This window comes from Microplitis mediator, chromosome 5 (assembly GCF_029852145.1).
Source record: "Microplitis mediator isolate UGA2020A chromosome 5, iyMicMedi2.1, whole genome shotgun sequence".
NCBI lineage: Eukaryota > Metazoa > Arthropoda > Insecta > Hymenoptera > Braconidae > Microplitis > Microplitis mediator.
The window spans coordinates 9,786,984-9,931,162 of NC_079973.1; the positions used below are offsets into that span (position 1 = coordinate 9,786,984).

The 144,179-nt window shown below is 30.9% G+C and overlaps 11 protein-coding genes across 62 annotated transcripts; 3 read left to right on the forward strand and 8 right to left on the reverse strand.

Moving 5' to 3' along the window:
* Positions 1 to 202: 202 nt before the first annotated feature.
* Positions 203 to 58,156, reverse strand: LOC130668067 (cell adhesion molecule Dscam2). Of its 50 annotated transcripts, none has more exons than XM_057470085.1 (28): positions 57,985 to 58,156; positions 54,880 to 54,990; positions 51,896 to 52,077; positions 51,447 to 51,585; positions 44,271 to 44,432; positions 41,297 to 41,446; positions 29,980 to 30,109; positions 28,531 to 28,967; positions 28,202 to 28,458; positions 27,791 to 28,103; positions 23,640 to 23,957; positions 12,790 to 12,909; positions 12,470 to 12,643; positions 12,105 to 12,401; positions 11,678 to 12,039; positions 11,247 to 11,618; positions 10,310 to 10,784; positions 9,967 to 10,236; positions 9,516 to 9,747; positions 9,258 to 9,434; positions 8,642 to 8,808; positions 8,041 to 8,283; positions 7,612 to 7,779; positions 6,259 to 6,399; positions 4,828 to 5,018; positions 4,402 to 4,750; positions 3,787 to 3,844; positions 203 to 2,635 (listed from the first exon to the last, which is right to left on the reverse strand). In XM_057470085.1, exons 2-28 carry the CDS (start codon positions 54,965 to 54,967, stop codon positions 2,551 to 2,553), a joined length of 6,057 nt encoding a protein of 2,018 aa, XP_057326068.1. In that variant the 5' UTR covers positions 54,968 to 54,990; positions 57,985 to 58,156; the 3' UTR covers positions 203 to 2,550. The 50 variants fall into 50 exon arrangements, with proteins under 50 accessions (XP_057326068.1, XP_057326075.1, XP_057326060.1 ...); XM_057470092.1 differs by lacking the exon at positions 29,980 to 30,109 and adding an exon at positions 38,426 to 38,549; XM_057470077.1 differs by lacking the exon at positions 44,271 to 44,432 and adding an exon at positions 44,641 to 44,811.
* Positions 58,157 to 62,042: 3,886 nt separating this feature from the next.
* On the forward strand, positions 62,043 to 62,875 carry LOC130669074 (uncharacterized). The gene is made up of 3 exons (XM_057471751.1): positions 62,043 to 62,214; positions 62,289 to 62,416; positions 62,516 to 62,875. Exons 1-3 carry the CDS (start codon positions 62,136 to 62,138, stop codon positions 62,663 to 62,665), a joined length of 357 nt encoding a protein of 118 aa, XP_057327734.1. The 5' UTR covers positions 62,043 to 62,135; the 3' UTR covers positions 62,666 to 62,875.
* LOC130669073 (uncharacterized) lies at positions 62,436 to 65,954 on the reverse strand. Of its 2 annotated transcripts, none has more exons than XM_057471749.1 (8): positions 65,762 to 65,954; positions 65,503 to 65,619; positions 64,834 to 64,937; positions 63,785 to 63,998; positions 63,651 to 63,704; positions 63,449 to 63,591; positions 63,196 to 63,353; positions 62,436 to 63,022 (listed from the first exon to the last, which is right to left on the reverse strand). In XM_057471749.1, exons 1-8 carry the CDS (start codon positions 65,832 to 65,834, stop codon positions 62,965 to 62,967), a joined length of 921 nt encoding a protein of 306 aa, XP_057327732.1. In that variant the 5' UTR covers positions 65,835 to 65,954; the 3' UTR covers positions 62,436 to 62,964. The 2 variants fall into 2 exon arrangements, with proteins under 2 accessions (XP_057327732.1, XP_057327733.1); XM_057471750.1 differs by having other exon boundaries at positions 65,798 to 65,945.
* A 1,556-nt stretch (positions 65,955 to 67,510) lies between these two features.
* LOC130669072 (ribosome biogenesis protein SPATA5) lies at positions 67,511 to 73,535 on the forward strand. The gene is made up of 6 exons (XM_057471748.1): positions 67,511 to 67,667; positions 67,809 to 68,010; positions 68,765 to 68,950; positions 69,803 to 71,202; positions 71,857 to 72,117; positions 72,218 to 73,535. The coding sequence occupies exons 2-6, from the start codon at positions 67,827 to 67,829 to the stop codon at positions 72,542 to 72,544; spliced, it is 2,358 nt and encodes a 785-aa protein (XP_057327731.1). The 5' UTR covers positions 67,511 to 67,667; positions 67,809 to 67,826; the 3' UTR covers positions 72,545 to 73,535.
* A 564-nt stretch (positions 73,536 to 74,099) lies between these two features.
* Positions 74,100 to 90,489, reverse strand: LOC130669071 (serine-rich adhesin for platelets-like). 2 transcript variants are annotated; one of them, XM_057471747.1, is made up of 11 exons: positions 90,321 to 90,489; positions 84,493 to 84,730; positions 84,313 to 84,415; positions 83,218 to 84,223; positions 82,670 to 83,151; positions 82,441 to 82,553; positions 80,098 to 80,223; positions 79,914 to 80,024; positions 77,929 to 78,095; positions 76,811 to 76,940; positions 74,100 to 76,195 (listed from the first exon to the last, which is right to left on the reverse strand). In XM_057471747.1, the coding sequence occupies exons 1-11, from the start codon at positions 90,327 to 90,329 to the stop codon at positions 74,802 to 74,804; spliced, it is 3,879 nt and encodes a 1,292-aa protein (XP_057327730.1). In that variant the 5' UTR covers positions 90,330 to 90,489; the 3' UTR covers positions 74,100 to 74,801. The 2 variants fall into 2 exon arrangements, with proteins under 2 accessions (XP_057327730.1, XP_057327729.1); XM_057471746.1 differs by lacking the exon at positions 90,321 to 90,489 and adding an exon at positions 84,798 to 85,086.
* A 5,630-nt stretch (positions 90,490 to 96,119) lies between these two features.
* LOC130668335 (39S ribosomal protein L4, mitochondrial) lies at positions 96,120 to 98,289 on the forward strand. The gene is made up of 3 exons (XM_057470574.1): positions 96,120 to 96,581; positions 97,603 to 98,011; positions 98,092 to 98,289. The coding sequence occupies exons 1-3, from the start codon at positions 96,258 to 96,260 to the stop codon at positions 98,235 to 98,237; spliced, it is 879 nt and encodes a 292-aa protein (XP_057326557.1). The 5' UTR covers positions 96,120 to 96,257; the 3' UTR covers positions 98,238 to 98,289.
* A 923-nt stretch (positions 98,290 to 99,212) lies between these two features.
* On the reverse strand, positions 99,213 to 100,854 carry LOC130668336 (uncharacterized). Its single transcript, XM_057470575.1, has 4 exons — positions 100,643 to 100,854; positions 100,003 to 100,539; positions 99,748 to 99,935; positions 99,213 to 99,470 (listed from the first exon to the last, which is right to left on the reverse strand). Exons 1-4 carry the CDS (start codon positions 100,740 to 100,742, stop codon positions 99,420 to 99,422), a joined length of 876 nt encoding a protein of 291 aa, XP_057326558.1. The 5' UTR covers positions 100,743 to 100,854; the 3' UTR covers positions 99,213 to 99,419.
* Positions 100,855 to 102,012: 1,158 nt separating this feature from the next.
* On the reverse strand, positions 102,013 to 105,180 carry LOC130668426 (ankyrin-1-like). The gene is made up of 2 exons (XM_057470714.1): positions 104,954 to 105,180; positions 102,013 to 104,875 (listed from the first exon to the last, which is right to left on the reverse strand). Exon 2 carries the CDS (start codon positions 104,856 to 104,858, stop codon positions 102,054 to 102,056), a length of 2,805 nt encoding a protein of 934 aa, XP_057326697.1. The 5' UTR covers positions 104,859 to 104,875; positions 104,954 to 105,180; the 3' UTR covers positions 102,013 to 102,053.
* Positions 105,181 to 117,517: 12,337 nt separating this feature from the next.
* Positions 117,518 to 121,685, reverse strand: LOC130668311 (ankyrin-3-like). The gene is made up of 2 exons (XM_057470540.1): positions 121,201 to 121,685; positions 117,518 to 121,104 (listed from the first exon to the last, which is right to left on the reverse strand). The coding sequence occupies exon 2, from the start codon at positions 121,074 to 121,076 to the stop codon at positions 118,908 to 118,910; it is 2,169 nt and encodes a 722-aa protein (XP_057326523.1). The 5' UTR covers positions 121,077 to 121,104; positions 121,201 to 121,685; the 3' UTR covers positions 117,518 to 118,907.
* A 1,525-nt stretch (positions 121,686 to 123,210) lies between these two features.
* Positions 123,211 to 124,832, reverse strand: LOC130667730 (uncharacterized). The gene is made up of 2 exons (XM_057469552.1): positions 124,695 to 124,832; positions 123,211 to 124,587 (listed from the first exon to the last, which is right to left on the reverse strand). Exon 2 carries the CDS (start codon positions 124,510 to 124,512, stop codon positions 123,829 to 123,831), a length of 684 nt encoding a protein of 227 aa, XP_057325535.1. The 5' UTR covers positions 124,513 to 124,587; positions 124,695 to 124,832; the 3' UTR covers positions 123,211 to 123,828.
* Positions 124,833 to 140,557: 15,725 nt separating this feature from the next.
* LOC130667733 (putative ankyrin repeat protein RF_0381) lies at positions 140,558 to 141,841 on the reverse strand. Its single transcript, XM_057469555.1, has one exon. The coding sequence runs from the start codon at positions 141,681 to 141,683 to the stop codon at positions 140,769 to 140,771; it is 915 nt and encodes a 304-aa protein (XP_057325538.1). The 5' UTR covers positions 141,684 to 141,841; the 3' UTR covers positions 140,558 to 140,768.
* Positions 141,842 to 144,179: the final 2,338 nt, after the last annotated feature.

The window sequence follows — 144,179 nt, forward strand, 5'->3', positions numbered from 1 at the left end:
TAATTAATAAAATTAATACGAAGCAAGCGTGTGATATTTAAATAAAAAAAAAATAAAATAAAAAAAAAATCAGTCGGAAATACAATGTTTTAAACCTTACATCTATTTATTTTAATTAATGAAAGATATTTAATTCATATTTTGCATTGAATGGATCTCGAATCAACTATATAGCCGTGCATAAGGATATTTATTACGTATATTATATTATATATTGTTTAATTATATAACTCGCGATTTATGATTATTTATATGGAACGAACGATAACACAAGAACATAATAATAACAACGAGTGAAAAGCTTTCCAAGCATCGCACGTGATTAAGTTGTAATACCTATTACATATTTGTTTTTTTTTTTTTTTGTTTTTTAATTATATAATATAATATTTAAATATTTAGTATTATTAATATTATTACAATAGTTTTATAATGGTGTCATAATTATAATAATTATTGTTATTATTATTGTTATCATTAATATTATTATCATTTTTATAATATAAAGACATAGCTAATATCTGAGATATACGATCGTAACACATACACGAGGAAAAAAAATTTGCATAGCGTTAAAATCACATTGATGAGTAGAGTACGACAAGACCGAATTGAGAAATAAGGAATTTTATTATTATTTTTTATTATTTTTTCTAATGATTGAAAATAATTAAAAAAAAAATATGATTTATCATTTCATTCCTCATTTCTCTGCATTCGTCTAACGGCATCATCTGCATCAGCAGTTTTCCCGGTCGACTCACTTTCGGCGTAAGAAAAAAAATGCAATCTACTTCTACTGTACGACTTAGTTATTCTAAGAAAAATTATCTTGTTTAAAAGGAATTATGAGAGAAGAACTATTATACACGATCCTTACACGGCTTTTTAAAAACATTCATAATCCAATTCCATTAAGTCAGATTACATTAACCCGAAACTTCCCCTCAATCTTTACTCCCACTACGAACTTCTGTTCTGTAGACGTAAGTGCGCATGCGCGTAGTTTACTCTTTACAGGAGAAGGGGCATTTGATAAGTCGACATTTCCACTCCTTTGTTGATTAACTGTCCGAGTTAATGAGATTCGACTGATTATATTTATTCCAATTAATTTAATTTTTTTAATAATTGTATTTATCTTAAAAATTCTTAATAAATTATTTGATAATACAATTAAATTTTAATAATTTCTTAGCCGTACGGTTTTTTAATTAAAAGTAAAATAGTACTTGCTCTCGCGACTATCTGTCCTCATGATTGGATTCTATTTCTGTCTATCAACATACATTGAATTAATATATAAATACATATATATTAATATCAGTGTATATGCGTTCAACCGCTTGCGCCCTTAATTCTAATACATCGTCGTCACATTGCATATTTATGTTTTATATTGAAATAGTACGTATAGTATATATCATATATATGTAGTTTAATATTAAATACGTAAATATATATATTCATAAAATGTTAATAACACCAGATCCATTCGATATAGAAATAAAATAATTCTCCCTGCTTAAAATTTATATAATTGTTTGTAATTTTTAAAATAATATGCACGATATTTTATGCAACGGAAGAACATGTGCGGTAAGACGACGATAATAAGCAGTTTTTAATAAAAAGTTTACTTAAATTTATATTAAAAATTATCGTTATCATTTTATGGGGCGCCCGCGTTGATTTTTGTTAACTTCTTACAGACGCAACTCTATTAATGTCTACGTCAATCCTTGGGGGACACAACCTTCGTTACGGAAATAATAACAATAGTAAAATTAAAAAAAAAAGTATAAGAAGAAAAAAAAACATAATACATTTTTTTTACTTTTGCCTGCAGGGAGCGGCAGTGTGGCACAACCATGACTCAATGAACGAGCAATTAATCATCACTGTTTGTATAATTAAAATTATAAAATTTAAACATAAAATAACTATAAAGTTTTTATAATATCATAGTAATTAAATCCTGATATTTAACTTGTATGTCAATCAACATTTATTGAGCTTTATTATTTTTTTTATCTTGACGGAAATAATAAAACAATTTATTATCTCACAAAAAAGCTCGGTCATTTAGTTTTCAACATGACCACGAGTCTACCTTTTTAAAATTAATATTTTATTCAATTCTTTCATTTCTTCATTATCTTCAATTCCTCCCGTGTTCTTTTTATTCGTTTTTAATGACAAGCTATCATTTATTACAATCAAATTTTTTGTCATATGTTTACCGACGAAGACTCATAATCACGTTTACTGCGGTTAATACCAATCACTAATGTTGTACATAAATTTTTACATGATAACGAAACCTATCTAGTAAGAGTATTAGGGTATAATTTAAATGTTAAGTCGTTGCAAAGGGACCAAAGCTACAATTAGCTGTGGAATTAGTTATTGGATTACGCATTTCTTCTTATTTGTGTGTGTTCTTTTTTTTTTTAATTTATGGCAACGGGAGGGAGTTGTTGATTGGTTGAATTAATTGAAGACGATGAAAGATCAATGGGATGTTGATTGTTGCTGTTCATTTACAGATTACACTGCCACAGTATCGTAGGGTGTGAGGAGTCCCCCGTGACTCCCGTGGGTGGCGGCTGCTTGCCGGCTGGGGATTTCGTTTCTATAACAAATTATAAATAATATGTTTATATTTATTATTTAAATATCAATGGTAGTTTGAATGAACCAATAGTGAATTAGCTTTTTACAGGCTCATGTTTTTTTTTTAATGAGTAAGAATAAATAAATTAGCGAAGGGAATGATGAATAGCAGCAGGAACGACAGCACCAGCACCAAGACCGTTAGTTAATGAGCATTTATTTGCATACGGGTTTTACTGATAGCTAAATTTAATAATTATTCTACAATGAAAATGTTTATGATTAATTTTTGTTAATCACACCCCATATATACACATGATATGGAAATTTATAAACACATGCAATGAATCATTCGCTCCTTGTTAGGGGGGTTATCCACAATCCACAACCTAGATGATGATGATGAAGAAAATAAAGAAGCTTAGTTTTATATTTCAAAAGATATACTTCGATTTTTATTTTTATATTTTAAAATAATTAAAATTTCATCCGCACAAGCATTTGCTGTTTTTCTACTTAATGTTTTTATGTAAAGCCAATCAAATTATATCTTTTAAATGCTATGGTCAGTTAGCAGACTTACGGCTTCCTGAGAAAAAAGTCATGAAACAATAGAAATGTTATATTATTGATATAAAATTTAGATAGACTTCATTGTATTCTTGTATACAGTAAAAAATTTATATTCTTTATAATTTCATTCGTACTTTCCTTTTAAAGAAATAAAATTTCAAAGTTAAAAACTGGAAAATTAAAATATATTCTAATTTAAGTAAATAAAAAAAATGATATTACAGACAATATGCGCCCTTATGGTACCGGAAACCATAAGGACTCATATTTTTTTCCTAATTGATGTTTTTGTTAAGATATATGTAATGCGAATTAATTTCATTGAATACAAAATAATTAAAACCTTTGATTAAAATATGAAAATTTTTTACTATATACATGTGATAAATGCAATGATATTGAAGCTGAAGAAGGTTTATTGGAAATAAAGTAGTTGCGTCTTGGCTTTACTACTTTATGTAACCCAATAGTTGACAGTGGGTGTAAGTTTTAAAACCTGATAGATATTAAATTATATAGAATGGAAAAATTTTGAAAAAAAGCGGTTTATGGTGGACTTTTCTTGAGGTTAATTTTGTCCAGACGAGCGCTACTGACCTCTCGATAAGTTTGCGCATCTCTTCAGTGGACATGCCATCCTTGCCACGAGCATTAACTGTAAAATAAAAAAGCACACCAACCGATTGACACATTAAATCGATTAATGATTTTTCACGATGACATATATAACATGCTAAATGATAAGCTATAAAACATATAATGCCGATATTCTTATTATTATATAGTCTTCTTCTGTAAAAACTGAATTTTGAATAAAAAATAAAATATTTTTTACTTTCGTTCTAAAAAGTTATTGATAAAACCCAATTATATATAAATAATATAAAATTATTATATATATTTTTCACACGTATAATGCATGCAATTTCAAAAGTTATAAATTAATAAACATATAATTGTTAGTGAGTTTTGTTAGTTACGTCCTCCGTATTGTAATGCCTGAAAATTTTATTTATTTTGACAATAAAAAATTTATGTTTATCATGAGAATGTGCAATTATTATTATAATCAACATAAATTAAATTAATTATAAAATTTAATAGAGCTTACTAGCTCTGAATGATATATATATATTGACAGATCATGAACCTATAAATTGATGGTAATTAAAATATTGATTTCAACATAAAAAATAAAACCAAATAACTTACCACCGTAATTACGATTCATTTGCAATTGATCACGATCACATTCTGCTTCGCTTATTTCATTACTTTCTTTGCTGTCATTGAAACTTGAGTTGTTTGGGTCGTGATTTCTTGGTGGTGGTGGTGGTGGCTCGGGAGAGTTAGACATTGGGAGATTACGAGCTGAACCAACACTGCGACGTCCAACAGAACCACGAGATCCATAATGATCATATGGAGCACCGTATTGTCCGTATTGAGAACCGTATTGATCTTCTTCAGGTGCACAATTAGCTGGGTCATCATATTCGGGCGAAAATACTGTCTGTCCTCCTTGAGATGGTACTCGAGAGTAACGTCCATTTTGTCGTGGCTAAAAAAATAATTATTTGCTTTTATTTTAAAACTTTTTCTTAAATAAAGATGTTTATTTTTAATTAATTTTTGTACCATTGATTGTGACCCAGATCGGCTGTGTGCAGAAACGTTTGTAGGATGACCAGCTGGTGGTCCCATTGTACCAGAATGTCCATTGGCAGGATGTGGGAAGGTTTGGAATTGCATTGCCTTAGTGGGATCCATTTCCTCGCGGAATCCAAGCAGATGGAATGTTGCGTACGGGCAAATTTCATCCTCCATACCTGAAGTCAAATTATTAAACTGGGTAGATACTGTGGTTTTATCAACACTAATTATACTTTTTAATATATTACATGTAACTGTAAAACTAAAAGGTCATATGTTAACTAATTATTTTATATTTACGGTAAATGAAAATAAAAAAAAATTTAACTCAATGTCCTGATAAAAGAAGAAAAGTATAGAAGAGAACTGGGACATGACAGCTCACCCTCGAATCGGTTGAAAAAAATTTATGAATTTCAGAGATGTATGAGCTATTTGGGGCATGATGGTCCACTTCCAAAATTTGAGAACAAAAAAAAAACTATTTTTTTAAAGTTTATTAGAAATTGAGGAGTAAAATCTAAAATCTTGAATAAAAAAAGAAATAAAATTTTAAGAGAAGAGAATTTTTTTGTCGTATAAAAAATTATTGAGACGTCATTGGAGATTCATTTAATGTATTTTTTTAGATGAGCTGTCAGATTCCGATCTTCCCTATATGTAAACTATCTATTTTTTTTAGACAGTTGAAAAGTAAAAAAAACTTATAGACCATTTTAATTTTAGTTACGAGATATGTAAAGAATTTGTTTTAAAAAGAATTAAAATATGATATAATACAATGGAATAAAAAATATATTAATAACAATAACTATCTATTTACATGGAGAAAATTGTTAATTGTTTGTGTTCTATGTAATCACCACCTACCTCAGATACAAAGAAATGTCAAAAAAATTTAGTATAGGAAGAAAAGTATTTACGGTATCTAACTATTGTGAAGAATGTGATGGATGAAAATGATTGTGTTGTAAAACTAATAAATTAAAAGTAGCCCATGCGGACGTGCAACAAGTTACTGTTATGACCACCGGAAAACATTAAGGACTTACAGAACGTATGTTGTGTCTGCTCCGATTTCCGTAAAACATCAGTCAGCAAGTAGATGAGTTGAAAAATGACTCGAATTTCATCACAATCAATTTTTTTTTTTTTTTTTTTCTTTCAAAATTACTTTGAATTTATATAATTTGAAATATTTAATTATACATTTGTACAATTACATAATAAGAAATACTAATAGGGGTTAATTCTATGATAAATTCCATTATATATATGCACAAGCACGTTAATATGCATAATTATATATAAATATTATTGTTATTATTATTCTATAATATTAGTATTCGATGCTCTATTAAGACTGCACTCTTAAGATGATGCGACGATTTCGAGACGCGATAACGAATTACCTACCTCTGTGGGAAAGTGCATCCGTACTGCCTATACGTGGTGGTGGTGGCGGACACCTTCTGTTAGGTGCACAGTGTGATAACTCTTCGTACATGTGTCTCCTTGGATCCCATGTTGAATGACTTCTAAAGGAGCCTGTTGCACCTGTACCAACATATGCTACACAACGACTATCACAATCCAATTGCGTTCACCAAGTGGTTAAGACTCAAGACGCGAGGTCCGGGTTCTTTAGAGAAATATTCACGATTTTAATCGTTCAGAGCAAGAGTTCGATCCTGGCACTGAACGGTTAAAACCAGTGATTAATTTCGTGTAATATTTCAAAATCTTCAATTCAATACTAACTTTTTTTTAGCTTCTCTTTGTTTGAGATCAAAACGTTAAGAACAAACAACAACAAAGTCTTGGTTCACGCATAGGATATAGCAAGCTTAGAAAATAAATAAAAGTAGCCAATGCATATCTTTGGGGTAAACGCAGTGATGATTTTAACTCAGCAAAAATAAATTAAGGTGGCAAAGCACCTAATTTCTAGCGCGTTAATTAAATTATACAAATATATGGATGGGTAATATTTGATTGTGATAATAATATATAGTATGTATATCCGCATAAAAAGGACAACTTTACCTCGCGTTGCCTATGCCCGTATGGTCATAATTATTGACAAATATTTGATTTGCATTATATACAAGATAAACTTTAAAGACATGATTCTAATCAATACACAGAAACAAAACCGACTTGAATCAAGAAGAATTTACTTGACCCAAAAATATTTTTTTCTTAAAAATGATATTCTTGATTCGAGAAAAAAGTTCTTCAATTGATAAATTTGAATTTTTGACCCTAGTATAATTTAGTTCAAATAAAAAAAAAATTTTTTATTCAGGGAATAAAAAATTGGATAGCAGACATAACTTCCAATTTAAAGGACGCGAGTTCGATTCCGTCCAAAGTCAGTATTTTTAAAAAATTGAATTGAAGTCAAAATATTGAGTAATCTTGACGGCATTTACTTAATTTAAAAAGGAAAGTACATGTATTAGTATGATAAAGTGGCCGCCAAGAGCTGGAAATTATGGGGACATATTGACGTAAAACAGGAATTCAAATTTGAAAAAAAAAAAAAAATCTTGATTCAAGTTAAATTTTTTTTCTGTGTATAAATAACAAGTAATCATTAAAAAAAAAATTCAACTGTCATTTCAGCTTATTGATTAAATTTAGTGATGAAATAAAAGTTTAAATTAAAAAGAATAATAAAAGAAAAAAACGATCGTGCGATCGATACAACATCTAAATATAGAAATGGAAAATGATGATCTAGGAATGTGAGGAATGATGGCTTACTTATCACTGTACCTCGCTTGATACGATCACATGTGTTGTAGTTAGAACCAGGTACCGGTGGAAGTTTTCGGTTTGGTGGGGCAATATAACCAAGCTCGTCTCGGAGGTCTGGTCTACGTTTGTCTAATGTCGCACCTACTACACCAGTCTGTTGGTACACGACGTCATCTAGAAGAAAAGTTATATTTAAGAATCTATTATTTTTCAATAAAAAATAGTGACAATTATCCACAAGTCCGGCTCCACTTAAATTTAACCAGCTACCAAATTTCGTCAATGTAACTGCCGATTTCACATAAAAATTTATTTGATTCTTGTTATTAAAATTTAAAAAATGTGTGGAGCCGTGAAATAGCATAATTACCAGAACAAAGTAATTAATTATAAAAATAATGAATAATAAATAGTGGAGATTAAAAAGTTTAATACATTGGCCTTCATAATATTTCTCATCCGCTGACGGAATGCCTCGAAGCCGAGTTTGCTCGGGACCTCGAGTTCTTCTTGACATCGCAACACAAATTACAATAATACCGACAATTACGACGACAATAGTAGCACCTGCTGGTACCATGACATTGATATTCAACCAAGATGGTAACCATGGGAAAAGATGTCGTACGTCTGTATTTTCAGTCCCAGCATTATTTCTTACCGGTGGTGCAATAGTACCTGTTTTAAAAAATAATAGACAATTTATTTTTACACACCTTTATCACCGGAACCATGGCCTTTGCCTTTGAGCACACAAATTACGATGACGGCAACGATTATGACAAGAAGTGCAGCTACCACCGGGACAACCAAATTTAAGTTGGTCATAAACGATTTCATTGGATCCTCGTCGTTGCTGCCACCGTTAACATCAGGAAGCTCGCGAGCGGGTGCAATGGTGCCTGGAACAAAAAATATTTATGTTATTGATACTTCCAGTCACCATTAGCACCAGGCAACGATTCCATTTAAAACATTTTAAATAATGCTTTGTTTTTTTCTGGAATCGTTGTAAGCAAAAGCAATCGATACTTACCCCCAGTTACAGTCAATGTTGCAAATTCATATTCAGCAACAGCAAATCCAGCATTGTTATGTGCCGTTACACGTAAGTGATACCAGTTTGCTGGATCAAGATCAAGAACAACAAAATTACCCCCAGGTTTTACATTATTCGATACTTGATTCCATTCTTGTTGGTGTCTAATAAATTTTTAATTCAATTAATTACTTATTTCAAATATGGAGGTAATGGTCTATAATTGGGGCAAGTGTGTATCTGCGGATTGAAGGTGTATTCGCCAAAACCGTCCGAACTACTTGCGTATCCGTGTTAGGTGAGCTATTGTCTACCGAGAAAAATTATAAAATAATAGAAATATGTCGATTTTCAAGTATTGTAGCTCTTAGACCTTTAAAATTCCACGGCCCATCTTACGGCATTATATAAAAATTAAAATTATATATTTATAAAATTTATGTTAGAAAAATTCATAAGATTTCATGTAATTTTCATAAATTTTTTACTCATGTGTTATAGACAAAACTGAGGGTAAAAAATTTAATGTAAGCACTTGGAACTTTGAAAAATATATGGAGCCCCACTTATAGACCACTACCAATATTTATTTATTTACTCTACTATGTCTCACTTTTTTTTGTGCTCGACGACAAAGTACAGCATGGGACAACCACCGTCAGACCAAGCGTTCAAATGAAGAGTTATACTGTTGGTTGATACTTCGATAAATCTTGAGGCTTCGGGAATTATTGGCTTTGATCCTTTAGTACGAGTATTGAGAATGTCTGATGGATCACCGGTTCCAATGCTGACGAAAAATAATTTAATGAGTTCAGATTGTAAATATTGAATTTAATTAATAATTTAGTTTAATTATAAATTTACACACCCATTGTAAGCAGTCACATAAATTTGATAACGTGATCCGCACCATAAATTCTCGAGTGTATACTTCTGGGCAGTCGAGCTTATTTGAACTGTTTCCCAATCTCCAAATTCGGGTTTGTAGTGAATAGTGTATCCGTGAATTGGTGCATTGTCTGTTGAATGTGGCCGTAGTTTCATTGTCAATGAGTTTGTAGTTGTAGCAGTTAGAGTTACTTGTGGTGAATGCGGCGGTGCTACGTAATATCAAACAAAAGAATCAAAATTGCTAATTAATCTATTAGTTTTAAAAAATTTTTTTTTTCATTAAAACTCTTTCAATTTTTTAAATTTCAAATTGTAAAAACTCAAAGCAACCCCGGAAAATTTTGGGAATGAGCGAGACTCAATAATTTTCAGCTTAAAATTTTAAAAAGATTCCTAATGAAATCAATTAAATGGTTAAAATATTTTACCGTGAACAATTAATTGATGAGTGACAGTATCATGACCGAATGAATTTTCAACGTAACAAGAATACTCTCCAGCATCAGCACGATCAACTTCCTTAATAAATAGAGATCCTTCTGGTAATTGTCTTAGGCGATCACTTGTCTGAAGTTTTGCATCCCGAACTTTCCAAACAACTTCTGGAGCAGGAACACCAACAGCCAGACACGGTAATTTAACGTCTTCTTTGTAAGTCGCAGTAAATTTATCGTCAAATGATGCGATCTTTGCTGGAACTGAAATAACAAAATAATTAAACGTATGAACAACATTTAATAGTTAAATAGATTTTTGAATTTTAATAATTACCTCGAATGTTTGGTGCCAACGAAACAATTTTTGAGGCTTCTCCTTCACCGATATTAGTACTAGCAGCAACCCAGAAATCGTAGCGCCGTTGCTTGTCTAATCCTTTAGCTTCGTAAGTCAATTGATTTGGTGGTACTTTTTGACTGACTGGTTCTTCAACATTATCAGCTTTGGTGTAAACAGTGTACTGGGAAATAACTCCATTGGGTTGACTTGGTGGCCGCCATGATACGAGAATAGATTCAGCAGACATAACTAGCGCTTTTATGGCAATCGGAGCTTCAGGAGCGTCTTGTTCTGTTTGGCAATGAATTGGTGCTGACTTAACTCCATCACCTCCAGAAGTGAATGCAAGAACTTGCATGCTGTAGTTGGTGTATTTTTTAAGTCCATGTAAAATTGTTTCACTTGATGATGTAATTTTTGTGTCTTTTGTGTTCTCGTCGTACCATGTTTCAGATGGGCCGTAAATAACCTTAGGAAGAAATCAATAATTTAAAAATATGAATAAACGTTTATTTAAAAATTATACTCTAATTTTGGTAGACTATTTTTATATCATTTAATATTTAGGGCAATGGGTAAGGGGGGGGGGGACAAGCCAAGTCTATTATTCGAGTCAATCTTATCGATATGAAATTAATTTGTAAATAAGAAGATTAATTTCAGACTTAAAATTTTTTTTCTTCATTTCGCTCTTCCCTCTTCTTCTCCGATTATCATCAATTTAAAACGAAACCTAATCCATAAATCGATCTTACGGTAATTTAAAATCTTTTAAGCCCGTAAGTGATTCAATCATGATTCCGAATAACGTAAAATGAATCATATCAAGCCTGAGAAATTTTAGATGACTCACAGACGTATTCAAAAAAATATGTTCTCGCAATATTTATATAGAATTATAATTTATGATAGTACTGATTAAATATTTTACTTTGTATCCAGTGATAACGCCATTGGCAGCCGTAAGTGGAGGTGATACCCAAGAAACTCTAATAGTTTGAGATGTTAATGTGGTGCAAGTGGTATCATGAGGTGGTTGTTCTGGTACGCCTTCAGCGGTATGCTGTCTGCGTTCCTCGCTCATTGGCCCAGAGCCTACTTTGTTGAATGCCTGAACGACAACACTGTACTGAGTATAAGTTTTAAGATTCATTATTTGCAAATGGTGTTCTTTGCCGTCTTCTTTTGAAAACTCAACAGTTTCAAACATGTAAGGTTTCTCAGAAGTTGAGAGCTTGTATCCAACATAGTAACCAAGAATTTCGCCATTCCAGTCTTCACGTGGAGGTGGTTTCCATGTTACCTAAAAATTTATAAGTATAAATGATCGTGTCTATTGATTTTAAAAAATAATTTATGTACCTTGAGTGTGTGCTGATCAAGAGCATCAACTCGTACAGAACTTGGTGGGCCAGATGGTGCTTCTTCAGCAGTAATAATTGTTACAGTATCAGATGGTTCAGAATTACCGATTTCATTTTCAGCAACAATACGAAGGTGATAAGTTGTAGCAGGTCTCAAATTAAAAACACCAGCAACATTTTGCTGAGTCGCAGGTACAATAACACGATCGATGTCAGTTTCCCAAGATCCTTTGCTCATTTTATATTCAATAAGGTATCGTTTGATGGGACTGTTTCCGTCGTACGGAGCTGCCCAGGAAAGTTGTACAGAACGTCCTGATTTATCTAATACTTTAAGACCATACGGAACCTCAGGAACCTCTGAAAATAAAAATAATATGAATAATTACTGTTCAATTTTATTCGTTTAATATTTTATTACGAACCTTGAACGATCATATTGATACTGGTGTCATCACTTCCAAAGGCATTTGTAGCAACACATGTAAATAATGCAGAGTCAGATCTCTCAGTTCTTTTGATACTCAAATCTGCCAAGACACCGTTAGCAAGAATTTCTTCGCGGATCGTGTAACGAGAGTCGCTCTTTGGGTCTAGTCGTTTGTTGTTCATGTTCCACAAAATGCCAATTGGTTTCTCGCCTTGTGCTTCACACTGTAGTACTGCGGGTTCACCTCGACGTGCAGTTTGATTGCGCAATTTGATTTCAAAGTGTGGTGGTGCTAAAATAATTAATTAATTAATTAATCAAATTATTTTATCAACATGCAATTAATATTTTATTCCATACCTTGGACAGAAATAAGAATGACTGCAGATAATCCTGAACCGATTCCATTGACAGCTTCACAAAGATAGTAGCCTTCATTAGTTTTTTGAATATTATTGATAGATAGAGTGCCGTCTTCAACGCTGATATCAGGATTGTTGAGTTTCAGGTCAGTGTAATCACCGGGTGTATCACCTAAAATATTAAATTTACCATGAGATATCAAAATTTAAAGACAATTGTCAAATAAAAAAAAATTGGAATCTTCTTTATCCTTTCAAAAGCTTTTACGTGGTTTAAACAAAGAAGATTCCGTATGATTGATTAAAGTCGGACTTTACCAGCAGCCCTTTTCCATGTAACTTGAGGCTTAGGGAACCCGTCGGCTTTACATTCAACTCGAGCATCTGAGCCTTGGGCGAATGCTTTGTCGGTTGGCTCAAGGATCCAACGGGGTGGTACTGTTACAGAAAATAATCTGTTAGATTTAATTGCTTTTAATTTATCACAATTTCTACTAAACCTCAAGCAGTCCACAAGTTTCGATGTCAAACAATTTTTTAATTTTATTTATTTTAACGTCGAATTATAATTTTCTGATCATTGCAACTTTCACAAAGTCAAGTAACAATATAATTAAAATGTAAATAATTTTTTCTTTTATCAATGATCAGACAATTTATCTTGTCGGCTACTCTCATTGTTTTAATTACATGCACATACAAAGCATTTTGCTCTCACTAAAAAATTTTGCTTGCATGCAAGAATTCTACTTAGGAAAACCATCGCGTACCAATGTTAGTAAATAATATATTATATTTATAGCGCAAAGACTAAAGTTAAATAGCTCTGAGTGAGCTACATTTCCATGCATTAAATTTGAAAGCTATATATATATTTGGTACACGTGGTAGCAGTATTTATCAATGCACCTGTAGGAATTTATGATACTTTTTATTTTATTAAAAAAAATAAAAAAAAAAAATAATATAAATAAATAAATGAAAATAAAAGCATGCATTTTACGACAGGTATCTACGAAACGAAAGATGAGACGTGTGGTGGAAGGGTGGGGTGAAGGTTAATGAAGGAAATGCAACGTGTATTGTTAGGACATAAGATCGATGAAATGGTATAAGAGGACTAGGGGATGAATCGACTCCGCGTATGACGACGAGAAGCGCAAAAAACCGGATGTAAGCCTGATTGAAAACGAGCGTCATCTGATTTATATATAAATTAATATATTAATTAATGCATTTTTCAAATTTAAATGCAAAAAACAAAGCAGTGGCATCGCTAGTAACAAACAGTTCGAATACTAGCATATGAAAGTATGAACCTGTTCAAACGAATGTCAAATATTTGGTTTTTTTTTATGGTTTTTAACCTGACACGATGGTATAGACACAATGATTAATGATGATCTGATAAAATCACAGTGATTCTATTAAAATAATTGTATGATATCGCGCAATAGCCAAATATCAAGATTTAAATTATGAAGAAGCCGAACTTTGGTAATTCCTAGAGCACAAAATACCTTACAGACAGGATACTTTCAATGAGCTTGTCGCGGAAAGCCATAGGTATCACAGCTTGTGTCATGTCATCTTCTGGTAAAATACGTAGAGAAAGAAATACGTGTAAAATTATAGAGACAAACAAAAGGAAGAATGATAATTAAATAAATAAATAATATATATTTAAATGTAAAAAATATACGAGCGATAAAATAATAAACAAGGGAATATCATATATTGCGCACATGGCAATTATTTATCAGCAGGTTATTTAGAAAAAATAAACGATTTACAGCTTTGCACTCAGGCAGGAAATAAAAAAATTTATGTAACGGGCATGTTGATTCATTTAATAATAAAGGTTTAATCCGCAATATTATAAATATTTATATATATAAAATACAAGTCCATCTTTCAATAGTTTAACATGTCAAGGAATTGATAAATATTTCAAGCGAAACGTTTCATTTTATAGCTTCAATCATGATTCCAGAAAGCTCCGTTCCTTGAGAACACGTACGAAGCAGATGTAAAAAGAAGCTTTTTTTTTTCTTTCATTATTAGGTAGTTTTCATTCGATTTTATATTTTTCAGTAGACAACGCCCTAACCGTAAACACGTAATGTAGATTCATGAATGACTTTTCCTGAGGGATTTGCAGCAACGCAAGCATAAGTGCCGGCATGTCGCGATGTCACTGGTTCAATCAGCATAATACTAGTTCGTGGCCCAAGCTTGCCGATGTTGTGTGGCAATGATGGAGATAGAGGTTTTCCATCAAGGGTCCAGTTTATTTCGATAGGTGTATCACCAACCGGGACCATACATGCGAGCTGGGCTGCTTGGCCTTCATAGATTGGCTGCTCCCCAAAGTCAAATGGGCTGATCCGAGGTAATACTGCAATTCAATATAATGCAGATACGTCTTGGATGACATGTTTGTCATCATTACAGAGGCATCATACGTTTTTTCTTTTTTTAAATAATATTTTCTCACTTTTTTATATCTATATATAAAAATATAACTCATATTCCTGTTACTTGGCCAATTTAAAGTCAAAAGGATCTACGACGGAGTCGGGAACTAGGACGCATGGTATCTTGCCCACGTGTGTTTTGCTAGTCTAGCTATAAATTCAATGATGATATCGAAATAAATATATCATAAACTCTCTATTAGTAATATTCGTTTACTAAAGATAAAGATCCTATGTATAGTGTTTGTTTGTGTAAAATACAAGCACAAATAACCTACCAATCACTCGTTAATAGAATAATACATTTATATATTTATATTACAATAGTATAACATAAAATACGGGATTCCAATGCAAATATACGACGGATTTTATATATAAGTTTACCACCAATTATTATATAATTAAATGCAAAATTATAATCGCGATTGGTTATAAAATTTTAAATACCGTTGACTTTAAGATGTGCGCTGTGTCTAGCACGACCTGCGGGATTGTCCGCGACGCAAGCATATTCTCCGGCATGTTCTCCCTTTACAGCCGGTATTGTCAAAGCAGACACTCGGTCTCCTAATGAAGTGATCTTGATACCTTCACCAACTTCTAAATGACGTCCTTCGAATAACCATTTTAATGATATTGGGGTATCGCCTTTTACCACCGCGCAGTGAACGATTATCAGGTCACCGGAATTTGTTTCATCGAAGGAAAAAGGTTGGAGATGTGGAACAACTGTGGACATCGATTATAATCCATTTGAAATATCCCGAACAAAATATTTTTTACGAATTTAACTTCTGGTCCATGTGTACGAATAACAAAATTTTTTCAAGTATTGGAAGAAAGGAATTTAAATAAAAGGTGTAAAATAATTTATGTAAAAAATATGGAGTATATAAATAAATAAAAAAAGCATAATATGATATATATATAAACTGAGATGCGATGTGATATTTCGAGATAAACTTAAAGAATCGAGGGAAGCGTGTTTAAAGCACACCATTGACTATGAGATCGGCGGAAAGTTCGTGCCTTCCAGCAGAATTTTCCGCAATACACGTATAAGTCCCAGCATGGGCTGCTTGCACAGATCCTATGCTCAGTATGGCACCTCGTCCGCCAAGATCCAAAACAGATATTCCTGAGTGAGGTGATATTGTATGACCGTTCAATATCCAACGAAGCTTCAAAGGTGGATCACCTTCGGTCACTGCACACGGCACCGTTACTACTTGACCCGAGTTAAGAGGCTCCTCGCCGAATGAAAATGGCAATAATTTTGGGATAACTGCAATTAAAAAAATAATAGCAAGAAATTCGCGTGGAAATTAACTAATAACTATCCCTTCAGTCTTTTACCGTTTATGCCGCCGTTAAGTAAAAGTAATTATCGAGATTTCCAGGTATTGATGGTACAGAGGGAAATAAGGATGGAAATATTAAATTATTTATCAATTTAGACGTTATGATTTTAATACCATTAACATCCAGTATCGCTGAATGAGAACTGGAACCAGCAGCATTAGAGGCAACACATGTATATTCACCGGCATGTCTTGCTGCTACAGCATCAATTGTCAATTGTTTAACTCGTTTACCAGAATTTGATACTATGATATCTGAACGATCTGGTCCAATTGGACGACCTTTAAACATCCAGGTTATTTCCAAAGGAAAGTCTCCTTTACTCACTGCACACTGAATCGATGCTAAATCTCCGGCATTAACGGGTTCATCGCCAAAACTCAAGGGTAATATCTGCGGAGCGACTGACAAAGAATTTTAATGATAACGTAAGGAAATTAAGGTAAGAATAGGTACGTCAATGCTACTTTGATTTATAGGAAACATCTCATCATCGTTTGTTTCATTAATATCTATAGTCAACTATACCATTAACCGAAAGTGTTGCAGAGCGACTGGTGGAACCAGCTTGATTACTCGCTTCGCAACTGTACTCTCCAGCATGCTGCGCGGTTACAGCGTCAATGCTAAGAAGGGAAATCTTCTTCCCAGTTCTAGTTATTATTATATCCGGATGATTTTGACGGGTTATGGGTTCACCATTAAGACTCCAACGAATCTCTATTGGTTGGTCGCCTTTCATGACACTACACGTTGCGGATACCTGTTCTCCCCAGCTTGCTGGTTCTTCACCAATTGCAAAAGGCGCAATCTGCGGAGCGACTATGGAAGAGTTTTAATGAAAATAACGTAAGGAATTTAAGGTAAGTGTAGGTTCGTCAATGCTACATTGATTTTTAGGAAACATCTCATCATCGTTTGCGTCCGTAGTATTCTATTTTGTTTCACTTATATCTATAATCAACTGTACCATTAACCGAAAGTGTTGCGGAGTGACTGGTGGAACCAGCTTGATTACTCGCTTCGCAACTGTACTCTCCAGCGTGCTGTGCGGTTACAGCATCAATGCTAAGAAGGGAAATCTTCTTCCCAGTTCTAGTTATTATTATATCTGGATGATTTTGACGGGTTATAGGTTCACCGTTAAGACTCCAACGAATTTCTATTGGTTGATCGCCTTTCAAGACACTACACATTGCGGACACCTGTTCTCCCCAATTTGCTGGTTCTTCACCAATTGCAAAAGGCGCAATCTGCGGAGCGACTATGGAAGAGTTTTAATGAAAATAACGTAAGGAATTTAAGGTAAGTGTAGGTTCGTCAATGCTACATTGATTTTTAGGAAACATCTCATCATCGTTTGCGTCCGTAGTATTCTATTTTGTTTCACTTATATCTATAATCAACTGTACCATTAACCGAAAGTGTTGCGGAGTGACTGGTGGAACCAGCTTGATTACTCGCTTCGCAACTGTACTCTCCAGCGTGCTGTGCGGTTACAGCATCAATGCTAAGAAGGGAAATTTTCTTCCCAGTTCTGGTTATTATTATATCCGGATGATTTTGACGGGTTATGGGTTCACCGTTAAGACTCCAACGGATTTCTATTGGTTGATCGCCTTTCAAGACACTACAGATTACGGATACCTGTTCTCCCCAATTTGCTGGTTCTTCACCAATTGCAAAAGGTGCAATTTGCGGAGTTACTGAAAAATGAATATAATCCACGGAGGTATTCAATAATTTGTATAATAGAAATTTAAAAAATAAACCAGTCGTTTTTCGTTGAAATGTTTCGCGGAAATAGATTTTCGTAAACACGCGACGTAATGATCGAAAAAAGGGAAATATGGAGAGGACAATTAAGAAAGGACATAACATGAACATTAAAATGTATTCAAAGTCATTTGACTGCTATATACCGTTGACAGCCAGCACAGAAGAGTGGCTTGAGGCTCCCGCCTTGTTTGATGCAGTACAAGTATATTCACCCGAGTGTCTTGCAGCTACAGAGTCAATTGCCAACATACTGTGACGTTTGCCACCAGTGATTGTGATGTCAGTGCGATGTTGATTCAAGGGTTCACTGTTGAATGCCCAAGCGATATCCAAGGGTAGATCACCCTTGGAAATAGAACAGGTTACCGATACCGCGTCTCCCGAATTTGAAGGCTCGTCACCGAATGTAAATGGGAGGATCTGTGGGACAACTGAGGGCTTGGCTTAACGCACGTTGCTGAATGAGGATTATAACTTAAATATATACGTATAAAATTATTACTGCGTCCATGGCTGCACCTAAAAACGTAAACGCTAAAAAATATAAATAAAAGGAATTGGATATAAATGATAATGTGAATTAGCGGTTAAACACAAAAAGTGCAGTTGCGAATAATGATGCGTGCATCCTTTTTTTTTTTTATTTAACTTAAGAATTGACACAAAATTGTTAATGACAAACGAAAAATAACTAAAAAAAAGAATTTTTTACTAATACCGTTAACCGCCAAGATTGTCGAGTGACTGACGTTGCCCGCTCGATTGGTAGCGACGCAAATATACTCGCCCGCATGTCTTGCCGCGACAGATTCTATGCTGATGGCACTCATATGTTTATTGATTCTTGTTATTACGATATCTGGATTTTTCGAGTCTATATCTTTGCCATTATGGCGCCATATTATTTCCACGGGGAAATCGCCTTTTACAATAGAGCATGTAGCTGATACCATATCGCCCCAGTTTGCTGGACCATCGCTCATCGAAAATGGGCCTATCTGTGGCGCGACTGTAATAGTATATCAGAGGTTTTCAAGAAGTAATAATGTAGGATGTATTGTTGTTCAAAGGATATGGAATTTCAAGGACTAAATGAAGCAACACGTCTCCTAAAGGCTTCGAAAATTTTGAATCGCTTTGAATGTTGTACCATTAACAGCCAACGGTGCAGAGTAACTCGTTCCACCAGCAATATTACTGGCGCTGCATGTATATTCTCCTGCATGCCGTGCAGAAACAGCTTCAATAGTCAACAAACTGACACGTTTGCTTGTATTAACAATGGTTATATCAGTATGCTCGCGTTTTATCGGTTTTCCATTGAGAAACCATTCCATCTCGATTGGGTAATCGCCTTTCAATACCGTGCAAGTTGCAGTAATTGTATCTCCCCAATTTGCAGGTTCCTCGCTGATTATGAAAGGCGCTATCTGGGGAGAAACTTTTAATCCAACAGGCATAAGTCAAAATCACTCGATAATTAAATTTAAAATGTAGATAACCACGATTAGAATATGCATATATATTTTTTTTAGTACCATATGATGAGGAAAAATAGGGTTTAAGCGGTCGTGCTATCGCTTGATTACTGATACCATTACATGTATGATTAAAAAAAATTAAAATAAAGCAAATTTTGTATTTTCAAAAGCGGTTGTGGCGTAAGTCTCGATAAACAATCCCCGAAAACCTACCATTGACTACTAATGTCGCCGATTGGCGAGCAGTACCAGCCCCATTTGTTGCAATACAAGTGTACTCCCCTGTATGTCTTGCTACAGCTGATTCTATGCTGATAACACTCATATGCCTACTTATTGTATTTACTATAATATCTGATTGATCATTAACGATCGGCTGGCCATTGTGTTGCCACAATATTTTCATTGGAAAATCACCCTTTAAAACCGTACAAGTTGCAGACACCGGTTCACCCGAATTTGCTGGACTATCAGTAAATGCTATTGTACCTATTTGTGGTGAAACTAAAAGAAAAAATATGTGCTATGTAGAAACGAAAGTTCACAGACGTATCGATAGCATTATTATCCCTCTTGTCAATTTCAATATCGATTGTTTTTAAAACTTTAAACTACTTTGTTCTTTTCATCTCGTTAATTTATTATTTTTACTTTACTCCTATTAAAGAAGATAAAAGGATTTAGTTAGGAAAAGTGATGCAATAAATTTTAAAAGTTGTTGCGGAGGATGAAGGAGACGTCTCGTGCTAGCCAATAAACTCTTAAACTCATTGTTTTAAATGGAACAATAGTTATGATTTTTTGTACCATTTACTGCTAATAATGATGAATAACTTGTCCCTCCTGCAGCATTGCTAGCAGTACAAGTATATTCTCCTGCATGTCTTGCTGAGAGCCCATCAATAGTCAACAAACTAACCCGTTTACTTGTGCTAACAATCGTAATATCTGAATGATCTTGCCCGATTGGTTGGCCATTCAATGCCCATTGAATGTCTATCGGAAAGTCACCTTTCAATACTGTACAGGGTGCAGTCACTGTATCACCGGCATTTGATGGTTTCTCGCCAAATACAAACGGAGCGATCTCTGGAGCAACTATGGATAGGATTTAAATGGAAATTAAAGGAATCAAGGATATATTTTAAAAAATAAAGCCGTTTTGTTAGTTCAAAACCTATACACAAATGTCACATAAAAATTTCGTCAAGTTGTCGAATAAGATATACCATTAACAACTAACGATGCTGAATAACTCGTTCCACCGGCTTGATTACTAGCTGAACAAGTATAGTCTCCAGCATGATGCGCTGATACTGAATCAATTGTTAAGACACTCACGCGTTTACCCGTACTGCCTATCGTTATATCTGGATTATTTGAAAAAATCGGTTCCCCATTTAGTGACCATTCAATCGAAATTGGATAATCTCCTTTGATAACAGTGCAAGTTGCAGTAACGGTTTCTCCCCAATTCGCGGGTTCATCTCCGAAAGTAAAAGCTGCGATTCCCGGTTGAACTGTGAAAGTAAAAATGAACTGAACATAAAAGTAAATGCCCTATTTATAGAAAACTATCCTGACGCATTGTTTCGATAGGGTGGAAGGATATTTCGTAGATATTGTCGTAAAATAATTTTAAAACAAACATAGTTCCACATTTATATTTACTATTCGTTGATATGTATATTAAGTACCATTAACTATTAATGATGCAGAATAGCTTGTACCACCAGCGGCATTACTTGCGGAACAAGTATACTCTCCAGCATGTCTTGCTGTCACTCCGTCAATTGTCAAGAGGCTGACACTTTTCCCAGTCCCGATTGATATATCCGGAAAATTATGATGAGAAATCGGATCACCATTAAGCGCCCATTCAATTTCAATAGGCCGATCGCCTTTTATAACAGTACACGTTGCTGTCACCGTATCTCCCCAGTTTGCGGGTTCGTCTCCCATTACAAAAGGAGCAATTTGAGGCGCGACTAAAGATAAATAAATTTATAAACCATATAGAAGGATTATAACTGTGATTATGGATAGGCTAGGAGTATGATAATGTCTCGTAGAAAACCTGACGCACAAAAAAATAATATGCGGTGAAACTTGTACCATTAACAGTTAAAGCTGCGGCATAACTCGTTCCACCTGCAGCGTTACTAGCACTGCATGTATATTCTCCTGCATGACTTGCTGATACTGCATCGATTGTTAACAAACTAACTCGTTTAGTAGTACTAAGTGTGATACCCGGATGATCGTGAGCTATTTTTTTACCATTGAGAAACCACTCAATGTCTATTGGAAAGTCTCCCTTAAAAACCGTACAGGTAGCGGTGACTGCATCGCCCCAGTTAGCGGGTTCATCGCCCATGACAAAGGGTACGATCTGAGGTGCGACTGGGAATAAACAGTAGTATAAATAGAGTTATTATGAAAGGGTGAATTTGGAAGGATATGGAGAACCGAAAAATTTCGTAGATAACCTGACGAGCTGTTTACTAATTATCAAAGATGTTTCCACGTATCATAGATACCATTAATTGCCAGAGATGCTGAATAACTTGTTCCACCCGCAATATTGCTAGCACTGCATGTATATTCCCCGGCATGATCTGCTGATACTGTGTCAATTGTCAACACACTGACACGTTTGCTGGTACCACTTATTGTGATATCAGGATAATTTTTAGTAATTAATTTGCCATTCAAAAACCATTCAATCGTAATTGGAAAATCTCCTTTGAAGACAGTACAGGTTGCTGTGACTGCGTCACCCCAATTCGCAGGCTCATCACCCATAACAAAGGGTACTATTTGAGGAGCGACTATTGAGGAGATTAAAACAAATGTTAAAAAGTTAAAAAAAGAAATGTTAACGATTTATTCGCGTCAGTATCGTCTTTAGAGTCAGATTCCCCAAGGCTGCTTGAAAGGAAAGGAAATAAATTCAGGAAGTTGTGGGAGGTACGAGTATGGAACACGTACCATTAACTGCTAATGTTGCAGATTGACTGGTTCCACCAGCGACGTTGGATGCCGAACAAGTATATTCTCCGGCATGACCTGCCGCGACTGAATCAATACTCAAAATTCTATTCTTTCTTGTTGTCGCGACTATATTAATGTCAGAGCGGTCACGACGAATTGGCTCACCGTTATGTGCCCACGTTATTTCAATTGGTAAATCACCTTTTAATACAGAGCATGGGACACTTATTGACTCGCCCCAGTTTACCGGGCCATCAGCCATCGTAAACGGTGCAATTTGAGGCGCGACTGAAAGATATCTATGTCGTTAATCTTGATGAGCAATAAAATTTTATTTGTCAGACTAAAAAAAAATACTGAGCTTTGCCACAATAATTCAGATGACACGGGGTAGGATTGGACAGGAGACACCGAAGAAAAAATAATGAAAGATTATATATGTACTTAATTAAAGAACAAAATATTCTCTACCGTTGACCGTTAGCTCTGCTGAATAACTTGTACTACCAGCTCCATTAGACGCAACGCACGTATACTCTCCAGCGTGACTCGGGCTTGCGGAATCAATCGATATAAGACTATTTCGTTTAGTAGTTGTCACAGAAATGTGAGGATTGTCATCTGTTATAACTACACCATTGAGAGCCCATGATATTTCCAATGGGGCATCACCACTTACGATAGTGCATACAGCTGAGACAGATTCTCCCCAGTTTACTGCTTTATCAGACATCTCGAAGGGAGCAATTCGCGGTGAAACTGTTTTATATTCGAAAATAATAATAAATAAATAAAGATAGAAATAAAAAATCTAAAGAGTACTAAAATGTCATGAGGAAACTTGAATATACCAGTAATAAAATTCAGTGCCACCTACTCGATACCGATGGAATAACAATTACGCTTAACCACCTGCTACCGATGGAGTAGGAAGGGAAAGTAAGTGCCCACGCACTCGATAACCAATACATGCATCACCCACGGAGAACCGTCAGGCTATTTTCTGCGTGTTTTATACTTTGCACGTCATCATGCAAGTGACCTAAGGTATCCTATCGAACAACACGCATACCATTGACAGATAAATCGGCTGAATGAGAAGTTGATCCAGCTTTATTGCTCGCACTGCAAGAATATAATCCAGCATGACGCGCTGCCACTGATTCAATAGTCAAAGTACTGGCTCTTTTGCCACTTTTTCTCACCGCAATATCACGATGCTGATGATTACTATCGGGGCTTGTAGAATCATTTTCAATTGGTATGCCATTCAATGACCAAACGATGTCTATCGGTAGGTCACCTTTTATTACAGCACATTGAACAGTCGCCATTTCTCCAGCATTTGCCGCTTCATCACCGAATGAGAATGGAGCTATCTGTGGAGCCACTGTAATTTCCGAGCAATTATCGATATTTTATCGTGAGGAATTTAATTAAGGATATTATTATTCAAATAGGATATAGAGGATATAAGTGTGTTAAAAGAATGTCGAAGCGATGTGTATTTAAAATTACAAACCATTGAGATCGTTCCCGTTAACTCGAAACGTCTCGTTCAAATGTGTGATGGACGGCGGAGACGTTTACATACGGCAATTAGCGACGAGTTCGAAAAATTATTACAGGATGCAAATAGCCAATAAGTCCCCGCGCGACCAGTGTAATTATTGTTTTTGCAGAAAAATAGAATATACGTCATCGTTGTCATGCTTAATTATTTAGTAAAGCTACAAGAAAAAAATAATTAAATTTACATTTACCGCTGACGACATAGCTTTTGGATTTTATATTAAATACAAATAAAGAGGAATAATAAATTTAATTAGACAACGATGACAACACAAAGTAGCGAAACTCAACATAAAATATAAAATCTACAAAATATAAGCTTTTTAATTCGTGTAAACTACCATTGACCGCGAGTAGAGCGATATGACTGTGAGATCCGGCCGCGTTTGATGCGACGCACTTATATTTTCCAGCATGTCTCGCTGATACACTATCGATGCTCAAAAAGCTGACCCTTTTATTATTAACAATTGTTATATCATTACTATCGAAGTCATTAACTGGCCGATCGTTGATCATCCACGAAAAGTTAACCGGCAAATCACCTTTGATGATTGTGCAGGAAATTGAAAGCATTTCTCCAGAGTTGAGAGGATCATCACCGAATGAGAACTGAAGGACTTGTGGCGCGACTGCGAATACAACCGTCGAGTTATTCATTCGATAATCAATCATGAGAAAAATAAAAACGATTAAAAATAATAAAAGTCAACGAATATCGAAAAAAAAGTAAGAGGAAGATAACAGGGAGAAGCAGCTGCAGAAGGAAGTAATAACCGACGTCTTCATCATTTTATTAAAAAATAACTCTAGCAAAATGAACTGAGGATTCAATGCGTGCAAATAAAATTTATAACAAGCAGAGTTCGAATTATAAGATCGAAAGCAAATAATAAAATAATAAATGAGGTTTTTTTTTCAGAAAACTAAATAAATAAAAAGTATATAACAACAAGCTTTATGTATATTATATAGTTTCGATCAGATGAATCCGCGAACCGTTTACTGTGAGGGGTGTGGAGTAGAAAGATGTCCCAGCAGGATTCTCAGCAGTGCAAACGTAATCTCCCGCGTGTTTGGCAGTAAGGGAAGATATCATTAGCATGCTAACACGATCCGCGACCTTCTTCGCGATCACACCGGATGAACCGCCCATTTCTTCACCGGGATAACTCCAGCGTATAGTTAAAGGCAAGTCACCAGTTGGTACAATGCACTGCAGGTTCGCGAACTCTCCGGCATTCATTGGTAACTTGGTGAACGCAAATGGTTGTACCGTGGGTGGCACTGAAGGGATCATATGGTACGTGTCACGATTATTTCTTTATATATTACTCCCATCGATAATGCAATTCATGAATTATTTATAACATGTAACTCATTATAATCAATAAGCGAGAAATAATTAACACTTATTGAATTAATGATACCTTGAAGAAAACGATTAGATATTATGAAACAAATCTAATAGAGTTATCGATTATTTCGAGAAAAAATTTAATCTTTCGATCTGGAGCCTGTGGCACTCTCGAGTTGTTTTCTTTGTGACTTGTAGAGTCTGTAATTCTATATGTGTAGTACAGCTGCCCGCAGGTATATGGACAGGATACGAAGAAAGGAAAGCAGCTTCTCAAATCACGGCAGGTGCTACGAGAAATACGTGCCCACCTGCCGCTTCCTTGCTGTTGCACTGAAAAAAATAATCGCTAGCTGCTAGCGATTTTTTTCGCTAGCAGCTAGCGATTTTTAATCGTTAGCTGCAAGCGATTATTTCGCTAGCGGCTAGCGATTTTTTCTTTAGCAGCTAGCGATTTTTAATCGTTAGCTGCAAGCGATTATTTCGCTAGCGGCTAGCGATTTTTTCTTTAGCAGCTAGCGATTAAAAATCGCTTGCTGCAAGCGATTATTTCGCTAGCTGCTAGCGATTTTTTCGCTAGCAGGTAGCGATTAAAAATCGCTTGCTGGAAGCGATTATTTCGCTAGCTGCTAGCGATTTTTTCGCTAGCAGGTAGCGATTAAAAATCGCTTGCTGGAAGCGATTTTTTCGCTAGCTGGAAGCGATTTTTTCTTTAGCAGGGAGCGATTAAAAATCGCTTGCTGGAAGCGATTTTTTCGCTAGCGAGTAGCGATTAAAAATCGCTTGCTGGAAGCGATTTTTTCTTTAGCAGGGAGCGATTAAAAATACTGTTTTTATCATTAAAATATATATATATATATGAATATATGTATATATATATATATATATATATATATATATATATATATATATATATATATATATATATACATATATTCATATATATATATATATTTTAATGATAAAAACAGTATTTTTAATCGCTCCCTGCTAAAGAAAAAATCGCTTCCAGCAAGCGATTTTTAATCGCTACTCGCTAGCGAAAAAATCGCTACTCGCTAGCGAAAAAATCGCTTCCAGCAAGCGATTTTTAATCGCTACCCGCTAGCGAAAAAATCGCTTCCAGCAAGCGATTTTTAATCGCTCCCTGCTAAAGAAAAAATCGCTTCCAGCTAGCGAAAAAATCGCTTCCAGCAAGCGATTTTTAATCGCTACCTGCTAGCGAAAAAATCGCTAGCAGCTAGCGAAATAATCGCTTGCAGCAAGCGATTTTTAATCGCTAGCTGCTAAAGAAAAAATCGCTAGCCGCTAGCGAAATAATCGCTTGCAGCTAACGATTAAAAATCGCTAGCTGCTAAAGAAAAAATCGCTAGCCGCTAGCGAAATAATCGCTTGCAGCTAACGATTAAAAATCGCTAGCTGCTAACGAAAAAAATCGCTAGCAGCTAGCGATTATTTTTTTCAGTGTGTACTCAACCGATCCACGCTTAAATTTTACTCATCTATTTATACTCGCTTAAATATTAACCCACGGTTTAAACAGTTTTATCATATTACTAAGGGGATTGCTGAAATAAAATGTAATTACACAAACAGAATATGACATTTCATCAATAAAACAATTAATTTTGCCTAGAGCTGAAAAAATTTGAATTATAAATAACAAGATTAATAAATATAGATGACAAGAAAAATATAATTAACTGAATTTATGTTTCGAAAAAAAACTACAATAATTATTCTAAGAACAGTTCGTTTTCTTTTTTTCGGTAATCATAAGAGAAACAGTTTTTTAGATTATTTGTATGAGTTCTGTGGGTTTCCGCAGCAATTTTATTATTCGGTTGCTGAACATACACTATACGATTCTCCGCCTGCCATATGGCCTGAAGCCACGAGCACTAACGTCAAACTCTCGTATTTTAATGTCATTTCACGGTTTTTCTTGTCATCTATTTGTCTGACGATTAATTAATACCGTACATAAACAATAAATAATTTATGTACGTTACTAATTAAATAATAATTTATTTTTTTGTGTCGGAAAATTATGCAGCGGTAATTAATAAAGAATTGAACTTGAAAGTTAGTTTTTTTCCGACTCAATAATTTGAATAATTTGAATTCATTTATAAAACTTCTAATGACTCCAAAAGAAATTGCAAAATTTTCGAATTTGAAATTTAAATTAATCAGTAATAAAAAATTTTGTTGAATTAAATTAGAATTTTCAATTTAATTTCAATCCCGAATGAAAAATGATAGAAATATGTAAAATAAAAAATTGTGCCTACCCATGACTTGAACTTCGAGTGTTCCTCTTGCGCTGTATCCTTGAGCATTGCGTGCAACACATGTGTAAGTTGCCTGATCGCTGTGTCGTTCTACGTTTTCGATGATGAGTGTTCCGTTTGGAAAAACTTTTTGTTTTCTGTTGATTGGCAGGACGCGAGTGTCTCGTTCCCATACGATGCTCTCGATTGGATAACCAGCGACTGGACAAGTTACTCGAAGAGTTTCTCCCGCGACGATTGCTTTCTTGTCCATGTGGCGGATGAAAGGAAGACCGTAGACATTAAGACGTGCTGAGTGTTCTGCTGATCCAACCTTTAATCATTATCAAATAGTCAAATAAACAATCTATTTCTAACAAGCAGAAGAACGGAAGAAATTATGTAGCAAATAAGGATAATACGAAATTTCACCTTTGATGCTGCAATACATTTATAAAGTCCGCCGTCGTTTGTGTGAATGCTTGAGATGTTCAAATGAGATACAACGTCGCCGTTGACCTTAACGTATTGTCCAACTTGTAGTCTTTCTGTGTTTGATAACCGCTTGCCGTCAAGTTCCCAGGTAATTTCAGGAGTTGGATTTCCGCTTGCAACGCACTTGAGAAACATGCTGGGTCCGGGTTGAAGAGTTTCTTCTTGGAAGGCCTGTTTTATCTGAGGTGGTTCAACTGTTGACAAAAATTTAACAGCGTGAATTTAGTGCAGAAAAACCAACAAAAAAATTTAAATAAATTATTTACATCGTCCTCCAAGTTTCAATTCAGCAGTCGCTTGAGCACTTTCTTGATCATTCCGAACAAAGCATTGATACATTCCCTTATCTTCCTTCTTAACGCTTTCAATTCTGAGCACGGGATCTTCATGACCAAAAGGTTTTCCATCTTTCATCCACGAAATTGTTTTAATAGGATTTCCACGTACATTGCAAGTAAAAGTTGCGGGTCTGCCAAAATCGACAGTCTGGACTCGGGGTTCAATTTCAGCAGCCAATGGTGCAGTGACGGTAAGAACTGTCTCGACGCTTTCCCCACCAACGGAATTATTCACAATGCAGAGATATTTGCCAGAATCTTCAACACGTGCTTCTCTAATAATCAAAGTTCCACTGACTTGGCGTACTCGTTCATTCAACTGAACTGGTTGTCTACGTGTTGTACCATCGATAAATTTGTACCATCTGCAACACAAAAAATTACAATACATGAAATTTACAGATGAAAAGAATCTTGATGACAAACAGTTTCCCTAAAACAATTCTATCATTTGAATCATTTTTATGCACGACACGAATCATTTGATGACATTAGTCTGAACTACGATTAAAGACGTTTGGAATCATGTATTATGGATGAACAAAGCAAATGCGATAAATAAAAAATGCGGTAATAAAAAAAGAGGAGTTACGCGGCACGCGATAAGATGCGCGTGTACCTAGATATCGGTGCAGGAAATCCTTGAGCCGCGCACGCAAGCGCCAATGGCTCTCCTTTAACACCCTGATTCTTATTCAAACCATCCCCAGTACTCTTTGGTGCAGTTTGACCCGATGGTTCTGAAAGTAAAAGGGTCAAAACTCGTTTACCGATAACTTTACGAGTACCTACTCCTGGCCCTTTATGATCTTAACTTTTTACACCTCTATCACTAAATAACTTCTTAAAAATTAATTTAAAATCTTATCTTTAAAAAATCTTTATCTTAATTACTTACACTTTCTGCGATTTTATCTCTCAGCTCATTAACTTATGACTAATTTTGATGAAATTAAAAATAGAACAGTACCTTGCAAAAAGTCATCTCAGTCACCATGGTATCCTTTAGTGTAGTAGAGTAATAAAAATAGTCATGCAATGCAACACAAATAAGTATGCAAATTAAATTAACAGATAAAAGGCATGCAATGCTCCGAGGAAAAATTAATTTAAAGCGATGTTTATTACATAGCATAATAATGCGGAAGAAAAGGGGAAGAACATAACAAAGCATAAAACTACCTTGTGATTGGAGGGGGATGTGACTGAAGCGAATGACCGAGTGCCACGTTTTGTCCCTGAAACGTCTGAATAATTTCCCCTCCCTCAAATTTTCTCCCCGTAGTACGAGGCGCAATATCGACATTTCCCTCTGTAAGAAGGGTAACTAATGGGAATTCTGCTCCGTAATTCGATAAAATTGCCTAATAAATATACCTTGTAACTGGAACAGGAGACCCCTGAACTGCACAATCTAATGCCACAATACCAGATCTGGGTACGTCGACGAGTTTACCACCCTCATACCGTTCCCCTGCTATTCTAGGGGCTACATTACTGCTTGGCTCTGTAAATTTCCGAGCAATAGATCGATAAAATAATAATAATGATGTTAATGAGAAATTACGCGACGACATATTTAATGGGACAGGATACCACGCGCGTAAAATCAGTAGAAACCTGAATGACACTGCAGGGGAACTCTCAATGAAATACGTCAACTAGACAGTTTGTGATTCTGAAAGCATCCTCTTTATCCCATCGACTTCCTTGTCACGAATATTCGACAAAACCCCACCACTAGGCTCAGAAATGTCCGACAATAGAGTGTATCAGTGTATCCGTCGTGGAAATTAAAAAAATCTACGATACTAGACAGTTTATTGCCCTCTATATTCGCATTAAAAATATACAGAAATGTAATCATCTATTAAAGATTACGTGGTAGTAAGTTATAGCAACACAAGCTCATAAATTTTATACATAAAATAGAAGGGTCGAGGGTCTGAAAGTGGATATACTACGACTAAACTATATTTTTTCCCTAGTCTACATACTCGAGTATAGAAGCTACGGTTTTAATATTCGGCCGTTGCACCCGAGAGAGAAGTAAACTTTGCGTAGACGACGATATTCATCAACGAATTGATGTCTTTAGAATCACATGATAAAGGCTCACCTATAGAAAGGCGCTGGGCTTCCTTGAGCCTCACAGAGTAATGTTACGGTTATTCCCTTAGGTCTTAGCAGTTCATCAAACTTTGATCTAGGTGGCAAACGAGGAGGACCACTGCCAACAGGTTCTACAATAATTTGGTTATCAATGAAAAGCTTATCGATAATTTCCACATTAATTTTGTCTCTGAATACCGGGATAGGATACACGAAAATTTATCAAAGGCAACTGAACATCTTGAATTATGTCATTGCAGACATACCTGAATGTTGGAAGAGGATTCGCTTGAGCTTGACAAAGCATAGTAACGGACGAGCTTGTGGATAACGTCAAGACGGTTATCTTAGCTGTAGCAGAGACCCGGGGAGCCGCGCCATTGACCGGTTCTATCAAGTAGTTTATATTGATCGTTAAAATTCAATTAAACTACTCTTACACTGATACAATTAATATCTAAAGAGATACTAACTAATGAAATTCATATTATTAATAAAAACTATACCTAAAATTTGGTAAAGGGTGCCCCTGCGCCTGACATAACATCGTCACTGTCGCCCCGAGGGACTTTCCAAGGACATCGTATTTGGCGGTTGATGCGACTCGTGGCTTCGCGCCGTTAACCGGTTCTGTATAACATGCACATCAACAAAAACATTAGGAATATATAATATCCTCGTAGAAAGTTATTATTAACAAACCTAAAAATAGGAGTAGGAAAGGCTTGAGCATCACACAGAAGACTAATTTCAGTGCTGATTAAAACTTCGAAGGAATTTATCTTGGCTGATTTAGGAAACTTTGGTGCGACTCTTCCAGCGGGATCTGATAAAACATGATGCTAATTACACGTTAAACCCATACCGAATAATCGAAATTAACTGGATTAAAAACAATGCGAAAATAGAGCTGCGCTATTAATAAAATTCGAACATTAAAATTATCGAAGTTATTATTACCTGAATGTTGGTACAGGGTAAGCTTGCGCTTGACACAGTATAACTATGTTGCTATTGATTTTTCTTTCCATCAAACTGCCCTTTTCTCCAAGAATCGAGGGTGTTTTAGTTCCTACGGGTTCTGTTAATAATCTCTAATGTTACTACTATCCATCAATATCATTTGGGAACTGACCTGAAAGCTGGTACAGGGAATGCTTGTGCATCACAAAGAAGACTTGTTTCTACCCCACCAAATACTTCGAACGAGTCTGTTTTAGCAGACTTGGGAAACTTTGGCGAAACGCGACCAGCCGGATCTAATAAATTCATGAAGCGTGTTAGCAACATGATTTACCTGAATAAAGGGACAGGGTAACCTTGACCATGGCATGGGATTACGATGTCAATGCCACCACGTCGCTTCATATAACTTTTCTCTTCACCTTGAATTGAAGGAGCTTTGCTTCCAACGGGCTCTAATTATTACGAATAATAAAATAAATAAATATAAAGAAACAAATATATGTACCGAAAATTAGGGACTGGGTAACCCTGAGCTGGACACGACATCACGACACTTGTATTTGCACTTTTTGCTTTCCAACCTCCTCTTAACTCACCAATGAAAGCTGGTGCTTTACTACCGACTGGCTCTAATGAAACACAAGCGATTTTTGAGAACAAAAACTTAATTAATTACCTGAATGCGGGTACCGGATAACCTTGTGCTGGACACGGCATCACTAAAGTAGAATTTACGCGCTTGACCAACCACCATGACGCTTTCATATCACCCGTAAATGCTGGAGCTTTACTACCAACAGGTTCTATCAAAAGTAATGACTATAGCAACGAGATAGCCCTCAGGAAAATTTATTGCTTAGTATAGAAATTATATTTACCGAAATGCCGGTACAGGGTAAGCCTGAGCAGGACAATGCATTACTATAATAGAATCTTTGAGTTTTTCAACCATCCATCCCTTCATTTCACCGGTAAATGCTGGCGCTTTAGTACCAACTGGTTCTATCATCACGAATGAAGCAAAAAAATAACGAAAAAAAAAGAAATAAGTGTAATAATTACTTAAAACTAGGAAGAGGATAACCCTGCGCTGGGCATGACATCACTACGCTCGATTTTTCTCTCTCTTGTATCCACCATCCCTTAATGATTCCCGTAAACGCCGGTGCTTTACTTCCAACGGGTTCTAAAAATCGGGTCATACAAGAACTTACGATCACGATCAAATATAACGGCAATAAAAAAAAACGTGCTGTATATAAAGTGAAATACATTAAATAATTTATACCGAAAGGCTGGAACGGGATATCCCTGAGCAGGACACGTCATCACAATACTAGACTTTGAATTTTGATTCATCCAACCACCTTTCAAAGTTCCTGTTATCGCTGGAGCTTTACTACCCACAGGCTCTAAAGTATATTTTTCGACAATTACTTTTTATAAAATATTATATTCTACCTGATTATTGGAATCGGATGCCCCTGCGGATTGCACAAGATACCGACTTCCGAGCCTTCCTTCCGTATAAAGAAAAATGACTTGACATCTCCGAGGAAGGTGGGGGCTTTGCTGCCAACAGGCTCTAAATTAAATATGAGTATTTGAGAACCGTCACTTCCCTCTTGACGTCGAACAAGGTCACATGCGGCCCCCTGCTCTATTTTATTATCTATCAACTATTTAAATCTACCGCCGTCCCTACTGTAAAATTAAATCTAATTATTAATTAGCGTACCTAGTTATTGGAGCTGGATGTCCCTGAGCATTACAGGAAATACTAAGAGCTTCATTCTTCTCACGAGTTAACAGATTAATCTTTAGATCGCCAGAGAAGGAAGGAGCTTTGCTTCCAACTGGTTCTGAACGTTAAATAAAATGACTACATATGTGCATAATTAGTGTCCTATTTACCTAGTAACAGGTACAGGGCTCCCCTGGGCGGCACAAACCAACGCGGTGTCTTGACCCTCATGTCTCCCTATTGTACGACTTAAGTCATCTGACGACAACGATGGTGACTTTGCACCAACGGGCTCTGTAAATTGTTTTATCCATTTTGATACTCGAAAATGAAACATAATTCGAATTTAATAGGTTTATAATTGAATTCACTTAAGGCAGAATTAGACGAACAGAGGGTCCCTATTGAATACACGATCATTTCTAATTAATATCAAATATTCCCATGCGTAATCAATAATTACTGTCTATTTAATAAAAGATCCCGTCAATGAGTTACCTTGAAATAGGAACAGGGCTGCCTTGAGCATTACATTGAAGAGAAATATCATAGCCCTTACGTCTTACGTAACCACTGAATGAACTATCGCTCGAAAATTTTGGAGCTTTGAGTCCAACAGGTTCTATATAGAGATTCAAAATTTAACATTTCATTTCGTAATAAAAATTACCGGGACAGGGTATTGACTTAAACGACATTAATTTTATTAATTCGATCCTGAAGTAGTTTTTAAAATTTTTTATTTACCTCGCACTTGGAGGAGGGCTGCCTTGAGCATTGCATTGAAGAGCAATATCGTAACCCTTACGCCTTGCGTACCCACTGAATGAAAGGTCACTCGAAAATTTTGGAGCTTTGAGTCCAACAGGTTCTATATAGACATTAGAAACTCAACAACTCGGTTCAAAATAAAAGATACCAGGACAGGGTATTCGTTTCAGCAATAGTATTTTAATCAGTAACATTTGAAATTTGTTATTTACCTCGAAATTGGAGGAGGACTGCCTTGAGCATTGCACTGAAGAGCAATGTCAATATTTTGACGTTTTGTATAAGTACTTGATGAGCTATCACTCGAAAATTTCGGAGCTTTCAGACCAACAGGTTCTGTTTAAACGGAAGAAAAAAAAAGGAATAATCGATAAAGCTATGGAATATTCATTAACCGCGAGAGACAGGGTTTCCCACAATACGGCTGGCCTGGACATAAACTTTCACACCTACTTCTATTACTTTTTTTTATGCTTTACTTTCACACAAATATATAAAAGTACTTTTATTTTATTTACATAATCAACGAACGTGTTACCTCGCTGTCGGAACAGGGCTTCCCTGAGCGTAACATTCTAATGCTATCTGTGATTTCGCACGTTTTGTCCACGCGCTGAGAGAATTTTCACTAACGAACTTTGGCGCCTTTAGTCCAACAGGTTCTGTATTAAAGTTAATAAAATATCGAAAGTAATCATAAGATGAGCGGAGTAAGTAAATAAATTATAGTCCAGGACAGGATAACCCATTAAATATTTATATTGAAGTAAAAAAACTCATAACTACAAGATTACCTTGTTGATGGAGCCGGACTACCCTGAGCATTGCACATAAGAGCAACATGTGTCTCTTTTCGTCTAGAAAAAGTACGCGATTCATCGTCACTGGAAAATGACGGCGGTTTGAGACCCACAGGTTCTAGATAATTAAAGTAAATAAATTGATAGACCACTTATAGATATCGATAACAAAGAGTTATTTTTAAAAGTATTTCCTACCTATAAATGGGTACAGGGAAACCCTGCAGAGGACATGTTAAGCTTGCAGTGTCACTTGAATGAACATCCCACCATTCAACTTTACGATTAGCTGGGAGCTTAGGCTTTGTGCTGGTACTTGGCTCTAAATAAATTATCGATCACTTAGTGATTATGTATGCGTGGAAAAAACGCTCTTTAGACAAGAATAAAAAATGGGGACAGGGATACTTAAGCGGGTAAAGTCTTCTACACGATTGTTAGCCTACATTGTCACTATCTTTGAAATCTCACGAGTAAGTTGTTTGAAACGAGATGATGACCGACGTGTGAATAGAAGCATTTAAGTAAAATTATATTTTTTCTTTTGTCTAAAAACATTTTGCTCAGTCTACAATCTACCCGTCTCAGATACTTTGGCTACATGCCCAGATATCCGTGTAATCGCTTTTACTCAAACTTGACTGTAAGATCAGAAGGCGGTAAATCTTAAAAGCCTCACCTCGATTGCGCTACTGGGTACGCCTGTACTGGGCACATAAGCGTTGTTGATCCACTTAAACGAGCCTCAACCAATTCGATTTTACGATTCACTGTTAGCTTCGGTTTAGTGCTTGAACTTGGTTCTAAATTTATTTAAAAAGTTAATTAATTTTGAAACTACCAACCGTGCAATAGGAACAGGGAATCCTTGACCCGGGCATGTCAACGCCACCGCGGAAGATCTTGTAGTCGGTTTCACAACTTTAATGTCGTCATTTGTAAACTTTGGTTTCGTGCTAGATACTGGTTCTAAGTAAATATGGAAACGATTTTAAATAAATTTAAAAAAATAAACTAGCATGACGACTTTTCGTGGGACAGGGAGACCCTAATTATAGGATATTGAGAGAGTCACGAACCGTGTAATCGGCACCGGGAATCCTTGAGCTGGACAAGTCAAAGATACTGAAGTCGACATGGACGTTGGCGTTAATACCTTTATATCAGCATTGAGAAACTTTGGCTTAGCACTGGTTACAGGCTCTGAGATTAAGAGCAAAATAAAAGAATTTAATGACTAACCACCAGCCAATGCATACCTGAATGAGGGTACGGGATATCCCTGCGCAGGGCAGCTAAGCGTGGCAATTTCCTCGTTTGAACGAACAGTCACTTCAAGAGTTCTCACGGAAACCCCTGAGAATTTCGGTTTCGTACTTGCCATAGGTTCTACCCGAAAGTTAAAAAAAAAAAAAATTGATAATATCCGTAGGAATATAAAACCTAGTTATCAATTTACCTGAAGGCTGGTACAGGAAACCCTTGAACTGGACAAAGAAGAGTTGTAGAGGCATACACGTAGATGCTAGGGTTAGTTGACTTAACATCCAGAGAAGTTAGTTTTGGTTTTGTACTCGATACGGGTTCTATGTCGAATCGATACAGTAAATAAATTACCAAGTTTTCGCAAGCGATAAAAATCAACAGCAGTCAATTTAACGATAAATTTAAGACTCGACTTACTTGAAAAGTGGGACAGGATACCCCTGAGCTGGACATTGCAGAGTTACACCGCGACCCTCATACGTCTCAAAAGTCCGGCTTTTATCTATTGTCGAAAACTTTGGTCTGGCTAAACCGACGGGTTCTGCGATAAATACCCAAGGAATTTAAAATCAAATTTTCCATGAAAAATATCATACATTCCGTGCCAGGACAGGGCTTTGTTATCTTCAAAGTACGACCTACCTAAATGTAGCAACTGGATAAGCTTGTGCAGGACAGAGCATTGTGAAACTTGAATCCTTGTAAACACGTACACCAATATCATTTACTGAAGGGAATTTAGGTTTCGAACTCGATGCCGGTTCTGGAGAGTAAATGAAAGTGAACAAGAGTTATAGAAATCGGTAAAGTATTTGGTGCTGGAAGAGGGTCCCTTAAAAAATTTCACAGTCCGTCATTGATTGCCAGATGGCATATGATTATAACCTACCGATATAGAGGCACTGGAAAGCCTTGAGCGGGACAAAGAAGTGTGATGCCTTTTCCCACAGAAATTGCGAATCGCAGAAGATCACTCAGACCGGATATTTGTGGCCTGGTACTCGATGCCGGTTCTGCTCGGTTTTATAATAAACAAACTTGATTTAAATAAACGATAATTAATTTACCTGTATGAGGGGACGGGAAATCCTTGAGCTGGGCAGAGGAGGGTCATCGCGCCACCGAGCAATACTCGAAATGCTTGTGAGTCAGCCAACGTTTGAAATTTTGGGCGGGAACTTGCGACAGGCTCTACACAATATAAAGGCTATACTAAGTATATAAGAGAACGGACGGACATGTGGATGTGAAAACAAGGTCGAAGATAAAATACACGCAACAATATTATGAGGCCGGAATTCATGCATCAAATAATTTATTTTTGTTTTCTCTCTTATTGTAATTGAAGAAAAAAATATCGAAGAGAAGACATGTGAATAATCGATTCTTCTACCTAAATGCTGGAACAGGAAACGCCTGGGCGGGACAGAAGAGAGTCTGCGTGTGACCTTGACGGACACTAAATGCACGCATTGTATCAGTCATTGGGAATTTTGGCCGAGCACTTCCTACAGGTTCTGTAGTGTTTTGGTAATACGAGAAAAATAAAAAAAGATAACGAATTATTTTGAATTCTTTAGTCTTTACCTGATAGCTGGAACAGGAAAAGCTTGGGCTGGACAGAAGAGTGTTAGAGGTTCATAGAAGTTAACCGTGTAAGCTCTCAGTTTTTCAGTCATTGTAAATTTTGGTTTAGTACTCGCGACTGGTTCTGTATAAAGTGATAAGATATTGAATGATAAGCGGATTCAGGGAACTGTCATAGATATGATCCTACCTGAAAGCTGGAACGGGAAATGCTTGAGCCGGACAAAAAAGTGTCTGCTTATTGCCAAGACGGACTGTATATGTGCGCGATGTATCCGTCATTGGAAATTTTGGTCTCGCACTGGCGACAGGTTCTATACGGAATAATTAATGAAATCAAGCAGAGGAATACGATGTGAAAAAAAAAAAATGATAATTCAAGAAAGATAGCTATAAGACGATATAAATATATATGTATTTTAATAATAAAAAGAAGCAAGAGTAAGCAAGAAGCAACGAATAAGACATTCACACGAAGTATGCTAAGGCGTGACCTGAATTTATGATGATTTTTATTTAGTATTTTTTTTTTTACGTTCTCACTCGCAAATGAGAAATAAAATGTCTATTTATATACCTGAAAGCTGGAACGGGAAATGCCTGGGCTGGACAAAAGAGTGTTAAGGGTTCATTCGAGCGAACCGTGTAGGTACGCGAATTCTCCGTCATCGGGAATTTCGGCTTTGTGCTGGCGACGGGTTCTATTTTAAAAGAAAACAGAGAGAAAAAAAATAGTAGTGATTGTTTTCAAGACTTGACGCTCTACATATACAATCTCTTTTTTTTTTATTTTTTATAGTACCCATTGATCCGAGGCTGTCTCGTCATATAAAACAACAACCAAATAAAAAAGTAGTAAAAACAAATTGCATGAATGAAATTTTTTCCCAATGAATAATAATTATTTGATGTCTATAAAAACCATTAGAAAAATGGATATTTTTAAATATTTATCACTTTTTCTTTTTCAAGAGCATTTATAGACAAAATTTGTATACGACATAAACTTTGGTCCTGCGCCCCGCTTACCAGTTTTTAGCGGAAATTAATTATTATGGTTAAGTAGCATCAATAAATAATATTTCAAAGCTGAGAAGCGATAACAATCAAGTTGGGATAAAAAAAAAAGAAAAGGAAGTCGAATAATTGACTTACTTGTGTATGGGAACGGGGAATCCCTGCGCAGGGCATAACAACGTTACAGAACCGTCCATAGTAGTACGAAAACTTCTTGAATCATCAACTGTCGGGAACTTTGGCCTAGCGCTCCCAAGTGGTTCTAAATTGCACGCACCATCGAGGAATTTCATTCCTCTCTAACGTCCTTTACTTATTTTTTTTTTTTTTTTTTTTGTCATAGAATATAAAAATGACTTATTTGATGGCGGAACGGGGAACCCCTGTATCGAGCATCACACGATAGCGTTCACTTTTTCAATATTTTAGTTACATTACATACTTTTCATATATATTTCTTAGTAATTTCCTGTTCCGTTATCCATTTCCAATAGCAAATAAATTTATAAAAGTATACAGAAAAAAAACGATTTCTTGACGCAAAAAAATTTTTACTCACCCCAAGAAAATTTTTGTATTAGAAAATGAAAAAAAAAAAATTCTTGGGGCAAGAAAAAATTTTCTTCGAGTAAGAAATCCTTTTCTTTCTGTACTATATTTTTTTTTATGTGAACTACATATCTACTATTTCTAAACGTCCCAATGTACCTGGCATAATTCTGAGCGCAACTTACCTTAGACAATAAATAATATATTGAGTGGATGTTTATTAAACAAGATAAGAATGCAAGAACAAGTTTCGAGATGTTGTTTTTAATTTATATTTTAATAAATTACAGGAGATCGCGAGAGAGCCGCAGTGACACGTTCGCGTATAAAAATAATGAATTTTTATAGAAGCAGGCGCGGTGGCGCGTGCCCGCAGGGGTACCCTGTCCCAGCATTCAGGTGATTGTCAACGAGCCTGGTCCATAAATAAATTATAAAATACCCGAAATACACGCTCCGATTCATCGCGGTATTGACTCTATTTATTTTTTTTTTTTTTCATACAGTCTAGACTACTAGACTACTAGACAACTAGTAGGAACTCAATAGATGCTTATGTCAAGAAGTTCTTTTCAGTCTATTCATCTATTCAACGATCACAATGGAAGAATCTTCTTTATTTATTGAATTTAATATTACTATAAAAATTTTATCTGTCATATAATAACTCGTAAATCAATAAATCAACTTTTATCGAATTACCTAATTAACATTTTTATAATTTTAAGATAATTAAAAATCGGATCCAAGCTCGTCGACTATGATATCATTATAATGTACTAATTTATTTTTTGTACAACAAAGCGATATCGATTTATGTTCATATTTGTTTTTTTTTATTGACATTGACATTTATCTATAAACTTAATTTTCTCAACTGTCATTTAATTTCTTAGTGTATTGATTTTTAAAAAATATAATAAAACATGTGTCCAACGATGCATTTATTTCTTTCACAAGTTTGTAGCATTCATGCGTAGAGTCGCTTCATAATGACACATAAAATCGATGTCGCTTTGTCGACACGTGCCAATTGTCGGCATTTATAGTATAAACACTGAGACTATTTATGTTGTAAATATAAATTTTTAAAACTAAATTCTGTATATTTTTTAAAAAAGCATAAGACAAAGTTACTGTTTAAATATTTTGTATTATAAGTTTAAGATACAAAATTATTTTCGCAAAATCTAAAATTAAAATTTCGATATTTCTATCATGACGTTTTTAAATAGAACCTTCTAAATTAATAGTATATATCACAGTGTTTATACTAATACAAGCATCAAAGACTCTGACATTATGAATTTTTTGTACTTATGTACTTGTAAAATATTTTTTATTCGTACAAGAACTTGGAGCAAAATTAAAAAATATTTTTCGAATAAAAAATTTATTTTTGATAAAAAAATTCTTATGGTTTACAGAAAAACACAGGACAACTTGGTCAACTTTGGCTCTAGCCACTTAAAAATTTTTAGTAAAAAAAAAAAAAAAAAAAATTAATCTGCATCATTTGTATCAAAAACTGGAAAAAACTGACTGAGATAAAGTAAGTTTCTACTGGAAAACAAATTAATTTTTTTGCATGCACTTTTTCACAAACTATATAAATATAAAATAAATAAAGTCAATCAATTGTTGATTTTTAAATTTGATTGTCAAAATAAATTCGATTTTTATTGATTGAGTACAAAAAATTCAAGCAAAAAAATTTCATCTTGATCTTAAAAATTTGTTATTTTGGTCCAGGTTCCCATACATTGATCGCATATAATTTTATGAAAATAATACCAATAAAATTGTAAAATATATTTTGTCAGAGTCGTTGTTGCGGTAAAAAAGAAGTGAATAAATAAAGCAGAGTAAAACTCTGACTTACCGGTGATGACAAGACGTCCTTTAGTAGCTGACAATCTGGTTTCTCCAGTAAGACGATGTTTAGTTCGGCATTGATAAGTTTTGTAACCGTCTTCAGGTCCCACATCCCGGATATGCAATTCGCCAGAAGGCAATACCAAGTATTTACCATCTGTTACAAACCCAAATAAAAAATATTAGTCAAAAGTTTATTAACTTCTTAAGTATATATAAGAGTAAACAATAAAGCCGTGCAAGAAACAGCATGCAGTTATGTCGGTCCAGGATATTAATAAATCCGACAATTATTTATAGATAAACAGACCATCAAGCAATTTGATACAAATAAACTATCAAGAGAAATAATTCATGTTATAGCTCAAGTAATATATTGATTTTTAATCAACAAAGTTTATTTATCTTCAAGTGGTTTAAATTTTAGACATCGATTCACAATTATTCAAAAATATGCTTGCAATTAATTGGTTTTAATTTGATCAATTTTTAATATATCGTAATTTTTGAACTGACAATAAAAAGGAATACTAAATATTAATAAATGCATATTTAAATTGATCTATAAAAAGAAATTATTTTATCATATTAAATTAAGGTAAAAGACCCTAAACCCAACCGGTACCATTAGTCGCTCACTTTAACTGATTAATACGTTTTTATAATTTTTATAACAAAAAAATTTCAAGTAATATACTTTATACATTATTCTCCAAATGAATAAACTTATGATAGTTCAATTGATATTGTCTTTGAGAAAGTAAAGAGCCATGTGTTGGTCAAGAAATGGTAGATCACAACTTTTAGTATGTGACAATGGGTACACTCAATGAACTTATTTCAAAAATTAATAATAAGTAATTATCAAGATTTTTCGTAAAATTAAAATTTGATTCTAATATTTAATACTACAAAAAGTAACTATAGAAAAAATGATTTTTCATCCATTTTCAAATTTATATTGAGTGAGTTAATCTTATTCCAATGAAAAGTGAGCGGGTAATGGGTATTTTACTTATGGGTTTATAAAAGGAACTTAACTTGCTGGTATAAATTCATAGAATCAATAAAGATAACAATAATTGTGAATCGATCTTTTCTATTTGAAAGTTAATCAAATGTAATCATTTATTGTTTTTCTTTGCATGCATCAGTCGGTCGAAAGTGGCACTTGATCTTAAAAAAAAAAATAAAAATGTTTACTTATTTAAAGACAATCTTTGAATGGGTAAGTGCCATTTACAACCGACACTTAACTTTACAAACAACTCAACAATAAGTGCAAGGAATTAATGAAGGGATTTTTTTTTTATATTATGCAGGAATGAAAGCAAAAAAATGGGAAAATGTGAAAATGGTTTTGTAACAGCGCGAGCAGCGGCAGTCAACGTCTTACGAAAATAGGCGATTAATAAAATATCGCATTTATAATTTTTAAACTAATTTTATATTTATCGATTAATAATGTGCGCAAAGTTCATCACGTGACGGACGGCCGGATCGAATGCATTATCTCAGTTCACTAAGATCACACATTAATAAAATAAAAATTTAAAATATTTATTTATACTTTTGAAATAATAAACAAACTTTTACTTTCGTCGATAAAAAAAAATTAATAGTATACTTTCTCCCCCGAGTTTTTCACATTTAATTTACCATGTTATCAGTGAATTGTTAAAAGAAAAATATCTAAGCTTGCATTTGAAAAGCTTGACATCGATCCAAGCGTGAGTGTCTGGCTCTGACAAGTCATCTTATACCAAGTATTCATTTTATCCGTATTTTTCTTTCTCTCTTGGACTCATCCCGTTTCATTTTAAAGTCTGCTCGATCGGCTCAGTAACACCCACACAGAAAGTCAAACCCTCAAGACCGGACGCTCTTTAAGAACGAACAAAAAAAATAAAATAAAAATTTAAAGAAATCCCAAGAGAGAAAGAAATTAAAGAGAGAAAGCAATAGTCTCGGTTATTAATAAAAATAAAGACAAGTGTGTAATATAATAACTCATATAACGTGTAAATGAAGAATTATTTATCATAACAGTCACGAACGGAAATTGAGACGATACGCGATGCATAATAACAGTAATAATAATAATAGTAATAACAATACATAATACACGGAGAGAAATTTATGGTAACAATTACAATATATTATGGCAATGGTTTCAATATCGTATGGTAACAAGTTTTTTTTTAAATGTCGATTACAGGAATGGCACCCATACAAACTATGGTAACAATTACTATAATATACGGTAATGATTACCATAATAATAGGAATTGTTACCATACACTGAAAAAAATAATCGCTAGCTGCTAGAGATTTTTTTCGTTAGCAGCTAGCGATTTTTAATCGTTAGCTGCAAGCGATTATTTCGCTAGCGGCTAGCGATTTTTTCTTTAGCAGCTAGCGATTTTTAATCGTTAGCTGCAAGCGATTATTTCGCTAGCGGCTAGCGATTTTTTCTTTAGCAGCTAGCGATTAAAAATCGCTTGCTGCAAGCGATTATTTCGCTAGCTGCTAGCGATTTTTTCGCGATTTTTAATCGCTACCTGCTAGCGAAAAAATCGCTAGCAGCTAGCGAAATAATCGCTTGCAGCAAGCGATTTTTAATCGCTAGCTGCTAAAGAAAAAATCGCTAGCCGCTAGCGAAATAATCGCTTGCAGCTAACGATTAAAAATCGCTAGCTGCTAAAGAAAAAATCGCTAGCCGCTAGCGAAATAATCGCTTGCAGCTAACGATTAAAAATCGCTAGCTGCTAACGAAAAAAATCGCTAGCAGCTAGCGATTATTTTTTTCAGTGTAGCCATGGCAACTTTTACTAGAACTTATGGGTGCATATCCCATAATCCCAGGTAATTATTACCATAACGTTATGAGTAAATATTTCAAAAACGTATACTGAGAATAGTTACCACAATTTCTCTCAATCATAAAGTAAAATTTTCTTGGTTGAATAATATATTAATACCGTAATCAGGCTTAGGATATATTTCCGTGCTCTCGTCCTCGACCCAAGAATCGACCTCTACAAATTCAGCAACGAAGCTTGGAATGTGACACTTGATTATCGCAGCATTGCCCCGTAAAACGTGTTCATCCATCACGTTCACTGCGTACCGCTGCCCGACCACTGTAACCAGACACCATTTTCCCTTTTTTTTTTTTTTTTTTTAATATTCGATCAGGGTATGATGTTATGGTCTGTGAGAATCACGGCCAGGTATACTAGTATCCTGTCTCAATATTTCCGATACCATTTTCAAAGCAAAAGGTGTTTCAACATGATATTCATCATCACAAAAAATAAAAAAAAATAAATCCTCGGCATAAAATCCTACCGTACGAAATTTGTTCATCGTCTGCCCGATAATTTCCCCCGGCGGAATCTATCCAACCATCTACATCAACATGATCAGCAACAAATGACGGTACCTGACACTTGAATATTGCAGCATTACCACGAATCGCAAAGACATCGTACACTTGTACTTCAAAATATTGTGAGACAACTGAAAGTTTATTTGTTAAATCCACAGATAGTTAATCAAATTATTAAATTTATAACAACAAATTAATTATTTAAAAGACATTGATAATTATCTTGACAACTTTGCCAGTAGACTGTACCGAACTAATTTAACGACAGTAATTATTATTTATAGTAAAAATCGTTGACCACCGCTGATTACGCCGTTATTAATAATTCATAAGTTGACTAGAGAATTAAAAAAATTTAGTCCTATCCTACCCTCCTCTTCCCGAGAATTTGTTTTATAAGAAGTGCCATCGTCAGCAATCCACTCAATAACATCAACAAAATCCCCAACGAAACTTGGCACGAGACACTTTAATGTTGCCGTGTTACCACGCAAAACAAACTCATCAATCACTCGAGATTCATAAAACTGCTGAACGACTGAAAAAATTAATAATAAAAATAAATAAAAAATAAAAAAAATACTTTTAGGTAAGACGTTGATGTCGATGCCCGGCTTATTATTTTCTGTCATGGTTATTAATATTTTTTTAAGACAACTTATACAGAAAAAAAGGATTTCTTAGCTGAGTTATTTAAATTATTAAAAATAGACTAATTGTTAAAATATTTTATTCCATCAGTCGATTATTTCGATTTACCATAATCGTTATCCTCGTGTCGATAAATAGAACCATCGTCAGCTATCCACTGATCCACATAGATAAATTCAGATACGAAACTTGGAATTTTACATTTCATTATTGCGCTATTTGCACGTATAACATACTCGTTCTCGGCCTCCGTCACGAAGAACTGCGAAACGACTGCTCATACGAGCATAATGTTAATTAAATTATTAATATCAGTTAACTGCTGCTCGTTCATTTCAAATTCGGTTACTTTATTTGCTAGATATTTATGGCCTGTTTATATTTAAAAATTATATAAATTCGAGTCTGACAAATCGTAATGCCCTGACCAGTTTTAGCATTTTGTTGATGTTCAGGAAGATAAACTTCTCCGTCTTCGCGAATCCAAGCCTCAATGCTCACAAATTCGGCGATGTAACTAGGGATGCTACATTTAAGAATCGCACTGTTTCCTCTAATGACGTACTCGGTCATTATTTCCGGCTGATAAGTTTGTGCGACAACTGAACAAAATTTATTTCAAAATATATAAATAATTCAATAATAAATAATCGATTGTTAAATTTAATTTGTATTTTTTATACGTCATTATTGTACTGTAGAAATATTAGTCGTCGCTGCCACCGCTTTTACGTTCTCTATAGGTAATATGTGTAATTATATTAACAAAGCAACGGTATTGTCACTTTAAAATTTAAATAAAAGCATGGAGAACCAAATAAAAAAAAGATCACTACGTAAGTATGCGGAAGAGATACCATAGTCAGTAGATGGTTTGTATCTCGAGCCATCGCTTCCCTCCCAAGATTCTACACTCACGAACTCGGCAACGAAGCTTGGTATGGTGCACTTTAATATCGCCGCGTTTCCACGTATTACATATTCAGATACTACCTCTGCTTCGTAGTACTGGACCACAACTGTATACATTTGTTTGTTTTAAACTATACTTTATTACTATTTTTAAATTTAAATAACGATAATTATTTACACAGAGAGAAAATTATGGTAACTGTTCTTAGTAAGTTTAAGAAATATCAAACCATAACGTTGTGGTAATAATTACTAGGGTTTGTGGGCTATACGCCCATAAATTCTGAAAAAAATTTCATGACTATGGAAAAAATTCCTATAATTATAGTAATAATTCCTATGTCGTATGGTAATGATTTCCATACTCATGGGAATAGTTTCCATAATCACATTGTAGCGTTTACTATAGATGCATGTGGGAATAATCCTCATACATTATGGTACTCGTTTCTATACTACTATAGCCATACTATTATGGTAAATGTTACCATATATTATAGTAACTATTCCCATACTATATGGTAACGATTACTATAATATTATGGTAATGGTTACCATGATATTATGGCAATGATTCCCATAATGTCATGGTAATGATTACCATAACATATAGTAACAGTTACTATAATGGTATGGTAATTATTATCATATGCTATAGGAATGAAAAATATATAGATAGGAATAGTCACCATAGTTTATATGTTTGCCATTTTTATAATCGATATTTAAAAAAAAAACCGGTTACTATACGTTATGGGAACAATTCCCATAATATATTGTAATTATTACCATAGATTTCTCTCGGTGTAACAAAAATAAATATAAATTTAAACTCATTTAAATATTTAGACTTTTTTTAAATTTATAAAAAATCGTTGACGTTGATGCTGCTGCCCTCAGTGTACTCTAATTACGATTTATAATTTTTTTATTATATATATTTATGTATTATATACCGTTTTCTTCATTAGGACTAAACGAATTGCCCTGATCATCTTGCCAGCCTACTACTTGAACGAATTCCGAGACAAAGCTCGGTATACTGCACTTGAGGATTGCAGAATTACCACGAATTACATATTCATTGTTCACTTCAGATTGATAATACTGATGAACCACTGCAACGCGTTTATAAACGTAATGATCTCACATTAATGTCATCATATATCATAAAATTTAATAAATTGTATGATTATCATTATGATATATATATAAGATTGTAATTATAATTAAAATATAGTCTGACCATTTGATGTCGCAGTGACTGTGTTTAAAGACTAACCAGACTTAAATCAAACAATTTATAAATTATTAACACGCGATCATTAAATTACTTATATATAACAAATGGTTTAGATATTTTTCATTTTATTCTGTCAATTGACATTCATTTTTATTGCCCGCAATTCAAATCTAACTTTGAAATAATAGAAAAGGGGAAAGATAAAACGGCGCATTTTATTACGATCAACTAAAAAAAATATTTTTTATAATTTATTTTGTAGCTCACTTAAATTTAAAAAGAGGGGCGCGATGGCTATCTTCAAAAAATAAGAAAAAGTAATTTTTTTGAAATTTTTATATTTTGGCGGCACCAAATAAATTATAGAAGAAATATAGCATCCTGGGGTAAGTTGGACTTTGTAAATAAAATTAAAAATTTTTCTACCCTCTAAAAATGAATTAGTGAAATTCACTGCTTATCAGTGGATAATCACTATTTCTTCAGTTATAAGTATACCACTAATTCAACCAGTGATATATATTTAGAGCTGGTTCCCAGTGAATATTCACTAATTCGAAGTGAAATTCACTGATTCATTTTTATAGAGTATTGAATTTAACTATTTAGCTCCGAAAAATTTGAATAAATTAAATTTAAAAATTCATTGTCATGAGTCCAACTTTTCACGGTCAGTCAATTTGCGCTGAAGAATCATTTAGCCTCAATTAAACATGAAAATAACAAAAAGTTTTTTTGAGTAATATGAATGAATAAAATTTTTTTAAAAATAATTTTGAGCTTCCTCAGATTTAAAATGCTATAATACGCTTTTAATAACAAATTTAAATTCAAAAATCTTGTAAACTTTATCTGAAATTCAATAATCAAAGGCTTTTCACTTGAAAAGGCAGATCTATTAGCCAGGCAATTTTAAGTAAATTGCTTAGAGACTTGAAACACCTGGCAACTTCAGTAACAAATAATTAAATTGCCCTACAACCTGAGAAATAGGTTAACTCGATGAACGTTATCAATTACCAGAGCAACGGCTACGCTGCCTTTCACATAAATAAATTTTTTATTAAATTCTGGAAAGTTTACCGAGTCCGTCACGACAGTAGCAAAGATATTAAATAAAATTAGATCAATAATAATAATAATATTTAATAAACCAATCTAAATGAGACGTTGACGACAGCTTCTCAAGCTTGATAACAGTAGAAGATAATAAATCGTGTCTTTAATCCGAACAAGGATCGTGGGCAGATTGAATGACATGCGTTACATCTACACATATGATGATCTTGATCTCATATTGTCTTTTTATTCTTTTCTTTATATAATAATACTAACATTAATGATAATAACTAAGTTTACAAAATTGACACGACACCACTTAGTCAACGTACACATATTTATGAACATAATTATTTCAACCGGTACATACACCACGGGCACAGAAATAACGAGCTGGGAACGACACTAATGTTAACGAGACGCTTAACGCGAGACTCGCATACATATACAGTTCCAGTGGACATACAATCGCATGAGCTTTAATAAACTAATAAATAAAACAAGCAAAGGGTAAAAACTTGTCTCTGTTATTTGTTTTTATCTCCACTTTTTTTTTTTTACATCATAAGAATTTTTTTTTTTTTTTTTAATAACAATTTGTAAGATTAAAAAAAATTTTTAATTGTCTTTATAAAAAAAGTGAGTACGGGTATTTATGTATGCGCGTTAAAAGTAATACTTCTTTGACGTGACTAAAAGAAATTTTGTTACGCATGCAAATAATATGGATATGTAGAAAAATGTTCATACATCTTATATCAAAGTTCCGTAACTCGTTAAAATTTTACCCCCAACGCGCCAAAAAAGTATGATTTGAAATATTTTTTCAAAACTTTACGTCTCATTTTTTACATGATTATCATAAGTGGTAGCAATTTATTGAACTTTGTATTTATTTGAATTAAATATGAATATCAGTATAGCAATAAATAAAAACAATCTGCCCAAGATATTTGTCTTCGTAAATAAAATGAAATATAGTTTTAAATCCGGCAACTAAAAGTACCGTAATCATCTCCTGGAACGAATTCTTCGCCCTGATCTGTGTGCCAGGATAAAACTCTGACGAAATCAGCAACAAATGAAGGGACAACGCACTTGAGAATCGCACTGTTTCCACGAATCGCATACTCCTTATTAACATCAGTATCGTAATATTGCGCCACCACTGTTTTATTAATAAATTTCAATTAATTAATCTAGTGTCGTAATGCAAATAAACATAAACTATAGGTCGACCTCCAATTATTGCTCCACAATCGACTGTACTTTTATTAACATACATTAAAACCTCCTATTTGTTGTTATTTAACAAAAAAAAAAAAATTTTAATTGTATCGATTAAAGTTTTAAACTTTTACTATTTTACTATGGAAATTTAATTTATTTTAATACGGTGACAACTATACATTTATTTAAAGGATTAATTGCATTGCTAATGGAGTTAAAAAACTTTACAACTTTATTTTTAAACTCCGTTTGACGGGAAACTAAAAAAATAATTAAACTTTTATCATTATAATCACAAATAGGTACTGTGACTAAAGAACGGCAGTAGCGGTGGCGGCGCAATGATGACCTTATAATTAATTTAATTACTGAATTATTGAGTCATTGAAAGATAAAAAGTTACCGGCAAAAGCAAACGTCACTTTTTTTTTAGTCTGCTAATAAAATTTCATTTATTCAACCCGTAAATATTTATCGCGTTATTGCGTTACAACTGCGGTAATTAACCCTAATTTTTTTTTAATTTATTTGAGATACAATCAATCGATATGTAAATAAATAGTTGTATTGTATCTTGATTTTGAATATAATAAATTAAACAACACCTTTCTGAACAGAAAGTCAAGTATAGCTTGCATACTTGACGAGTCTTTGCTGCAATATCGGTACTTCCGGCGTGTATGCACATACGAATTATGTGTCTGAGCACGACGGAAGTATCCCGATTACAATGAAGGAACGTTTAACATCCTGTAAAAATTTAATTATTTATATTTTACGTATTCTCTTAGATTAAATATGCCCCGTCGATGGGTCAATGTTGCGTGAAAATATGTACTGTCATAGATAACAAGCTTTTATGAAATTTTATTTTTACATGAAATGTATAGACTACTTTTAAAAATATATAAATAGTACCAACTCTATGCTCTGAGATAAAATGAGGTCTTCTTTGAAACTCATAAAACTGAAAGGAATTTTCTCATAAATGAGTAATATCGAGAAAAGTAATCTAACTCAGTTGAAACCCTGAGTTCAAGTGAATGTACTTTTTCAAAGTGAGATAAAATTTTTATTATAAATTTCTATTCAAATAAACATTAAAAAAAAATTTACTTTCAAGTCAGATTTTTTGCCGATTTGTAATGAAATAACTCAGATAATAAACACAAAAAATTATTTTTGGTCAATATTTGCGGTGACCGGCTCACCCCACATTTCCTAGAAAACGGAAATAAACATTTACAAAAAAAAATTTTATTTGTTAAAAAGTAATGTCTTATTTTCCCCCACTCTCCATTACATAAAAGACTATAAATATAAGCAATAGAATAAAAATTTTATCTCAAACGGATGAACGTGTCTGTTGGACAATTTTTAACGTTCCGATAGTTTTCAAACAAAAATTCAAACCATTATACCCCAGCATAGAGTTTATTTTTAAAAATGACGAAAAATTTCTTTATTTTTACGTCCTTTGGTATTTCAATACGGCTTTTAACTTTTCCTGATTTTCTCTATATTTTAACGACGAAAAATTACAACTTGTTCAGTGATATAATTTTATAACGGATCGAAGAGAATACGTCTGATATATAATCTCGAGTAATTTAAAATAAAAAAATAAATGATATGCTCATAATAACAATGTTTTGAGAATTAAAATCTTACCAGCTCGAACGTTAACATCTCGACTATGAACGGATCCAGCGGGTGAAGTAGCAAGACAACTATAAACTTGAGCATGAACCTCTTGGCGATAATCTTCAGCTCGGAATGGCGGGAATACCAAGTTTCCATTAGGTAACACCTGCAAGCAATAAAGTATATAAGTATATTGTCGTATGTATCTCATCAACTCTATCCAGCAAATATTAATAAATTGCGGCTTAAGGCTGTAGATCATAAACCGACCACCAAAGAGATGCAAAGTGTCGACAGGCACTTGAACTACAACACCGCATTTTCTTTCCGGGTTGACGACCCGACCGAGATTTCTTACCACTGATTTATTTACTGACCCATTTTATCTTTTATTATTAAAATTATTGTATACTCTTTTTATGTTATTTTCTAATGAAAAAAGTATGCGGTTCATTCTATGAAAATTAACAAATTACCTGTCGTAATCCAGGAACGTCTCCAACAGCAGTACCATCACCACGAACCCAAATAATATCCGGCTGGGGATTTCCTCTCGCTTGACATTCAACCTCTGCTCCAGTTCCATTAGAAAAGTCCACACGGTTCGGGGGTTCCTTCACAAATACTGGTCCCATTAGCTCGTCCTCGGCTAGTACCACTGCAAATAATAGAATACCGATTTGTAATTTGTAGAGATAACAAATTATCAATTATATTTAATATTTAATCTAACAAATGAGCTTATAGGTCAACGATCTACCTGTATGATTTCTTACATATATATTATAAATGATCATATTATTCTGTACATTCTGTTAAATATATTATTGAAGAAAACTTTATTGCAGTGATAAATATAGGGCAGACTGGGGCACAACAGGCCACATCAAAAATTTGACAATAAAAATTTTATAATCGTCATATTTTCATGAGTTTATATCCTGACCAAGTTTCAAAGCGATACAAGATATCTGAAGCATGATTTTTAAAAAATAGAGTATTTGGCGGGTAAAATAATTAAACATTGATATTTATAAAGACGAATCATCAGAATAATTGCGACTGCATGACGCCAATTTCAGGAATTTAATGACGTTTTAATTTTAATTATTCATTATATTATGAATATCGTAGACAATTAGTGACATCAAGTACTATACTAGTTATCTAAAATACTATTATTTAAACTGTACAGTATTACTTTAAGGTGTATGAGACATCCCAGACTTATGTATTCTAAATGGGTAAAATTTTAAAGTGCTCCTTCTAGTTAGCAAGCAATGTACTTATCAAAACTTCTAATTATCATAACTGTCAAATGAACAGATGATATTTGAACTACGGTTATAAAGTTATAAGAGACACTTTAGTAATATTATTTAATCACGCGAGTCTAGAATTTTGAAAATAACAATACTTGGAATTTCGAAGGATTTCAATAAACTTTTGATATTTATTCATTTTTTCAATATATAGACTTATATGCTCTCGAATTTTTTTTTTATAAAAAAATTCTATTTCGTGTACAAGTGAACTCAAAAAAATTTTATTAGAAATTTTGATCATTTTTTTTTGTATTAGAAAACGGATATTCCTTTTCATAATTCAAAAATGTAAGTGAACTAGGAGAAACTTTTGTTTCTAAAAGAATAATTTGTAAACAGACTAATATATAATTACTTTTTTTTTAGATAATGATATGAAATTTAAAATAAAAACGAGAAATGGTACAACAAGGCACTGATGCAAAGAAAAGACCGGTTTTAGAATGAGGTCAAAGCTTATTCGCGGTTTTAATTTATAATTCACGATTCAAAGTTTTAATACAAACAATTTTTAATGAGGATAACCATAAAAACAATAATTGTAATCGATTTTAAATTCACGACTATGACAATAATATTAAATTGTATTTAAATTAGTATGTTATTATTAAAACAATCCACAGAAGTCATTAATTTAAAATTCATTATTTAAATATTCAGCAATCAATTAGTCAAGTACGATTGTGCTCACAAAAACTAGGACACTTGCTGGCAACTCATTAAAACTAAAACGCCAGTCATATTTTCGCTGGATTCATTTTTTAATTTCTAACAATGATTGAGGTATTAATTATTCTTAATGAGAATTACTAGCACACTAATTTTTATCATCTCAGTTAATAATCGAGTATTAATTCTCATCGGTCAAAAATCATGTCAAAGCAGTAAATTTATAACTCTTTTGTTCTATAAAAATTTTATTGAAAACTATGAGTCAATCTGTCATTTTGTCTATTCTATAATATATTGGTTTAATTGAAGAATTAAACTCGACTCAATTACTTTTAGTGTCTTTAAAAAATTGTGCCAGAAATGGTGCAGTGTCGGAAATTTATGTCAAGAGTCTGAATAATTATTATTTATGTTTTCAAATAAAAAATGTGAATCGTTTCAAATAAAACTAAAGTAAAAAGCCCACTCATTTTTTTATTGAAACAACAGTAATTACTTCGCGTACCCAAATGGAAAAATATTATAATTTTATACAACAATGATTTGCAGTTGTAATGTAATCAATGTCGAGATAAAGAATATGGTCAATGTACGCGCAAATCAAACCAAGTCCTTGACAATGAGTTTAATTACTATCAATAATTAATTCTTCTCATTGACCTAATCACGATCAGTTTCAAGGGAATTATATGCAAGCACGTGCATGCCGGTATACACTTTTGATAATCACATCCTACAAAATGAATGGCAACTAAAACTGTCAAAAGCAAGAGGGCCTCGCTGATGTAATGTATTGTAACGTCCCCCTAAAAAACACTAATCTTGCTTCAACAAAAAAACACTCGATGTGCTTCCTGCATACAAAACTAAAGGGTCTTTTAATTCCTATTCAACCACAAAAAACTGCTACGCACATGAATTCATTTTTGTTCTTTAAAAACATATATTTTGAATTTTCACACAGTAACGGTTTTTCGATTATTTTAATTTTATTGACATCCATAACTAAAGTTTATTTTTACTTTACAACAATTTTATTGTACAACAAAATGAAAAATTAGTATTTTAAAATGTTGGAGTTAAACCTAAGCCGTTGACCTTACAACAAACATATGAAAAGATGAGACAGATAATAAGATACATATGTTTTTTTTTTTAATAATAATAACATACCCGGTATGACATTCTTTGGTGATTACTTCACCATAATAGAAATGGATTTAAATAATATTATAAAAATATTTCAAATCACCCGGGTAATAATATTTGATCGAGAATGTGCTGAAAAAAGCCGAAATTTGGCCGATAAATTGAATCGGCCTATTTTCGATCATTTTCAGAGTCTAGTCACCGGCCAAATTTCGGCCTTATGTTTACTACCTGGGCCATTTTCGGCCGAGAAAAAATTTTATTATTTTTTTGGCTCGGTTGATAAAAAAGTCAATAAAAAAAAAATAACTTACGATTAAAAAATATAAAAGAAGTCATGAGGAACATGATAAGACTATCACGCCCTCCTGGTGGTTCTCGTAGCATCCTGAGTAGGCCCATTGTAGTTTGGGCAAGCAGTACACCTGTAGTTGCACAAAATACACGTGATAAAAACACTTGCCACAAAACTTTCTCAAACTTTAAATAAATAAACACTAAAAATACACAATTATATTAATTATAAAGCACTTTATTAACTTATGTGCTTTGCATTCATTTAATCTTGACTGACATTTAAACTTATTTGCTTATTATCATTATCATTATTACAAACTCTTGTAATGCTAAAGTAGATCATACTTATAAATGATTATCTACGATTTTGTTTAGAAAATTTCATATCTTACATACAAATATATACTATATAGATATAATCAAACAATAAATGTTATATTTTTCAATAGGACATATCGTGATTTAAATAACCCATTATATTAGGACTCTATTATACGTAAATTTATTGCTTCCGGTAATTAATTTCGATTGTTTCAATTTATCATATCTAGGCTCTAGGCGCCTTTATCACCTAAATTGATACCCTCTCTAGGTCAGTTATTAGTTTACTTTTATTTATAAACTTTACATCATTTGACAAATTTTGCAGTAGATTTTATTTCAATTATTCGTAAGCTTTATTTTAATTTTAACTGAAAAATTGATAATTTCTACCTGGGTAAAAATATTTGGCCGAAAAAATTTTATTCTTAATAAATACGCCGATATGTGGCCGAAAATTGAATTGGTCTAATTTCGGCCACCGTTTTTTTTTTTTTGAATAAAATTATGGGATGGAAAAATTTTATGCAACTCAAAATCGAAAATTTTCAGATTTTAGGTATTTTTGATTTGTGATCACAGACAACAAATAAATAAATTTGTATAAAATAATAGATGTAATTAAAAAAAAAAATGCAACTCAATCTGAAGAAAAATATGAAACTTTTGCTTGAACTTTTTAGGAATAAAATAGATTTAAGTTTTTTTTCCCATAATTATCTTAACAGCTTGTTACCACATGATATACCAACAACATTTGTATGATTTCATGTTGTTGGATAGAATGACGTGATTATATCGAGCATAAGATGCTTGGTCGCCAATCTTTCTTATGTCTTGTACATGTATATAAAAAAAAAAAAAAAAAAGTAATTCTCGCTCTGTCATGTTGTCCCACAGTTTTCTACGAGTTTGAGATCGTCATCTTAACCTTGGATGATTCAACTTAATAAATTAATTTTTTTTACTCCGAAATTTATTATAGCTCCTAACGTACAAGAATAAAAAAAAATTTTCACATTAAAAAAAATCATGTTGGTTTTAAAAATTAATTTAAAAATAAATATTAATGGAGTGAAAATTGTTTCGTTATATATTTCAACTTTATTTCCTTTCAATGGGAAGTTATTTATGCTAAAAATTATTTCGGAGGAAATAAAATATCGGTTCTATATCCGCGAGATGAAGGTATCGAAGTTGATGATGTCGAGTTGGATTTTTTTTTAATAAAATATGTAACGTATATATATAACATATGAGGGTGTGTGCACGTGTTGGATAACGTGGACAACGTGAACGAGCGGAAGAGGGGGCGGGTTTCGGCAATGAGATGAGAAGAGACTCCGTCGAGATGAAGGGGCTTGTGGGGGCGTAAGGGGGTCGAAAAGAGCGGCGGTGAAGTTTCTCGCTCATGCTGTGGGTTTATTGATCGCCAACGCCGAGAGCTTGCTAACCGTGCATCTGCCTCCCGTGTCATATAGGACGTGCTCTTCAGGACCGTATCAAGGCTGACTGTATGACATTACTATTAATAACCAGAGTTAAACCAAAATATATTTCGAAAAATAACCGGCTCTAACAAAACTTTAATGGATTTACAAAAATCGAAAACTCAAATCGGCGTTTTGTTGAAAGGGAAAATGATTCCAATGGAAGAATGAATTTTTATTTCGCTTTAAAAATATAAATTTTTTTTTTAGTCAAAAGGTATTGTTGTGAGTAGACAGCTGCAATGGGGTAGTTTTACAAGGGTAGATAATCTCAGACGCAGGCGTACGAAACATCAGGGCCGGTACTGGATAAAATACCGCCCTCAACAAAAGCAACCTGAAAAACTAGACTCCAATATATATATATCTATATATATATATATATATAGTCGAAGTACTGGTGCTACCTGCTCTCTTTCACATTGAAAGCAACGTGCGAGCAACTGTTCAATTTCTTTACTCCAAAAATACAAAAGGCACTTATGTGTGTGTCTGAATTTAGCAACGAGTAGCGTTAAATATTTAGCAGTAAAATACTCTGTTTTAAACCGGAAACAGTAATTTTTTAATCCACCAATTAGTTATTGTAAAATAGTATTAATTAATTTTATTTAACTTTATTACTTAAGGACACTTGAGATAATATATTATATGTGTATACGAGAAACGAGTTATTTACTCTCTCGTGGGAATGACAGATGGTAAAAAAAACGAGATGAAAATGAAAAGAAGCCGAGAATATGGAAAGAGAGAGTAGAAAAAAAGGCCTGTCTGCTGGACCCAAAAATTATATTTTTTTTTCTACGGTTATTATTGAGCAGCTGCAAATTTTTAAAGGTCTTAGACTTTTTTTTGCTCCTTGGGTGTTTTTTAACGTAGGGGCGTCTTTTGGAAAGCAGTTCTACCTCACATGGACACCCCGCCCGGATTTTGATATGACAGAGTCGCCGGCTTAATACTGACTTTGATAATCAATAGTGACAAGTTTGACAGAAAAATATTGTCAATTTTTTTAAAATATTCAAAAACATTTTTCAAAATTGTTATGTCAAATTAATTCAGATCGAAATTTCAAATTCACTTAAAAATAATTTATATCAACTAAATAAATACTGAAACAGTATTATAGTTTTAATTAAATAAATAATGAATTATTTATTTATTTTATATGCATATCCAGACAATAAATGCAAAGCACACTAGTTATTATTCACACACGTGTATTCACCCCACAACGCACAATAAATAATCTTCTTTAATAGAGCACAAGATTTATAAAATAATAAATATATTATTATTTCACAAACAAACCTTTTGACCAAAGTCTTAGATGAAACCACTCTAGTAACAATACCACGTTAATATAAGCGATAATTCGCAATTGGTTTTAAGTAATACTGTTTTAAATCCACAGAGATTTTTTAAACGAGATGAATAACCGCGACGGGGGCAAACGACCGTAGTGATCGCACGACAGCGCTCGAATAAGGCGAGATTCAACGTTTGGAGTCGCTTGGGGAGTCAGCAGTCGCGACGCGTGGGAAGTGGGAGTAAATCCTAGTGCTTACAATAATTAATATTTATATTTTTTACTACAAACACTCATATTCCAATCATTTGCGGTAGATTTCATAGGCCTATCTATTGTATTTGACCTCATGGTGGAATTTTCAAAGAATTTCACCGCATCGTAGGTTCCAAAAATACCATCGGTTCAAAAGTTTATATTGCGACAATAGCTCTTACAGTTCTTAACAGATCTTAATGAAACTTAACAGATATATTCTATGAATACTTATGCCAGTTAAGTTCAAAGATGAGCAAAATCGGTCAACTAGTTTGAAAATGGTGGCAATTTGAAATTTTCAAATTAATGAAAAATTCTGCTTTTGTGGTTTTTTCTTGAATAACTTTCTAATGGAAACTTTATCTTGATTATGTAAAAAGAACTTCAAAGCTCAGAAAATATTAATTTTAGGATAATTTTTTAAATTTTAATCACAGTTTAAAGTTACACGATTGATTTCTGTGTAATGGTTAAAATTCTATTATTCTTTGACGGTTTTTGACCTCGAAATCCATTAAAAATGTCATTAAAAGTTAATATTCAACTCAATTCTATATTAAAACTTGAAAATAAATAAATAATGAGAAATCTACTTCCATTTCGAATGCCGAATGGCTTTTTTACTTTTACTCAATTTTGCTCATAAGTCAAATTTCTAAAAGTTCAAATTACCTATGCAAACAACTTTTCAACTTAAAAATTTATTTGATTACAAATTTACCATTAATTACATCGCAATACGTGTGAAAATTTATGTTATGTTATATTTATTTGTAAGTAATAACTGATTGCTATTGTAGTCTGATCAGTCGTTGATTTCGCATAAAAGTCACATTTCAGAATATGACGATGATATCATTAATATAAGGAAATGTATACGGTGATTCATTTGTGTTGATGAAGGAATCATGTGGGATACGTAGAGCTTATTTTAGGCGAAGGGAAGTGAACGAAAGATAAGTGCGTTATACTGCTGTTGTATTGATCGCTATTTTTTTTTAACAGTCATTGACTTACATTAAGCCGCCGACATACATATGATAATAAAGTTATACATATATATCTTATTACTAAAGTTGTTTTATAAAAAATATATATATAGTAGTTTATAATAATTTCATAATGATAAATAACTAACAACATTAATCATAATAGATTAGATATTTGTTGTTTTATTTATTGTAATTTATTTCCTATAAAAAATTAAATCAATAATGGAATGATTGCTCCAAAACTGAATTCAAAAACATTAACCTCTTTGAAAATATTACCAACTGGAATATTCAACTCGGAAGGTAGTAGAAATTTCTACCTTTGTAACAAATAGTTGTCCAGAAATCGTTTATGTCAGTGAATGGAATAACGGAAACTATTTTTTAAAGTTATCCTTAGGTTGGTTTTGAAAAATATTTTTGGAGAACCAAATTTATTATTATATTTAATTCAATATAGTTGTAATACCATGACACATGGGTCTAAGACTCTAAAAATTTTTTTCCTCCAATATTTTCTACTATTTTACATTGAAAGGGCCTCAAAAATGATGTTGGATGATTATCAGAAGATAAAATAAGAAAAAATTTAATAGACCTTCAGAGCAGATGCCCAGACACATGAGTCAGGGATTGTTCTAGGCCTTTAAAAATTTTTTTCTTTTACACCCATACATACACTTGGACATCCTCTTAATAATAGTCAGCGCAACAGCTTGCTATGACCTGAAAAATTTACCTTTGTTTTGAAAATTTTCAATTTTCTTAGCGGGAAGTTAAATATTGATATTTGTCTTAAAATTATTATGTTAATTAAATATATTTGGGAGGGGAGGGGGCAATTTAATGTAGTACCCATGTAAAAAAAGATCGTTCCAAAAAAGTTCATGACAGTAAACTTCTAAATTTGAGATAATTGTCAACTTTGAGTTGATCATTTTCGGAACTTTAAAAAAAGTAAATTCCCAGAACTTGATCTTCAAAAGTTCTTATAAAGAATCAAAAAAAGTTCATAATTCGTTTGAAAGATTTTTTTTTTGTTTTCATACCAGTAAAATTTTCAAGTCGAATTATTTTTGCTTGGATAATTCCAAAAAAACTAAAAAGTACTCAGTTGAAAATTCTTTTTGTTCCTAAATATTTTCAAAGTTCCAAAAATCACCATCTCAAAGTTCATACTTTGTCTCGAATTTAGAAGTTCACCGAAATGAACTTTTTTTAGAAAATTTTTAGATCGAATTACACGGAAAAAAAATTATGGAAACTGTTCCTATAATTTTGTGAAATTTTTTCCTATATCATCATAGGAATTACAACCATAAATTATGGGAGCAGTTCCTATAATTATAGGAATGTTTCCCATAATTATAGGAATAGTTCCTATAATTATGGGAATGATACCTTTAACGTTATAGGAACGGTTCCTGTAATTATAGGAATTGTTCCTATAATTTATAGGAATACTTTCTATAATATTATGGGAATCATTCCTATAATATATAGGAACTATTCCTATAAATTATAGGAATCATTCCCATAAATTATAGGAACCATTCCCATAACATTATAGGAACTATTCCTATACCATTATAGAAACTATTCCCATAATATTATAGGAATAGTTCCCATAATATTATGGGAATAGTTCCCATACCATTATAGGAACCATCCCTATAATATTATGGGAATGGTTCCCATACTATCATGAAAAAATTAATTTAAAGAAAAGTGTGGCAATCACTTTTACAATACACAGAAATTTGATTAAGTATAGAAACAAAAATTCAAACATTGAAAAAAAAATCCATATTTAGCAAAAATATTAAAATTTTTAACAAAAAAACTTTTTTTAACAAATTTAGCGTCCACAAAGCTTCATTTGGATCTCTCCATATTATTCGGGAAATTTCTACACTGTTTTGCAAAAAAAAAATTTTTATGATATTATTGGAGTGTTTCCCATAACATAATGGGAATAGTTCCCATAATATTATGGGAACGATTTCCATACCATTATGGCATGGTTCCCATAATGGTATGGGAACTATTCTCATACTATTATGGGAACTATTCCCATAAATTATAGGAACGATGCCTATAATAGTATAGGTACTATTCCCATACCATTATGGGAACCATTCCCATAATGCATAGCAAAACTTCCCATATTTTTCTTTGGGTGTACCCTGGACCCTCTATTTTATTCGAAAGCTTCTACTTGAATAACTGCGGGCAGATTATGTCAGATTCAAGTAGATCTTACTAGATTACATTAGATAAACATATTTTATTATATCTACTTGAACAATAATGAATCTAATAAAGTTCAATAACATATAAGTAGACCAAATTAAATTCAACATATTGCAATACTGTCATTTAATAAATTAAATAAAAAAAAAAACTTTTACTAAATTATTTAAAAAAGAATTTGAAAATTTCCTCAACTTAATCTTAAAAAGTTATTTTAAATTTTGTATTTTTCCAAGTAATAAAATAATTGCTGAAAAAATAACATTAAAATAAAATTACAAGCTATAAAAAATAATGAGGTATTAAAAAATTAAATATAATTATAACTAATGATAAATTGAATGAGCAATTCGTCAATCCTATAAATACCGATGAGGATGCCGATTAATAAACGATCGTCTCATCAATAAAAAATTCATACAGGTTAAATATACCTACAGGCTACGGTGTCCGGTGATTCCTATTTTATCTTGATTTTGATAGACGTAACATAAAATGAAGCCTAAAGGTAGTTATAATACTTTTGCCGACAATATGGGACAAGAGTATGGAAGGAGAAGGCCACCAGCCCGGTCATCCCGTCTGCAATATAAACGTCTGCTGAATCTGAACAAAAGTTTCAGTGACTCGCTTACAGTTTTACCACAGAAATGGCTCGGATTAACACAAATTTATCAACAATTAGTTTATTAATCATAGCAATTGTTGTTTTATTTAGTGACTATACAAGTATATACTAATATTCATACTTTTTTATTCAGTGTATTGTTAATTGTGATTAAATTTTTTTACAATTTCAACAGATTCAAAACCAATTCAAATTTTAAATAATAAACCGGGTTACATTGCAGTGTACATAAGACACGGAAACGAACCATTGCAGAATATAAATCCTGCATTGGCTGAAGCTTTTCATGAAGAAATTGTTGAGGCATAAATTAAATATCAAATTATCTTTTTCTTTCTTTTATTTATTATTTTAATTATAATTCATTTACTTAAATAAAAATTTATTCTGTTATTTATCTAGAACGGAGTGATACCGATCGAAGAACATGAGGATTCGATTATTAAAAAACTGAGTGGTGACAGTAAATTAAAAAATTTGACAGATTCAACCGACGATAAAGATTTCTTTATACCTCAAACTCGTCCCTATGTGGTACAGCAAAGTTCATAAAAATAAAAAAAAGAGTTCACGAAGAAGAAGGAAGACAGTGACGTGGCTCTGAACAATCCCGAGGACGGCCTTGAGATTTGAAATGATCTTTATTATTTCTTTTAATGATGTTACGAAATTATTATTATCATTATTGCTACACCCAACCAAGAGAATTGTTTTTTTATATACAAGGTAAAAAACGAAATAAATGTTCATTTGGTAAAATAACTCTTGGTTTAAAAGTTGACCTTGTTTGTACAGCTTTATACCTTTTTGCTTCGCCACCATAAATATTTTAAAAAGATATCATATTATACTTATACACAAGCACAAGATGTAATTTCAATAATTTCTCTCTTTAAGCCTCTTCGTGTTCTGGAAATAAAAATTATACATAATTTTTACGTGTCGTTTACTGTAAAAATCGGAGGTGAATAAGGATTTAAATTTCACTTCGAAGGGAATAAAATAATTAGAAAAACCTCTACTCCTCGTTTACTCCGAAAATTTTTTACGGTGTAAATTGTTTAAAAAAAAGGATTATTTACCTATATTCGTGTACTTTAAATCGTACGGGTGTGCATTTATATTGTTTCGAATATAATCCAGCTAAACATCTTGTAGGATTTTTTTTATCTCGTAATAAACAAGTTTTTTCCGTTCGATTTCCTGGACATGATCCATCACAGTGTCCTACATTTATATGCTACAGTATAAATTTAAATAATTATCAGTATCACATTCATAAAAATTAATTTTTATTTATATAACATAAATACATAAAATATATGATAACTATACCCTAACAATTGGTTTAACATCACTCGTATTGGAGCCTCGTTTAATTTCAAGTTGACTGTAGTCGAGAACACTTTCAATCCGGTCCATTCGATGGCAATTATTAGCACACCCACACTCACTGATCACTTGATAGACTTCATCCCCTTACAATTCACATCATAAATAAAATAATTAATAAATTAAAATTCTAATCATCACTTACCATTTGGTCCTTTTATACTGATTGTACTATTTTTGAGAGGCCGACAACCCAGTGCTGGTTAAACATTTAACAGACAAAAGTATCAACATAAATATAAATATATAAAAAAAAATATCCTTCAATGAAGATACAACCTTTCGAACAAGTTCCCAAACAAAGGCCAACATCCATAGACACTTGATAAGGTGTCCCTGCATGTACCAGTTGTTCAAAAGATATTCGTCGACATCGTGATTCATGCCAGCAGTCACAACTATCTATTACTTCGACTATTTTAACCCCTTGAAGCGTTGAAATCCTCTCCATTCGTGACGATCTTGCATGACATTGTGAACGGGGTGGACACCTCTAATAAATTTAAATATACTGGTTATGATTTTGGTTTTTTTTTCAATCATAATTGTATTTGAATTTTGACAGGAATCATCAGACATTTTCCGCTGAGTTTTTCTCAAACACAAAATCTCTAAGTACAAACTACAGACTGCACATTAATGCACTACCGTCTAATCTAGGGAAGTGCGCTTTAATTTTTTGATAATATTCATTTGTATTAGTGCAAAAAAAGATGATACCGTTCACCCATTTGGGTGTAAGAGAGAAAAAATTAAAAACTTATGTTAGCGAAATTTATTATAATTTTATGTGCCCATTAAGGTGGAGTGAAAAAAAAAAAAAAAAACTGAAAAACTGTTGAAAAAAACTAGTGACTTTGTGGGTCAACCCGCAAAGAAGAAATTATTATCCGATGATATTTTTGAAACGAATCGACCGAAAAGACTTTTTGAAACTTAGCTTTTATTTAATTTGAGACAAATCGGTCGAGCAGTAGACGAATTACGCAACAAAAATCGAAAAAAAAAATTTTTAAATCTATTGAACTTTAAGTATTGTTGAGAATTAGTATTATTGAAAACTTGATTTTTTTTAATCGGACCAAAACTAATAACTTCCCTTTTTTTTAATTTTAAATTTTTTTAGCGGGAAATTACAAAATTGACGTATCGATATTTGAAAAATTGTAATTATTTAAAAAGATGTGATTTTAATTTTTATGAGATTTATCACTAATCCAAACTTGTTAATAATTTCGATAAATTTCTTTGAATTTCAAAAATAATTTTTAACCGAAAAAAAAAAAGTTGAAATTTGGATAAATATAGTATTTATAAATAAATAATACCTGTACAGCAGGTTTACTAACATCCCCAGGGTCATCCGAAGCATGACGAGGACAAACTCTCCTACATTGTCCTGAGTCAATAGATATTACTTCACCTGATACACCTAAAAATATTAAAATACTAATGAGCTAATAATTATTAATAAAAGTAGGCCATTACTGTGTGCGTTTGTGTGTGTGTGTGTGTGTGTGTGTGTAGATTCAGAAGGGCAACATGTTTTAAAATAAACCGGACGACCAATTTTACAACGACAAGTTGTAAAGCTACGTCGCACGCTTCAATTGAGTAATTTGATATTGATAGTTAAGTTGTTAGCTTCATACATCCGGTTTTAATGAATCTATATGAACTTCAGTGTAACTTCGACACATTATACTACGCATCAAGACTGGGCCGTATTAACCGAATTTCACAATTTTACATTTCTTTTAATTTAATTATCAAATTTTATTGCTGAAATTTTTATAGCTCCCGTGAAAGACTCAATTTTTCAGAAGATTTTCATCATTCAAGTGACGTCATATTTCAAGACGTACTTAAAAAAATTAAACTAGAAAATTTCGCTAGTACTGTCCACCTTAATGTCATCTTTTTTTTTTCAATTTTAAAATAAATTTAATCATTTTATTGTAAAGAATAATTAAATTTTTGGAAATTCAAATACTTGCCGTAACCAACGTCCACTTTTTTTTCATGTCTTGCACAGCAATGAAAAGAACGTGTTGGTTTATCTGCGAATTCTCGGTCCAAATCACTTGCACTTTCTATTTTACTTTCGGCTATAACTAAAGGTAAATAAAAAAAAAAATATAATATTTAAAAAAATGATAATATACATAGAATCGTAAGAGAGATATTTAAATTTAAATAATTAATAATTCATTGCTCAATGCCAATAACTTGAAAGAATTATGACTCACTACTAACCAGATTGAAGATAAATAATGTACACAATCAACAAACCGGTATTAAATAAACAATATCCTGTTGTATTCGTCATAATTTAATTGATGGGTCGATTTAAATATTCAATTGATCGATAATAACAAAAAATATTAAAAAATGTTGAATGAATACAAGTGTCCTTCACATACTGCGATCTTCAATTAGACTATCGCCGGCTGCCACTCATCAGAGATTGAAAGCCTTTTTTTTCAAATTCCCGCCATTGATTCAAACATCTCATTGGCTGACGCTTGAGAGAGCATTATTACATTTTTAAATTTCGCGCCAAGTTCAGCGCTATATGAAAACGCTGAAAGTTCGCTATGAAATTGGTAAATAAAAAGAAAAAAAATTTTTTTTTTATAACTTTTTTTCTTAGTTTTTAATATATGATCAAAATTTTAAATTAAAAAATAATGTTGATAATTAATAATTATTAATTTTTAAAATATGCTCATTGAGTGTATCCCCATAGTTGCTGACTGAAAATTGTGAAGTACCATTACTCGATCAACATATGGCCCTTTACTCGCTCAAAGACCAATAGATTTGGAGAATAATTTAAAAGAATTAGCAATTAATTTTTGGACAGGGTATATACTGATATACATCAAGATTAGTTTCGATTAAAATTTAGTTTATTTAAATTGATAATATTTAAAATCTATAAACTATTTTTGAACACATAACATTATATTGTTTATTAACATGTGTTAAAAAAATTATGTGACTAATTTTACGATTATATTATGAAACTTAAATTATTATTGTAACTTAATTATTATTAATGCTTGTGTGATGAATAAAAATACAGCCTAAATCAAATCCAGATGTATTTGTTATTTATAAATTTATAATTAACATATATGTTTATGTTTTATTAGGTCCAATATTTTAAACAATAATCATAATTCAAGAATAATTAATTTATTCTATTGGACATTGATCCGTGTATTATTTTTAATATCTTATTTGAATTTTATTTTATTTTATAATTCATATAGGATAGAAGTACCATTTGTAGCCACTTTAGTGCCAGTTTTGGTTACTTCAAAGATTTTAATAAAATTATACGCAAGGTACGTAATGATATAATGAATTTTTTTCAATTCATTCAAAGGGAATTTTTTTTTACTGTATTAGAATGAATTTTTTTTTTTTTTATACTTCTCCATTAATTAAAATGAAATATTTGAGGTCTAAAAATAAAACACTGGCCACAAATAGCACTTCTATCTTAATTAAGTACATTCAATTTGATCGTTTAATACAAATTAAACTCGTTAAATTCATATATAATTATTACATAACGAGTCATACAAATATTTTAAACCCAATCAATCCGCCAAAGCACTCACATGATAATGGTAAATTCACAGGAAAAGTCTGTAATACCGACTGTCAGCAAAGCTTAGAAAATTTTACTAAAATCGGTCTTTCGTATAAAATGTAATTCTGAAGAATTGACGTTCGTAGTTTGAATATTTCGGAAGTATTGGATTTCTGAAATATTGTCATTCTAAATATTGTTAATTCTTTATTACGAAAGAATGAATATTGTAAATTCTGAGTATGTGTTGATATGAAGATTAGAGATTCGATGTTTTTGACAGGTGATAATTTGTCATTCTGAATTATGAACCATCTTCATTCTTTACATTCGTAACTGTGAGTTTCTGAAGTTGGTATACTTCTGAAATTTTTACTTTTGACGGTTTTCCTGCAAGCCTATGAAAACACTGGAAGTTCGCTCTAAAATGCCCGCGTTTTTTGAAATCGAATGTATGTTTGTCCATAACCTAGACAACAAATCACATGCGAATGTTATTAAAGCCCATGCTGCTCACGTGTTGATACTTATTTAAATATAATTCAGTTTAACAAAGAGGTAAGTTCAAAATTTTTATTTTTTAATCTCATCGCAAATTTAAAAAAAATTAATTTTTTTTGTTGTATTTAGTATTAAAAATTTTTATGTTTTTTTTACGTTTATGATAAATGAAACTTGAATTGTTTATTAAAATTACAGGTTTTATAAGTTTCAAAAATGTCGAAATCGAGAAAAAGTTTATCCACACCTTGGGTTTTATGTGAAAAATGTCAATCAACGATATCACAAAAAGACACGAGTTCACATGAATCCGAATGTCCTCCGCCTGATGATAACTGGGGTCATAGTTACATAAAAAACTCTGTTCTTTATAGTGCTGTTGATACTTATTGTTCAAAAGGTATAAATATTTTAATTTTATTTTATTTAAATTATTAAATTATCTAAATTTTTCTATGATACTCAACGCAGTTGACAATTTGAAATTTTAACTATAAATCAAGAATTTTTTTCGTGCACTTTTTTAAATTCATATTTTAAAAGTTAATTTAAAAAAAAACAAGAGTGTGAATGTTGCAGCCATCAGACAAATTTAAAATCATAAATCATTTTAAAAATGCACTTATTAATTTGAAAATCTTTTGAACGTGCATTTTTTAAAATTCTATTTTATTAATTATTTACTCCATTTATTAATAATTTTATATTTTTCTGATGTCTGCTACATTCACACTCATAAAAAATCATTCAATTTTCTAATGATAAACTTTTTTCGTAACATGAAAAAAAATTAAAGATCAGTTTTAGTTTTTTTTTTTTTTTTATATTTTCAAGATTTTTAATTCTTGTGCGATCTCAACAAACTTCAATTTTTATAATTTTTATAGAGAATTTAAAAATACGAATACCCAATTGTTAAAAAAAGGTGACTTTTTGTGTACACTGATATTTATAATAAAAACATATATTTGTAGAAGAATTTCATGTCATATTTTTTGAATAATATCAAGTACAAAAAAAATGAAATTCTTTTCCTATTGACATTGGAATTGTTTATTTGAAAACGAAAAAAAATATCGATTGTCTGCTAATTTTATTAACGTAGTTTCTTAATTTTTTTACTATCATTAATAATTAAAAAAATATTATTTCAGAACCTCCAAAAAATCTTACAGAACGAGATTTACATGATCTCGTTTTTATGTCTCATTCTGCATTCGAATTGTGTCAGATTGCAATCGGCAGCCAAGTAATTTTAACTTTCAAAACTGATGAAATAGTTAAAACTGCCTGGCCCACTAGTGAAAAAAGCATAACTAGTGTATGTTTAACACAAAAAGGTAAATATAATAATCCATAAACAATTAATATACATCTTGTAAAATCGGTATTATATTCGAGCTTTACTGTAGATCTATGCAATAGTTTATGTAATGAATGTACGGAGAAAAATGCCGTAAAATGACTCAAGTCAGTGTCATGTAATCGAAATTCGAAAAATAATTTACTTGATTATTATTCAAAAATATTAATACTTTATGGAATTGGATAATTTTTTTAATAGCATCCGCTTGACAAAATTTAACTCAGTAAAAAAAACGTCAACTTTGGTGTCATGTCGTATCAATTAATGGAGATATACTGTCATAAAATTCAGCTGATGTTGCATTGCTACATACATGCGTTGATTAATTAAATGAGCAAATGCGGTCTAGGGATTTTGTTCCCATAAATGAGAGACAGACATCTCGATTTTTTTAGACGGTGACAAATCTTGATTTTCGATATATTTCTGTAGATTCTATAGATCAGGATCCAAGAGCTTATACTGAAAACAGAATCGACTGAGGCCTTGGATTTATCCAAGATTAGCGTGTCAAAAAATTCTATAAAAAATCTGTAGAAATTATTGAATTTACCATCTTTTTTTTCATTTAAGATCTACGGTCGCCAAGTAATAAAGTCAATAGATTCACAAGTGAGTTAAATCATCGAGTAGAGATATGCTCTGTCTATTTCATGATTAAACATGTATGACACTTTTGATCAATCAGAGAGTATCTTAATATAAAATTTTATGCGGGTGACTTTAGCCAGTTAGCGACGTATTCTTCGGCATGGGTTACATAAAAATGATCAAATATTCTTTTATAATTTATTTTACTTATTGATTACATACGATAATTTTACAGCAATGAAGATATCTCAAGTGAGTGGTCCAGTAAAAGTAAAAAAATTACACCAACCGCTGCTCGCTAAAGAAATAGCAATCGAATACATAAAAAAAGAATCGAGACCTAAACTAACACCCGAGTTGCAAGTAATGCTGAGAAATTTTAATGGCAGAAAAGTTTTTTGTGTTGGGAATCGTATACACATTCCATACTACGGTAAAAATTTACTATTTAAAATAGTCAACATAATTCAAGATCGCGATGAAAACTCAGAATTAAACGACTCCAGCAGCGATCTCGCTAATAAACTAGACAATATGAGTATAGAAGAATCTGGATCAAAATTTTTCCTGGCTGAATTTACTACAAAATGGACAGTTGTCAATGAGAGTGATAGTGATCTAGCGGTAAAAGAAAATAGTAAAATAACGTCGGCAGACATCGGAGGTTATCACAAACTTCTAGATAAATTGCGTGATATTTTCAATCTCGTATTGAATGGTAAGAAAGCTTTAAAAAGCATTAGAGGAAATAAAGGAATTTTATTGTGTGGTGCAGCCGGTGTCGGAAAATCAACGATAGCCAATGCCATATTGTCTGAATATCACGTCAATATATTTTTATTAAACTCTCGGGATATACATAGCAAATATTCAAATGAGGGAAGTCAAAAATTAGTGGATTTATTTACAAAAGCAAAAGCTCAAGCTCCAAGTGTGATATTTATTGAAGACATTGATACCTTGTGTCCTAAAAAAGGTTCATCTGAAGCAGAAAAGGCTTTGCTAGAAACGTTGATACAAGAAATTGATTATTTGCAAGAATCAAATCTGAGTACTTTGTTGCTGACGACAAGTTCGAAACTTGATTCTATTGATAGTTTATTGAGACGCGATGACAGACTTGGCTATGAAATAGAAATTCCTACACCTACTCCGCACATGCGCTGTGAGATATTGAAAAAACTATTGTCGAAAATTCCCAACAATGTGACTGATGATGAGTTGAATGAAATAGGATTTGTAACTCATGGTTTTGTTGCTACTAATTTGCGTACGATCTGTTCCCGAGCTGCGTTCTCCGCTAACAAGCGGCATAAAGTTTCCAATATTGACTCAGATGGAACTATCAGCGCTAGTGATTTATATGTCGCGTTGACTGACGTTAAACCATCGGCGATGAAAGACATTTTTGTTCAAGTGCCGAATGTCAAATGGTCTGACATCGGTGGTCAAGAATCATTGAAAAAGGAGTTACGACAAGCTGTTGAGTTGCCTCTGAAGCATCCGGAAGCATTTTTACGATCAAACATCAAGCCTTCAAAAGGTGTTTTGATGTATGGTCCACCGGGTTGTTCGAAGACGATGATCGCTAAAGCTTTGGCGACTGAGAGCAAACTTAATTTTATCAACATCAAGGTTATTTTTTTTTTTATTGTATAATTATTCATTAATATTATTGCCCTCTAAAAAAAAAGTTTCAAAAGTATTTGTAAGATCTATCGTGTGAGAGACTTCCGAATTTGAGACGATTTGAAAATTTAAGTTGAGCTCTTTTGGAAATTTAAAAAATTGTTGACTCGAATCTCTGGTCGGTTTAAAAATTTTTCTGATAATTTTCTTAATTTTTTCGCGTGTCTTAACAAAGTTAATTTAAAATTTTTCACATTTTTATAAAAAGTTTTGAAAAACGATCGGGTGAAAAAATACACGAAAAAAAATTTCTTTTAGTCCTGAAAGCATTTTTTTTTTATTTCAAAATGCAAAATATTTTTATCGCCACGAAATTTTGTTTTTCTGGGTAAAAGTGAATTTTTTTGAGATCAAGTTTCTCAAAATTCTCTGTACTTTTCAGAAATAATTCCAATTTACTTTTTTTTTAATTTGCAAGAAAATTTTTTTCTTTCAATCCTTAAAAGTTTCTATAAAAAAAGTATATTATATTTTTTTTTTCTAAATAATGCATTATATTGAAATATGTATAATTTGAAATTTAAGACTAAGAAAACGAAATTTTTAGTTTGAAATTTCCCGCAAAGTGGAAGGAATTAATAAAGTAATAAATGTTTTTAGGGTCCAGAATTATTTTCAAAGTGGGTCGGCGAATCCGAGAGATCAGTACGGGAAGTATTTCGTAGAGCGAGACAAGTTGCGCCATCAATTGTGTTTATTGACGAAATCGATGCTATGGGTGGTGGAAGATCCAGCGATAACGGCGGCAACGATGTACAAGAACGAGTCTTAACACAATTATTAACGGAACTTGATGGTGTTATTGAATTAGAAAATGTTTTACTTCTCGCTGCTACCAACAGACCTGATCGTTTAGATGAGGTAATAATTAATGTTAATTACAACCATAAATATCTACTTGTCTTCATTTTCCTTTGTTTCAATTAATACCTGATTAATTATTTTAAAATTCGTTTTATAGGCACTCTTAAGACCAGGAAGATTTGATAAAACTATTAAAGTGCCATTGCCGGATAGTCAAACTCGTGAAGAAATATTTAAAATAAAATTTAAAAAAATGCCTATAGATGAAAATGTCGTGATTAACGATCTCGTAGAACGTACTGAGGGTTATTCCGGTGCTGAAATCCAAGCTGTATGTCAGGAAGCTGTAATGAGTGCGATAGATGAAAATTTAGATTATGAAACAATAACAAAAGACCATTTTGAATATGGATTGAAAAAAGTTAAACCACGTACTGTTGCAAAACTTCTCAAGCTGTACGATGATTTTGAAAATAACAAATAATTAATAATTATAATAAATCAATTTTATGTAACGCGTACCCGAAGAATACGCCGCTGATTGGCTAAAGTCAGTCTGATAAAATTTTATATTACAATACAATCTTTTCTTGTTGGTCCAAATTGTCAAATAGTCCAAACTCCCTATACTGCACATGCGCACTTATTTAATCAGCGCACGCATGTATAGATCAATGCAGCGCCAGCTTATAACCTTACATATATTAATTCATACGCCACAACATAAGTTGACGTTTTTTTATCGAGTCAAGTATTGTTGAGTGAATGCTATTAAACAAATGTTCCAATTCCATTTGGTATTAATATCTTTTATTAATAATTAAGTTAAGTACTTTTCTAACTGCGACTCCATGACACTGACTTGAGAGACATCTCATGGCGTTTTTCTTCGTGCATTTATTAAGACGCGTTTTCATTTGTTTCTCTATTCGCACTCAAGTGGATAAACGTTACTATCTTTGTTGCACTTGTACAGTAAATGGAAACTTTGTCCAAGCTTTTCTCGTAAACAAATGGAAGTTGTCAAAAAATTGAAGTGCACTTCGCTAGTTCATAGAGTAAAGCATCGGGTCTGTGTCTTTATTTAGCGTTTAGGGTTTTCATCTCAGAGAAAAGCTTGGACAAAATTATCTGAAAACGGTTCTTAAATAAACTATTGTATAGATCGAGTGACATTGAGTATTATATTGACTTAAATTACGGCAATTTCCTGTAATTTGCAGAATTTCACCTGAATACGATGCAGTCCTTGGCAGATTCAAATTACGTTAGGTTATCGCACTTTTGGTGCAATTTTACATAAAATATGGCATTCTCACGGCCACACTTAACGGTAATTTACAGAAATATGCGGCAGTTTACCATAATTTGCGGTATTTTTACCGTGATCGCCGTATGCTTTTTTATTTTTATAGTGCAATACTTTAATATATGGGAAATGCCGCGGACCTTGCCGCAATGTTACGGTAAAAATACCGCAAAATTTTCCATAAAATGCCAGAAGTTTACCGTTGAGTTCGGTAATTATTCCACATAACGTAAATTATTGTAAATTTTGGTAATTACCGTAATTCGGATCTGCCAGGGCGTACTTCACTTTATGGTGAAATGCCGCAGGGTTGCAGCAAATTTACGGTAAATTACCTCAAGTTTACCGTAAAAAATATTGCGTTACCGTAAAATTCTATATTTTACCGAAATTCTTCGAAATACCGTAATTTGAATCCGCCAAGGATCGCTCGTGTCACCAAACTCGCACTCGAGTATAAAACTGATATTAGAAGATATGTAAAAATAATTTTGTACTTTGTTATAATATAAATAAAATAAAAAATAATATATTTTATATATTTATTATATTCCTTTTATTTATTTTAAAGTTGATTATATTACACTTCAACATTTACAAGAGAAAACAAAGTTCTCATCTTTTAATACTTTGTTTTTTTTTGTTGCTTGATTGTTATATTAAATTCTTTTATATTTATATATTTTAATTACTGCCAAATTTTACGACATAAATTTATCATTTCAGCGACAAAAATTGATCAGAGATCATTTAATAATTAATAATAAATCAATATATAATTTATTTTATTATCATAATAAGAATTAATTATTATCACGCATAGAAAAATTCATAAATTATATTTATATTTATTTATTTATATATATATTTATACTTATTTGTTTGTTTATATTTTTATCTCTGATATACACATCGAAAAAATTTTAAACATAAACGGCTGACAAAGTTTATATATATTTATATATTACTATTTTGTATAAATATCTTTATTCGAGCAACATCTAGACTTTAATTAATATATTATCATATTTTTTTAATTTTATTTTACTTAAAATTAATAAAATAATAATAATAATAATAAAAGATAAAAATTATTGTGATATTTACATATAAAATATAACTAAACATAACTTTTGATAATGACATATATATACAAACCCGATAAAAAAATAACTCGTTTTTTTTTTATTAAATTATTTTCGTATTTTATTTTATAGAGAAAAAAAATGGAAAATGTGAAAAAACTTATTCGGTAAATTGCCCGTTTTTTTCCGGTGGTTTTTCAATTTAAAAAATTAATGAAAAGTTATAAACTAAATACATGCACTCGGGCGAATAAAAAATTTTAAATCCAGTTCTCGTATAGAAAATCAATGAAAAATTAAAAAAAAAAAGAAATTATTTTTAATTGGTGGAAGATTAAGTGCATAATTTATTCAACTGAATCGTTCCAATCAAAGCCCATGGGTAGTCGCGGAAGATCACTGCTGGCTGATGATTCATCTTCGCTACTGGTAGCAGAAGCAGTTTCCTCGGAAATCATCGCCTCGCCACCGGCTTCTTGTGGCCTGGGGCCAGTATTAGACTCATTGGTTGACACCAGCGGTGGATTAGCAACAATAGCGTTGGACGAAGGGTCACTGCGTGGTCTTCTACGGGCACAACGTGGGGTAGAATTATAATTGGGTGTCCAGTCACTGCTATTGGTAACAACGTCCGTTGTCGATACACTTTTGGATCGTGCTCTGATGTCCAGTGACTTTCTTGGTGTTCTTCTGAGTGAATGTTGTCGTGATACAGCTGGCCGGGAATCAGCATTCGGTAACGGATCACAAGACTCATCAATTTCTAGTGTCCAGGAGACTGAATCTCCTTTGTGTACCATAAATTTAATCATTGAACTTGATGTAGCGGGTGAATTTTTTTCCGCGGTTATCGAGTGCTCGATGTGCTCTGGACCAAGTGATCTAGATAGTCTTTGTGTTGGTGTCGCTAGTTGATTTGCTAAAACACTTACGACTTCACTTTTTTGTCTTAATCTCCACTGCAGTTCTTCATTTTTTTGTGTCACACGTTTATTTTGTTTTGAAATTTCATGGAATGAACCCAACAATATTTCATTCTCGTGAGCAATTTGACGTTCATAAGATTCTTTACTTTGTAATTGTGCTTTCAAATCTTCACATCGAGCTTCGAGAGTTTCAACCCGTTGCTCGAGTGCTTCTTTACCTTCAACTTCACGTCGTAAAATATCATTTTCACTCCTCATTGATGAATTTTCCTGACTACGTAATTCTAAAACAGATCTCAGGGACCAAATTTCGGCTCGAAGAACAGCCACCTGGTCGCTACTCAATGGCGTACTCTCTAGTTCCGATGGCGAATTGTCTGAATAAATCATAATGTCCTTAGATATTTTTAGTTCCTTATCCTTTTGATATTCTAGTTCTTTAACACGTTTTTCTAATTTATTTTTATCATTAACTTGCCGCTTTAAATTATCAATTTCATATTTTAACTTTTTAATCATAGTATTTTTAAATGACATTACTGGTTTAATACTTAATTTAAGAGATTCATACTCATTTTTTAAAGACTCTAATTCTGATTTAATATCTAATGATTCTAATGCTACTTGTTTACTATTCCAATAATTTTCTTTAGCTTTTATTTCCAACTCTTGCTCGGATTTTAATCTGTCTATTATTACTTCGTGTTCTCTTGCCAATTTGTCTAATGATGTTTTAAGCCGAACTTGAAATTCATCTCGTTCTTCTTGCAGTACATTTTCAAGGTCTTTTATTCGTTCTTCGTGAATTCCTTCCACTAAAAAATATATAATATTAATTAACAAACAAATTATAATAAATAATAATAATATTTCCAGAAAATATTTTTTAGAAACTTAATTTTCTCTTTTATTATTGAGATCTTTTTTTTTTAATTCCATAATTAAAAAAAAAATTTTATTTTAAAAACAATTGTCAAATTCATGTTATTAAAAAAAAAAAAAAACATCATTTTATTTTAAAAAGTATAAAAGATTTTTTTTTGCACAACTCAATGGCAAAGCAGTGAGACGTTTTATAAAAAAAAAAAAGGATTTCTTGGCACGAAAAATTTTTAATCGCTCAAAAAAAAATTTTATTTGCCCTAAGAATTTTTTTGCAGTATGAATTGAAAACAAAATTTTTTTGTAAGCAAGAAAACATTTTTTACACCAAGAAATTTTTCTAATCCTAAGAAAAGTTTTGTTTTCATATCACAATGAAAAATTTTTTTTTTTTTTTACTCTTGAATTCTTGAACAGAAGAACTCTCTTGAAAATTACCAAAATTCTTTTTGCTTAATTGTAATTAATAAAACTTAAAACTGGCAATTAATGAAAAAAGAATTTTGCTGTCATTTATATTATTATTATTTTTTTTTTCTGATACTTACAGCGCATACGAAGTTCATCAATTTCTTTTTCATGGTCTCGTCGCTCTTTATCAAGTGTCTCTTCTAAATTTCCATAAGCATTTTTCAAATTATATAATTTTGTTTGGGTCATCGCTGCATAGTCATCAAGCTGTAAAAATAATTATAATTATCAACAATTTAAATAAATAAATTTTTTTTTTTACTGTTTTACATAAAAAAAAATAAAATTTTGTGATCCAAGAAATAGCATATTACATACCTAGGCCAGTAAAACAAGAAAAGTCTCAGAGCACATGTAATTGTTGGCCGAGGCGAAGCCGAGGTTGACAAACATGTGGTCTGAGGCTTTCTTCTTTACTGGCCAAGGTGCGTATACAATTTTTCTGCTTTCCGGCTGGAGGGCAGAAAAAAAATTTTTTTTTGTGTAATTGAATTTTTTAAACTAAAATAATTACGGTATTGAAAAAAAAAATTGTTGAGTTGTAGTCGAAAAAACAATTACACTAATTACGTTGTAAAATAAATTACAACTTTTTAAACAGACATAAAATCCATGATCCTGAAGTTAGCAGACAATTAACACTTGGATTTTTTTTTTTTAAATAAATCAACTGTTAAAAAATAAAAAATAAAAATATGCACATTTAGAAAATTTTCAAAGCTACAATTGCAATTTTGTCAAATATTTTTTTTCTTATAATTTATTATTTAAAAAAAATTCTAAAATTTATTAGATATCGGCTAACTTTGGTCTCTTTATAAAACCATATTTTTTTTTTTACAACCTTTTCTATTATTTAAATTAAAAAACTTTTTAAAATTTATTATCCCACAGAATTTTAAACTGAATCCAGTACAACCATCTCTTAAATTTTTAATGGAAATAAAACATACTATAGTGTATTCAATCGTTCTTACAATACACCTCAAAAGTCGTTAATTAAAAAGTCATTAGTATCTGGTCGATACTTAAAAGAAATATATTTTTATCTCCAACTAAGACCTTGATGTAATCTCTAAGATTTAATAATCGATAGTTATTATTTTAAAACCTTAAATTTTCATAATCAATAGAAAAAATCGTTAGATAAAGATTAAACTAAAGTTTTACTTTTGAAAAATGAAAAAAATATTACCTGTTGCGTTAAATACTGTACGGTAATACATAAAGCTTGAATAATGTCATCAGTACGTTTTGCTTCATTATTAATATCAGTAGTTTGTGCTTCTTGATGACGAGTTTCAATATTTTTTACCCTCGGTGAAATAACAGGACTTGCAGTTGTTTCCTTAATAATGCGATCTGTAATAATTTCAACAAATGCCATCACTGATAACTCGCAGTCACTTATTTTTTCGTTACTCATCGGTCATAGTATATATTGGTACAACAAACAATCACTTCAATATATGTCTTAAATATCTATTTGTTTATTTTAATTAAAATACATACGACATAAATTAAAAAAAAAAAAAATGATTTTAAAAAAAATATCTTTTAGTTTCATTTTTACGTCGTTTTAATTTTATTCCTCGACGGTACGGCGACTTAAACTGCTGATAATCTGCCAAATTTACAAAGACACCCGGACGCATTTAAAGCGAGACTTATCCCTACTTATTTGTAGTTAAACTTTAAGCGCACCGACCAATCAATTGTCCGACGTCTATATATTTCATTGAAATCATCTTACTATTATTTTAAATGCAGGCGATTTAGGTTGCATTGAAAGTTTATATTTCGTATGTAGATAATAGAAAAAAATTTTATTAAAATCCCCAGTATCTAAGACTAGACTATCGCCCTATTACTCACTAGACGTTAAGTAAACATGTTAATATGGTAAATATCTACTTACAAATGTTACAAGAAGTATCCGTGTTTCAACAGTTTAAATATTTTTTCCCGGTTTATTTAATCTAATTCTATTTTTTTTCGAATTCCTTAATTTAAAGTTTTTAAAAATGTAAAATATAAACACTTTTTTTTATAAATATAAAAGTAAAAATTGATTATAAAATTTAAAACGGAAATTGGAAAAATTTTTGGGACAAAAAATTTTTTTATGCACAATGAATAATAAAATTAATAAAAATATGTAATTTGTGTAAAGTTATTTATAAGTAAGTTGTAAGGCACCAACTCGTCGATTTTAATAACCGGAAATACCAATTTCGCAGTTCATTTAGCGCGATACCCAAGGCCAAAATTTAAAATTACCGTAAATAAATATAAAAATAAAAAAAGTTTATACTAGTAATAAAATAATAAATCGAAAAAAAAAAGTAATACTGCATTGATAAGGATACACTAACTCATCTACCGGAAGTAATCTGTTACTAGTATATCAATTGCATAGTAATGTTTCAGTAACTGTAAGGCAATGGCGTGACAAAAACGATCGAAAGTTGCAATACTCGTTTATATGCAAACGTATGTCAGAATGATACACAGAAAAAATAAATTTCCTGGCGCAAGAAATTTTTTACATTATAAATTTAAAATAAAAATTTCCTTGACTAAAAAAAATTTCTTACCCCAAGGAAATTTCTGTTTTCTTGGTTCAAGTAAAAATTTCTTAGTGCAAAACTTTGGCTTGCATTCAGAATTGAAAACAAAAAAATTCTTGACGCAAGAAATTTTTTCTCGCATCAAAAAATTTTTGTTTTCAATTTATAAGAAAAATTTCTCAAGTCAAGTAAAAACTTTTTACGCCACAAGATTTTTTTTCTGTGTAATTCATAAATTGAAAATATAAATATATAAAGTTAGTTAGTAGTCCGGCGTGCGCGGTTTGACTGAATTAACTCAACAGCAAAATTATATATACTTGGTTGTATTTCATAAAATTTAACATGCTCGTACAACACGTCCCCTTTACCCTACTCGACCCTGTTATATTCTATATTATCCATTACCCACCCACTCGTATTGTACCGAAAACGTCCGACCGAGTCTCAGAGTATGATGTGATGTATGCATTTAAATTTTTTAGTCTGGGAAACATAATAAAGACGATTATATATTTCACACGATTAATAGATGCTCCCACGATCAAAAGTTTTACCACCACATCTACATAAATTTATTTATTAATATAATAATAACTTAATTACACACCTTTAATTAATCCAGATCCATTTTGTTGTTTTTCATTGGCACCAACACCATTAGTAAGAGTTGTTGCTCTTCTTATTGAGGATGATTTACGAATAGGTGTTGGGCTTTTATCTATAAATATACAAAGGAATATTCAAAAATAAAAAATAAAATTTATTTTAAAAATAAAATTTTAAATACTGACCAAGATTAAGTGGTGATAAATCAAGTGTACAGGCTTTTTTTGCATCATTGTTGAGTGTATTTTGTTTAAGACTACCTCGGCCATTAACAATTCTTCGCTGTTGATTAATATTAGCAGGTGATCGTTCTGAAATAAATTCAAAATAAGAAACACGGAAAAAAATTTTTAGCCAAAAAAATAATAAAATTTTTGATCAGTCGAAATTTAGCCAATGACTCGGCCTAAAAATGACCAAAAACTTTCTGTTCTATATTAAGTTGCTTGAAATTTTTTTCAAGATCTATAATTTTATTTAAAAAAAGAAAAAAAAATACTATGCGCGAAAATAAACCGACTCAATTTATCGGCCTGTTTCAATAAAATTCTACGGCCAAATTTACGCCACTTTGGATTAAATTGAACCCAAAAAAAAAAAGGATTTCTTGGCGGAAGTAAGAATTTTTTGGATCAATACTCCTTTTTTTTTGTATTTTATTTCGGGCAGATTTAGTCTCTTGGGCCAAATATTTTACCCGTAAAATAACGATAATAATCTGATGAAAAATATTAAACAGATAAAAAGAAGGAGCCCGGCATTAAGTGCCAATGAAAAATAAACAGGAAATTTGAATGATACTCGTGTGTAGCTAAACTGTACGCCAGAATATTAAAATAGACGACCTCGATGAGGAAGATTTCAGGTTGTTGAAAACTTACTCTATTGCGGATAAATATATATATTTAGCTTCTTAAGTATATTATAACGGTGTTTATAGCGTAAGATTTTTTTTAAAAAATATCACGACATATAAATTTAATGAATACATTATAATTGTTTATACCTCTTTTAAAACTTCCGAGTCCTATTTTTGATTCTCTTACTAAGTCAGCTCTCACTGGGGCACTTCTGCCCTTCGACCCCTGCTGTCCCATAATAACGGTACCGGTAAAAACTATTATCTCAGTAATATAAAAAAATTATCCACTGACCATCAACAATATTTATATATTATTCAAAAACTTTAAAAGTTTAATAATAATAATAATAAAATTATTGTATTAGATTGAGATAAAATTTAAATAATCGGACATCTAATTGCCTTGACCGTTGAATTTGCTCCGAGCCAATGCCACGAAGCTTTACAAGCAATAGCCTACATTGTCTGTAGCTGCCCTTGGAGCCTATTCTGAGACAAATTCTTGCACAGGTATCTAGCTCGGCCAATCACCCAATGGCTTGACAGATTCGTTTAGTTTCACGGCACGAAATTTCTCTCATCCTGTTTCTTTTGGTCTTTTCGTTTGAATAACTCGCATATGTCGCATTGCACCACACCATCAACATCATATTAAAATATCAACACTAATATCATTATATCCGGTTTGTTTATTCCATTTAGTTTATTTTTTATTTAAATCACTTGACTCAAATACTTTACTACTCCAAACTAATTGTCATTATTATTTTATAAACAAACATAGTAGAGTTTCGAGTTTATTTTTAAACATATGTGGGTATGGATATAAACCGAAGTGAACACCGTGGTACCACAGAACTGAATGCTATCTCTGGTACACCCTTTTCCCGTCGGCCTTGGCAGATCAAGCACGTGGCGACCAGGTGCTACACCTGTCTCCCGGACAGGGAGAATTGGAGGGAGAGATCGGGTATGAAACCAACGGTAAAGAGTTTAGCGGTGGTGGAGAAGGATTTAACAACAAAGAACCAACGGGAAGATTCAGGCAGATTGAGGGAAGGAGCAATGCCGGAAATAAACGTGTATATGCCGTTGACCTATTCGCACTTGCGTCTTATACTGTATGTGTGACGTTAAACTATACAGTAGTAGTTTATGTTATTATTTCAAATTTAAACAACTGGAGCACCGATCTATTATTGAACAAGTCTGTATTCTGTCTCCATAATAAATTGATCTCACATTTTCTTAACTAGTAAAATTTATTTAACTGATGGTATAATATTTTATGTGAAATATAAATTTTTTACTGGTCAATTGGTGACAATGCACTCAGTGAACTCGAATACTCGATTGATCCCCGAGTCCCAAGGATTTAATACTCGAGTGACCTGAATAGGAAACTCGGGATGACTGAATCGTTCAACGTAAAGAACAGACCAGCCAAGCGCATGCCGCCGAACACCGCACAGCTAAAGAGACTTGGAACTCCACGAGCTATCACGAGCATCGCCGAGAAGAACCGAAGGGCTTGGAGACTAGCCATCATATTATATCTTATGGATCGCGAGAGGGCAAAATACTTTACAAGATATTATATAGTTAACGACAACGTGTTATTTTTCCAACGAGTTATGTAACAGGGTTTTATTTTTTATTTACTTACTGGATGCTGTGCCCTTGCTTGTAGCACTGCTGATATCGCTCATTGAACTCCGAACTGAACTACGAGCAGTTTCTTGGGTAGGCGATGCATTACTTTGCCGTATTCTTGTTCTCCTTAAATAATAACAATAATTAATTTTAATGAGACCTATTGACCCTTGATCTCGGGGTAATTTAACTAATAATTTGTCTAGGTCCTTGTTTTAAAATAAATATTTATAATAAAATACCTTTTGTCTTTATTTGCATTGCTGTTATTATTCGCATCACCGGGCAAACGTTTTGCGGAAGCGACAGTGACAGCAGAAGATGAAGATGTAGACGAGGAGGACGAAGACGAAGAAGACGTTGCTACAAGATTTTGTAAAATTCTCGATTTTATTTCTTTCCGAGGTGGTCTCGTTCGCTGTTCAGTTTTACCGGCTTCAATTTTGCTCATAACCGCGTCCCAACGGCCGCTCTTTCTTGGAGACCTTGAGACCCGACGTGGTTCTTTGACGTCCTCTTTGACGCCACATTCAATCATGGCCTTTATTTTAGATGCGACATTTTTTTTCGGCATTTTATATTTTTTCAGTCCAGTTGAATCGGATTTATTTATTAGTTTTGGAGTTGATGATCTTTCAACGCTATCATTCGTCACGTGGATCACCGTAACTTCATTTTTTTCCGGGGTTGCTTCTATAGACATATCTTCTGGACTCTTTGGTACCTGTTTAAAATAATAATAGTAATAAATAATGATAATAGTTGTTAGTTTTTAATTAAAGATAATGACCTGCAAGTAATTAGAAATAATTTGCGGTACTTCAGGTTTAAGAATCGGCGATAATCGAGATTTAGGAGAGACTTGAGTATCTGGGGTATCACCAGTATTTGCAGTATCAGGAGTTTGATCTTCACTTAATGGCTCTTCTAGATTATAACGTTCGTCATGCCGCTTATCAAGATCTGAATATATTCCACTTGAGTCCATTTCTTCGCCAGCGAAGCTCGGACACCGACGACCAGCTGGTGCACAGAAAAGTGTACCATCAATCACTTGAGCACGACGATCGCCTCTACCAATATCTTCATGAGCATCTGCGTCACTCTCAGTAAAAAAATCGGAATCAGTCATAGGGTCTTGTAGTCGACAAGCTTGACAAGAACCCGGTAAATTATCTGGTAAAACTAATGGTGGATCTGGACCACGGCTTGCCGGTCGAGAATTTTCACCGTCACCTTGATAACCAGCTTCAAGACTTGTAATACTTGTTACCGAAGTAACAAAACTCATTGGCAATGAGGCATTAGATACTGCAACGCTTGAAATTCCTGCGGTTGTTGCTGTTGCTGTTGTTGTTGTGTTATTGGCAGTTTGGTGATCAATAATAAGTTTTACGTCGAGTGGTTTTGAATCATCAAGTGGTAATTCTTCTAATGACGGTGAGCGTTCGCAAAAATTACCCGGGACATCAACATCAACCACAAATGGAATATTTGTAGGTCTGGAAGCGCGTGACGAAGATGATGAGGTTACAGCAACTCTAGAACCAGTGAGATTTTCATATGAGGGCGTCCGGGAGCAACCCAATGCTATTGTAAAGTCGGTCATTTGGTCAGGCGTCAGTATTCCCAGGCTCTCGTCATGCTCGAACGAATTTTGCTTGTTCAGCACCAAGTACTGCTGCGATGTATTCAAGCAGCTTGATCCACTAACATCAAATGTACTACTCGATGACGAGTCAATTAGACAACTACTTCCGATGTCATCGATCATACTCGATGAATCGTAAAACTTACTAGAAATTTAAAAGAAAAAGAAAGTTCTATTAATTATGCCAAAGATTAAAAAAAAAAATGACAGTATTTATCTTGATAATTAACATACTTAAAGTATTTATCTTCCTTTCGTTGTGACGGTGAATCATGTTGTAAATTACTATCAGGATTCCATACTCCAGGTGATTTAAATATTGTGTCAGAGCGTTTCGCTATAAAAACAAGTATCCAATTAATACTCGCGGATGAAAATATTAAATAAATAAATAAATATAAAAACTTGCAAAACCTGTATCTGATGATATTGATGTATAATTATTGTCGCTCGTCCATGTTCTAGGTGTTCTCAATAAAATAGTTTCATCAGGATCAATCGGAGAAAAACATCCTGTGATAATTGATTTTCGCTTGTGATCCTGGGCTGGATTTATAATGGGAGTATGTTTTGACGGGCCAACAATCTTGGGTTTCAACAAAAAAGACGGACGCGGTACCCGAGAAACCGGTATTCTGCTCTCACCAGTGTTCTGTAAATTATAAAAATAAACAATTAAATTAATTACCAACAACACTAACCCATTTTATTATTATCACCTTCAACATAACCAGATATATAATCATAGATACATAATTATCATAGTAATTAAAAAAAACACAAATTACTGAGATAATATTTGAATAAAAATAAAAACTTTTCTTCCTGTTTGTTAATTTTTTTACAAGATAAATATATCGAGTTTGCAATCACGTGTAGAGTTCACTTGCTCGCACGATAACCTGGCCAACTGGCTTAGATTAATTTAACTTGGAGGTATATATTATACACGATTCAGGGCATTTGTACTTAAAACATGCCGACGCGCGCACATAAAACGCATGCGCTTTATCTAATTCTACTTAGACTCAAATTAGATGTATATAAAATGAATATATTTATATATCTGGTATCCAATATAATATAAATATGTTACAGTATAAATTTACGATGGATTTAAACAACGGCCGTTAGCCTCGTCAATCGACGTTTCACGACTAACGGCTTTCTACAATCACATATCCTACCATATATATTACTTGTAAACATTACATTATACTTTACACGCATCATTGCCGTGAAATTCTATGAATTAAAAATAAACAAGGTCGATAATAATGCTTATGTCATGCCGATTTAATCTATTGTTTGTCACAAGTACCTGCATTGCCATGTTTTTTTTTATTTAAATATTTCCCCACTTTGATTATTCTGTTGTTGTTTTAAAAATTCAAAATTTATTTATAAAAAAAAGTATATAAGAATTTAAAACAGCAGACGCATCGTTAAATGAATAATAAGTAGGCTACATGTATATTGTATGTAATGTATGATGAGAGCTAACACGATTTCATTCAATTGCAGGCGGTAATTCGTGCTAATTCACTCCGCCTACCTAACGTTGTATTCTTATTCTTATTTTACTCCGTTATGTTCTAACTTGTGATGTATTACACGAATGAATCGGCCTACTCGTGTGTCTTATGCTTACTTATGTTCTTATCTATTGTAATCATGGGTATCATGCTTGACACAAAAACGAGCCGAGTCTCATGTGTCAAATAATTATTATCAAGGGTATCCCCATTAAAAAAAATTTGATACTGAATTTAGCAGACGTCTAATAGTTTGAGAATTTTTTTTTAAATGATTAATTATAAAAATAAAAATATTTCAGAAAATTCCACCTGTAGTTTTTTTAATTTTCTACATGTGCATTTTTTTAGTTTTTTTTTTTTGTCTCTAATTGGCTGAAAAAAAATTCGAAAATTTTTAATAGTCTACTTACTTCAGGATCACAATTAGTCGACATCTAATTACTTTAGGATTTAAAAAAAAATGATAAATTATAAAAAAAAAATATTTAAAAAAATTGCACTTATGGTGTTTTTAATTTCCTACATGTGCATTTTTTTAGTTTTTTTTTTTTTGTCTCTAATTGGTTGGAAAAAAATTCAAAAATTTTTAATTGTCTACTAACTTCAGGATCACAATTAGTCGTCATCTAATTACTTTAGGATTTTTAAAAAAATGATAAATTATAAAAAAAAAAATATTTAAAAAAATTGCACTTATAGTTTTTTTAATTTTCTGCATGTGCATTTTGTAGGTTTTTTTTTTCTCCAAATTTAATTGTTAAAAAAAAAAGTTCGAAAATTTAATTGTCTGCTAACTTCAGGATCATAAAAAAACATATGTTAAAATATTTAAAAAATTTATTAATAATTTAACCAACAACATATAGGTATTTTATATATATTTATATATTTTTTTTATGAGGGTGTCCAATTAAATGTCATTTTCTTTTTATAGTATTTCATAATTAAATTTTTCTTACTTACAGTGAAAAAAAAAGTAATTATAAAGTCATGTAAAAAAAAAAGTCAAATGTCAATACGATAAATAATTTAAAAATTATAATAAGACGTTATTGATGCTAATTAAAAGCCTTGGCTCTTAGTTTGTTTTATTGACAATGATTTCTGACCGGATATAATTCTAGACTATCCACCGACTTGCAACGACGTTGATATACGTGTAAATACATATATATGTATTAACAATCAACAGTACATTCAATTTAAAATGTTATTAAGTACACATTACATAGAGATTCTGATGTGCGTTCATCAGTCCGTAAATCCGCACGCACACACGTTTTAATTCAACTCGTCTCGCACGCACGCGTCTTTCATTCTATTCATTTAAAATTTTTGTTTTTTATATCATTACACACACCAAGAAAATATATAAAACTACAATTAACAATACGGAAACTTAAAACTTATGTTGTTATTATTATTATTAGAAATTCACCATCTATAAATATAAATTATCTTTCAAAATATTTTTAAAATAAATAACTTGTAATACAAAAATAAAAAGATAAGGAATTAAAAATAAATATATGTCGAAAGATATTGATAAATAAAATACTTTGGACACGTCAACAATTATAATGAATTTCTACCAAAGTCTAATGATTTTGTGTCATCTTACACCTTATCGATACATTATTCCACCTGTTTAGTTTATCTCTCTCGCTCTTTCTGATACTTGCACAAGCAATGGCCGCGACAACCGCGGTAATTTTAATATACAAGTATGTAAGGAAAATATGTATGTATATATATTAAAATATCCACCTTTAACTCACACTCATAACATCGCTTGCACTCGGAATCTCAGCTCATTAGCATATTTAAATAATTTCGTAATTTATAGTACAATTATTACTTATAAAAAAAATATATACCTTCACTATAAATATAAACATAGATAATCTATAAATAAACAAAAGTATATTGCTAAGCTCGGTCGAAATTAAAAATTTAAAATTATACAATAACAATATTATCTTTGTGTAAACAAATTAATCGACGAATAATTATAATCATTAAGTAATTAAAATATGAATATATAAATATTTACTTGGATTAATGAAGCCTCGGCTTATGTAATTGACCTGACGTCGCATCTTCACAAATAAACTAATATATAAACGTGGTGTTGTCGACGCGGCAACTAGAGTTACACTACTTAATATTACATATACTTGTTAAAAACGACCACATGTTTTTTGCTTTTTGGCCTCAACATTGCATTGCACTGAGTATTTTATTTCACAGTGACACTGTCTATCTATATGTCAGTATGTAAAGTCTCCTTGTGCATTATCACGGACGATAACTTTACACTTTTATTCAAGGAAATATTTTTAAAATATTGATTATGAATAATATAAATAAACCGCGGGATTTAAATGTGACTGACTAGACTGGCTGACCATCACCGAGTAAACTCTGATTTCTACTTATACTTGGTTATTAACGCTAAGTAGTTGGAGGAGTAATGTCGAAGCCCGAGTGTCCGAAGCGTTTGTAGCAGCACGACCTTCGCTACTAACCGCGACTTACACCGTTTGTTCCATCGTAAGCAGCGATGCGTAAGCTCAGTACAGAGTATTAATGTAATTTATAAAGACTTAACAATCACACGGTGTAGTACGACTTGGAGCGCTACTTCTTGATAGTTGACGAAAATTTCAAAGTTTTCACGGAGAAAATGGGTCTCAAAAATTTTGATATTTGGAAAATTTTAGTAAAAAATACTAGTGTGAATCAATAATTGCGTTATTTTTATTATATATTACTAGGGACAAGATTTTTGCCTTAATTTTGAAATGAATCATTCAAATGTTTGAGATTGCCGCGAAAATATTTGTTTTACAATAAAAGTTTTCAAACAAAAGTTGTAGGAAATTTAATTTTCTAAAATAAATCTCTCGTATGATTTTTTTAAACGACCAATATTTTCACCGTAATTCCAAAATTAAGTTTTATAATGAGTGATTCAAATTTTTGATAATTACGAAAATCTTAATTTTGAAATTACGGCTTTTTTATTAGTCCTAATAAAAAATTATTAGAGACATTTTTTTTATAAAATTAAAATTCCCACAACTTTTGTTCAAAAAATTTTTTTATGCGACCAATATTTTTGCCATAATACCAAAAATTTCACACCATTAATTATTATTTTTAAATTAAAACAAAAATCCTGGCCCTATTTGTTACCAAATATATAAAGACCACAAAATGCCAATTGATACTACATTTTTATCTGAAGTATTGCTAGATTGTAACTTTTATTACTATTTCATTGACATGAAGAATAAAAATATTTTTCGGAGCAAGAAATATTTTTCACTATAAATTGGAGACAAAAATTTTCTTGGGACTAGAAAAAATTTTTTGGAGTAAAAATTTTTTCTCGCCCCAAGAAATCCTTTTTTTAGTGCATTCTTTATTAATAAAATATCAATTTATATGAAAAGAATATTCAATTATTACTAAAATAGATGTATATTTAATCGTACAATTTAACAGTTTTAATTTTGTAAAAATATAAAAATGAACTAAAATGTGTACCAAATACTTTACACTATGAAAAAGTAAATCTCTATAGTAATTTTTATAAATCAGATTAATACTCTAATATTAAATATTGTATTTGCATTAAATGGAGACATTGGACCGGTACACTGAGGACAGGATTCAAACGCGGGAGATCAAGGTTCGAATCTCGGTAAAGCCGAGTGATATTTTAATTTAAAAAATGTCACTAATGCTAAAATATGTGTCGTTAATAATAATAAGTCAAGAAACTAATGTTTTATTTTGTTTAATGTAATAAAATTTACTATTGTGAATAATAAATTTCACTAAATAATAGTAAAGTTTACTAATGCAGTTTATATGTATTCACATACTCAAATAATAAAAATTACTAATATGTAAAAATTATACACATCAATAAAATTTTAAGTTAACAAAACTAATTTATAATTTTAACTAAAGTTCCCTATATTTTTTTCTCCGAGTATATAAATATATACAATACATTCATACACAAGTGTCATATGTATGCAATATTGGTTTATATATATAGATATATTCATAGATCTAGATTATAGGTCATCTATGATACGCCAGCACGTTCGCTCAATCGATCATTCTATCCGACTTCTATTCGCTAATTTTTATTTTCTACAAATACTTATTTTTAAAACTTTCTTGTCTCCTGGTCTTATATTGCACACTACATTAACTAGACATGATGTTTAATTGAATATATATTATACTAAAATACGCACCATTGCATGTGTCATATATCGTGATTATAAAAAATATAAATAAAAGAAAGAGCTGTCAGTTTTAATAATCAGTACTTAGACTTAACAATATTTTTGCTTTTATTGGAGCACTATTATTATTATTATTATTATTATTATTAGTATTATTATTATTTTTATTTTATTTCTTGGTGTCGTTGAGCTTCTGACAGATTAAATAACACGCGCATGCCTCGACAATTACAAAATCACTGTAATAAGCGAATTTCATTGGAAATTTTTCAGGCACTTCAGGTCAATGAACATTTTTTTTTTATTTATACTAAATGTTAATTTTAAAATTATGAATAATTATTTTATTAAGAACAAATTTATTGCATTAATATACGAACATACTATCAATATTTTATATTATTTAAAAATATAATGAATAATCAAATAGACTTACCTTCGCCATTCTGAGGGTGGGTCAATTCCGCAATAGTTATTCACAATATGCTGGGTTGTTTTGTTAAATTTCAAGTATATACTTTAATTACTAATCGAATTTAATATATAACTATATGAGTAAAGTAAACAGTTATTCATTATACATTTATTATATTTATTTCAGACTTTTATTAAAACAGCAAGTAAACAGCAAATGCACTGAGTAACGTTACTTGTTGGGGATATTCGATGAACCGGCGTCGTTCTGAGCGCCGTATTGATCAACGGCGCGGTCATTGGGGGCGTCACTATCCACCAAGGAAGGGGCTTTTATCCAGTTTTATATCACTTTTCCCTTTGTAGTATCTGATAATATTTCGTTGATAAATTTTAACATTTTCTATTCATAAGTAACTGTAAATAATTAACTATTTATTTAAATAAATATATTATAATTATTGAACTTTGCACAGAAAAAAAGGATATTTTGGCAAAAAAATTTTTACTCGCCCCAAGACAATTTTTGCATTATGAATTGAATACGAAAATTTTCTTGAAACAAGAAAAAAATTTTTGGAGTGAGAAAAAATTTCTTGCGCAAAGAAATTTTTTTGAGTCCTTAAAAAGTTTTTGTCTTTAATTCAAAATGCAAAAATTTTTTTTACTCCTAAGAAAATTTCTGTTTTTATTTCATAATGCAAAATTTTTCTTGTGCCAAAAAATCCTTTTCTTAGGTGTAGAAAAACAACTTGATGACCTGACTTAATTAATTACCTCCTCAATTCAAAAATTTTTTTTTTTTTGTAAATACAAAGTTTGATATTTTAAAGTCATTTAAATTTTTCAATTATCAATTCTACAGACAATTGAAGGAAACCATTATTTTTTTTTGAATTCCATTTTGAAAATTTTGGCCGATAGAAATGAATTCGTTTTATTAATGAGCCCTGAATATTAATTTTATAATAACGGTCGTACCATTTACTGGTTGGATAAATATTACAGACAAAAAATATTTTGCGTAACTCATTGACCGGAAGAAAAATTCGAAAGGACAATTCCATAATTCATGTTAAAGTTTAAATTATATATCATAATGGACAGCAAAGTCATTTGAAATAGTTATCAGTACTCGTTCGAGCACGATTAGAATGTTTAAGTCATTCCAATCGATGTGAGTGGGCCATTGATGACTATCCTAGAATAATTATATTCCCATTGACAAATAATTTATTTCTTACTTACAAATATATCATCATACTTGATATGTTTGTTATCGGAAATAAATACATTACTATAGAAAATTAAATTTTAATTATTTTTAACTTTTCAAATCATTAATACGATTAGATAGGACTTGAGTTGATTTTATTTTTAATATACTTTTTCTCAATATATATAATACATAATTTCATATTGTAACACGTTTGTTATTGCATTTTCTTATTAGATACTTTTTGAAAGAAAATAATTATTAAAATTTTAAACCAGAATCTATTTTATTAAAAAAAAGGTTAAATTGTAATAATTAAATTAATAAGTATCGCTTATTTAATTAGTGTATATTATATATTAACTTGTGTTCATAAATAAAATATATTTTATATTAAGTAGTAACTTATAGAATAAAATATATAAAAATGATTTGAAATTATAAACGGGGAAATAGTCATTTAAATTTTACAAGATTTTTCCCTTCCACAGTAAAATTTCCCTTCTCGACAACGGCAATGGGAGTAGTTCGCTGTTCGCCACTAGACAGCGACTACCATTTGTAGTGTTCCTGGTAAGAAACTTATTTCAGAGGTCTTATATTCCATGACCGTTTGCACGAGTAATTAATCAACTTGACTGCTTTCCGATTGATGCAATATTAATCATCGTTGTAGATTATGGTTCAATAGTTGAAGCGTATGCTATTGCTTTTCTTGTTCATTAATGACAATTATAGTTTAATTTACTTAGGTGAATTTAGAAGCAATGAATATTATTGAGTAAAGAATTTAATAAGTTATTGTTGCGAAAAAAATTCTTTAATAAAATAATATTTGAGTTAAAAGTATTTCTTTATCTCTGAGTACATGTACTTATATTATAACCATCACCAGTATCTTAAACCTTATTTATTTTAATTTTTTTAGTAATTTTTTTTTTTCGCTTTTGAATTATTCATGCAATTTATTATCCTAGTTTATTATAACTATTATCTATTATCTAAATATTATCACCTATCGAAGTAAAGATGCATATAATATTAATGATCTAATTGTACTATTGGTTGATAATTATTCCGGCTATTAAAGATGAATATAGTTGAAGATTTCCTACATGATTTTTATTCCGGCCAACAGTGATCACGTTCTTGATGAGCTTTTAATCCATGAGTGATATTTGAAATTTTCTCTGTGACAAATTGGACAGTGTAATTTTTGTCGAAGATGCCTGGCCCATACATGACCAACTACCATTGACGGTGATAACACCTTCTCACATCTTTTACAGCGACCATGACGACTGTTTTCCACTGTTTCAATGAGTTCTTCCCAGTTAGTACTTTTAAATCTTTCCGGATTGTACACTGTCCAAGCGTGTTCTTCTGAAAAAATCAATCTTTCTCTGTTCTCGGGTAAGGTTTTGATTCTTTCTTCGCCTACGTAGAGTTGCCAATCCTTGAAGAAGAGGGGAAGCGTCTGCCCCTGCCTATCTCCTTAATCTGTAATTTTGGACTGCACGAGGTGGTGTTGGATCCCTTGGGTTGCCAACATCTGCATCGTCACTCTCTTCATTGTCATCCTCTTTGTCGTCATCTGTTTGAGGATTATCGTCTTCATCTCCGCTTACCTGGTTGTCTCTCTTCGGGGTTATTCTCTCCATCGTCATTCATCTGGTTATCATCTGATTCGTCTCCACTCATCTCGATTTGCGTGTCTTCAATGTTAATTCTGTCCTCGTGACTTCCTTCGTCGTCTGACTCTTCGTTGTCACTTCTTTCGCGATCAACTGTTGGCACAGGAATTGAAGTCTTTGATGTTTCGGCCTCTGGGGTCGAACTGTCTTCCTTCTCTTTTTTTACAACAACAAGTGGAGTCGTTAAATCTATTAATGGCGTTTGTTCTCTAGGAGGTGTGATACAAGCTCTTTCCTCCAATTGACGCTCTCTACGAATAGCTTCTTCTTGCTCTTTCTGAGCTAATTCTTGCTTTTTCTGAGCAAGTTCTTGTTCTTTCGGAGCTACACTCAGATAGAAGTCAATAGTCATCATGTTAACTAAAAAGCTTCAACTATTTAGAATTAATTCCTAATACTATTTTCGATAGTAATATTCCATAATTCTCTGCCGAGAATTTAACTGGCGATAATTCTATTTTTTCTATGAGATTTCTATGAGATGTCTCTGGGATTTCCAGAGAATTTAACTGGCGATGATTCTATTTTTTCTATGGGATGTCTCTGGGATTTCCAGAGAATTTAACTGGCGATAATTCTATTTTTTCTATGGAATGTCTCTGGGATTTCCAGAGAATTTAACTGGCGATGATTCTATTTTTTCTATGGGATGTCTCTGGGATTTCCAGAGAATTTAACTGGCGATAATTCTATTTCTTCTATGGGATTTCTATGGGATGTCTCTGGGATTTCCAGAGAATTTAACTGGCGATAATTCTATTTTTTTTTACAACACCGAGTGCTGGGTCTATATTTCCTTCTGGTTGTTTTTCGACATGATTTCTGGGGCTCTTTCAATGGAAAATAATAGAAAATACTGGAGGAAAAAAAATATTAGAGTCCTAGACTCTCGACAGAACCATGTCGATGTCATGTTGAGGGGTATGTAGAGGGCATCTCGAGGTGTTTGACTGGTAGAGCACTCGGCGCGATACCGAATTGGTCTGGGTTCGATTCTCAGCTCGGGCTATCTATATTTTTCTCAATTTATCTATAAATTGTCTTATTGAGAAGGTTATTTGCATGTTCGCGTGTTTAGGTTTCCACTATATTTAAATGGAACAAGTTTACTTGTCGCACTCAAATTTACTTGTCGCACGCAGATAATCGTATAACGCACACAAATGTCGTGGAAACAGTTGAATGGGCAAACAACTATTTGGTGAACAAAAGAGCGTGCGCTAAGATAGCACTTATATCGCATGAATGATAAAAAGAAATTATTTCAAAACTACGCTCACTAGAGTGGCGGTGCGCGCATGCCGAAACTGCCGCGCAAAAGCTGATTTTCAATGTTAAATTAAAATTATATTAGAGCTACAATTCGAGGAGTCTTGAACTTTTCTCTAAAATTTTCTGCTCTTTCAGATACTTTTTTAATATTTGAGCTATCACTTATACTTTCTGAGATTTTGCCAAAAAGCTGGACGGCTAATTTTTTTAACGGTTTTTTGTTCATAACAATTGTAATTTTATTTTTCCAAAAAACCAAATCCAAAAAAACGTCTTTTTCTAGACGCCATTCCGGATCGTTTCAGCTATCAACTATATTTTTAGGGGACCTGTAACTATTTTTCGCAGGAAGTCAACTCCTCGACAAGATTAAAATAGAATAAAAATACATTATTTAGGTATCTCCATTGATTCGTTTATTTACCATTTGATATGGTATTAACATTTTTCTTAGACTAGTAAGCCTTTAATTCTCTGCCTATTTAGACAGTCGATCTGAAGGAGTAAACTCCAATCGTGCGTCGGAGCTGACACACACACTTTTTTAGTTAAAGCTTTATTGCACTATATAACTTTATAGTTCATTTAACTAAACAAATTGGCATTAACGAAACAAAACAACATAGCATTATGAATTGTTTAATTACAATTATTATAAGTAAACTAATGATTGTATAACTAATAAAAATTTACCATCAAAAAAGGCAGTTGTCACTATGCTATGAGAATTTGCCTTTATTTAATTAATTAATTAATATTTAACAATAATAATCATAATTTTCTCAATAAATATTTAATTCTTTTTGTTACTCATCTCGGGCAGCGTAAAAATTTTTTTTATTAATTAATTTAATTTATTTTTATCAATTTTGTGCCGCTTGAAGATTTTAAAAAATTTTTTCGAGCGAGTTAATTGTTAAAAAATAATTTGACTCATAAAATATTTTATATCTCTAATACAGTTTGATGAAAAAAAAAAATTAAAAAATTACCGCGGCCTGGATTTGAACCAGGGACCTTCAAATTACCGTGTTTCCCGTGACCTTGGTGAATCCTAACTCCACCGTCCATCTTACGGTATGAAATAAAGTAATATTTATTTTAAATCTAAATGCAATTTTGAATCTAAATCACAAAGAGGATGAGATAAGAAATGGATTTCTCGCGAAATCGACTTCAAATCGTGATTTAGTTTTAGGAAGACCACGGGGTCGTTTCACTGTCTTGACGCCTTAACCACTCGGCCACCGCGGACTTAAAAAAATCAAAACTTAAATATTTATTTGAGTGATCACATGACAATAGAATATTCCCCTGCAATAGAAATCCATTTCACCGACAGTATTATAATTCATGTGCGCGACTTTTAAAAAAACACTTTAAAATAATGGTCTCACAATTTAATTTGATAATAAATTTTATTTATTAAAAATTCTGAAATTCTTTTTGATGCTGAAAGGCTTGAAAGTTTGTTGGAAAAATTAAATAATTAATAATAATAATTATAATTTTATCAATAAAATATTTATTTCTTTTTGTAAAATGACTGAAAAGTTTTTAAATAAAAAAGATCCAAAATTTCGTACATAAAAGACCGAGTGGGAGTAAAAATCGAAAACACCCGAAGTTGTTCTGCTGGTACGATTTTACTCGACTGTGTTCTGAACCAGCCGACAAATCACATGCGCACCAATAAATTTCATAAATCAAGTCTTTTAGGTTAAACATCAAAAAGTTTATAAAATTACAGACAAATAACATAAATAAATAAATAAAAATGTCATTAATTCTGCGTAATTTTTTGATAAAATTCAAAAAATATCCTGGTCAAGTGTCCAATTTCCGTACTGCTGTAAGTGCAAATAATAATCAGGTTGAAGTTAAAACCGAAACTCCAATTACTCCAATATTATCAACAATTTCTTATGAAGATGAATATCAAATGTATCAAACAAAACGTCAGGTTTGGATTGATAATTTAGATACAATTAAGGAAAAAAAATTAGGATTAATGACATTGCATCCGTCAGTTTTTGCTGAGAAACCGAGAGTTGATACTTTGTATGAAAATGTCAGGTGGCAGAGGATGTATAGATTTGTCGTGAGTATTTATTTTACTTTTGATTACACAAACATGTTACTCAAATTATTTAATATTCGCTATAAGACTGCATTCATCAAATTTTAAGTGACGATTGAGCGGGAAAATTTTGAAATGTCAGGGAATTTTTTTCCTGGTTTCAAAAATTTTTAAATAATTTTTATTTCTAAGGGCATTACTTTAAAATTAAAAATTATTCTTTAATTAGTAGACAATTATGAATTTTCGGAATTTTTTTCAATAATTTTATGATATTGAAGTTGGCCGACGTCAAATAATTTTTGGATTTTTTTTAAAACGATAAATTATAAAAAAAAAACATTTCAAAAAATTTCACCTATAGTTTGTTTAATTTTCTACATGTATATATTTTTATTTTTTTTTTTTTGTGATTGATTTTTTGAAAAAAATCCGAAAATTTCTAATTTGTGAACTTCAGGATCATGTAATTTTTGAGTGATAAAAAAACTTTGTGCCAAGAAATTCTTTTTTTCTGTGTAAAAAAACTACAGGTGCAATTATTCAAATATTTTTTTTTTATAATTTATCATTTCTAAAAAAATCCACAAATTATTAGACGTCAGCTAACTTTAGTATCATTATTTTAATTACAATAATTAATAATTATTTTTTATCTGATGGTTTTCATTTTCATTCATAATGACAAGACTTCGAAAATGAATAAGAAATTATTCGTGTAATCAGAGAAAAGTCTGATAATTTTGTCACTTCACTGTCAGCCTGAAAATTTATCAATTGTCAAAATAATTTGATACTAAAAGTATCAGACATCCGAAAATTTTATTATTTTCATTAACAAGTCACTGGTCATTGAGATTAATTTTTAAAAGTTCTTAAGATGGATTTTGGAATTTTTCTTTCTGCCAGTATTTAATTTTTTATTTAATAAAAAAAGAAAAAAAATTTTCGTCTGCTATCACCAGCATCATAATAAAATTAATACTCGTAAAAATTTAATTACAAATTATATGTATCGAGTAATGAAAAATTTTGTTTACAGAATTATGCACATGTATGTAACAGAGCTGAAAAACGTGGTGGTGGTCGTAAACCATGGCCTCAAAAAGGACTAGGTCGTGCTCGTCATGGAAGTGTTAACTCGCCATTATTCAAAGGCGGCGGTGTAGCTCACGGTCCAAGATCTCCAACACCGCACTTTTACATGCTTCCATTTTTCACACGAGTTAATGGATTAACAGCAGCGTTGTCCGTTAAATTAGCCCAGGATGATCTCTATGTCGTTAATAATCTTGATATTCCATCAAACGATCCAAAGTACATCGAAGCATTAATTGAAGAACGTAATTGGGGACCTAGTGTACTGATAGTCGATTCTGAGGACATTATGCCTGAAAATATCACACTTGCTACTGATAATATTAAACACGTAAATTTGATGCCAGCATACGGTAAAATTATTTTTAATTAATTTAATTATTTATCAATTTTTAATTTGTCATTAATAATTACTTGAACTTTTTTTCTTTAGGATTAAACGTTTACAGTATGTTGAAACACTCGACATTAGTTTTGACAGAACGTGCTACTCGTCATATTGAAAGTAAACTTTTATATCATTTACACAGACCTGATTTCATGAACGCTTCAGCAAAATTCAAATTAAGTCAAGCGTAAACAATTGTAAACATTTTATAGATATTAATAATAATAATTTTTATTTACTGGATGTTATAATAATAATTTTATTGCATACACACTAAAAAATTGAGAGTGCGTTCGGATTACGGATTTTATTTAAATCTAATTTCCGTCCGTCACTTGGAGTTCCGGAGTTTAAAAAAAAAAATTCACTTCACATACGGAGTTTTTTTTTGCAGTGGAGTAATTTAGATTTTTTTAAAATCCACATTCACTCCAATTCGGAGTTTCACTATTAAAATCAACCCTTTGGAAGAAGACGAATTTTCCATGAATCTTAGAACCAACATCTGTAGTTTTTTTTTTTTTTCATATAAAAAATTTGGCTTTGAGATAAAAAAAATTTTTCATTCTTTGACACCTTAAAATCGTCTCTGTACTCGCGCTTCGTATTTTTATTTTTAATGAAAAAAAAAAATAATTCTCGTTTTTAAATATTTTAATTAATATCAGATTATGAATTATTTGTGTGAAAAATTATTTTTGAATATCAACCGACTTGTAAATTTGATAGAATCGTTTAATATTTTTTTTTTGCGGATAAAAAATATTTAATATTTAATTGAAAATTAATAGGGTGATTAAGTTTTAAAAATTCAAAAGGTCAAGCTCCCAATTCTCAGTCTCCGCAAATAAATTTCATAAATAAAAATGAATTTTGAACAGGTAATTACTGATTACATTAATTAAATTAATTATTTTGTTAAAAAATATTCAAGGCCTATTGATATTTTACTACAAATTTCCATGTATTAATTTTTAAATTTGAAATTTTATCCGTAACAAAAAGGATCAAATTAAAATTTAATTATTCTAAAATACACAGAAAATAATTTTTCAAAAGTCTAGTTTTTATGGAAACTCATAACTAAGTACTTTCCCGTATATGGATTAAATTTAAAAAATTTTAACTTGCCGCGATTTATTTAAAATAAAATTTATAAATTACTCAGTTAAATTTAATTACATTTAAATTATAATACAGTTTATTTTATTGCTTCTATTTTTACACAGATTTAAAAATTAAATTTAATTAATTAATGAATTTAAAAAAATTAAATACTGTCAAGATATTTCAACAATCTTAAGTAACTAAAGATAAAAAATTGAATTACATCAACAACTTCATTTTTAAATTACAAAGATCTGTAGTAAAAATCATGGACTTTTTTTAACACTCATGGAACTCCCGGATTTTTTCAAAATTGGCTAGAACATAAATATTAATATTAAAATTATAATTTTAGCAACAAAAATATATTAAATACTATGATACTGAATTTAGCCGACGTCTAATAATTGTTTGATTATTTTTAAAAACGTTAAATTATTTTTAAAAAAAATTTTTCAAAAATTGCACCTGTAGTTTTTAAAATTTTCTACATGTAGATTTTTAGTTTCTTTTATTTTTAAATTCAATTGTTAAAAAAAAAATAAAAAAATTGTCAATTGTCGGCTAACTTTAGAATGATTAAATAATAATTACCCGTGGTGTTGGATCAGCACCGAGCATTTTTTCACGTATCGCCCACCTGACGTTAGCATGTTTATTATCTTGAAGAAACGAAAATTGTTTCCATTCTTTCTGATACTTGTGATAGAGCATCACAGGATCTGATTTAGATTTTTGTGGGAAACGTGAAGCTTCTGACTGCAATTTCCATGGCCTGATAACTGAAATCATCAACAAAAATTAATAAACAATAAAAACTTTTAAAGAAAAGTAAAAATAAGTAATTACATGTTTTGGGTCGCGTTCGAGACAAACTTCTGGAAGAATTTCTTAGAATTCCTCCAGTGGTTTTAGTTGAGTCAGAGGCGACACTTTTAGATCTTGATCGTCGCGATAATTGGCCAGATAATTCGGGTGCACTGGCAGCACGTTCTGGAAGTGAATCAGTTTCTTCATTTGGTTTACGTTTCTCTTCACGATAACCTTTAGGTCTTTCAGGAGTTCGGTCTTTTCTATTATCAGATCTCGCTGATGGAATTTTTTTTATTCCATTGACTCTTTTTTCTTGTCTTCTATGTGGACTTGGAGACTCAAACCTTCTACGCAATTGCAATGATTTATCATCTTCATTATCATCAGAATCCGATTCCGAGACATAATTTATTTTTATTTTAACAATTGAATCATCTGATGAATTATTATCATTGGGAACGTCATTCAACATAACTCCCAATGCTTTTTGATGTTTGTAAAAAATTTTTTTCTTTAATTCTTCTTGCTGCTCACGACGCTCGCGTTCTTTTATTTTACGCAAAAGTTTTAAATCTAAAAATTAAATTATTCATGATTAGAAAAAAAAAAAAACAACACAGAGTATAATTATTGTTTTTAAATTTATCATTTAATAAATACGTTAGAAATCCGTTACCTTTCATAAATGCTTTTAATTGTTCTGCTGTGATACCAACAAATCCCAGCGAATTCAAAACTGCCAGGACTTGACGAGGATCGTCTGATTTATGAGGCATTTTTAAATTTATTTTTCAAATAAGATTTTTAAATTTATTTATTTATTACTGAGGGAAAATAAAACACGTTGTTGTTTACAGTCAAACTGATTCAACGGGTATGAAAATAACAGTCGTACTATTAGAATGCCCTCTATAAATTTTATCAACTTTTGGATGTACTTTTTTTTCTCTCCTTCCATGTCGACTTATGACCGACAGCTGATATTTAAATTTGAACGACTTTCGCGCCCTGATAGTCAAGCTGGCGGCAAGCTCGCTCGCGACCCTCGCGATGACCTGTCATGGAAAAAGAGAATTTTTTGACGCAAGAAAAATTTTCATTTTCAAATCAAAAAGGAAAAATATTTTTTAGGGTAAGTAAAATTTTTTTATGCTAATAAATCCTTTTTTGAAAAACTGCTGCAAGTTGTTGCTAAGTTGGCATTTCCATCAGTTAACGATAAACTGATGCCAACTTTTATAAAAATTCGATGGCAAAATTTTGCATCCATTAGTTGATGGAAAGCTGCCGTCAATTATCTCAGAAAGTTGGCAACATTTCGTAGTCAACAGTTACAAAGGCGTAAATTATCATCAACTTGGTCGCAACTAATGGACACCAGCGTTCTGACGAAAATTTTTGCTACTACACTGGACAGACTTGACATCTTATTGTTGCATTCAAATTGGAAAGTTGCTGTCTACTGTTGCACTCACCAACGAATTGCAGGAATTTTAACGTCAAGTTTCAGCTACAAGTTTACGTCAAGTTAAGGACAAAATCATTACGAGCTGATAGTCAAGTTGGTCGCAAGTTGACTGCAAAATAAAAAAACTTGAATGTACAAATTTTTCTCATAACTTTCAGGTAAAAAAATTTATTGAAAATAAATTGAAGACAATTCTGTTTAAAAAATAAGTAATTAAAAAAATTTTTTAAAATTAATATTTTTTTTTTCAAAAATTATTTAGTGTCAGTGATAATAATAATATGAATAAATATGAAAATTATACAATACAATATCGTTGTAAACTAAGAAAACTTTTTATTGTTAAATTGATTACTGATACATATGATCACATTTATATATAATTAAAAAAATGTTAACAATAAAACAAAACAAAAATGTTTACTACAAAGAATTTCAATAATTTTCGTGTTTTTGTAGCATCTTATTTTCAAAATCAAATTCATATAAAAATATAAAATTTTATAAACTAATCACACTCGATGCTACAATTCATTTTTATAAATTCGATTATTATCATTATATTCTTATAAAAAATAATAAATTCCTACTACAATTAATGGAATTTTAATTACCAGCATTAAAATTGATTATTTGGATTGCACGCTTCCCTCAACAATTTCAAATCATCATTAGAGAGATAGCAAAATATTTCGTCAATGCAATAATCAGAAACTGGAAATAAATCATCCAGATGATCATCAAGTGTCTGCAGTATTTTTTCTCGCTCTACTCCTTCATCAAACCGTTTTACCAACAAATCGTAGTAGAGTGGAAATTTACTTTTACAATCATCTGATTTCAAACTCTTTGAAATTTCATCATTTTTAGCGTAAACTGATAACTTTTGAATACTTGTACTCAAAATATTCCTATATGTCAATCTATTGCTATCAATAATTTTAACTCCCATGCTTTCAATTTCTTTCAGACAATTACTGTAAAAATCATTTGAATCGATAAATGTATCAACTAAATTGAGATCATTATCATTGACTTGAAAATTAGCGCATTTTAATTTTATGACATGTTCTTTAAGATCCCGAATAATTTCAAAAAGACAGCTTGCATTAGTGGTGCAAGAAAGCGGGGTCTGATTGTAAGAATTAACGATATTGATATCAGAGCCGTATTTCAATAAAACTCTAACGATAGTCGACAAATTTTTTTCAACAGCAAGATGAAGTGCCGTCCGACCAGATTTTTTGTTTATCCCATTAACATCAGCGCCGTATTCTATCAGACATATCACTGCCTCCTCATTATTATTTTCCACCGCAAAATGCAGCGGCGTGATCCCTTTATTATTGGGACTATCAACTACAAATCCATGTTGAACAAGTAGTCGAATTACTTCAGTCTTTCCTTTTATTGCCGCCATATGCAGTAAAGTATCACCAGACGAGGTCAAATCATCAATACTTGCCCCGTGCAACAGGAGGGCTTCAACAACATACGGGTTTTGATGCAAGACGGCGTAAGCCAGTGCCGTGTCATTGTCATTTGTTCTCGCATTGACATTAGCGCCCTTGCTTATCAGTAACTTTGCTATCTCTCCTCTTGCAGAATCCTCTTCTTGGGATTCATATTTACCCAAATCAACAACATGTAGGGCTGTTCTGCCTCTTTCATCAGTCATGTTTACATCAATACCGTACTGTAAAGATAATTCAATTATTTCTTTGTTCGATTTCTTCGTAGCGCCAAACAACAACTGACACTTTGACAGATCATCGAGATTATTGTAGTCTAGAATGAATTTGACCATATCAATGTCATTGTTTTCAACGGCATAAGATATCGGAGTCAATCCGAACCCGTCTTTGGTATTAATGTCAACTTTGTCAATTAACAGCTTAACTATTTCCAAATGTTTGTTTATTACTGCGCTGTGCAAAAGAGTAAATCCACGAGATAAAAACGTCGAGTCTCGTAATTCTGTGATATTAATACCGGCTTTGATAACATCTTTGACAATACCCACGAGTCCTTTTTCTACTGCAACGTATATCAGCTGCCCGCTATCGACGTCATCAAAGTCAAGTTTGAATCCGTAATCCAATAGCGCTTCGGAAATTGCCTTGGACTCGTCTCTAAAACTACGAATCGCGACTTTCAAAGAGTCAATATTACATTTGTAAGTGATATCGGGTGAAAATTTAAGAAGATGCTCGACTATTTTAAAATCTCCGTTCACTACTGCTGTGAATAAAAGAGTTTTGTGGCATAACGTATTGTCAAACAGAGAATCAACATTAGCGCCGTGATTTAAGAGAAGCTCGACTACTTTATCATGTCCTTTAGAAACGGCGATATGAATAGGCAGTGAATTATCGTATGAAAAAATATTTATATCAGCATTGATATTCAAAATGAATTCGGCTACGTCATGGCAGCCAAAAATACAAGCAAAGTGCAGTGGAGTAAATCCTTCATCAGCGGTCGTTCTGGCTAAATAATCGACATCTCTATTATTATTTAAAATAATTTTAACGCACTCTACATTATTTCTACACGCAGCGACATGAAGTGGATTGATACCATTGGCAGTGACGGCATTGATGTCCGCTCCTTTACTCAACAGTAATTCTAATATTGTTTCATTGCTTATATCAGCAGCGATATGCAAAGCCGTACATTCTTCCTCCCCACAATAAGAACAAGTGTAATTTATATCAGCGCCATTGTCTAAAAGGCATTCGACAATTTTTTCGAGATTTTCTTGCACTGCAATATGGAGCGGAGTTTTTTTATCAATGCCTTGAGCATTTACTTGAGCTCCTTTATCTATAAGATAGCGCACGAGTACCTCGTTGCCGCTGGTGACAGCAAAATGCAACTGCGTGTCGGCTTCTTTGGATGGATGATTAAATGAACCAGCATTGTACTTTTCGTGGTTCAAAATGTAATCGACCATTTCTAATTTGCCTTTTTTTAAAGCCAAGCACAGAGGAGTCAACCCATGCTGATCTTTTTCATTAATGTTACCCCCTCTGCTGATTAATAATTCGAGGATTTCAATGTTTGAATACTCCGCTGCGATATGCACTGGAGTTTTTTTATTTTTACCTCTTGCAGTTACGTTGGCGCCTCTGTCTAGCAGGGAGTTTAGTAGATCAGGGTCTCCAATATGAACGGCTAGATGAAGAGGAGTATCTGTTGCTTTCTTACCCCTGCGATTAACTGTAGCGTTGTTCTCTAAAAGACACTCGACTATTTCTAGTTCTGCATCGGCTATTGCGTCACGAAGTAAAGTATAACTGTCGGTCCAAGTACTCAAGTCAGATAACTCATCTTCTGTTCTCAATAACTCTCTCACTCGAGCTAAATCACCCAATTGGACTGCTGTTGATAAATTCCGCCACGTGGATTCATATCCTGACATCGTGAACTCTGAATAACCTGAAAATATATTAGATTTTTTTTTTAAGTATTCATGTAAAAGTGTATATAAATTTATGTGATTAATTTCGAACTTACTTTTTTTTTTAATTTTAGTTAATAATTTATTATGAAAAATTTCATTTCATTCAATAATTTAATCAATTGATCCAGATAAATTTTTTATGCTGATTTTATTATGATGAATTATGGATTTTGGTTTCAAATATTTTTTAATATTTATATTAATATTTAAATAACAATAACTTTTTTAAAATAATGAGTACTCCGTTAACAATAATAGGAACAAAAAAATTAGAAATAATCGTAGTTGTAAATCCTCGATCGATAGAATCAAATGTAGTGCCATCTATAATAAAAAAAAAAATTTAAGAATTTTTGGGCGGATTGACTTTCTTACTTACCCACTGTAGATCTTTAATCGAAAAGAAAATGGTGAATTCAAATTATGGATTCAAGATTTTCTTGGAAGATGACGTCCGGATTTTTTGTAAAATTTTTTATAAAATTTCTATAGATTTTCTGAGATGTTGGAAAGTCCTAATATTCTATATACTTTTTTTTTGTAGATTTTCTTAATCGTTGAAAAGTTCTGATTTTTAAATGACGATAAAGTTAGCAAACATTTAACGATATTTGGATTTTTTTTTAACAAAAAAATAAATATTAAAAAATTATTTTGAAAAATTGCACGCATAGTTTATCAAATTTTCGACATGTGCATTTTTTAGGAACATTTTTTTTTTCATCATTTATCTGTTAAAAAAATTTTTTTTTTATTTCAAATGTCTGCGAACTTTGCTATCATGATTTTTTGTAGATTTTTTTTTACGGAATTTCTATAGATTTTCTTAATCGTTGAAAAGTTCTGATTTTTTATAGACTTTGTTAATTAAATTTTTATAGATTTTCTTATATGGTGAATTGAATCTGATTTTTGATAAATTTTCTTAGACAATAAAAACTCCTGATTTTCTATAGACTTATTAATAGAATTTTTAAATAGATTTTCTCTATGAAACTAATATATTTTATTTTTTTTATTTCCATGTAGAAACTCTTGTTATTTAACTATCAATATAATTTTTGTAAATATGATTAACTAATAAATTTCAAAAAATCAAAAATTTATCGTGATTTGATCAGTTTATAAATTAGAATTCATTAATTTCTATTAGTTGAATAAAAATTACAAATTTAGTACCCGAATCTCCGCTAGGTGGCGAATAATTAAAAATTTCTCTGATGAAGCGCGAACCATAGAGTGCATAAATTGAATTTCCGAGTGTCCGTAGGTATGGAACAAAACCATTACATTGTTTCATATTTTTATAGAATATATCTTTTCCTGTTCTCTAACATTTTTTTGTCTTTAAAATTATAAAATGTGGCGTGTGTATGGATTTGGAGCGCTCATGATAGCTGCCTTGATTACATATATGGTTGTATTCATTTATACTTGGTATAAGTTATGGTATACTGATGAGGGTCAAAGAAGTTTGAATAAAACACATCGAGAATTTTATTTCCCTTCACATTGATCACGATGATGATTAAACAAAATGAAAAATATAAAAATTTCAATAATTTGAAATTACAATGATAAAAAAAAAAAAAAAAAATTAAAATATTTTTCATTTCCAATTCATAAAATTTCTATTATATAAATTTCTTTTCAATAATTTACATCAATCATTATTAACACTATAATTAAAGAATCAGTTCATTACCAACAATAGTTCATATTTATTCAATAATTTGCTACTTACATTTTCACCGATAAATATTTTCAAACTTTGAATACTTTAGTAATTTAAATTCATAATAGCAGTAAATAAAAAAAAATATGATTTTCAACACTTCATAAAATAATAAAATATGTTCCAAAAAAAATTTTTGCAATACAGTAGGACCTCGTTATAAGACTATTAGTTTCTCTATCAAACTATCGCAATAAGGTAAATGTCCCAACACCGGAACGATTTGATAATCATTATATTATATTTTAACTCGTAATAAATAAAACTTTCCTTATTTAAAACCTTAATCTTTTAGTTACAAAATAGGATATAAAATAGATTTCAGAATATATCCAAAATATGAAAAAAAAAAAATTTTAATTATAGCAATAGTCTCGGATTTATGACTTTTTCATGTCTCTTAATGGTTTTGCTAAGAAATCAATCAATGGTCTTAATTAAGCTTATAGAAAATGTATAGAATTACTTTTCAATTATTTTTTCTTTGTATATGCATCTGGAATAACATAAAATTCAAGAAAACATATTAACAATATGAAAAAAATTGAATTATTATATTAATTTTACTGTTCGTCTATTGGTACACCAAAATGAACCCGTGCCTAGTACCGGAACAGCTAGTCATATTAATGTTATTAATGTTATCGATAGAAATTAACGGTGAGTTTTATTGACTGGCTGAATCAAGTGCAATATTAATTATTACTGGAGCCCTAATATTTAATACAGTATGTATGATTGTTATAAAAAATGCATTAAATATAGATAAATTCTAATTTAAATCATAAAAAATTAATTTTTGTATTCAGTTTTTTTCTTTTTTAATTATTTTTATAGTATAGCCTCAAATGATTTATTTTGTTTCTATTCTTCAGTTTAAAATATTTATTTTCATTGAACATTTAATCATTTAAAAATTTTAAATACATTTTACATTATGAGTGTGACATAGCAAACATCAGACAAATTTAAAATTATTAATAAATCGAGTAAATAATTAATGAAATAAAATTTCAAAAATGCGCATTCAAAAAATTTGGAAATTAATAGTCCTTTTTTTATAAATATTATTTTTACATTATTTATCTTATTTATTTATAATTTTAAAGTTGTCTGATGTCTGCTACATTCACACTCGTTTTGCATTAATATTATTTAATACTTGTTAATATTTTCACTATGAATAAATACAAAAAATAACTCATTTTATTTACTTTTCCGGTATTAGGACAACCGAATTCCCGTATTGGGACAAGGCTATTTCAGCGTTCCGGTATTGGGTCTTTTGGGTGTCACAGAAAAAAAATTTTTTTTATATTCAATTTAAGAAAAATGAACTAATTTAATTATTTTCGAATAGGTAAATGTCTTATTCTTATGTACTTATGAACATTCATTTTTACTGTCTGCTATCCGAGTATGGAATGATCTGCCATCATCTATTGCGTCAATTACAACTTATAAAGAATGTAGATCAGAGTGTTATAATTATTTTATACAGAAAGAAGAATTGTTGATTAATGGTTAAATATGTACTTATATACTATTATTATATAATTGGAGTCTACCGACTTACCTACCTAACTATCTATCTTATAAAATTGATTAATTCAATTCATTTAATTTACTAAATATTTATTTTAATTTCTGTATGTTTATATTTAAATATTATTATTATACTATACTTTGTAATACTTTTGTATATTGCTGCCCTTAGGGAATCTCGATTCCAGGGTCGAAAAATTATTAATAAATAAATAAATAAATAAATAATTCTTTATGATGTAATAAATTATTTTGGTTTATAATCTATTTGAATATTTTTAAAATGATAAAAATCAGTCGTATACCCTTCGTCGTTCCGGTATTGGGACATTTACCTTATCTATAAGTTCAAAATTAATAAATTTTCATTCTTTTCAACTAAAATGGTAAGCAACCTTTCCATATTTTTATTTTAAATTCATACTCATATTTATTTTTATCATTGATTGGAAAATTAATTAGTTTTTTTTTTTTTTTTCAAGAAGACAATACAGTGACTGATTTCACCTTAGTAATATTTGAAGAAATCGTCGAACAAATTAATCTGTTAAGAATAACAAGATCAATACTAAGAGATTTGCAAATGGGGTATTTTGAGTACACGCAGTTAACGCAAGATCGAATACCCATTGTTCTGGAACAGTATCAACATTTCGAACAATGGCTGGTGAAGAGAATAAGTAATATCTTCAAATTTTATTAAATTATACCTCGAGTATTTATTTTCTTTTATAATCCATCATTGTATACAGCGGTGTCATTATTGAAATATCTTAATCTATCAAATTTTCATTTATTTATAACATCATCAAAACCACATTTTTCTTATTGATGGGAAAAATATTTTATATTTCAACAGTAAAATCATTTTCATTATTGATATTTTTGCTGACCACCGCTGACTATATAAGTTTTATTTTGTTATTTTATTAATTGCTGACCACCAAATTATTAAAATTTATTTTTTCATTCTATTAATTAATTTCTCTTTCCAAACAAATCAGGATAGACGTCAAGTACTATATAATACATAAGAATATAAATACCAACAGCAGTATATATCAGCCCAAACACCAAAAACCAAAATGCAGTATCTTTAGAATACATCTTGCAATATTTAAAAAGAACAGAAAAAATATAACGTAGACCAAGTAAAATTATATGAAACAATCTATATGCTTGAGCGTTCCATAAAATCGATAGTTTTGAAACGGAATTTATTTACTCTATTGCTCGAAGTACATTCGAGATTGTTATGTCTTTTTGGCCACCTAGCGGAGAATCACAACCTAGACCCAGTAGTTGAAATACATAATATTTCAAATTATGAATTTAAATATAAATTTATTATGAATTATAATTTTTTCGAACTAAAAGGACATATTCAAAAGTATCAATGACTTAAAATTTGCACCAAAAGTTCTGATATATTCCAATGTTAATGAATATTCCACATTGAAAAACTAAAAAAATTAAATAATTAGAATTTTCTCAAGTATTGAATAATTTTGACGGATTGTAGCCTGAAATTTGTTAGTCTACAAATAACAGTTCAGAAATTTCTTGCTCATATTTACTGAAAGGAAATTAACCTCACTATAAATCTTCAAAGTTTAAAATTTAATAATTATTATCAAGTTTATAGTCAGTAAGTATAGATGAGTAAATTTATTTACATTTTATACAAAAATTTTTGATTGATGGTCGAAGGATCCATAATTTTTAATTTTATGTTAATAACTATTTCATTTTTTCAATATCTTTAGTATTTATATATCAGAAATTATATGATAAACATAGATTTTTATTGAATTATTTTATAACTTGAAAAATTTTTTTTTTAATCAAATTTTATCATGCCGAGTTATGGTAGTAAATGTCACATGTTATTGACATTTATACCGCTTTATTTAGCACTTTTATAAATAGTAGCTATCGTCAAAAAACTGATAATACATAAAATAGGCGACTAAAATTAGAGAGAAGTAAAACATAACTCTATTAAAGAAAGTCTGAGGTGATATACCCTCAATACAGACGTCCATTTTACAATGTAGAGTTAAACAGTGTCAGGAATAACTGAAAAACGTTAGCGGATTTGGAGGTATAGTTGAGAATTTTTCGATCGAATTTATTTAGTTTTCATACCTTTCTATAAGTAGAAATTTCTTTAAATGTAAGCTATCTAGCGGTGACTTTAGAACTAAATATATTCAATCACATAGATAAATTTTTATGTACTTAAACTGTAAAATTTTGATGGATACATCAAAAAACAAAAAAAAAAAAACTAAAATATAATAATCAAAAGAATTTGTATTTTACTTAGTCAAAGATATAAATGATGAGTTTATTATTATATCGGGTTCTTTATAATTTTATCTAGCTGATCTATAATATATAAAATTGCTTCTGAATAAAAATTTATAAAATATAGACGTTAAAATATAAAAATATACATTTTGAGTATAAAAAAGCGTATTATAAATACATAAAAAATATATATACATTAGGGTGATTCAAAAAACAAACAAATTTGTTTTTTTTCTCCCAAACAGGTTCAAAAGTTTCGTTTAGATAAAAGAAGACGCCTGTGAAATTTAGAGCTCTTAATATTAATATTAACATTATCCGCATTGCACTTTTCTATTTCCCATAAGAATAACATAGAAAAAATTTTTTTTATGTCTTCTGATTTTTATAAGTAGCTAACGATGCGTCATAGAAATAATTGGCAGGCATATTTTTGTAGGAAATTGAATGCTCTACAAAAAAAGATTCTTATCATTCTTTGCAGAATCTATTTGTATAAAAGTTATTTGAGGTTGAAGTCGACATCTGATGAAAACTCGACTTTCGAAAATCGGGGTGAAAACAATAACTTCCCAATTTTTCGAAAATTGTCGATTTTCTTAGCGGGAAGTTAAAAATAGTCTTCTGATCGATTTTAAGAGCTTGACATTAAAATAAAAATAACTAGAAAACAATGCGGAATTCGAAAAAACTTTATTCGGTATAACTTCTAGGGAATGAAATTGTCTACAAAAAAGGTCCCATGATATTCTGTAATAGGTCTGATAGTTTCGCCGGAAAAGTAAGAAAAACTCAAAATTTAATATGAATTCGACTTCAACCTCAAATAACTTTTGAACAAATAGATTCCGCAAAAAATGATAAGAATTTTTTTTTGTAGAGCATTCAATTCCCTACAAAAATAAGCCTGCCAATTATCTCTATGACGCATCATTAGCTACTTATAAAAATCAGAAAACATAAAAAAAATTTTTCCCATGTTATTCTTATGGGAAACAGAAAAGTGCAATGCAAAATTTATTTGTTTTTTGAATCACCCTAATATACGTACATATAATGTATAGAAAATTATTTTTAATAGCTAACTTTTGGCCAATTTTCGTATATTTCACGAGTTTAAATTATAATTTTTGATAATTAATAAAAATAATTTAATAAAATTTCAATTCATATTTTATGAAGTTAGTCGATATAGAGAGAATTTCAACATTCCATAAAATAAATTTTATAACACGTCTCATAAATTTTTGATGTTTAATCATCTTATATTGCACACCTTAAGCACGAAAGCGCAAGGGGTGCTTTACTGACGGTTCATCCTCGTTGACAATTTTTTTTTACGTTTTAATTATAAATTCAAGAATTACTATTTAGAATGATAGTATTTACTGACCACTTTATCATTACATTATTTGTCGTTTCTCGATTTATATAGATCATTTTTTTTCGTGTAATACTAAAATAATCTTTTAGCTTCATAGTAGTTTGATTAGTTAGGGTGTCAGTATTTGCTAGACTTAGTACTGAGAATACAAATTATAAGTTTACTATCCGAGTCTCCGCTAGATGGCCGGAAAATATAAAAAATTCTCCAGCACAGTACGAGCATTAGAATGCATAAATTGAATTTCTTTACTCTCAGCATTATGAAACACATCAACCATAAATTAGTTTCATACCTTTCAATATATACTCTCTTCTATCTATATAACTTACCTACAATAATTTCTTAACAATGTGGAAATTAACTTTTCTTGCCGAAGTAACACTCCTAGCATATATTGGTTGGCTGCCACTATTGCATTATTATATGATTTTGGTAATACTTCTCATGCTGTTCTTAAAGAAAATGATACATTAATTATATATTATTCACAATTAATATTTCAATGACTCAAATAGTAATAATGGCATAGTTAAATAATATAAATTTCTCCAATCAACAAATTTTCGATAATTCAAGTCTTTTTCTACATAGTTTATATTAAAATCATGATATCAAAAAAAAATATAAAATAAGTTTCTACAGCAGTTCTCTAAATTTGTCATCAATAAATTAATATTTTACAATAATGTGATCCATAATTAATAATGTCGCTGACAAAATGATAAATTTATTTCGTAAAATTTGGCAGTAATTAAAATATATATAATTAAAATGTATATAAATATCAAAGAATTTAATATAAAAAAAAAAAAAAAAAGTGTTAAAAGATGAGAACTTTGTTTTCTCTTGTACATGTTTAGTGTAATATAATTAACTTTAAAATAAATAAAAGTAATATAATAAATACATCGAATATATTGTTGTTTACTTTATATTTTATAATAAAGTACAAAATTATTTTTATACAATTAATTAATATTTATGAAAAATTCAATAAAGACTTTGAAATATTTACAAAAATTTACTAAGTAACGTCTCATGACAAATCGATATAGTTCTTTGAATCTGAGTTTTTCTCTATAAAACAGAAACTCTAAACACAACATGAAGAACGAAACTCGATAAATTAATTTAGACCAGCATTATACGTTTTTACTTTTCAAAAATTTCCATTTGCTTGATCAAGAAATGAATTTGAATAAATCACATCGACAATTTTATTTTCCATAAAAACAATTGTGATGATGATAAAATAAAATGGAAAATATAAAAATTTCAATAATTTAAAATTATGACAAAAATTAAAATATTTTTCATTTCCAATTCATAAAATTTCTATTATATAATTTTCTTTTCAATAATTTACATCAATCACTATTAACACTTTAAACAAAACAATTAGTTCATTACCAACAATAGTTAAAATTTTTTAAATAATTTGCTACTTATATTCTCACCGATAAAGATTTTTAAACTTTGAATACTCTAATAATTTAAATTCGTAATAGTAGTAAGTAAAAAAAAAATAATTTTCAACACTTCGTAAATTAACAAAATATGTTAAAAAAAAAATTTTGCAATACAGTAGGACATCGTTATAAGACTATTAAATTCTTTTTGAAACTATCGTGATACCTGGCATATAAAAATAGTCTTATAAAGAGGGCAGTCTGTACAGAGGAAAAAATGTTTTGTAATCACAAGATAAAATAAATTATGATAGTAAAATTTCTGAGTTAATATATATACGGACGACGAAACATTCGTTATATGATTACGAAGTTTTTATAACACGAGCGAATTGTTTGTTGCGCCTAGCAATGGTATGTAACTATGCGAAAAAACTGCTGTGTTACAGTGAAAAAAGTAATTTGTTAAAATAACACAGTGAAATTATAGCACTGACAGAATTTTTGTAATCATAAGCTAAAATTACTTAGGGTAACAAATTAGCACTTGTCCCCATTGTCGATGACAACAGCTCTCTTGACAGAGAATCTATCGCTCTCCGGACTTACTAACCCGGGAAAAAATTACCATGCATGATCATGTATGATCATGCAGGATTCATGCATGATTCGTGCCTGATCGTGCATGATTCATGCATAATTCAGGCTTGATCCTGTATGACTCATTCATGGCCAGGCATGACTCATTCGTGATCAAGCATGATCATGCATGACTCATTCTAGATCAAGCTTGCGCATGCATTAAGTTTGAAATAATTGTATCCAGAGATATTATCCATCAGGAAAGGTCATGCTTGAGCACGCTCTATTATGCATGGTTCATACTTGATCATGCACAACTCATTCATGGCCAGACATGACTCATTGGTGATCAAGCATGATCATGCATGGCTCATTCTAGATTAGATTTGCTCGTAACTTACGTTATGAATAATTGTCTACAGAGATATTCTTTATCAGGAAAGGTCATGATTGAGCATGCTCTGTTATGCATGACCATGCATGGTTCATACTTGATCATGCATAACTCATTTGTGATCAAGCATGATTCGTTCTAGATCAGGCTTGCTCATGACTTACGTTAGAAATCATTGTATCTCGAGTTTTTTATATATAGTGGAAACCCATTTAAATATAGTGGAAAGCTAAACATGCAAACCTCTCAATAAGACAATTTATAGATAAATTGAGAAAAATATAGATAGCCTGAACTGGGAATCGAACCCAGACCAATTCGGTATCGCGCCGAGTGCTCTACCAGTTGAGCTATCCGGCACTATACAATATTCCATTCAATTTGATCTATAACTTATTGAGCCACACCGTCCATCGTACGGTAATACACCACTTAAATATAGTGGAAAACTAAACATATTAATGGTTAAATAAATAAAAAAACAATTTGTATTCATAAATATTAATTGTTTGATGCATTAAGTGAATAATATGTTAAAAACAGTTTTTAATGAAAGTTCAAAATAAAAGAACCAATGAAAATTGATAAATTACTCTCTATCATTTGTATAGTACGATTAATTATATACCTTAGTTTCTAATACTTACAGCAACATCTTTCAAATAAATAAGCTATGGGAATGCATGTGCATGCATAATAACGCGTGTTCATGTATGGGAATGCCTGATCGTATTTTTCATAAGCAGCCAATATTTAAATGCGACCAAACGTGCTCGAGAGGAATCACAGATTATAAAATCATATGCCTGCTCAGGGAAGGTCATGCATGATAATGTATGGTTATGCATGATAATGTATGGTCATGCATGATCATGCCTGGCCAAAATCCAGGTCTGATCATGCATGACTGGGCACGATCATGACTTCTCAGGCAGAATCATGCATGATCATGACTGCTCAGGCATAATCATGCCTGTTCATGTCTGGCCAAAATTCAGGCCTGATCATGTATGAGATTTAAGCCTGCTCAGGCATGATCATGCATGCTGATTTTTTCCCGGGAACACAATTTTTCTAGTACAGAAGGTCTTATTGAACTTACCTGAGCCATTGTCGCCCTGTAATTTGATTTTTAATATATTTTTCCTACGACTAAGTGGCTGGAATCGCCATTTTTGCCCATTTTCGAGGGCAACAGCTCTCCTGCTAAGATTCTACGGCATCCCTTACTTGCTAACATAATTGTTCTAGTGCAAAGGGTCACATTTAACTTACCTGAGCAGTTGTCACCCTGTTTAACCCTGTAACTTCATTTTTAATACTTCCTTGTTTAGAAAGTCTCTATGGATTTCTTTATAAAACTCTTTACCTTTCACGATTTAATTTCACTGTTCGATTCCAGTAACTCGGAACTTATCAACTTGTCATTCTTGACCCCCACTACGGGCTACGCTCTTCTATTCGATGCGACTTTGGATGATCAGCGTAAGGATAAATGGAGCAGATGTCTATTATAGAGATTTTGATGACGCAGATTTAATTATGGTCCAGATTCTGGTGATTCAGATCTAAAATATTCAGATTCTCGATTATACAGACATTCCTACTTACCAACCGTAGATCTTAAATCAAAAATTAGAAATTTAAATTGGTTTTTACAACAATGCACTAATCCTTAATCCTAGATAAAATACCAATATATATAATCAATTTCATTCAACTTCTAACTGTCATTGAGTATGCCGGACTTGGCAAATTTGTAGAATATATTAAATTATTTTCTTTTTCTAAAATTATTTAATAACAATGGTAAGATCAACAAATTTCTTTTTATTTTAAATGTATATTTATATTTATTTTAAAACATATTTATTTATCATGGATAAATTCGTTTTTTTTTCAGAATTGCAGTATTGAATTGACTATGGTAACTTTTTATGACGTGCTAAAATTGATATGTTTCGTTCATGAAGTCCGTTTAGAGATGGAGAACTCACGGAACGGATACTTCGAATATCAAAATGCATCAGACGATGAAGTACCACAACTTTTAGAGGTATATCAGGAAATGGAACGAGACACAATTGGAAGTATTCCGCTGATGTTATTAGCGTCATGTGCAGGAATAGGAAATATTTCAAATTTGGATGGAGAACTTACGGAACGGGTACTTCGAATATCAAAATGCATCAGACGATGAAGTACCACAACTTTTAGAGGTATATCAGGAAATAGAGACACAATTGGAAGTATTCCGCTGATGTTATTAGCGTCATGTGCAGGAATAGGAAATATTTCAAATTTTGAATTTAAATATAAATTTATTATGAATTATAATTTTTTCAAACTACAAGGGCATATTCAAAAGTATCAATGACTTAAAATTTGCACCAAAAGTTCTGATATATTCCAATGTTAATAAATATTCCACATTGAAAAACTGAAAAATTAAATAATTAAAATCTTCTCAAGTATTGAATAATTTTGACGGATTGTAGCTTGAAATTTGTTAGTCTTCAAATAACAGTTCAGAAATTTCTTGCTCATATTTTATGTAGAGTTAAACAGTATCAGGAATAACTGAAAAATGTTAGAGGATTTGGAGGCATAGTTGAGAATTTTTCGATCGAATTTATTTAGTTTTTATACCTTTCTATAAGTAGAAATTTCTTTAAATGTAAGCTATCTAGCGGTGACTTTAGAACTAAATATATTCAATCACATAAATAAATTTTTATGTACTTAAACTGTAAAATATTGATGGATACATCAAAAAACAAAAAAAAAAAAACTAAAATATAATAAACAAAAGAATTTGTATTTTACTTAGCCAAAGATATAAATGATGAGTTTATTATTATATTGGATTCTTTATAATTTCCTCTAGCCGGTCTATGATTTATAAAATTGCCTCCATGAATAAATTTCGGTTCTCTTCTGTCAAAAAAATAATTTTTAAACTTAGATATTAAATTAATAATGTAATAATTTGTATTAATTTACAACTAAAGAAAATATTGTTTTTATAAAAATTATTTTTTATTTTAATTTTTCAGTGTACAAGAATATTTTTAATGGCAAAGTATTTTTGAGCAAATTCGTCTTTTCTAATTGTTAATAATTACACCAAATAATATCATTCTTATCATAAACTAAATACAAAATGAGAGATTTATAATATGATATATTTTAGTATGCCAAAAAAACTTTTTTTTAAATTCATAACTTTTAAAATTAATTTGAAAAAAAATAATAACAATAATAATTTTGAAAGCCAAATATTTAAACTACAAAGTTTACTTATTTTGCAATACAGTCGTAAAAAAATAGTCTCAAATAAAAAAATTTACAGACTTAAATCTTTAGTTTGAAAAGCAATAAATGGTTAACATTTACTATAAATTAAATATTCAATTCATTCAAAACTACACGAGTTTTAAAAAAATATTTTTTTGGCACAACCGATCACGTATGAGGTTTATTTAATTGGGAAAGTCTTGTAAATTATAATTCAATTGATAAAGTTAAAACTATCTTCAATACTCAACAATTTAACTCTAGATCCTCTTGTAAGAATAATTTTTATTTACATTTTTTCAAATTAAATGTGAATCTATAATAGATTTATATTATGAAAAAAAATATTGCAATGTTGACATAAAAAAATAATTAACAAAAAATATGGATTTGATTTTTTTTATTGATAGTTTTGACTTCTTATATAGAAAACAAAAAAAAAATTCATACTGCAATGTATTAATTTTTTGATTAGCGAGTAATGATCAGAGTTTAAATTTTATATATTTTTCACCATACCTGCACCAAAATATTAAATTTTGCTTTGTTTAGAATTTCTTTTCTTTAATGAGGAACTTACTAATAAAAATTAACGCATACGAGATTCTTTCCACAGACAAAAATTTGAACTTTCAATTACAGATTTAGTGAAAAATTTTATACACACCACGGAGGTAAGTAGGTCTCCCAGTCCGTCGCCTTTTTGGGTACACAGAAAAAAAATGTTTTGCCCCAAGAAAATTTTTACTCGATCCAAAAGTATGAAACCAAAATATTTTACTTCATTTCGTTATGCAAAATATTTCTTACGCCAATAAATTTTTTTTCTGTAGACAATTACATGCGCACCGGAATGTCCTAATTTCCTCCCTTGTTGTGTAATATACTAATTCTGACCAATACCAGTATTTCTGTTCAATTAATTAATTAATAATAGAGATCAGGAGATCACGAATTAATATTTCCAGTAGCGTATATGAAATATTGATATGTAATTATTCATATTTAAATAAATATCATTAACAATTGTATAAAAAATTAAAATTAAGTTTGTTCATCGATATTAAGTTCATTATAAATTATTTAATAATAAAACTTTAACAAGATTTAACCGGTTATACTCTTGACAATATATACTGTTAGTAATTAACATTAATACTTTTTTTTATTGTTATTTAAATATCTATTTTAATTGTATCGTTACACAAAAAAAGGATTTCTTGATGCAAAAAATTTTTACTTGCCTTTAGAATTTTTTTTTTTATTAGAAATTGAAGACAAAAATTTTTTGAGTCAAGAAAAAAATTCTTAGTACAAGAAATCCTTTTTTTTTGTATATAAGTTTTTAATCCGCCATTTTCATAATAGAATCTTCATTATCAGACTCATCAGTATCAACGTCAGTTTCTACTTCTGTTTTTATCTTAATACGTTCTGTTAATAGTCTTACAATCTCTTTATGAACACTAACGCCGCTATCGTTATCTTGAGAAACGGGAATACGTTTAGCAGCACAGTCCAGTGGAGTTTCATTCAAACTATTGAAAATCATAACATTGGACCCGTACTTCAAAAGGATTTCAACGATTTCTTTGTGTCCTTCAGCAGCAGCAATATGTAGAGCCGTTCTACCATCAACATCTTGTACATCCAGATCAGCTCCCATTCGCGACAAAATTTCTACAATATCCTTATGTCCATTTTCCGCAGCCGTGTGCAGAGGCGTGATGTCGCTTTCATCAGTGCAATTTTTGTCCGCGTGATTCTGCAGCAAAACATTAAAAACTTTCGAGTATCCCTTCAATGCAGCAAAGTGCAACGTCGTTTCACCTTCCGGTGTCTTGGCATTGACATCAGCGCCTTGGTACAAAATCAGTGCTGCTATTTCAGATTTTTTTTCATCATCTTCCGGACTGGGGTCAGTACAGCCACCATTTTCATTCAAAACAGTATAATGCAACGCCGTTCGTCCATAAACGTCAGCTGCATCAACATTCGCGTCATGCTGCTCAATTAATACTTTAACAACATTTATAGATCCTCTTCTAACAGCATCACTTAGCACAGTAGAATTGAATGCTACATCCAGCTTAAGACTTAGTAGTAACTGAGATGTCAGTAGCGCATTGTCATTTTCAATAGCAAACGACAATGGAGTTTTGCCGTCTTCATCTTTCGCGCTCACATCGGCGCCATATTTTATTAACAAGTCGACAATTTTCTCCTGTTTATTTTTAATGGCTTTGTGCAATAAAGTGAAACCTTTGCTGGTTATCAAATTGCTTATTTTATTTATCGAGATTGAGTATTTAAGAAAACTTTCAGCTATGTCCCAGTGATTTTTATCTATTGCGACGTAAAGTAAATGGAAAACCATTCGATCTAGAGTATCTTTGAACGTATACCCAAGTTTTATCTTTAATTTTTTCTTCGACTTGCAGTCATCATCAGGATCAACGACATTAGAGTAAATCGAACTACCGGTACTGTAATCAACGCAGTGTTGGATTATGTGTTCAACAATTTTCTTGTATCCTCTTTCCACAGCTAAGTCGAGAATAGTTTTTCTAACGCTGCCGTCAATGAAAATATTTGATCCGCGGTCCAACAATTTAATAATTATCGATTGAAATCCTTTGCTGATTGCAAAATCAAGCGCGGACTTTCTTGCTTTGGTCAACGCATTGACGTTTGTGCGGCTGTCATCCAACAGAACTTGGATCATTCCCTGGTTTCCCAGGTCGCAAGCAAAATGTAATGCCGTGTAGCCTTCAGTTGGTTCCTGGTCACACTCGACATTAGGATCTGCGCCAAATGACAGCAGCATTTCCGCGATTTCTTCATTATTTTTTTGAACCGCAACGTGAAGCGGCGTCCAACCACTAGATTCTCTGACATCTGCTATGGCTCCTGCTGTCACCAGTAGCTCGGCTATGTCCTTCCTCCCACTATCGACAGCTAGATGCAACGGAGTATTAGTGGGTCCATATAAAACTGTGTGTAAAAAGTTTGGAAATGCTCCATTTTTTAGGAGAATATCAACTATCTGGTAATTTCCTTTTTCAGCAGCAATGCAGAGTGGACTCTGACCTGTATCGTCTCTTGTATTGATAAACGCTTTGCGTTGCAACAACAATTCAATCATTTCTATGTCCTGTTTTTCAACAGCATGATGGAGCGGAGCTCTACCGTCTCCATTTTTCGCAACAATACTGGCGCCTCTGTCCAAAAGTAAATTAACGACTTCTCGATCCCCATTTATTACTGCATAATGAAGCGGAGTGTTTGATAATTTCTTGCTTTTACTCTCTACTTTAGCCTCCTTTTCAATAAGCAGCTTAGCAACGTCAGAATGATTGTACTGCAAAGCGTCTCGGAGTAAAATGTAACCATCGCAACATGTTGGAATATTATTGAGACCATAAGATTCAATTAAATCCTTAACCCGCCTGACATTTCCTTTGTGAACAGCGTTAACTAGCATTCGCCACTTGGGATCTTTTGATGACATCATTTTGCTATGATTCCCTTGGGTTTTTAACCTAAAATGACAACAAATATACGGGCGCGTAAATTAAAAATAAAAAAAAACATCAAATAGAAAATAAAATATAAGATACGTAATTTTTTTTACTTACTTTGAGGCATTTAATATTTTTTAATCAAAGTTTGAACTTTTTGTTATTAAAAGCATATAAACATTTACGTGATTGAGTTATTGCAGGTATTGTTATATATTTTGATATAATATGTCACCAATGGGTTTTTGTTAACGATGTAGACCAATTAATTAGTAAAAAGTAATTTTGATTTTTTGTCTGTTGGTTGTTATTGGATTTTTTTATAAAACTCTTTACCTTTCACGATTTAATTTCACTGTTCGATTCCATTAACTCGAAACTTGTCAACTTGTCATTCTTGACCCCCACTACGGGCTACGCTCTTCTATTCGATGCGACTTTGGATGATCAGCGTAAGGATAAATGGAGCAGATGTCTATTATAGAGATTTTGATGACGCAGATTTAATGATGGTCCAGATTCTGGTGATTCAGATCTAAAATATTCAGATTTTCGATGATACAAATAATTAATCTCCCAAATCCTCATATCCTGATGATTCTGATCAGACTGACCTTCCTACTTATCGACCGTAGATCCTAAATCGAAAAGTAGAAATTTTAAATTCAAAAATTTATAAGGACAAATCAAAACTTGTCACCGTCTAAGAAAATCTGTAGAAAATCATGAATCCATCATTTGAATTAAAAATGTTCTTAAAAAATGAGACTTTATCTCATCACGCGAGTAAAAATTAATATATCTCAGGTAAGTTCAAATATTTTTGATATTTACCGCCATTTTTCTCAGCCGTTATATCTGTCATTGTTCACAAAATTTAAAAATGTAAATAAGTGTACAGTACGTAGTTCAGGTTTATTAAATTTTGTAGAAATATTCAAGTAAATTTTTTTGATGATCCAACGCAAGTGCTGAATTGAAGGGTTAAAAAATGTTTAGTTATCGTAAAATTTTATGCTCACGATTAATGACAGTCATAGATTATTAATTTTGTTTTAATTTTTTGACAGCATTTGTCCCTACTGTCCATAGCAAATTTTGTCATCAGTGCAATTGGAAAAAAAACAATAGGATTTTTAACGACTGAAAAAAAAAATTAGTCGTAAAAACTCGAGTGTAATATCAATTCCACAAAATGTTTAAGATTTTATTAATATACTAATATATATATTGAATAAAGTCACATAATGTGTATTAATTTTAATAGAATAAATAGAAATTTTGATAATGCTGACACAGCAGTAGTCATTAGAAAAATTTATTTCTTTTAAATAAACATAGTAAATATTGACAGTCAAAAATTTTAGGAAATTCATGTGAAGAATTTTCAAAAATTTTTTTCTGTAGATTTTTTTATAAATTTTACTGACGACTATCAACTTGGTAATTAAAAACACTAAAATTGTCAGATGTCGACTACTTTGACAGATATCAGCATCATAAATTGTTATTAAACTTACCTTTTATTTTAAATATAATTAAAAAAAATATATATTTTCAATATTCAATTCTTAATAATATCGATTACAGAATCAATTTATACTAAAAAAAAATTAATGAGTCTGAATGCAGCAGACATCAGACAAATTTAAAATTATAAATAATTAAAAAAATTAAATTTATAAAAATGCACTTATTAATTTTTAAATTTTTTAAAAGCGCATTTTTTTGAATTTTATTTTATCAATTATTTACTCTATTTGTTAATAATTTTAAATTTGTCTGATGTCTGCTACATTCACACTCATAAAAAATTACTGTGTAATAATTTTTTTATTCATAAATACACACGTTAAAATTTTTTTTTATATCAAAAAATACTTAAAAATGATATTCATTAACATATAAGTAAATGCTTTTACAAAATATTACTATTTGAAAATGAGATTCTTTCATTATAATTAAGTTATAATAGATATGCTCATATATTTTAATATAAAGTTTTGAATACATATTTTTTAAAAAGTAATTTAAATTAGATTATTAATGCATATACTTTAAAAATTCAAAGCAATAGAATAATTATGCTACATTATTTTTTTAAATACAGATTGGATTTTAATAATTTTTTTTTTTTTTTTCAGAATGAAATAAAAGAGAACAAAAAACTTTAGAATAATCTCTTAATAAAATAAATGATAATAATAATAGACTATAAAAATTATTATTAATTTATAATATTTTACTTAAAGTATGAGTGTAAAGGTACCATATATAGAAAAAAAGTATTTCTTCATGAAATAAACTTTTTACACCAAGAATTCCTCTTTTTTTGAGTACTTTAATATTAGAGTACTTTAGCTTCTAGTCATAAAAATAATAAGTACTAGTATATTGTTAAATATTTTTATGTTGAACTGGCAATAAATTTTATTATTCAAACACTTTTCGTCTTTAAATTTCTGTTTTAAAAAGTTTCATTAAAAATCATCTTTGTCACAGAAAAAAAAAAGGATTTCTTGGCACAAAAATTTTTACTCGTCCCAAAAAAAATTTTGCATCATGAAGAGAAAAATTTTTTGTAAAAAAAAATTTCTTGCGCCAATACTTGGACTTTTTTTAGTTTTGAGAAAATTTTTGTTATACAAAATAATTCTTGTGCCAAGAAATCCGTTTTTTCTGTGCATTTATACTCTATATTAAATAGTAATTAAGTACAAAAATAAATGACGTAAAAAAAAGTCATTAAAAATTAAGTCCAGATTTTAAATTTTTCAAAATTAAAATTTGTTTCAATGATGCTTCCCATACTTTATCATTATTATAAGGATTTTCATAATCAATAGCATTGCAAAATTTACGAAAGTCAATATTTGAAGCTGGTGCATTTTGATGAATGAATCCGCGGGCTTGATAGTATGGTTTGGCGACTTGCAATGCGGGACTTAAAAAAAATGTTGCCGAGTAATTCAATACCATCGAATAGTGTTTCGGCTCTGGTATCAACGGAGATTTTAGTGGTTCCATCAATCCCATATATGAAAGACAATCGTAAACAATAGGAAGTTCTCCAATGACTTCTTTTCCGCAGTAATATCCTTTAGCATGAAGAATTGTCTCCCATTTCAGTGGCGGGGGTGGTTTATTTAAAGCAGATCCTCGATTAGGTCGCAATTTTTCAGCCCGTTTTATTAAATCGATCATTATTATTTCACTCGCTACACCCCATTTTTTATATTTATGAATTATTTGTCCGATAATGGTAGCCATTGACGCCTCATTGACGTCGTAAAAACTTTTAATTGATTCGCCGTCAAATAAAATTTTTATTGTTACATCATAAATAAACGCCTTGTAGTTTTGAATCCCACCATTTTGTAATTCATTATCACAAAATTTTGTAAGGTTTGTATTTTTTTCATCGCTCATTTTTATAAAAATATCAATGAATGATTGTAAAGAAAGTAATCAAACAATTGCCAACAATCACAACAATGACCCCAACTGAAAAATTCAACACAATTTTTTTACAAGATTAATACGTCATTTAAATAAAATTAATTAATTACTAAAAAAATCTTTATTCTAATTTATTAATTAAGTAGACGTACACTAGTTTTTAATTCAATTGTTAAAATAAAAACACAAGCAGATTAAAAAGTCGACGGTTAATTACGTAAACGTAAATCAACTTGTGCCGGAGAGAGAATGAACCTCGGAAATCTCTCCCACTACTGGTTATTTCTAAACTGCGCATGCGTAAGAAAAAGTGAGAGAATATTTAGTACATAGAAGACCCAGAGTGGAAGTAAAAACCAAATTCACCCGAAGTACACAACACGATTTTGTTGGGACAATTTTACATGGAAATTTGCGCGAAAACAATCGAGAGAAAAAAAATCCTACGGCAATGATAGAGTTCTACTAAAATTAATGGTGGAGATCTAGGAGAGAAATTTTAGTAGACTTTTTTATCAGATGATTTTTATCTTCGTTATGTATGCTTTACGCTGTTTTTTTGTTACCTTCTGGAAATTTTCACGTAGAGCTTGCACTGTAGCATCATATGGCTTACACTGTTTCACTGCTTTCTTGCGAACTCGTAGAGCACGATTGAGCAGATTTTTTGCCTTGCGGCATTCATCGTCAAACCATGGTTCCGTGTTTGTTACGATTGATCCATGATATACTGACCTCAGGCAGTTTAGATTCGCTGCTACCTCTAGAATAGCATTTGACCAGTTTTCATTTATCTCATCTACATTTACCAGAATAAAGTCAATTTTGAGTCTTGCCGATTTTGTCATTGCCATTTTATATTCAACAGTCTTGTTCACACTCCATATGATTTTATTTGTCTTGTTCACTATCCTGGTGCATTCTCTAAGGTTCTGGTTATTAAAACTAAAAGCGCTGGTAATTTTTACCGGGTAGTGGTCCGATTTTGAAGTTATGTACTCAACCTGCAAATCAGTAATTTTATGTAGGGTCTCTATTTTAACCCAGATTGTATTATATATTATTTGTTATGCTTTTGACTCAGCGTATTTATGTATTCTACGATATGAAGTATGAAGTATAAACAGTAATACGATAACTCGTCTGAGATCACGATTGGGAGTATGACGTGAATTTTAAACTAATGATAAGTACTTAAAACAATGGATTTCATTCTTGATAAAGTATATTTAGTATTATTGATAGGTCTACATTCTTCTATCATAATCATACTTGACAATGATCCTGAAGTTAACCGACAATTAAAAATTTTCGAATTTTTTTTTCAATAATTCAATTTGAAGAAAAACAAAACTAAAAATATACACAGGTAGAAAATCTAAAAAACTGTAGGTGCAATTTTTAAAAATAATTTATTGTGTTTAAAAAATCCAAAAATTATTAAACGTCAGCTAACTTCAGTATCATTACTTAACACATTATGTTTTTAATTTAATTTAAAAGATCGTAATTTTCTGCATCTGTAGAAAAAAGAATCATTATTACACGGAAAAAAATGTGTAGTTAAAATTACTACAAATGGAGTTCCATTTACTACACTGACTAGTAATATATAGGATAACTACACGTTTAGTAACAGTTACTAATACACTGTGGTACACAACCTGTAGTACCATTTACTACAGTAAGTAGTAATAAGAACTAGCATTAAATAACCACTGTGGTTCATTTTACTCCACAACATAGTAGAATATATTTTATTCGTAATGTATTACTTAAATATCTGTTAGTTAACGATCATTAGTTTTTATGATATTGAAAACGTTATAAAAATATAAAAATTAATCTTAGATTCTTCGGACTTACAGTATATCAAATTAAAATGATATAAAAATGAATTTATTAATGAATAACTTAAAATAATAAGGACTCAAATTTCAAAAGCCTACTTTTTATCAATATCTGATAAGGATAATTTTAAAAATATATTTGTAATCTATAAATTCTCGTATAAGCATAAACTTAGAATAATTAAGTATTAATTTTTATTAATAGAAAATATAAAAACCATCGTTTTAAAAGTTATAATTCTAATAAATAACAAATACTCAATAGGCAATAATTTTAAAAATTGCATTAAAATCACGATTCACTGATAAGAGCATAGAAATAAAATTTAATAGAAGAAGTTGTAGGTGAGGTAAGCAAAAGGAAGAATGACAGGTAATACAAAACAAATTTTTTTGTATTATATTTTTTATATAGGGGAAGGCGGGGCAAAAGGGAGTAGGGTAGGCAAAACGGGGTACCCCAAAAATATGATAAAAAAAAATTTAATATTTTAAATGGTTTTTAAACATTCCAAAATCACTTTTGTAAATATAATTAATCGTTACTTTGAATTTTTTTTAATAAACTTTTTCAAAAATCAATTGTCAGTTGAAAAATATTAATGACGTTTGTTTTATGATAAAAACTATTGAAAAATTTTTTTTCTTCTTTTGTATCCAATAAACATGTAAAATATAATTTTTCTTCATGTAAATTACTTACAAAAAAAATTCGTTTAAAATCCAGAAATTTTTTTTTTTACTTTTTTAGGGGGTACCCCACTTTGCCCGCAGAAATGAAAAATTTTTTTTTTCAACGGTAACTGAAAATTTCTTCTATTTACTTTGAATTCATTAAAAAAAAAAAGATTTAGCATATTTGAGTCCTCGAAAACTTGGTATTTCCTTAAGTACCCCCTTTTGCCCCTCCCGCCCCTATATATTTATTTTAAATTATATATATTATAATTGCAACCTTCGATTTTTAATTATATATATAAATATTTTTAATTATATATATTATTATTTATAATGTTTTATAATATTATTTATAATGTTTTATAATATTATTTATAATATTAAATACACTGACACAAGTTGAGGATACCCACAGAATGGAGTAAAAAAGTTGTAGGTGGCGCTGTTATTTTCTTCTTTCGATCATTTTACCACACATTGGAGTAGATTGTACAAGTAATCTGGTATTGTATACTCCAAAAATAGTAACAGATACCAATTCATATAAAATTGTGTGGTTCCCAAAACCACAAAATAAGTATTTTATACTACATTGAGTAGTTGTGGAAACTACAAAGTTTTACCACATTACAGTAGTAAGCAGAACTCCTATAGTAGTAAAATATCACGCACACTGTGGCTTATGTTACTACAGTTGTCATTGCGGCGACCACAAAGTGTAGTAAAATTTTTACTAGTTTGGTGTGGTAAATTCTACTCCAGCATTTTTTCCCGTATACTTTTCATCCAATCGCTGTAATCATAATAATTTCCACTATCGTGATCTTCACAGAAATATATTATGCGATTAGTATCAAGTTAGGTCATAGATAATCGTTGATACACGAACAAACTAATAAATTTATTTACGTATTTTCTAATGAAACTTCATAAGACGGCAGAATTTGTTTTTATTACTCAGTAAATAATTAAAGTAATTAGCGTTAATTAATTTTTTTAAGGCTTAAAAAAATTTTAACTAAAAATGGTGAAAAATTTGGTACTGGCCCTTATTACTCCACTAGTGGCGATTAAAGTTATTAATTGGAGTCCTATGATGAATGAGTATGTAAGTACTTAAATATTATAACATAGTAGTTAATAAAAATTAATTTAATTTATATAAAATTTTAAGATTGAATTATTCGGATGATTTCTTTCAGGCGCTCTATTGTATTTTGCAGACAATCAGAGGCATGCAGGGACTTGAAGTAATGGTGTATGGAGTTATTAATCACATTTGTAATTAGTTAATCAATTAATTGTAGTTTTATGATAAATAAACTTGAAATAAATTTTAATAAAAGTGAAATTGAGAGATATTTTAAAAACTAGATTTTAACAATAAATCATTTATGAGTAATAATTTTTCTTTTGCCACGAGAATTTATGCCCGGGTATAAAAATATATGAGCAAAATCATATAATTTTGTTATAGTGTGGCGGGTTGTATCGCATTGCTGGTATGGCTATAAATATATCGATGGATTGTGTGATTTGGCTCCTTTTTAAATAATTTATTCATTGCAATAGTAAAAATTTCGAATCAAATTTTCAAATTAAAAAATGAACTCTTAATTTTTCACTGAAATAATTCCTAACGTACAAAATAAAATTTAAATATCCAATTTCGAAAGTGTATTTCATTAAATTTCATAATAAGCAATATAACTTTTCAATATTTCATATTATTATTATTATTACTACAATTTTATATTAATATTGATTGTACCGCATTTTTATTTATCATTGACTAGTAAATTAATTCGTTTTTTTTTTCTCAGGAAGTCAATCAAGCGATTGAAAATACTTCCATCGTATTTCAAAAAATTTTTCAATTAATAAATTTGCTTAGATTAACAAGATCTATCATAAGCGGTTTAGAACACGGCCATTTTTCATAAAGACAACCAAAAGCCCATTGTTTTACACCAATATCAGCATTTGGAGCAATGAAGACAATTCAGTTAAGATTACTAAGCATATGCACAGGAATTGAAAACCGAGCATCAATTAATACTGAGGTGCTTAACGGTGTATTAAGTTATTTATAAAGATAAAAAAAGTATTATTAATACAACAATAGTGTGTTCAAATAGTTATCTGATTTTTAAAAGCAAGTAATATGTTTGAATTTAATTAAATTATCCGATTCCACAGAATCTCCTTGAAATCCCACCATGTAAATGTGAATAATTGTAAATTTTTGTTCATATAATGGACTATACTTTTTAATACAATCATTTTTTTTGTAAGTCCAAGTTTGATTCCTAAGAACTATTCTTCATGGAAGCCTTGGTAATAGATTACTAATACCACGATGTAGAATAGGATATATTATGTTACCATCAAACAGGTCCTCATCACTCGATCAAATTACAGAGGAGTACTCGTGGCATCATTGCTCCCAGCATTCGAATATAACACTTCTGAAATAAGTTTCTTACCAGGGACACTACAACCCGTGGGCGCGATCTCGTGGCGACCATCGAACTACTTCCACTGCTGCTTATAGCACCGGTGACTTCCCTCTCCTACATATATACATATATATTAGACTGTGTCAAAATAAGTTTTTTTTTTCGATTAAACCTATCTTAAAAGTTTCTTCAATATAAAAAAAAATTCTCCTAAAGTTTGAGCTCAATATCTCAAAAATTGAGCTGGCTTAAAAGGGGGTCTCCTTTCCCATTTAAATAACATAAAATTTTAATTTTTTAATTTTTAAAATAGCTACTCAAAGAAAATTTTTTTTTTCAATTTTGCTTTCGACTATTTTATAGAAAATTTAATTCTCTACAAAATTGTCAATGTCCATTTTTTTTCTTAACTCAACAGAAACGAAGTTACAGAGGGCCGAATAGAAAGAAAAAGATAATTAATGAATTAATAACAGAAAAAAATTTATTATTTAAACTTATCAATTAATCAACTCTATATACTTCATTATTCATCAAACATTTTTGAATTCAATATTATTTCGAATTAATAACAAAACAGAATTTACAATAAAACAGAAATTAATTATATAATTATCATTAAAACAGAAATTAATATAATCCTAATTACGACATGCTAAATATTCTGATTTAACCTAATAAATTTTACTATGCAGTTAGTATAAATTTAATCTGTTGCTTTGTCAAAATTACAATGCACCTTGTAAATTATGTTCAATGTATTTTAAAAATTTCTACAGTATCGGTAATTTGTACAATAATTCCATACTGTCCTCATGTTACTATGACTATAGTCATTTTTCTATAAATTTTTGATGCAAAAAATACCGTAAAGTTCTTTGCGTGTAGGTATTTTGTTTCTATCTATTAAATAACAGCATATTATGGGACAAGGAATGATTTTATACTTAGGTAGAGTTGGCTGGCACCACGCGAAGACAAATCGATTTATCCTCTACCACACACTATATTTTTCATTATTACTTTTGCATTTAATCCCAGTTTTATTGTCAGTGGCCAGTCAAAATCAAGATAATTTAAGGCTTATGACGCGGGAACCATCAGCGTATGCATAAATTCTGATTTGCAATTCACTATATTGTTCTGCCCTATGATTGAGACATTCGAAATTCACGCATTCGCTTATATTTATTCGCAACATTATCCTGATAAGCAGGGTACTGAAGTTTGTGCTCAACAATAAGAATAAGAAAAAAAAATTCGTGCAAATTTCTCGAAGAAATTTCTAAAAGAGATATTCAAATGTCGAGTGTCATTGAAGCCGTCGAAATTACGGTTGTGAAAAAAATATGTCAATAAGACAATAAGCAAGATAATTAGCAAGACCATCAGCAAGACAATTGTCTTGCTCGTTGTCTTAGTGGAGGTCTTGCTGCTTGTCTTGCTGGTGGTCTTCCTAGTTGTCTTGTTCATTGTCTTGCTAGAGGTCTTGCTAATTGTCTTATTGACATATTTTTTCCCAACCTCAATTCCAATATTCTTTTATGGCATTCGATTTTTGAATATATCTTTTAATTTAATTCACATGAATTTGCTCGCGATCGTAATTTTTACATAGAGAAATTTGGGCCAATTCTTTTCTTTTATTCTTATTGTTATAGGCACAAACTTCTGTACCCTGCTGATTAGTATCATAAAAAATATATTCTGTAATATCTTATGAATGTAAAACTACTTTTAGCTATTTTTATTAGGGCAAAAATTTGCAATCTCGAATTAAAGACTTTTGGAAAACTGCTGGACTAATGCATAAATTTTATTTAGAACCTCAAGAAAATGCAGCAAGTGTATATTCCTGATATAATAATCAGTCCTGTTTATCCAGTTAACGTTAAATTATCTATTGTTATAAAGTAAAAATTATAATCTGTCTAAATTGATTTAAAATTAAAGTTTTCATTTTTTTTTTTTTTATTAAATCCAAATTTATTATCGGAAAACATTAAATTATAAAAATTATTATACAATAAGTTTCAGCATTTAATTTTAAAAAATTCTAATAGTAAATTTTTAACATAAAAAATAATATAAATCAAGTATTTTAACTATCAATAATATTTTGAACAAATATTATTATGAAATTGGTTTAGAAAAAAAAATTACAAAGGATATATTAATATAAAATAACTTGAAGCAACAATTTATCATAAATTAAAAAATAAGTAGTGAAAAATTTCTATTACTATTTGTTACATAAATCTCAATTCATTTCGGTTCCCAAAAACTCGAATTACATTTATATTTATATCATAATATGATAAATTGATCTATTAACAATAGATGACGTCACGTTTCAAAATTTGAATTTTTTTTCAAATTTTAGAATTTTATTATACTGACAAAAAAAATTGGTATACAAGACTTGTTCCTTATCCTATTGCTTCCACAGGAAAAATCCAAATTGCAGCGCCTATTTTTTTTTTTTCGTGTACGCCATTTCATAAATGGCAGAAGAATAAATCAACTATGAGAATTCGAAAATTTTAAATTTAACTAGAATTTTTTTTCCGTCTAGAATATATTAAATTATCTTTTTTCTAAAATTATTTAATAACAATGGTAAGATCAACCAATTTCTTTTTATTTTAAATGTATATTTATTTTAAAACATATTTATTTATCATGGATAAATTCGTTTTTTTTTTCAGAATTGCAGTACTGAGTTCAATTTAGTAACGTTTTATGACGTGCTAGATTTAGTATGTTTCGTTCGTGAAATCCGTTTAGAGATGGAGGACTTATAAGTATACGGAACGGATACTTCGAACATCAAAATGTACCAGACGATGAAGTATCACAACTTTTAGAGGTATATCAGGAAATGGAACGAGACACAATTGCAAGTATTCCGCTGATGTTATTAGCAACCTGCGCAGGTATAGAAAATCGGCGATTGATAGATCACAATATAATAGACGATAGACTCAATGTATCAGAAAAATTGAAATAATTTATAAGTTTTCGAAAAATGTAAAGTTTACAATTGAGTAGATTTTGGAAATGAATAAGATTGTATGAGACGATTTCTGAAGTAATCATACAAGATTTGATACTGATTAATCAATGTGAGTACAGTAATTTTCCATATAGTAACGAAAAAATTCATGAGATTGATTAAGTTATAGTTTCTTTAGTATTAATTAAGGTTTATATGCTAAATTATTGAATTTTTTAGCATGAATTCAAAAAGTTTTTATTATGTATACTCAAGAATATTTATATAAGTATTTACGCGGAAAATCCTTAGCAATCTATTCACGAAATATCTATGAAATTGAGTCAGTTCATTTATTCATCAAAAATTACTCAAGTATACATTAATATTAAATATTAGTCATGATGTATTATGGGATATACCATAGTACAACCCAAACAGGTACTTATTAGTCTGTCAAATGACAGAGGAGTACTCGAATAAAATCGTATTGAAATTTGGAATATAACACTTCTGAAATAAATGTCTTACCAGGGACACTACAAATCGTAGGCGCGATCTCGTGGCGAGCACCGAACTACTCCCGCTGCTGCTGCTTAGCACCGGTGACTTTCCCCTTCTCCATATCGATCTTTTCTCCCGAGAAATTTTTTCTCTTGGCTTAAGCAACTTTTGTTATTTTGGTCGGAGAATACAAAAATACTTGCGTGAAAAGAATAGTACTTGTTCCGAGAAATTTTATTCTGTTTAACCAAAAAAATGCAATATTGCTACAAAAAAACAATGTATCTTGCACCAAAAAAAAAAAAAATGGGGCAAGATACATTACTGGGTTTGTAAAAAATCACATAAAAACTTATATTTTCACTCATCTCCGAACAGTTAAAATATTCAAAGTACAAGAAAAAGTGATAATATTAGTATTTTTGGTGTAAATTCTTATTAAAAAAAATGAAGTTAAGCAATTATTTTTGAATGAATCTGATAAAATTAATATTTTATGTAAATGGAAATTATTTATAAAATCTCATAAGTACTCCATAATATTTTATAAGTAATAGCGTTCTAACTAAAACTTACAAAAACTCATAAATCACATAGCTTTTAAATTAAAATTAAATCTTTTAAGTTTTTACAAGTTAATTCGATTATAGATTTTCTTACTGATTCTCATAAAATTTTTATGAGAAAAAGGTCTGCATTTGTCCATGTGATTCCTGATTCAGTCTCATAAAATTTCGAATAAATACATGTTAAATATTTTCTCATAAAATATGACAAATATTTTATGATATTCAATAAGATATTATCTCCTAGGATAACTCTTACTAAAACTTATAAATTCTGGAAATTTCGTATAAAAAAATAATCTTATTGAGATTTTGTAAGTATTATAACATCGGAATTCACCTGATCAATTCTTATTGAAAATACATTAGAATAAACTGTAACAATCTTATAGAAGTGAAAGTACTTATTCAACACTGATAGAAGGATTTCTTAGTATTTAAAAAATATTTCTTTGTATTAAAGAAATCATTTCTTAGTATTTAAAAAATATTTCTTAGTATTTAAGAAATATTTGTTAAATACAAAGAAATATTTCTTAAATACTAAGAAATATTTTTTAAATGCTAAGAAATGATGTTTAAGAAATGATTTCTTAAATAGAAAGAAATCTTCTTAAATGCTAAGAAATCCTTAGAAGGATTTCTTAGTATTTAAAAAATATTTCTTTGTATTAAAGAAATCATTTCTTAGTATTTAAAAAATATTTCTTAGTATTTAAGGGGGGAAATACGTGTAGATGGCCGTTTTCGAGTAGATTTTAATCAATTATTTTAAGGTATAAAAAATTAATATTATTTATTCAAACTTTTGGGTTATTTTATACATATATTGAAGAGTAAAAATTTACATTTACAAGAATAAAACTTAAAAAGTAATAAAGATATCAGCTGATACATCTCGTAGGTTGTCGTCCGACTTCGCAACTGGTGTACATCATGGAGGCCATAATTTTTATCCGAAATCAATGCAACAAAATTATTACTTTTTTTAGACATGTATCTTCTATATAAACCTCATTTTAAAGAAAAAAAAAAAAAAATTTCCATTTTTTTGACGGCTGTGAAAGTAAGTCATGTTTTTTTTACCATTTTTTTGTTTATTGTTTAGTATAAAAAAATTAGTTAAAATGAAAAAATTGCTTCTGATTGAGGTTCATATTCAGCCCAATTATGTAAAGAAATAATATACTAAATTTGAAGATGATTGGTTGAAAACTTTTCAAGCTAGAGTGTACACTAGTTCGAAAAAACTAGTTTCAAGAAAAACGCGTTTAAAAAATAAGTGATTAAAAAAGTTAAGGTGAACGTCTCTTTTTTCTCATGCAATAATTACTCGCAACATAAATTATCAGCAATAATTTCTTGTTCGATATTTTCTCAAAGGCAATATTTCTCATTGTCAAAATTTATTTGGTATTATTAATTATCATTAAAATTAATATTTATTTAATTATGAATTTTTAATGATAAAGTGATAATAAAATATTTGAGAAACTTTTAAATGAGAATTTTTTGCTCTGTGAGAATTTTTTTAATCAAGAAATTTTTGAGTGAGAATTTCTTGCATGTGAGAAATTTTTGTATGAAAAATTTTTTATGAAAAATTTTTGTTTCGATAACTTGTTACCAGTAAATACAGCCACGGTGCCAAAAGGTTAATATAAAGTCGTATTAAACGAATTGAAACAACTTACCAATTAATCAGCTATTCCAGCACCATATTGTAAGCCTTCTTCAGATTCATATGCTTTAATATATAAAAATATATACCTGGAAGTATATGAATGACTACCTACTCGACCCTAACCGACCGCTCCGTTCAGGTAATTATGTTCTCGGGCGCTGTACCGAGCGCACTTACAAAACCGCTTGTAACTTTTGAACGAATAATAATTTTGACCTGAAATTTTGACTGTATATTTTTCAATAGTTTTACAAGCGATTTATGAAAAAAAAAAATTTTGAATTTTTTCAAGCCTCTACACGTATTTCCCCCCTTAAGAAATATTTTTTTGTATACTGTATACTGTAAAAAAAGATTCCTGACGTCAAACCAGAATCGTTTGGCTCAAGTACTCCGTGCGTTTGGATACAGCCAAGCGCGTCAAGCGATTGAGTCTACCGCCCTCTACGTTTGACAGTATATTTTGCTCCAACTGAGAGTTTCTTGAGGGAAGGTCCCGATTCGTTTGAACTAACTCTATAGTATTTGATATAACTCAATAACTTTTTTCATTTAAAAAAAAATAGGAATTAGTTCAAGTCATGAATACTGTTGATACAATAATGATTTTCGTTTTACATAAAATAATCAAAAATTTCACTCGAAGTAATTTGTAAGGTCATTGAAGGTATGAAGAATTTTCAGTTAAGTCATAATTTTATTAAAGCAAATGAATTTTAGTGTTAAAAGTAATATTTTTTTAGGTCCGTAGAAACTCTCCTTGCAATTGATTCAATAAAAAATCGAATTATTTCAAATTGCTGTATTGCATTGATCCAAAAAAAAACAGTAATCTGAATCAAGTGAATGTTGCCTTTAATTATTTCATCAATAATTAATTAAAAAAAAATTTTTTTTTTGCATTTTTTTAATTTTGATTTTACTTTTATTATTTTTTTTTTTTTTTTTTTTTATCAAGTATTGAGACAATTACATTATATTATTGTTACATTATATATATTACACTTTACAAATAATTCTGACACACTCAGTTTTTAGTGAAAAATTAAATAATCGTAAATATTGGTATCCGGAGGATTCGAACCCAGTACCCTACGCGTGAGAGTCAGACCCGGAATATATAATCAAAGATTATACAATAATCTTTAATAACTCTATCAATAATGCGTATTTCCCAGTAAGATGGAAAACAGCCAAAGTATTACCTATCCTGAAAAAGGACAAAGATCCAGAACTACCCCAAAGTTATCGTCCGATCAGCCTCACAATGAGTATAAGCAAAGTGTTCGAAAGACTCATCAAAAAACAGATCGATATTATAATCGCAAAAAACAACATTATACCGAATAACCAGTTCGGCTTTAAAAGTAAACACTCCACCTCACACGCACTCAACAAATTCATATCTGATATCATCAAGCACTTACATAATGAACTTATTGTTGGAGCAGTATTTCTGGATCAAGAGAAGGCATTCGATTCGGTTTGGATCTATGGCCTCACATATAAACTGTACTACATGAACTTCCCTATCGGATTAATATTATTTCTGCTTGACATGCTGATCGGCAAAAAATTCCACACTTGGGACGGTACTACTATCTCTAAAGAGATATTTTTAATCGAAGAGGGCATGCAGCAAGGAACAGTACTGTCACCAGTACTGTTTAATTTATATGACAGTGACACCAATGAAGTAGCAGAGCTACTTACCGAAGATATGGAATCTGGGTCGTTCGCAGACGATAGAGTCATCTACGGCGCTGACCAGCGTGTCGACTTACTGGTAGCCAAGCTTCAGCACAGAGTTAACAAAATTAACCAGCATTACACGAACTGGAATCTTAAAATTAACGCACTAAAAAGTGAGCTGGTTTTCTTTAGGAGACCAGTCAAACAAGTCAAAGTCTCACAGTACAACAAACTTAAAACAGCAAGAATTACAGTTACTGACCACACCGGCAATACGAACATCATTCCAACCAGTAAGACAGCAAAATATCTTGGAGTCACCCTGGACCACCTACTACACATGACAACGCATCATAAAATCCAATTAGAAAAAGCTAGAAATGCAGTAAAAATGAACGCCAGAATTTTCTATAATAGGAATCTGGATGAAAAAGCCAAATTAATTTGCTACCAGTTACTGGTCAGGCCATTGATCACATATGCGGCACCTGTTCTTTGGAACATGGGTCCATCCGTAATGGAGAAATTCCGCCGACTAGAAAGATCTGTACTAAGAGCATGTACTAGACTCTACCGTAAAGCTGAAACTGATTACAGAGAAAGAATCAGCAATGCTGTGCTTTACCACAAGGCAAACATTACCAGACTTGACTGCTTTTTTATTAAACTATGTCGTAATTACTACGCGAATTATCAAAATATCAACAATCCATTAATGGATAAAATACGCATTACTGATGATGACGACTGCATTAGCAAATGCCAGTCTGGATATATTACGCCTGAGATGTTTATCTTCTGTGATAGAGCAGGTGTCATCCAGGATGATAACAACGTACCAACGATTTATCATAAAAAACGTCACTGCAAAAACAGAAAAATCAACTTGTCACCAGAAGATGACACTCGTCTAATGTATTCTACCGCTCTACCCAGTATCGATATTAATGACAAGTATAGACTCGATAAAGATTATTGGTGGCTCCAAAACGATGCGAGGCAACTTGACGAAATCAGAAGAAGAACGAGATGGAATGAGTGAACCACATATCACATCAAGACAAGTCACACAGTGACCACTCTGTACATATGTATCATTGTAAATAGTGTAAATATAATCCCTGCCCCTCCACCAGCCCTAACTCCCAGTCCTTCCTCTCCTCCCCTCCCATAAACTAATCAGATGTTTTTTTTTCAGTGCTCTATATTTTTGACATCTTATTACCAAAAGTGTTGATTTGCTGTAACCTTTAGCAATTTATTCAAGATTTGTTATTTAAAACTCCAATATATTTATAATAATGTTAGTATGGTATGGTGGCGAGATCTATCTACGGTAGCTAACCACCAAACACATTTAAATATTGATTAAGTCTTTTCTTGTAATTTTTATACTTTAATATATTATGTAATGTTTTGAGATAAATAAAAACTAACTTTTCAAACAAAAAAGCGTGAGAGTCAGACGCTTTACCGCTATGCTACGGAACCTGTAGGAAATTTTTAGTTTAGTTGTGCTTCTAGTACTTTGTTTTCATATTGAATGGATATATACAGTCAATTGCTTATACATTGATCTAAACGAGATAAATATGTGACTCTTTTTATAAATAAATTTTTCTATTTAATTGATAATATAAAGACTTTCATTCAAATATAATTCAATATTTTGTAACGAATACATTTATATTCTTGTCGAATATTTTTCAGTTTTCATGTGAGTGCGTCAAATTACTCCTACAACCTCGTCGGATTCTCTCCCCAAGAAACTTGTCGGTTGACACGACACGTTCGGTATTATAGGAAACTACTTTTGTTTCATTGAAACAAGTGAAGTTGTCAAACTAAACGTTTCAAGAGTTTCAGTTAAATTTCTAAAAATTGAAGAGTTTGCGTTAACAAGTTTTTATTTTTAAATCAAGTGCATCCAAAATTTAATTGAAATATATTTTACTATTCAATCAAATGTTACTTTAATTACGGTCAAACTTAAAAACTTTTAACATAAATGCTTAAGCAATTTCTCATAATCGAGTAGAGATTTTCATTCAATAAAAATGATTTTCTTGAGACAAACTAGTTTTCGTTGGTTCAAACGAATTTGGTTTCACTGAAGATGAAATTTGTCAAACTCTTAGGGAGTTTGATGTCAGTACCTTATTTTTTACAGTGTATTTAACAAATATTTCTTAAATACTAAGAAATATTTTTTAAATGCTAAGAAATGATGTTTAAGAAATGATTTCTTAAATACAAAGAAATCCTTCTATCAGTGATCTCATAATCGTTGGCGGAATTCGAGTCACAAAATCTCATAAATTAAAAAATCTTACTCATTCTTTTAAAAATCTAGTACGGAAATCATGATAGGAAAACATCAAAAGCTTTGACTCATAGATTCTCATAAAAATTCATATGAGAATTTTTTTAAATCTCATAGATATTTTCGAAGCTCATAGATTCTCATAAAAAATATTCAATATCTTATCAGAATTTATGAGAGCTTTTCCACAGGGTTGTCAGTGGCCAGTCAAAATCAAGATAATTTAAGGTTTATGACGCGGGAACCATCAGCGTATGCATAAATTCTGATTTGCAATTCACTATATTGTTCTGCCCTATGATTGAGACATTCGAAATTCACGCATTCGCTTATATTTATTCGCAAAATTATCCTGATAAGCAGGGTACGGAAGTTTGTGCTCAACAATAAGAATAAGAAAAAAAAAATTCGTGCAAATTTCTCGAAGAAATTTCTAAAAGAGATATTCAAATGTCGAGTGTCATTGAAGCCGTCGAAATTAAGGTTGTGAAAAAAATATGTCAATAAGACAATCAGCAAGACAATTGTCTTGCTCGTTGCCTTACTGGCGGTCTTGCTAATTATCTTGCTGATTGTCTTATTGACATTTTTTTTCCCAACCTCAATTCCAATATTCTTTTATGGCATTCGATATTTGAATATATCTTTTAATTTAATTCACATGAATTTGCTCGCGATCGTAATTCTTATATAGAGAAATTTGGGCCAATTCTTATCTTTTATTCTTATTGCTAAGCACAAACTTCTGTACCCTGCTGATAAGTATCATAAAAAATATATTCTGTAATATCTTATGAATGTAAAACTACTTTTAGCTGTTTTTATTAGGGCAAAAAGCTTTAACTGCTGGACTAATGCAAAAAATTTTATTTAGAACCTAGGTTTAAAGCTTAAGACAAGGCAGCAAGTGTATATTCCTGATATAATAATCAGTCCTGCTTATCTAGTTAACGTTAAATTATAAAAGTAAAAATTACAATCTGTCTAAATTAATTTAAAATTAAAGTATCCAATTTTTTATTTTTATTAAATCAAAATTTATTATCGAAAAAAATTAAATTATAACAATTGTTAGAGAATGAGTTTCGGTATTCAATTAAAAAAAATTCTAATAGTAAATTTTTAACATAAAAAATAATATAAATCAAGTATTTTAACTATCAATAATATTTTGAACAAATATTATTATGAAATTGATTTAGAAAAAAAAATTACAAAGGACATTAATATAAAATAACTTGAAGTAACAATGTATCATAAATTAAAAAATAAGTTGTGAAAAATTTCTATTACTATTTGTTACATAAATCTCAATTCATTTCGGTTCCCAAAAACTCGAATTACATTCATGTTTATATCATAATATGATAAATTGATGTATTAACAATAGTATATATAGTTTTTAAACAAAAAGATTTCTTTTTTTTTCAAATCTTTATAATATTTCATGAATTAGATTTAAATTAACGTTCTGATCAAATAGAGTTATATTTGCATAATGTATTATTGCAAGTCAGAAAATTGAGCACCGTTCTTCCCACATTGTCGAAATCATTAACAACAGCTCCGTTGCTCAAGAGAAGCTTCACCATTTCTATGTCATTATTTTCAACCGCATACATCAATAAAGTCTTCCCATTGTCATCTTGAGCATAAATACTGGCCCCATATTTTATCAATATTTTCGCGACATTTAAATTTTTAGTCTCAACAGCAAAACTCAACAGTGTCGGTGGGTAAAAATATCTACTTTGTATATTACAGTCTTGGTAATGAGAGTTGATATTCGCGCCACGACGCAAAAGCAAGTGAATAATCTTTTCATTTTCGCATAAAACAGCGATATGAATTGGCTGTATATCGTCCACTGATTTTGAATTGACATCGGCTCCGCTATCTAGCAATACTCTGGCAAAGTCATCATTGGGAATTTCGCAAGCCAAATGAAGTGCTGTATAACCCGCTTTGTCAGGCAAAGTACATTTCAAATTAACCAACGCACCTTCTCTCAATAGACACTGAACAATTGTCAAATGTTGGTGTAAAACAGCAACATGAAGTGCAGTAACACCATTTGATTCTTCGGAATTAACATCGGCACCTCGTTCCAAAAGTAGTTTGACGATTGATAAATTTCCAATTTTTATAGTGTAATGAAGCAACGGATTTAACCGCGGATCAGAAGTTTTGAAAACGTTGGCGTGGTTCGCAAGCAGCAATTTGGCTATTTTGAAATGTTTGTACTTTAGAGCTCTTTTCAATGCCGTATACCAGCCAGTTGATGTGATTTGGTCGGATATATTTATTGAATTTATTATATTTCGAAACTTTCCAATATTGCCAGTTCGAATAGAAGAAGTGAATAGACTTTTCAAACTATTTGTCGACATTGTTAATTTATTATGGACAAATACACTTTTTACACAGATATATAATTAGTTATATATTTTTTGCCTTGTAAAATTATTATTTTTCCCAACAAAATAATTACTTAATCGTTACCATGTATATTTTACTCACTATGACGGAGGTGTAAAATGAATACTAACGACTCACTTGGAAAATTTATTTGAGGTTAAGATTTATTAATTAGTATACTTCTTATCGTATAGACAATTATGTATTATAGTAAATTAATTCCTGCGCATTCGATGTACAGTTTTATCAATTTCAAAACAACATGAAGGTTTTGATATTTAAAATTGCCGGGAAAAAATAATTTTGGAAAATTTCATAAAATTTTATAGACAGTTATTATTTAAAAGAAAAAAAAATAATGCGTTAGGAAATTAATTGAAGTTTCCAGCTCGGGAAGTCAACTTTTCATCCCTTGCCGCGCAATATACTATTATAGATGATTTGATTAAAATTATTAGTGTGAAAAAAAAATATTTGTAAAATTAAATTTATTATTGAAGATGACATTTATTTTAATTAAATTACTGTAAAATTATGTGTCATTTGCTGTATAGTTTGGTCCTATTCACATGCACGAGCGATCGATCGACCCTTATTGAAAGAATGGATTTAAAAGGATTAGAAAAAAAAAATTCTAATACTTCTTAATGTTTTTGTTAATGGACTCGAGTCCGTACTCAGTAAAAAACATTTTTTGGCGCAAGAAATATTTAATTGTCTCAAAAAATTTTTTGTTTATAGTTCATAGTGCAAAAAAAAAGTTCTGGCGCCAAGAAATCAGTTTTTTTCTGTGTAGAAGAGTCTTAGGTGGAAACTGGTTGATACTAATTGTTTTAAAAGGCACAATAATGCAATCGTAAGGGTTTTTCAAATTTCCAAATAATTTGTAATAATAATTTATTAAATATTTTAAAAGTAAAATTCAAAATAATTATGAATTTAATTTTTTTAAGCTCAAAAACACTTATCTCGTAATGTATATGAGTATAAAAATTAAGTAATTACAAATTCGTGAAAAAAATCAAGAGAGCTATATGATAATTTTCAATTTTAAAGTATTTATTTTTAAGAGTATTTATCATTAAATTTCAATTATAATGGAGATGTCAGAAGATTTTCGTTAATGAGTCGTTGTAATTATTATAAGTGTAAGAACTTACCATTTACTAAGTATTTTGGGATTGGTGCTTATGCCGTCGATGTACCCCCATCACGTGGTATGGGACATCGTTATAAGTTAGTAGGACTCAAAAAGAACGGAGGAAATTTACCTGGGACATAGTGTGGTCGACAGTCTAAGCGACATCATTTCAGTTCTCAACTCTCATTTCTCATACAAATTTGTGCAGATTGAGTGAATATAAACAGGAATATCTAAAAATATTATTGAGTTATCCGTCTATTATAAAAATGGTAAGTAATATTTATTAAATCTTCTGCCATCGCACTAAACTTTCAAATATCCACATGATTTATTCTCATTCAATTTCGTCAATTTAGTTGGAAAATTATTTTCGTAGACGATAAAAAATCGGGAGTAAATTCGGAATAAATTTTTCGTCTGAATTTACATCGTTATTTGGAATTTCGGAGTTTAAAAAATAAATCACGTTCGCAATCGAGTGAACAGAGAGTTTTTGTTAGCGGAGTCAAATTAAACACAGAAAAGAAAAAGATTTTTTGACGCGAAAATTTTTTTTCTTGCCCCAGCAAATCCTTTTTTACTCCAAGAAATTTTTTTTAGTACTAAGAAAATTTTTGTCTTTAACTCATAGTGCAAAATATTTCTTGCGCTCCGAAATCCCTTTATTTCTGTTTATGTGAGTTGACCTCACAGTGCGATTGCTCAACTGTTAATTAACATATTTTTTATTTGTGACATAATTAATTAATTTTTGTTTTTTATAATTAGGCATGCACAGTAACCAATTGCATCTGTGAATCGAGAGACTTTATGGAAAAATTAGATGAAAAAAAAAAGTCAATTCAAATAGGGCTAAGATTATTGGTACAGTTAGGGGACACCATCCCCGAACTTAATTGGGATTATTTAACTGAAACTGACTACGTCATTAAGATGTTAAATGCAATCGAAAGTTATGAGGAAGCGCAGGAACCTTATCTAATTCAGGAAAAATATATTGTCGCTGAAATTAGAAAGATTTTTAACTGCAAAATTATCATGAATATTCTAAAGGATAAAGATGGGCAAGAATTTTTGGCTTTAATTGAAAATCATAACAAAGAACTCAACTTGGGATTAAGAAGTAGCGAGAAATTAAATTATATTAAATTTTAAAAAATTTATATTTCTTTGTTTTTCTCGAAAATAACACATACTTTTAATAACATATATGTATTAACATTTTTAAAAAATCATAAATATGAAATTCGGCTTGAAAAAATATTTATGAGAATATTTCTTTAATAATAAATTATAAAATTACTGGGCACTGTATTTTATAATT

Excerpts from the sequence above, each read along its gene's own strand:
- LOC130668067 (XM_057470074.1), bottom strand. The coding sequence starts at position 54,967 with ATGGGCCTACTCAGGATGCTACGAGAACCACCAGGAGGGCGTGATAGT. Across the intron at positions 28,968-29,979 it reads TCTCCTGTTCCAGTTACAAG|ATGGTACAAATTTATCGATG; the intron begins GTATATTTATTA and ends TTTGTGTTGCAG. Across the intron at positions 10,785-11,246 it reads GCGTTATCACTGGATACAAA|GTTATTTACGGCCCATCTGA; the intron begins GTAAAATATTTA and ends TTTCTTCCTAAG.
- LOC130669074 (XM_057471751.1), top strand. The coding sequence starts at position 62,136 with ATGGCTCGGATTAACACAAATTTATCAACAATTAGTTTATTAATCATA. Across the intron at positions 62,215-62,288 it reads TTTATTTAGTGACTATACAA|ATTCAAAACCAATTCAAATT; the intron begins GTATATACTAAT and ends CAATTTCAACAG. Across the intron at positions 62,417-62,515 it reads TTCATGAAGAAATTGTTGAG|AACGGAGTGATACCGATCGA; the intron begins GCATAAATTAAA and ends TTATTTATCTAG.
- LOC130669073 (XM_057471749.1), bottom strand. The coding sequence starts at position 65,834 with ATGACGAATACAACAGGATATTGTTTATTTAATACCGGTTTGTTGATT. Across the intron at positions 64,938-65,502 it reads AAAAGTGGACGTTGGTTACG|GTGTATCAGGTGAAGTAATA; the intron begins GCAAGTATTTGA and ends TAATATTTTTAG. Across the intron at positions 63,592-63,650 it reads CAGTATAAAAGGACCAAATG|GGGATGAAGTCTATCAAGTG; the intron begins GTAAGTGATGAT and ends GTGAATTGTAAG.
- LOC130669072 (XM_057471748.1), top strand. The coding sequence starts at position 67,827 with ATGTCGAAATCGAGAAAAAGTTTATCCACACCTTGGGTTTTATGTGAA. Across the intron at positions 68,951-69,802 it reads TGTATGTTTAACACAAAAAG|CAATGAAGATATCTCAAGTG; the intron begins GTAAATATAATA and ends ATAATTTTACAG. Across the intron at positions 71,203-71,856 it reads TTAATTTTATCAACATCAAG|GGTCCAGAATTATTTTCAAA; the intron begins GTTATTTTTTTT and ends AAATGTTTTTAG.
- LOC130669071 (XM_057471746.1), bottom strand. The coding sequence starts at position 84,824 with ATGATTATATATCTGGTTATGTTGAAG. Across the intron at positions 83,152-83,217 it reads TTATTTCTAATTACTTGCAG|GTACCAAAGAGTCCAGAAGA; the intron begins GTCATTATCTTT and ends TATTTTAAACAG. Across the intron at positions 80,025-80,097 it reads TTTATCACCACTTAATCTTG|ATAAAAGCCCAACACCTATT; the intron begins GTCAGTATTTAA and ends GTATATTTATAG.
- LOC130668335 (XM_057470574.1), top strand. The coding sequence starts at position 96,258 with ATGTCATTAATTCTGCGTAATTTTTTGATAAAATTCAAAAAATATCCT. Across the intron at positions 96,582-97,602 it reads AGAGGATGTATAGATTTGTC|AATTATGCACATGTATGTAA; the intron begins GTGAGTATTTAT and ends TTTTGTTTACAG. Across the intron at positions 98,012-98,091 it reads AAATTTGATGCCAGCATACG|GATTAAACGTTTACAGTATG; the intron begins GTAAAATTATTT and ends TTTTTTCTTTAG.
- LOC130668336 (XM_057470575.1), bottom strand. The coding sequence starts at position 100,742 with ATGCCTCATAAATCAGACGATCCTCGTCAAGTCCTGGCAGTTTTGAAT. Across the intron at positions 100,540-100,642 it reads ATTAAAAGCATTTATGAAAG|ATTTAAAACTTTTGCGTAAA; the intron begins GTAACGGATTTC and ends TTTAATTTTTAG. Across the intron at positions 99,471-99,747 it reads GTGCTGATCCAACACCACGG|CCAATTTTGAAAAAATCCGG; the intron begins GTAATTATTATT and ends TTTATGTTCTAG.
- LOC130668426 (XM_057470714.1), bottom strand. The coding sequence starts at position 104,858 with ATGTCAGGATATGAATCCACGTGGCGGAATTTATCAACAGCAGTCCAA.
- LOC130668311 (XM_057470540.1), bottom strand. The coding sequence starts at position 121,076 with ATGATGTCATCAAAAGATCCCAAGTGGCGAATGCTAGTTAACGCTGTT.
- LOC130667730 (XM_057469552.1), bottom strand. The coding sequence starts at position 124,512 with ATGAGCGATGAAAAAAATACAAACCTTACAAAATTTTGTGATAATGAA.
- LOC130667733 (XM_057469555.1), bottom strand. The coding sequence starts at position 141,683 with ATGTCGACAAATAGTTTGAAAAGTCTATTCACTTCTTCTATTCGAACT.